The 144179-nt window shown below is 44.1% G+C and overlaps 1 protein-coding gene across 1 annotated transcript; it reads left to right on the top strand.

The window, feature by feature from the left end:
* The first annotated feature begins 43200 nt into the window (after positions 1 to 43200).
* NGFR (nerve growth factor receptor) lies at positions 43201 to 135592 on the top strand. The gene is made up of 6 exons (XM_056548640.1): positions 43201 to 43486; positions 89455 to 89590; positions 120618 to 120977; positions 129898 to 130114; positions 131682 to 131830; positions 133977 to 135592. Exons 1-6 carry the CDS (start codon positions 43451 to 43453, stop codon positions 134273 to 134275), a joined length of 1197 nt encoding a protein of 398 aa, XP_056404615.1. The 5' UTR covers positions 43201 to 43450; the 3' UTR covers positions 134276 to 135592.
* Positions 135593 to 144179: the final 8587 nt, after the last annotated feature.

Genomic DNA, 144179 nt, shown 5'->3' with positions numbered 1-144179 from the left:
ATCTGGACTGTTACTATTGCTGCATGTACAGAAATTCTTCAGTAAAAGTTCCTGCAAGTTTTCAGTTAACAGTGGTTGTGGACAATCCTTTATTTCTGCATCACCTATTGCTCTTGGGAAGGGTGGCAATAGGCCTAGTCAAGTATTACCGTATTTAACCCTCACCCTAGCGTCACGAGTGACAAGGGTTAACAGCGCCCTTTATCATCCTGAACAGCAACACCCTAACTACCCTACACCCCACAAGGCTTGCCACACAATCCACCACCACAGATGAGTCTAGGGAGCACAGTACAGGGGTGAGATTCTGCCAATCAGAAGAAACAGCATCTAGTAGTATTTTAGGGGTCATGAATGTATGGCAGTATTATCATGATTATTGTCATCATACAGAGGATGTGGATTTGCTGACAAGTGAGGAGTCAATGATGTCCGGGCCTCAGACTCTGCAGAGGGAGATGTAGCCTGAAGAAGACACGCCATCTTGACCAAATGAAGAAGAAAAGAAAAAAGGAAGACAACTAGAAGACATCTCCTGTGCGTCATTATACCATTGTGTATTCTGCCTGACAGGGGAAACTCTACCCCAATCTGTGGCTCTCCTGCTGTTACAAAACCACAACTCCCATCATGCCTGAAGCTTTGTAGTCATGATGGGAGTTGTAACTTTGCAACAGCTGGAGAGCCACTTGAACCAAGATGATTTCAGACAATGCAGTCCAGTTTATTTTAATGGGAGTCTGACTGCTGCGACCCTCACCCAAAAAAATAAAAATAAAAAAAGCATAGTCTAATATGCACAGGCCTATATCTGGCCCCAGTCCGGCTGTGATGTCAGCATAAGACCTCGGGAAGGTCATTTTTACTAATTTATTTATTTTTGGCTAGAGGGCACCTATTTACCTACAGCCGGCACCAATCTAACTAAATGGACAACACAGTTCTATCTACTGAGGGCACCTATCTACCTAAATACGCATCTACCCATTTACTGAAGTACCTACTTATCTAGGGGCCAGTGACGAAATTATAGAGGTCGCAATGGTCGCCATGGCGACCTGGCCTCATAGTCCGGGGGGCTCGCATGCTACTGCAGCAGGCCGGGCACTGCCAGCACATTTCTTTTAAATTACCTCTTTCTAGGGCACTGGCCCGCAAGAGTCACAGCATGGCCAGACAGGCCAGGGGTGGTGGTGGTTAGGAGATTACAATGGTGATGAGAGGTGGGGGGGGGGTTTATGGGGGTGATGAGAGGTGCAGGGGGGTTATGGGGGTGATGTGAGGGGCAGGGGAGGTTATGGGTGTGATGAGAGGTGCAGGGGAGGTTATGGGGGTGATGAGAAGAGCAGAGGGGGTTATGGGGGGGGATGAGAGGTGCAGGGGGGTTATGGGGGTGATGAGGAGAAGTTTGGTGGGGGGTTATGGAGGTGATGAGGACACAGAGGATAAGATGGGGTGTATATGTATATATGATGTGTATGCATGTGTGGCAGTATTATATTCAGGGTACAGTGTGTGGCAGGATTATATTTAGTGTGTACAGTGTGGGGCAGCATTATATTCAGGGGTATAGTGTGTGGCAGTATTATATTCAGGGTACAGTATGTAGCAGTATTATATTCCGGGTACAGTGTGTGGCAGTATTATATTCAGGGTACAGTGTGTGGCAGTATTATATTCAGGGTACAGTGTGTGGCAGGATTATATTCAGGGGTACAGTGTGCGGCAGTATTATATTCAGGGTACAGTGTGTGGCAGTATTATATTCAGTGGATACAGTGTGGGGCAGCATTATATTCAGGGGTACAGTGTGTGGCAGTATTATATTCAGGGTACAGTATGAGGCAGTATTATATTCAGGTTACAGTGTGTGGCACTATTATATTCAGGGTACAGTGTGTGGCAGGATTATATTCAGTGCATACAGTGTGGGGCAGCATTATATTCAGGGTATAGTGTGTGGCAGGATTATATTTAGTGGGTACAGTGTGTGGCAGTATTATATTCAGGGTACAGTGTATAGCAGTATTATATTCAGGGTACAGTGTGGGGCAGTATTCTATTCATGGTACAGTGTGTTGCAGGATTATATTTAGTGGATGCAGTGTGTGGCAGTATAATATTCAGGTTACAGCGTGTGGCAGTATTATATTCAGTGGATACAGTGTGTGGCAGGATTATATTCAGTGGATAGAGTGTGTGGCAGCATTATATTCAGGTTACAGTGTGTGGCAGCATTACATTCAGTGGATACAGTGTGGGGCAGTATTATATTCAGGGTACAGTGTATAGCAGTATTTTATTTAGGGTACACTGTGGGGCAATATTTTATTTAGGGTACTGTGTGGGGCAGTATTTCATTTTTATTTCTTGCAGAGGATGAGGATCTGCTGACAGAGTGAGTGAGGAGCCAATGATGTCTGGATGTCAGACTCTGCAGAGAAGATGGAGCTGGAGGAAGACCTGGTCTCTGGACCAGATGAAGAAAAAAAGATAACAGAGAAGATATCACTCAAGTCAAAAGATGTCACTCAGGTCACTGATATCATTGCGTATTCTCCTGACTGTCCCATCAGAGCTGTAGTCACTTGTAAGTTCTGCAGTGATGATGGGTAAAACTGTGTCCAATCTGTGTCTCTCCAGCTGTTACAAAACTCCCATTGCCAAAGGCTCTCCAGACATGATGGGAGTTTTAGCTTTCCAAGAGCTGGAGAACCACTTCAACCGAGGTGATTGGTGGGGTTCTCAGCAGTCGTAACCCCACAAAAAAAATGGGCTGATTATTCTAGAATGCCTGAGCTCTGGGGGGTGGGAAGGGGGCCCCGAGGTAATTTTTGCATCGGGCCCTGTGGTTTTTAGCTATGTCCCTGCTAGGGCCACATCTCTCTACTGTGGTATCTAACAAAATACTGGGGCCCTGTCTATCTACTGGAATGATATGGGTGTCTTATCTGCTAGGGCACCAAAATATCCCTGCCCTGAACTGACCCTAACACAAAAAACAGGAGGGCATTATTACCCAGAGACAAAAATCAAGGCTAAGCAGTGCTGAACTAAGGAGCAAAAGGAACAAGTTACGGAAACAAGGACTACACAAAAATTAGTCAAGAAGCTGACTATGGACAATACAATTGTCACGATTCGGCTTCCAGGTAGTGGATCCTCTGTGCCAGAGAGGGATTGGCGTGGACCGTGCTAGTGGACCGGTTCTAAGCCACTACTGGTTTTCACCAGAGCCCGCCACAAAGCGGGATGGTCTTGCTGCGGCGGTAGTGACCAGGTCGTATCCACTAGCAACGGCTCACCTCTCTGGCTGCTGAAGATAGGCGCGGTACAAGGGAGTAGGCAGAAGCAAGGTCAGACGTAGCAGAAGGTCGGGGGCAGGCGGCAAGGTTCGTAGTCAGGATGGGTAGCAGAAGTTCAGGTACACAGGCTTTGGACACACTAAACGCTTTCACTGGCACAAGGCAACAAGATCCGGCAAGGGAGTGCAAGGGAGGAGACTAGATAAAGGCAGGGAGCAGGTGGGAGCCAATTAAGCTAATTGGGCCAGGCACCAATCATTGGTGCACTGGCCCTTTAAGTCTCAGAGAGCTGGCGCGCGCGCGCCCTAGAGAGCGGAGCCGCGCGCGCCAGCACATGACAGCAGGGGACCGGGACGGGTAAGTGACCTGGGATGCGATTCGCGAGCGGGCGCGTCCCGCTGTGCGAATCGCATCCCCAACGGCCAGAACAGTGCAGCGCTCCCGGTCAGCGGGACTGACCGGGGCGCTGCAGGGAGAAAGACGCCGTGAGCGCTCCGGGGAGGAGCGGGGACCCGGAGCGCTAGGCGTAACAGTACCCCCCCCCTTAGGTCTCCCCTTCTCTTTGTCCGGTAACTGCCTCCCCTGGGATGAGGACACCGGGAAAGAATGGAGGGTTTCCTCAACGGCAGGCAGTACAGCAGGAGTGGGAATGGGGAGGGAGGGCAGAGGGCGAGGCCTGGCACGGGGCAGTGTGACACCAGGACGGGGGCCATGGGGAGGCACAGAGGCTTGCCTGATGGGACTGGGAGGGGGGGAGAGGCACTTCCTGTGGCAGGCAGAGTCCCAGTTCCTGATCTCCCCGGTGGTCCAATCAATGGTGGGGGAATGAAGCCGGAGCCAAGGCAGACCGAGGAGGACCTCAGAGGTACAGTTGGGGAGAATGAAGAACTCAATCCTTTCGTGGTGGGGTCCGATAGACATCAGGAGGGGTTCTGTGCGGTAACGCACGGTGCAGTCCAATCTGGCTCCGTTGACCGCGGAAATGTAGAGCGGTTTGACGAGACGGGTCACCGGGATGCTGAATCTATTAACAAAGGACTCCAACATAAAATTCCCGGAGGCACCAGAGTCCAAGCAGGCCACGGCTGAGATGGAGGAGTTGGCTGTAGGGGAAATCCGCACGGGCACCGTGAGACGTGGAGAAGAAGACTTAGAAGCAAAAGATGCCACACCCACGTGAGCTGGGTGCGTGCGTGCGTTTCCCAGGCGTGGAGGACGGATAGGGCAATCCACCAAGAAATGCTCAGTACTGGCACAGTACAGACAGAGATTTTCTTCTCTACGGCGATTCCTCTCTTCCTGGGTCAGGCGAGACCGATCCACTTGCATGGCCTCCTCGGCGGGAGGCCCAGGCGAAGACTGCAAAGGATGCTGTGGGAGAGGTGCCCAGAGATCTAAGTCTTTTTCCTGGCGGAGCTCTTGGTGTCGCTCAGAAAAACGCATGTCAATGCGGGTAGCCAAATGGATGAGTTCTTGGAGGTTGGCAGGAATCTCTCGTGCGGCCAGCACATCCTTGATGCGACTGGATAGGCCTTTTTTAAAGGTCGCGCAGAGAGCCTCATTATTCCAGGATAGTTCAGAAGCAAAAGTACGGAATTGTATGGCGTACTCGCCAACGGAAGAATTACCCTGGACCAGGTTCAGCAAGGCAGTCTCAGCAGAAGAGGCTCGGGCAGGTTCCTCAAAGACACTTCGGACTTCAGCAAAGAAGGACTGGACTGTGGCTGTGGCAGGATCATTGCGGTCCCAGAGCGGTGTGGCCCAAGACAAGGCCTTTCCTGAAAGAAGGCTCACCACGAACGCCACCTTAGACCGTTCTGTAGGAAACAAGTCTGACAACATCTCCATATGCAGGGAACACTGAGACAAAAATCCACGGCAGAGTCTGGAGTCCCCATCAAATTTGTCCGGCAGGGACAAGCGGAGGTTAGGAGCGGCCACTCGCTGCGGAGGAGGTGCAGGAGCTGGCGGAGGAGATGGTTGCTGCTGTAGCAGAGGCAGAATTTGCTGTAACATGGCGGTCAACTGCGACAGCTGCTGTCCTTGTTGGGCAATCTGCTGCGATTGCTGAGCGACCACCGTGGGAAGATCAGCGAGACTTGGCAGCGGCACCTCAGCGGGATCCATGGCCGGATCTACTGTCACGATTCGGCTTCCAGGTAGTGGATCCTCTGTGCCAGAGAGGGATTGGCGTGGACCGTGCTAGTGGACCGGTTCTAAGCCACTACTGGTTTTCACCAGAGCCCGCCGCAAAGCGGGATGGTCTTGCTGCGGCGGTAGTGACCAGGTCGTATCCACTAGCAACGGCTCATCTCTCTGGCTGCTGAAGATAGGCGCGGTACAAGGGAGTAGGCAGAAGCAAGGTCAGACGTAGCAGAAGGTCGGGGGCAGGCGGCAAGGTTCGTAGTCAGGATGGGTAGCAGAAGTTCAGGTACACAGGCTTTGGACACACTAAACGCTTTCACTGGCACAAGGCAACAAGATCCGGCAAGGGAGTGCAAGGGAGGAGACTAGATAAAGGCAGGGAGCAGGTGGGAGCCAATTAAGCTAATTGGGCCAGGCACCAATCATTGGTGCACTGGCCCTTTAAGTCTCAGAGAGCTGGCGCGCGCGCGCCCTAGAGAGCGGAGCCGCGCGCGCCAGCACATGACAGCAGGGGACCGGGACGGGTAAGTGACCTGGGATGCGATTCGCGAGCGGGCGCGTCCCGCTGTGCGAATCGCATCCCCAACGGCCAGAACAGTGCAGCGCTCCCGGTCAGCGGGACTGACCGGGGCGCTGCAGGGAGAAAGACGCCGTGAGCGCTCCGGGGAGGAGCGGGGACCCGGAGCGCTAGGCGTAACAACAATGAATACAATGAATACTGATTTTAAGCACACAGAGCATCCGCTATAATCTGCACCAAAAAGCAAAAGCCAGGAAAATTGTAAGAGTATCTAACCAATCAGAAACTCTATTACACAAGAGCTCCGAGCTGCATGATGCCTTTACAAATTAATAGACAGTAGAATATGCGAATGATCCCTATGGTTCCGTACAGTAATGTTGGTAAGTGTATAAATGATATATCTAAGCTGTATATAGAGCAGGGGTTCTCAGCCCTCACCTAGGGCTATGCCAAGGGTTTTGCTGGGGTACGGCAATTCGCTGACAAATGCCGGCCATGCATTGGCTAGTATTTGCCAGCTCAGAGCAGGGATTGGACGCCGCAGTCACCGGGGCATCTCACTATATTGTACCGCGGCCACTTTATGTACAGTGGCTGCTGGGCCTGACGTGTGTATTTTGTATGTATCTCATATATTGGCCCAGGGGGATAGGAGGGGGGAATAATGGCACAAGGGGATATATATGGAGGGGGGTAGTCATTATCCTCCCCCCCCCCCCCTCCATCTTAATCCCCTTATGCCAATATTTTTCCCTCCCTCTGATTCCATTTTTGCAATTATCCGATTATGGCACAAGGGGATTAAGATGGAGGGGGTATAATGGCACAAGGGGATTAAGATGGAGGGGGGATAATGGCACAAGGGGATGAAGTATTCCATTAGAAAGGTAAGCACACGTAATTAAGTACTTTTATGACTTATTTTGTCCGTGGGTACCCCTCGTTTGTAAGTGCTGCGCAAACTTACGCGCGAGGGGTACCCGCAGACATACTTTCACCCTTTGGGGTTACAGTCGCAAAAAAGGTTGAGAACCACTGACATAGAGCATCTCTGCAAGGGACAGATTGACCAATTATGTGTTACAGCAGTCCCAAGGGCCCATGACAATAGGGGGTGCATCACCCGTTTGATCACAGCAGAACGCATACGACAATTGCTCCTTAAATAGAATTTTATAAAAAAAAATCCAAGACCATCATGGCTCTTGTGGTTCAGTAACCTTTAATTTCGAGGATGCCAGAATATCTGTTACGCCAAGCGCTCCGGGTCCCCGCTCCTCCCCGGAGCGCTCGCTACACTCTCCTCACTGCAGCGCTCCGGTCAGATCCACTGACCCGGGGCGCTGCGATACCGCCTCCAGCCGGGATGCGATTCGCGATGCGGGTAGCGCCCGCTCGCGATGCGCACCCCGGCTCCCGTACCTGACTCGCTCTCCGTCAGTCCTGTCCCGGCGCGCGCGGCCCCGCTCCCTAGGGCGCGCGCGCGCCGGGTCTTTGCGATTTAAAGGGCCACTGCGCCGCTGATTGGCGCAGTGGTTCCAATTAGTGTTATCACCTGTGCACTTCCCTATATCACCTCACTTCCCCTGCACTTCCTTGCCGGATCTTGTTGCCATCGTGCCAGTGAAAGCGTTTCCTTGTATGTTCCTAGCCTGTGTTCCAGACCTCCTGCCGTTGCCCCTGACTACGATCCTTGCTGCCTGCCCCGACCTTCTGCTACGTCCGACCTTGCTTCTGTCTACTCCCTTGTACCGCGCCTTTCTTCAGCAGCCAGAGAGGTTGAGCCGTTGCTAGTGGATACGACCTGGTCACTACCGCCGCAGCAAGACCATCCCGCTTTGCGGCGGGCTCTGGTGAAAACCAGTAGTGACTTAGAACCGATCCACTAGCACGGTCCACGCCAATCCCTCTCTGGCACAGAGGATCCACTACCTGCCAGCCGGCATCGTGACAGTAGATCCGGCCATGGATCCCGCTGAAGTTCCTCTGCCAGTTGTCGCTGACCTCACCACGGTGGTCGCCCAGCAGTCGCAACAGATAGCGCAACAAGGCCAACAGCTGTGTCAACTGACCGTTATGCTTCAGCAGTTACTACCACAGCTTCAGCAATCATCTCCTCCGCCAGCTCCTGCATCTCCTCCGCAGCGAGTGGCCGCTTCTGGTCTACGACTATCCTTGCCGGATAAATTTGATGGGGACTTTAAGTTTTGCCGTGGCTTTCTTTCCCAATGTTCCCTGCACCTGGAGATGATGTCGGACCAGTTTCCCACTGAAAGGTCTAAGGTGGCTTTCGTAGTCAGCCTTCTGTCTGGAAAAGCCCTGCCACACCGCTCTGGGACCGCAATGACCCCGTCACTGCCTCTGTACACTCCTTCTTCTCGGAAATTCGAAGTGTCTTTGAGGAACCTGCCCGAGCCTCTTCTGCTGAGACTGCCCTGTTGAACCTGGTCCAGGGTAATTCTTCCGTTGGCGAGTATGCCGTACAATTCCGTACTCTTGCTTCAGAATTATCCTGGAATAATGAGGCCCTCTGCGCGACCTTTAAAAAAGGCCTATCCAGCAACATTAAAGATGTTCTGGCCGCACGAGAAATCCCTGCTAATCTACATGAACTCATTCACCTAGCCACTCGCATTGACATGCGTTTTTCCGAAAGGCGTCAGGAGCTCCGCCAGGATATGGACTCTGTTCGCACGAGGCGTTTCTTCTCCCCGGCTCCTCTCTCCTCTGGTCCCCTGCAATCTGTTCCTGTGCCTCCCGCCGTGGAGGCTATGCAGGTCGACCGGTCTCGCCTGACACCTCAAGAGAGGACACGACGCCGCATGGAGAATCTCTGCCTGTACTGTGCTAGTACCGAACACTTCCTGAAGGATTGTCCTATCCGTCCTCCCCGCCTGGAAAGACGTACGCTGACTCCGCACAAAGGTGAGACAGTCCTTGATGTCTACTCTGCTTCTCCACGTCTTACTGTGCCTGTGCAGATGTCTGCATCTGCCTTCTCCTTCTCTGCTGTGGCCTTCTTGGACTCCGGATCTGCAGGAAATTTTATTTTGGCCTCTCTCGTCAAAAGGTTCAACATCCCGGTGACCAGTCTCGCCAGACCCCTCTACATCAATTGTGTAAACAATGAAAGATTGGACTGTACCATACGTTTCCGCACGGAGCCCCTTCTAATGCACATCGGACCTCATCACGAGAGGATTGAACTTTTGGTCCTTCCCAATTGCACTTCTGAAATTCTCCTTGGACTTCCCTGGCTTCAACTTCACTCCCCAACCCTGGATTGGTCCACTGGGGAGATCAAGAGTTGGGGGCCCTCTTGTTCCAAGGACTGCCTAAAACCGGTTCCCAGTAACCCTTGCCGTGACTCTGTGGTTCCTCCCGTAACCGGTCTCCCTAAGGCCTATATGGACTTTGCGGATGTTTTTTGCAAAAAACAAGCTGAGACTCTACCTCCTCACAGGCCTTATGATTGTCCTATCGACCTCCTCCCGGGCACTACTCCACCCCGGGGCAGAATTTATCCTCTGTCCGCCCCAGAGACTCTTGCCATGTCTGAATACGTCCAGGAAAATTTAAAAAAGGGCTTTATCCGTAAATCCTCCTCTCCTGCCGGAGCCGGATTTTTCTTTGTGTCCAAAAAAGATGGCTCTCTACGCCCTTGCATTGACTACCGCGGTCTTAATAAAATCACGGTTAAGAACCGCTACCCCCTACCTCTCATCTCTGAACTCTTTGATCGCCTCCAAGGTGCCCACATCTTTACCAAACTGGACTTAAGAGGTGCTTATAATCTCATCCGCATCAGAGAGGGGGATGAATGGAAAACGGCATTTAACACCAGAGATGGACACTTTGAGTATCTGGTCATGCCCTTTGGCCTGTGCAACGCCCCTGCCGTCTTCCAAGACTTTGTTAATGAAATTTTTCGTGATCTTTTATACTCCTGTGTTGTTGTATATCTGGACGATATCCTGATTTTTTCTGCCAATCTAGAAGAACACCGCCAGCATGTCCGTATGGTTCTTCAGAGACTTCGTGACAATCAACTCTATGCCAAAATAGAGAAATGTCTGTTTGAATGCCAATCTCTTCCTTTCCTAGGATACTTGGTCTCTGGCCAGGGACTACAAATGGATCCAGACAAACTCTCTGCCGTCTTAGATTGGCCACGCCCCTCCGGACTCCGTGCTATCCAACGTTTTTTGGGGTTCGCCAATTATTACAGACAATTTATTCCACATTTTTCTACCGTTGTGGCTCCTATCGTGGCTTTAACCAAAAAAAATGCCGATCCCAAGTCTTGGCCTCCTCAAGCGGAAGACGCCTTTAAACGGCTCAAGTCTGCCTTTTCTTCGGCTCCCGTGCTCTCCAGACCTGACCCATCTAAACCCTTCCTATTGGAGGTTGATGCCTCCTCTGTGGGAGCTGGAGCTGTCCTTCTACAAAAAAATTCTTCCGGGCATGCTGTTACTTGTGGTTTTTTTTCTAGGACCTTCTCTCCGGCGGAGAGAAACTACTCCATCGGGGATCGAGAGCTTCTAGCCATTAAATTAGCACTTGAGGAATGGAGGCATCTGCTGGAGGGATCAAGATTTCCAGTTATTATTTACACCGATCACAAGAACCTCTCCTACCTCCAGTCTGCCCAACGGCTGAATCCTCGCCAGGCCAGGTGGTCTCTGTTCTTTGCCCGATTTAATTTTGAAATTCACTTTCGGCCTGCCGATAAGAACATTAGGGCCGATGCTCTCTCTCGTTCCTCGGATGCTTCTGAAGTTGAACTCTCTCCGCAACACATCATTCCTCCTGACTGCCTGATTTCCACTTCTCCAGCCTCCATCAGGCAAACTCCTCCAGGAAAGACCTTTGTTTCTCCACGCCAACGCCTCGGAATCCTCAAATGGGGCCACTCTTCCCATCTCGCAGGTCATGCGGGCATCAAGAAATCTGTGCAACTCATCTCTCGCTACTATTGGTGGCCGACTCTGGAGACGGATGTTGTGGACTTTGTGCGAGCCTGCACTATCTGTGCCCGGGATAAGACTCCTCGCCAGAAGCCCGCTGGTTTTCTTCATCCTCTGCCTGTCCCCGAACAGCCTTGGTCTCTGATTGGTATGGATTTTATTACTGACTTACCCCCATCCCATGGCAACACTGTTATTTGGGTGGTCGTTGATCGATTCTCCAAAATGGCACATTTCATCCCTCTTCCTGGTCTTCCTTCAGCGCCTCAGTTGGCTAAACAATTTTTTGTACACATTTTTCGTCTTCACGGGTTGCCCACGCAGATCGTCTCGGATAGAGGCGTCCAATTCGTGTCTAAATTCTGGAGGGCTCTCTGTAAACAACTCAAGATTAAATTAAATTTTTCTTCTGCATATCATCCTCAATCCAATGGACAAGTAGAAAGAATTAACCAGGTCTTGGGTGATTATTTACGACATTTTGTTTCCTCCCGCCAGGATGACTGGGCAGATCTTCTACCATGGGCCGAATTTTCGTATAACTTCAGAGTCTCTGAATCTTCCTCCAAATCCCCATTTTTCGTGGTGTACGGCCGTCACCCTCTTCCCCCCCTCCCTACCCCCTTGCCCTCTGGTCTGCCCGCTGTGGATGAAATTTCTCGTGATCTTTCCATCATATGGAGAGAGACCCAAAATTCTCTCTTACAGGCTTCATCACGCATGAAGAAGTTCGCGGATAAGAAAAGAAGAGCTCCTCCCATTTTTTCCCCTGGAGACAAGGTATGGCTCTCCGCTAAATATGTCCGCTTCCGTGGGACCACGCTATCTTGGTCCTTTCAAAATTTTGTGCCAGATTAATCCTGTCTCTTACAAACTTCTTCTTCCTCCTTCTCTTCGTATTCCTAATGCCTTTCACGTTTCTCTTCTTAAACCACTTATCATTAACCGTTTCTCTCCCAAATCTGTTCCTCCCACTCCTGTTTCCGGCTCCTCGGACATCTTCTCCGTCAAAGAGATTCTGGCATCTAAAAAGGTCAGAGGGAAAACCTTTTTTTTAGTGGATTGGGAGGGTTGTGGTCCAGAAGAGAGATCCTGGGAACCTGAGGACAACATCCTAGACAAAAGTCTGCTCCTCAGGTTCTCAGGCTCTAAGAAGAGGGGGAGACCCAAGGGGGGGGGTACTGTTACGCCAAGCGCTCCGGGTCCCCGCTCCTCCCCGGAGCGCTCGCTACACTCTCCTCACTGCAGCGCTCCGGTCAGATCCACTGACCCGGGGCGCTGCGATACCGCCTCCAGCCGGGATGCGATTCGCGATGCGGGTAGCGCCCGCTCGCGATGCGCACCCCGGCTCCCGTACCTGACTCGCTCTCCGTCAGTTCTGTCCCGGCGCGCGCGGCCCCGCTCCCTAGGGCGCGCGCGCGCCGGGTCTTTGCGATTTAAAGGGCCACTGCGCCGCTGATTGGCGCAGTGGTTCCAATTAGTGTTATCACCTGTGCACTTCCCTATATCACCTCACTTCCCCTGCACTTCCTTGCCGGATCTTGTTGCCATCGTGCCAGTGAAAGCGTTTCCTTGTATGTTCCTAGCCTGTGTTCCAGACCTCCTGCCGTTGCCCCTGACTACGATCCTTGCTGCCTGCCCCGACCTTCTGCTACGTCCGACCTTGCTTATGTCTACTCCCTTGTACCGCGCCTTTCTTCAGCAGCCAGAGAGGTTGAGCCGTTGCTAGTGGATACGACCTGGTCACTACCGCCGCAGCAAGACCATCCCGCTTTGCGGCGGGCTCTGGTGAAAACCAGTAGTGACTTAGAACCGATCCACTAGCACGGTCCACGCCAATCCCTCTCTGGCACAGAGGATCCACTACCTGCCAGCCGGCATCGTGACAATATCCTCACCACAGTTTCAAGATTTATGCCAATTTAGCCTATTGACCAAATGGGTATTCATCCCCATCTGTTATCTACAAACATTCTATGCACATACAGTATTTAACCTATTATCAACGTATAAATACTTTCAATATACTTACTGCGCCCTCAGAACTTAAAAAAAAAAAAAAAAGTTGGTTTGCAGAAAATAAGTTACAATATACTGAAACCTGAAAGGCAATGACCCTCAAAATATGTGTATAACACTATCTAAGAGCTCTAAAGCCAAGTGCAACACTGCTAGGAATGTATTCAATTCAATTAAAGGAGTACTCCACTGGCCAGCGTTCAGAAGTAAATGTTCCGAACGCTGGCCAATTGAGTGACCTTTTAATGTCAAATTAAAGTCAACATGCAGTAACCTACGTGACTAACATTGTTTAAAAAACACTGCACTAGTAGAATTTTGTATGCTTTTCACTAAAGTAAAGGTGCTTAACTAGTCTATAAATATCCAATTTAGCCTTCTTCTCTGAAGGGGAAAAAATCCCCCATTCTTCCTTTATACTGTGGGTCTAAGTGTATGGCTATCCAGTAATTTTCTCTTTCAAGTGTCAGCAGGCAGTAGTGGACTAGTGGTAGCTGAAGCCAACAGACAGCAGTCAGTGGTGGACTGGTAGTAGTTATAGTAGCCAGCAGACAGCAAGGGTGGTGGACTAGTGCTAGTTGTTGTAGCTAGTGGACAGCAGGGGAAATAGATCAGTGCTAGTTGTAGCCGGCGGACAGCAGGGGCGATGGACTAGTGATACTGGTAGCCAGAAATCAGCAGGCAGTGGTGACTAGTGATACTTGTAACCAGTCCTTGTGATACCGTCCCATGTGTTTACATAGAGACTTAAACTCAGACCCTTACTTTCTGATTGCAGAGATAGCACTGTGCTACATTTTGGGTATCTGGTAAGGTAGAAAATAATTTCCACACGGCAGAATAGTGGATAGGTACATCACCACTTGACTGAGCCCCTCCTCTGGATGCAGCAGCATTGCGTTCACCTGCTACGGAGCTGATCATTCCAGCAGGCCTACGTCTAGTACATTTGACAAATATTCTCCACTCTGCTCTTTATCGCTGACAGTACCACCCTCCTGCTCTGAACACATAACCTGCCCATCACCAGGTTCCCACGTCTTGTCCAAAACTAGATCATCATCAAACTCCTCATCGTCCCAGCCACTTCTATATTTCTGATGTCTGATCATGGGCTCCTTTCTCCACCTGAGTATAACCAACATGATTCCTTACAATCTCACTACCATGCCTAACACCACCAGTCCCACTAGTGGTATGCTCGGCCAATGCTTCTACCTCCACCACTACCTGCACAACACACTTTAAAGGTTGAATGTCCTCCCACAACTCCTCCTCGTTGCTATTCTTTTGATTAGCATGGGGTGGGGGTTGGGGAGCAAAGACAGAGATGATGGAACAGACCATCTAGAAAGAACATTTCCACTGTGCTATGTAACTTCGGATGATGAGTAATCCCCTGACACCTGGCTTAACATTATATCATCATTCTCTTCCACCTGGACAAGAAAAGGAGTCCACAATGGCCATATCATCTTCCAAAATAAGACAATCCCTGGAAGAAGTGGACAACTTTTGCTTGCAGATGCTACTACTACCACCAGGCACCTGGCAGCTGCTGCTGAACTGGGCCTCGGAAAATGAGTGGTGCCCACAGTGCTGTAACTGTCACCAACATGCTTACTGGCAGAAGACTTGGCAGGGGTGCTCCTTCTTCCACCCTGTCCTTGTCCAACCATTACTTTACCAGACATGCTTTTTTTTTAATAGAAAAAGATTTTGAGGTGATTTTTTTTTTTTTTTGCTACAAACCATGAAATACAGGTAATGTGGCATATAAGGCCCAGTCAAATTTTACTCTAATATATATTTTTTCTAAAACCCAGCTAGAAATGATGTGTTTAAGCCTAGAAAATACAGGTAACGTTGCATCGGACCTAGTAAACTTTCACCACTAGAATTATTTTTCATTAAACCCAGCTAGAAATACTGTATATTTGCTTAAACCCAGAAAATACAAGGACAACACAGGTCAGTCCACGGCACAATGCTTTGGCCAAATTACTATATGTTGCGGTGTAATAGCTGTGGGCTTAGTCTGTCACACTCCTGGAATTTGTAGGGCAGCAAGTGGACACAGCAAGTGGTTTAAATTGCTTTTGTGTTATGGTGGTAAAGCTTTCTGGGATCAGTAGTTTCGCAGTAAGTTGTTCTGCACAACGCTCACTGCTCAGCTTTCTTTCAAGGATGGCGGCTGCAACACAATGCATAGGGTTTTGTTAGTCTCTAAGACCCACACCCTATGCTGCCTCCTGATTGGCCTGGAAGTGATGCTAAAATGCCATGTGCTCCTCATCCCTTTTCCTACAATAGCGCCGTTGCCAGGTTCGCACAAATTTCTAATGTTTCTAAGTTCTGAGCGAGACCGGGTTCTACGGGTTCTACGAGTTGGGCTGGCTCATCTCTAATGAAGACATATTAACATGTAATATGAATAGGAGGCAGAAATTGCCAGGTTAATTATCATCCTCTACGATTTCACAGCTAAAAAGCTTTTTGTGATGATCCTAAGGGATTTATTCAGGGATAAATGGGCTTTATTGCGGGTTTTAATAATGGATGTCACTTGGAAGCTTGCATCCAATCTTTCTTTAAAAGGGTCTCTTATATAGAAAACACCCGTTCACTGCCAGAATATCTGACAAGCTGCAGAGGAAGGCTGGGGGTGGGGATCCAAAGAGATGCATGGCAGAATAGAAAAGGGAGAATACACTGTAATATATAATCATTGTGGCTATGCTACTGTCTATAACACAAGTCATTCATTATTACAATCACATGAGGGGGGGGGAGCAATATTGGGAAGAATATAAGAAATTGTAGGAATAAGGATTTTATAGATTTATAGAGGAAAGTAAACAAGAATTATGGAGGAGGAAGAATAGTAGGGACGGGTATAAAAAAAGAAAAGGGTTCCATAGGACCGTTATTGTAAACGGATTGTTTGATACTATAATCAAACTTCATGGTCTCAATGGTAACATTGTGTAATGGTAACGTCACGCTGCAAGACACTATCAGGGTAAGTTCACATGGCAGAATACCGCAGCAGCAGAAATCCATTGTTTTCAATGGGATTCCGCTACACTGTGCAGACAGCAGAATTTCAGAAACATCTGGCGCGAAAATCCTGATTTCGACATCCGCAAAAACATTGGACATGTTGAATGTTCTTGCTGAGTCTGCAGAGAAATGCATTGCTGTCTATGAGACAACATATTTTTTTAACAGTCCTAGCGCCGGCATTTTCTGCTCCGGCATGATCTGCTCTGCTGTCGGTGGAATGTCCACCATGTGAACATACAAAAGATGGTGGCTCCGAGATACTTGTCCAAATATAACATGGATTTAATTTGTCAAAGGGTTGTCCATTTACCAACCAGAACCTACATCATAAGTAAGAGAGATAAACCAGTAATAATTAACCAGAGATCTTACTTTGGCAGACAGATAGTTATTTCATTTATTGTGGAAAACTAAAAACTAGAGTTATATAGATAGATTATCTGGAGTTATAGAGGGAAATATAGGGGAGGTTATATGGAGTAATAGGAGGAGATATAGGGGAGGTTATATGGAATAATAGGAGGAGATATAGAGGAGGTTATATGGAGTAATAGGAGGAGATATAGAGGAGGTTATATGGAGTAATAGGAGGAGATATAGGAGAAGTTATATGGAGTAATAGGAGGAGATATAGGGGAGGTTATATGGAGTAATAGGACGAGATATAGAGGAGGTTATATGGAGTAATAGGAGGAGATATAGGGAAGGTTATATGGAGTAATAGGAGGAGATATAGGGGAGATTATATGGAGTAATAGGAGGAGATATAGGAGAGGTTATATGGAGTAATAGAAGGAGATATAGGGAGGTTATATGGAGTAATAGGAGAAGATATAGGGGAGGTTATATGGAGTAATAGGAGGAGATATAGGGGAGGTTATATGGAGTAATAGGAGGAGATATAGGGAGGTTATATGGAGTAATAGGAGGAGATATAGAGGAGGTTATATGGAGTAATAGGAGGAGATATAGGAGAGGTTATATGGAGTAATAGGAGAAGATATAGGAGAGGTTATATGGAGTAATAGGAGGAGATATAGGGGAGGTTATATGGAGTAATAGGAGGAGATATAGAGGAGGTTATATGGAGTAATAGGAGGAGATATAGGGAGGTTATATGGAGTAATAGGAGGAGATATAAGGGAGGTTATATGGAGTAATAGGAGGAGATATAGAGGAGGTTATATGGAGTAATAGGAGGAGATATAGGGGAGGTTATATGGAGCAATAGGAGGAGATATAGGAGAGGTTATATGGAGTAATAGGAGGAGATATAGGAGAGGTTATATGGAGTAATAGGAGGAGATATAGGAGAGGTTATATGGAGTAATAGAAGGAGATATAGGGAGGTTATATGGGGTTATATGAGGAGATATAGGGGAGGTTATATGGGGTTATATGAGGAGACATAGGGAAGGTTATATGGAGTAATAGGAGGAGATATAGGGGAGGTTATATGGAGTAATAGGAGGAGATATAGGAGAGGTTATATGGAGTAATAGGAGGAGATATAGGAGAGGTTATATGGAGTAATAGAAGGAGATATAGGGAGGTTATATGGGGTTATATGAGGAGATATAGGGGAGGTTATATGGGGTTATCTGAGGAGATATAGGGGAGGTTATATGGGGTTATAGGAGGAGATATAGGGAGGTTATATGGAGTAATAGGAGGAGATATTGGGAGGTTATATGGAGTAATAGGAGGAGATATTGGGAGGTTATATGGAGTAATAGGAGGAGATATAGGGAAGGTTATATGGAGTAATAGGAGGAGATATAGGGGAGGTTATATGGAGTAATAGGAGGAGATATAGGGGAGGTTATATGGAGTAATAGGAGGAGATATAGAGGAGGTTATATGGAGTAATAGGAGGAGATATAGGGAGGTTATATGGAGTAATAGGAGGAGATATAAGGGAGGTTATATGGAGTAATAGGAGGAGATATAGAGGAGGTTATATGGAGTAATAGGAGGAGATATAGGGGAGGTTATATGGAGCAATAGGAGGAGATATAGGAGAGGTTATATGGAGTAATAGGAGGAGATATAGGAGAGGTTATATGGAGTAATAGGAGGAGATATAGGAGAGGTTATATGGAGTAATAGAAGGAGATATAGGGAGGTTATATGGGGTTATATGAGGAGATATAGGGGAGGTTATATGGGGTTATCTGAGGAGATATAGGGGAGGTTATATGGGGTTATAGGAGGAGATATAGGGAGGTTATATGGAGTAATAGGAGGAGATATTGGGAGGTTATATGGAGTAATAGGAGGAGATATTGGGAGGTTATATGGAGTAATAGGAGGAGATATAGGGAAGGTTATATGGAGTAATAGGAGGAGATATAGGGGAGGTTATATGGAGTAAAAGGAGGAGATATAGTGAAGGTTATATGGAGTAATAGGAGGAGATATAGGGGAGGTTATATGGAGTAATAGGAGGAGATATAGGAGAGGTTATATGGAGTAATAGGAGGAGATATAGAGGAGGTTATATGGAGTAATAGGAGGAGATATAGGGGAGGTTATATGGAGTAATAGGAGGAGATATAGGAGAAGTTATATGGCGTAATAGGAGGAGATATAGGAGAGGTTATATGGAGTAATAGGAGGAGATATAGAGGAGGTTATATGGAGTAATAGGAGGAGATATAGGAGAGGTTATATGGAGTAATAGGAGGAGATATAGGAGAGGTTATATGGAGTAATAGGAGGAGATATAGGAGAGGTTATATGGGGTAATAGGAGGAGATATAGGAGAGGTTATATGGAGTAATAGGAGGAGATATAGGGAAGGTTATATGGAGTAATAGGAGGAGATATATGGGAGGTTATATGGAGTAATAGGAGGAGATATAGGAGAGGATATATGGAGTAATAGGAGGAGATATAGAGGAGGTTATATGGAGTAATAGGAGGATATATAGGGGAGGTTATATGGAGTAATAGGAGGAGATATAGGGGAGGTTATATGGAGTAATAGGAGGAGATATAGGAGAGGTTATATGGAGTAATAGGAGGAGATATAGGGGAGGTTATATGGAGTAATAGGAGGAGATATAGGGGAGGTTATATGGAGTAATAGGAGGAGATATAGGAGAGGTTATATGGAGTAATAGGAGGAGATATAGGGGAGGTTATATGGAGTAATAGGAGGAGATATAGGGGAGGTTATATGGAGTAATAGGATGAGATATAGGGAGGTTATATGGAGTAATAGGAGGAGATATAGGGGAGGTTATATGGAGTAATAGGAGGAGATATAGAGGAGGTTATATGGAGTAATAGGAGGAGATATAGGGGAGTTTATATGTAGTAATAGGAGGAGATATAGGGGAGGTTATATGGAGTAATAGGAGGAGATATAGGGGGGTTATATGGGGTTATATGAGGAGATATAGAGGAGGTTATATGGGGTTATAGGAGGAGATATAGGGGAGGTTATATGGGGTTATATGAGGAGATATAGGGGAGTTTATATGGAGTAATAGGAGGAGATATAGAGGAGGTTATATGGGGTTATAGGAGGAGATATAGAGGAGGTTATATGGGGTTATAGGAGGAGATATAGAGGAGGTTATATGGGGTTATAGGAGGAGATATAGAGGAGGTTATATGGGGTTATATGAGGAGATATAGGGGAGTTTATATGGAGTAATAGGAGGAGATATAGAGGAGGTTATATGGGGTTATAGGAGGAGATATAGGGGAGGTTATATGGAGTAATAAGAGGAGATATAGATGAGGTTATATGGGGTTATAGGAGGAGATATAGTATAGATTATTGAAGTGATAAATCTTTATATTAACCAGTCTCTTTACTTTACAGATTGTTCCTCCTGTCTATTTCAGTAACAAGCTTCCAGCAATGTCTTGAGGATGGAGAATGCCAGCTCTTTGATACATCAGACCTCCAGTATGGTGCATTGAAGGAAGTGATCGTCCCCTGTGCTGTGATGTAAGGCGTCTTAGTTACTAGCAGGTCGTAGCAGCGCTCCGTTTTATAAGGGCCATGTCCAGATGGAAGCAGCTGCACAGGCTTACATGCTATGGAAATCCCATAAGGGACAAATAACATGCGTGTGAAATATCTGGGTTGTGTGGTGCATAGCTTTACGTAAAGTGGACTTAAAATTAAAATTTCATTAACTCCTTTGTGACCGGAGTGCTGCTACATTCCTTCTATGGCTCCAAGTACATTTTTCTCTTCTTGATCCCTTGTATACAGCACTCTACTGGTACCGAACAATACCATTGACCTATAATAGGGTCCTTTTGGTTCCAAAGTTTGTGCTCAAAGGAAATTAGATACATAAATGAAAACTAACACAAAATCTTTCCCTACAATTATATCTATCTATCTATCTACTTCTCTATAACATAATGTTGACAGCGTGTGGAGAGCTGGGGTTAATAGCATGTAATGTAGACTGTAGGGTGATGTGACTGAGGTCAATGTTGGTGATGCCAGGAGTGTTAACCCACCCCACTCCAAGGTAAAGCAGTTGCCGATTCCAAGCATTAGGTAAAGAATACCTCCAATGGAAGTTTAGGGGAAACCACTTGAAACTTTACTGGAACAATTGCAGACAGATGGTACAACAGTACAGTTCAATAGTAGTGCAATTTGACTGAATGATGCAATAGGGAACCACAACTGCAGTAATGAGCAATCTGGGACTGGTCTAACCCTGACTTGGACAGACTTGACGTTGCTAGCCTTGACTTAACTAGACTTGACTGAGTTGGACTTGACTTTGACAAAGTAGGAAACACAGACTTCAGAGAAAGAGGGTGGGTGCCGCTGACATAGTCCTACACACACAGGGTTCCTGTTCTGTGCTTACCGCCAGGGTGAACTTGTTAGGATAAATGGGCCTGAGGAACTTTACACCTTCAACTTTTGGCACATGATAGCTTGTTGGCACTCTTCCCCAAGACGTCTTGGTCGATGGGATCCGTGCGCAGGTGGACAGCCACTCTAGAAAGGTAGACAAAAAGAAAAACATGGAACCTGTCCTCATTAGAGGTATAGGGTAGGTATGCTACAAGGATCCTTCACACTCTCCTCTGACTAACTCCACTAACTAACTTACTAACTCCTTCCTGTCTAGACAGACCTGGGTGGAGAAGAGCAGGAGTACCTGATTGGCCAAAGTGCACAGAGAAAATACAATTTTATTAAACACTGGAAAATATATTCACAAATCCCAAAATATAAGACATTTGAACCTGGAGCTGTGGGACAGAGCAGACAACATAAAGTTACATCCACCTGACAGGACAGGTAGACAGGAGGGTTTCGCACCGGGACACCACAAGAGCATCAGTCGATGAAATACAAGGTTGATTGTTGTTCTTGCATCTTTATTTGTAACTGTGAACTTGTTCTTGTGATTGTTTGTGCGGATCCCTTCTCTCATAGACATACTGTCACGATGCCGGCTGGCAGGTAGTGGACCCTCTGTGCCAGAGAGGGATTGGCGTGGACCGTGCTAGTGGACCGGTTCTAAGCCACTACTGGTTTTCACCAGAGCCCGCCGCAAAGCGGGATGGTCTTGCTGCGGCGGTAGTGACCAGGTCGTATCCACTAGCAACGGCTCACCTCTCTGGCTGCTGAAGATAGGCGCGGTACAAGGGAGTAGGCAGAAGCAAGGTCGGACGTAGCAGAAGGTCGGGGCAGGCAGCAAGGATCGTAGTCAGGGGCAACGGCAGAAGGTCTGGAAACACAGGCAAGGAACACACAAGGAACGCTTTCACTGGCACTAAGGCAACAAGATCCGGCAAGGGAGTGCAAGGGAAGTGAGGTAATATAGGGAAGTGCACAGGTGAAAACCCTAATTGGAACCACTGCGCCAATCAGCGGCGCAGTGGCCCTTTAAATCGCAGAGACCCGGCGCGCGCGCGCCCTAGGGAGCGGGGCCGCGCGCGCCGGGACAGAACAGACGGGGAGCGAGTCAGGTAGGGGAGCCGGGGTGCGCATCGCGAGCGGGCGCTACCCGCATCGCGAATCGCATCCCGGCTGGCAGCAGGATCGCAGCGCCCCGGGTCAGAGGACGTGACCGGAGCGCTGCAGCGGAGGGAGTGAAGCGAGCGCTCCGGGGAGGAGCGGGGACCCGGAGCGCTCGGCGTAACAGTACCCCCCCCCTTGGGTCTCCCCCTCTTCTTGGAGCCTGAGAACCTGAGGAGCAGACTTTTGTCAAGGATGTTGTCCTCAGGTTCCCAGGATCTCTCTTCAGGACCACAACCCTCCCAGTCTACTAAAAAAAAATTTTTCCCTCTGACCTTTTTGGCAGCCAAAATTTCCTTGACCGAGAAGACGTCCGAGGAGCCGGAAACAGGAGTGGGAGGAACAGATTTGGGAGAAAAACGGTTGAGGATGAGTGGTTTGAGAAGAGAGACGTGAAAGGCATTAGGGATACGAAGAGAAGGAGGAAGAAGAAGTTTATAAGAGACAGGATTAATTTGACACAAAATTTTGAAAGGACCAAGATAGCGTGGTCCCAACTTGTAGCTAGGGACACGGAAGCGGACATATTTAGCGGAGAGCCATACCTTGTCTCCAGGGGAAAAAACGGGGGGAGCTCTTCTTTTCTTATCCGCGAACCTCTTCATGCGTGAAGAAGCCTGTAAGAGAGAATTTTGGGTCTCTCTCCATATAATGGAAAGGTCACGAGAAATTTCATCCACAGCGGGCAGACCAGAGGGCAAGGGGGTAGGGAGGGGGGGAAGAGGGTGACGGCCGTACACCACGAAAAATGGGGATTTGGAGGAAGATTCAGAGACCCTGAAGTTATACGAAAATTCGGCCCATGGAAGGAGATCTGCCCAGTCATCCTGGCGGGAGGAAACAAAATGTCGCAAATAATCACCCAGGATCTGGTTAATTCTTTCTACTTGTCCATTGGACTGGGGATGATATGCAGAGGAAAAATTTAATTTAATCTTGAGTTGTTTACAGAGAGCCCTCCAGAATTTAGACACGAATTGGACCCCTCTATCCGAGACAATCTGCGTAGGCAACCCGTGAAGACGAAAAATGTGTACAAAAAATTGTTTAGCCAACTGAGGCGCAGAAGGAAGACCAGGAAGAGGGATGAAATGTGCCATTTTGGAGAATCGATCAACGACCACCCAAATAACGGTGTTGCCACGGGAAGGGGGTAAATCAGTAATAAAATCCATACCAATCAGAGACCAAGGCTGTTCGGGGACAGGCAGAGGATGAAGAAAACCAGCGGGCTTCTGGCGAGGAGTCTTATCCCGGGCACAGATAGTGCAGGCTCGCACAAAGTCCCCAACATCCGTCTCCAGAGTCGGCCACCAATAGAAGCGGGAGATGAGTTGCACAGATTTCTTGATGCCCGCATGACCTGCGAGATGGGAGGAGTGACCCCATTTGAGGATTCCGAGGCGTTGGCGTGGAGAAACAAAGGTCTTTCCTGGAGGAGTCTGCCTGATGGAGGCAGGAGAAGTGGAGATCAGGCAGTCAGGTGGAATGATGTGTTGCGGAGGGAGATCAACTTCTGAGGCATCCGAGGAACGAGAGAGAGCATCGGCCCTAATGTTCTTATCGGCAGGACGAAAGTGAATCTCAAAATTAAATCGGGCAAAGAACAGAGACCACCGGGCCTGGCGAGGATTCAGCCGTTGGGCCGACTGGAGGTAGGAGAGGTTCTTGTGGTCGGTGTAGATAATAACAGGAAATCTTGATCCCTCCAGCAGATGCCTCCATTCCTCAAGTGCTAATTTAATGGCTAGAAGCTCTCGATCCCCGATGGAGTAGTTCCTCTCCGCTGGAGAGAAGGTCCTAGAGAAAAAACCACAAGTGACAGCATGCCCGGAAGGATTTTTTTGTAGAAGAACAGCTCCAGCTCCTACTGAGGAGGCATCAACCTCCAATAGGAAGGGTTTGGAAGGGTCAGGTCTGGAGAGCACGGGAGCCGAAGAAAAGGCAGACTTGAGTCGTTTAAAGGAGTCTTCTGCTTGAGGAGGCCAGGACTTGGGATCAGCATTTTTCTTGGTTAAAGCCACGATAGGAGCCACAATGGTAGAAAAATGTGGAATAAATTGCCTGTAATAATTGGCGAACCCCAAAAAGCGTTGGATAGCACGGAGTCCGGAGGGGCGTGGCCAATTTAAGACGGCAGAGAGTTTGTCTGGATCCATCTGTAGTCCCTGGCCAGAGACCAAATATCCTAGAAAAGGAAGAGATTGGCATTCAAACAGACATTTCTCAATTTTGGCATAGAGTTGGTTGTCACGAAGTCTCTGAAGAACCATACGGACATGCTGGCGGTGTTCTTCTAGATTGGCAGAAAAAATTAGGATATCGTCCAGATATACCACAACACAGGAGTATAACAGATCACGAAAAATTTCATTGACAAAGTCTTGGAAGACGGCAGGGGCATTGCACAGTCCAAAGGGCATGACCAGATACTCAAAGTGTCCATCTCTGGTGTTAAATGCCGTTTTCCACTCGTCCCCCTCTCTGATGCGGATGAGGTTATAGGCGCCTCTTAAGTCCAATTTAGTGAAGATGTGGGCACCTTGGAGGCGATCAAAGAGTTCAGAGATGAGGGGTAAGGGGTAGCGGTTCTTAACCGTGATTTTATTAAGACCGCGGTAGTCAATGCAAGGACGTAGGGAGCCATCTTTTTTGGACACAAAGAAAAATCCGGCTCCGGCAGGAGAGGAGGATTTACGGATAAAGCCCTTTTTTAGATTCTCCTGGACGTATTCGGACATGGCAAGAGTCTCTGGGGCAGAGAGAGGATAAATTCTGCCCCGGGGTGGAGTAGTACCCGGGAGGAGGTCGATAGGGCAATCATAAGGCCTGTGAGGAGGTAGAGTCTCCGCTTGTTTTTTGCAGAAAACATCCGCGAAGTCCATATAGGCCTTAGGGAGACCGGTTACTGGAGGAACCACAGAGTTACGGCAAGGGTTACTGGGAACCGGTTTTAGACAGTTCTTGGAACAAGAGGACCCCCAACTCTTGATCTCCCCAGTGGACCAATCCAGGGTTGGGGAATGAAGTTGAAGCCAGGGAAGTCCAAGGAGAATCTCCGAGGTGCAATTGGGGAGGACCAAAAGTTCAATCCTCTCATGATGAGATCCGATGCTCATAAGAAGGGGCTCCGTGCGGAAACGTATGGTACAGTCCAATCTTTCATTATTTACACAATTGATGTAGAGGGGTCTGGCGAGACTGGTCACTGGGATGTTGAACCTGTTGACGAGAGAGGCCAAAATAAAATTTCCTGCAGATCCAGAGTCCAAGAAGGCCACTGTAGAGAAGGAGAAGGCAGAGGCAGACATCCGCACAGGCACAGTAAGACGTGGAGAAGCAGAGTAGACATCAAGGACTGTCTCACCTTTGTGCGGAGTCAGCGTACGTCTTTCCAGGCGGGGAGGACGGATAGGACAATCCCTCAGGAAGTGTTCGGTACTAGCACAGTACAGGCAGAGGTTCTCCATACGGCGTCGTGTCCTCTCTTGAGGTGTCAGGCGAGACCGGTCGACCTGCATAGCCTCCACGGCGGGAGGCACAGGAACAGATTGCAGGGGACCAGAGGAGAGAGGAGCCGAGGAGACGAAACGCCTCGTGCGAACAGAGTCCATATCTTGGCGGAGTTCCTGACGCCTTTCAGAAAAACGCATGTCAATGCGAGTGGCTAGGTGAATAAGTTCATGTAGATTAGCAGGAATTTCTCGTGCGGCCAGAACATCTTTAATGTTGCTGGATAGGCCTTTTTTGAAGGTCGCGCAGAGGGCCTCATTATTCCAGGACAATTCTGAAGCAAGTGTACGGAATTGTACGGCATACTCGCCAACGGAAGAATTACCCTGGACCAGGTTCAACAGGGCAGTCTCAGCAGAAGAGGCTCGGGCAGGTTCCTCAAAGACACTTCGGATTTCCGAGAAGAAGGAGTGTACAGAGGCAGTGACGGGGTCATTGCGGTCCCAGAGCGGTGTGGCCCATGACAGGGCTTTTCCGGACAGAAGACTGACTACGAAAGCCACCTTAGACCTTTCAGTGGGAAACAGGTCCGACATCATCTCCAGATGCAGGGAACATTGGGAAAGAAAGCCACGGCAAAACTTAGAGTCCCCATCAAATTTATCCGGCAAGGATAAGCGTATCCCAGGAGCGGCCACTCGCTGCGGAGGAGGTGCAGGAGCTGGCGGAGGAGATGACTGCTGAAGCTGTGGTAGCAACTGTTGTAGCATAACGGTCAGTTGAGACAGCTGTTGGCCTTGTTGCGCTATCTGTTGTGACTGCTGGGCGACCACCGTGGTGAGGTCAGCGACAACTGGCAGAGGAACTTCAGCGGGATCCATGGCCGGATCTACTGTCACGATGCCGGCTGGCAGGTAGTGGACCCTCTGTGCCAGAGAGGGATTGGCGTGGACCGTGCTAGTGGACCGGTTCTAAGCCACTACTGGTTTTCACCAGAGCCCGCCGCAAAGCGGGATGGTCTTGCTGCGGCGGTAGTGACCAGGTCGTATCCACTAGCAACGGCTCACCTCTCTGGCTGCTGAAGATAGGCGCGGTACAAGGGAGTAGGCAGAAGCAAGGTCGGACGTAGCAGAAGGTCGGGGCAGGCAGCAAGGATCGTAGTCAGGGGCAACGGCAGAAGGTCTGGAAACACAGGCAAGGAACACACAAGGAACGCTTTCACTGGCACTAAGGCAACAAGATCCGGCAAGGGAGTGCAAGGGAAGTGAGGTAATATAGGGAAGTGCACAGGTGAAAACCCTAATTGGAACCACTGCGCCAATCAGCGGCGCAGTGGCCCTTTAAATCGCAGAGACCCGGCGCGCGCGCGCCCTAGGGAGCGGGGCCGCGCGCGCCGGGACAGAACAGACGGGGAGCGAGTCAGGTAGGGGAGCCGGGGTGCGCATCGCGAGCGGGCGCTACCCGCATCGCGAATCGCATCCCGGCTGGCAGCAGGATCGCAGCGCCCCGGGTCAGAGGACGTGACCGGAGCGCTGCAGCGGAGGGAGTGAAGCGAGCGCTCCGGGGAGGAGCGGGGACCCGGAGCGCTCGGCGTAACACATACATGGTTTGTTGGGAACACGCTCCCTGTTTACATAGGGAGACTTGCTGACTGCCAAATATTTTACAGTCCACATGAGAGACTTTGTTTTTCAGCTGATCGCTGGCATCGTGAGGCTGTGTTCACATGTTGTAATTGCATTGTGATTCTGTCTCAGCTCAGTTTAGCTTGGAGCTGGTGTCGCTTTTTCACATGCGGCAAGTGGGACAGGCGTAAAGTTCCCTTAAAGGGATACTCCGGTGAAAAACTTTTTTTTTAAAATCAACTGGTGGCAGAAAGTTAAACAGATTTGTAAATTACTTCTATTAAAAAATCTTAATCCTTCCAGTACTTATTAGCTGCTGAATACTACAGTGGAAATTATTTTCCGTTTAAACACAGAGCTGTCTGCTGACATCACAAGCACAGTGCTCTCTGCTGACATCTCTGTCCATTTTAGGAACTGTCCAGAGTAAAAGGAAATCCCCATAGCAAACATATGCTGTTCTGATCAATTCCTAAAATGGACAGAGATGTCAGCAGAGAGCACTGTGCTCATGATGTCAGCAGACAGCTCTGTGTTTCAAAAAGAAAATAATTTCCGCTGTAGTATTCAGCAGCTAATAAGTACAGGAAGGATTAAGATTTTTTAATAGAAGTAATTTACAAATCTGTTTAACTTTCTGGCACCAGTTAATAATAAAAAAAAAAAGATTTTCACTGGAGTACCCCTTTAACCTGTTAAGGACCATGGACGTACGCGTACGTCCTAGCTCCCTGGTACTTAAGGACCAAGGACGTACGCGTACGTCATAGCGAAATTTGGTCCCTGCCGCGTGCCGGGGTGGGTGGGGGGGGGGGGGGACCGGACCGGGGTGACTGCTAATATCGATCAGCAGACACCCCGTGCAAATGCCGAGGGGGGTCATCAGACCCCTCCATGTCGGCGATCGCGGCAGATCGTTGGTGAATTCACACCAATGATCTGCAGCTATTCGGGTGATGCGGGTCACGGGTGACCCGCTGATCCTGAGATACAAGGTGATCGGGGGTGTAGGATACACCCCCAATCACCTCCTGTATCTATGGGGAGGTGGCGATTTCCTCACCCCCCCAGGATCGCCTCTATTGGCTGGACCAAGGGAGGAGTTAACAGCATCCTCCTGCAGCTCCCGCTGCTGGCTGAGTTCAGTCAGAGGTCAGAGCTGCTGCAGGATGCCGGGGACCCCCCCTCTGCCGAGATCAGAGCCCCCTCAGGAGATCAGAAGCCCCCATAGAACAGGGAAAGAATCCAGCCCAGGGAAAGGTAGGGTAAAAAGTAAAAAAAAAGGAAAAATTCCCCCCCCCCCCCGACCCCCTAATAGGTCCCCAAGGGTCCACCACAGTTTTTTCAGTGTGACCCTGGCCCTATTTTTTTTGCCCGCAGCTTTTTAGTTTTGCCCATATAACGGTGTGTGATTTCTAATCACACACCGTTATATATAGTATACACCAAGCACACACAGCACATGCCCCCCCCCCCCCCCTACACACACAGTTCATTGCCCACCACCCTGATTCTGTTTTGGCCAGGCCCAATGAATGGTACGTAATTGATGCAGCAGAGATGAGGACATTTTGGGGCCTCGTGCTGCATATGGGCCTGGTCAACAAGCCAAGTGTCAGGCAGTACTGGAGCGGGGACGTCCTATACCAGACCCCGCTTTATAATATGGCCATGGCACGGAGGCGGTTCGAGGCCATTCGGAAATGCCTGCATTATGCAGATAATGCGGCATGTCCACCCCGAAGTGATCCCACCTATGACCGACTTTACAAAGTGAGGCCGGTCATCGATCACTTTGGGGCCAAATTTTTGGAGGCCTATGTACTGCTCAGGGAGCTCTCGGTTGATGAGTCTCTTATCAGTTTTAAGGGGAGACTCATCTTCCGCCAGTATATTCCCTCGAAGCAGGCGCGATATGGCGTGAAGCTCTATAAAATTTGTGAGAGTACCTCCGGGTACACTCTCAAGTTTAGAGTGTATGAGGGACAAGATTCCCGTATTGAACCCCCAGATTGTTCCCCCACTCTGGGTGTTAGCTGGAAAAGTGTTTGGGACCTTGTGTACCCATTGCTGGATAAGGGTTACCACCTTTAGGTGGACAACTTTTATACCAGCATCCCTCTCTTCACATCCCTTGCCGCCAGATCCACGTCCGCTTCTGGGACCGCGCGGAAAAGCCAGAGAGGCCTCCCTCAAAATTTTCTGCAGACACCTATTCCCAAGGGTGAGTCCCGTGCCCTTAACCATGAAAACCTGTTGCTGGTCAGGTATAAGGATAAGAGGGATGTCCTTATGCTGACCACAATTCATGGTAACGGCAGCTCACCTGTCCCTGTGCAAGGTACCACAACACCGGCCCTTAAGCCCGATTGTATTCTGGACTACAATCGGTATATAGGGGGAGTTAATCTCTCTGATCAAGTCCTCAAGCCATACAACGCCATGCGGAAAACACGGGTATGGTACAAAAAAGTTGCGGTCTACTTGGTACAGGTTGCCATGTACAACTCTTTTGTACTGTACCAGAACGCTGGCAACACAGGGACATACCTTCAATTCCAAGAAGAAGTCCTAAAGGTCCTGATCTTTGCTGACCGGGAAAGAGCAGGCCGGACTTCCCAAGGAATTGGAGTTATAGGTACCAGGATCGTCGCAGGCCAACACTTTCCAGGTGAAGTCCCCCACATTGGAAAGAAGGGACGAACCCAGAAAAGATGCAGAGTGTGTTATAAGAGGGGGATTCGGAAGGACACCACCACTCAATGTGACACTTGCCCCGATCATCCGGGCCTCTGCATTAAGGATTGCTTCAGGGAGTATCACACTTCCAATGAGTTCTAAATTTTCCCTTTTCATTTTAATTTTCCATAATTTGACCCCAATGTACCAAGTCCAGAGTACATTGCAAATTTTAACCCCATAAAACCTCTAAATTGCCCCAAAAACTATTTTCTAAAAAAAAAAAAAAAAAAACTAATAAGACCTCTGGGGGTATTTTTTCCAAAAATGGGTCATGGGTCACTGAGTCACTATCATCAGGAACATTTTATATTGCCTCAAATGCGCAGCGCTCTCTCTCCACCTGAGCGGGGTGCGCATTTGAGGCAACAGGTTAGGGACGGCCACACACATCACATTCCCAGAATGATGATTCAGAGCATAGGGTTTGGGGCGGGCATATTCTTTAGTTTTGGCTATGCTGTAGGTGATCATTCTGGGAACATAACCTGTTTTATTTTTTACGTCCCACTGTACCCCATTTTAGTTACTTAGTGTACCCCAGTTATTTACCCCATGTAATGCCCCTTGAGGGGGGTCCCACTGTTCCTGCTCCATAGGCAGCAACGCGAAAGCTCAAGACCCTGACTGATTTCCTGCTCTTAAGAATACAGTGTGCACCCGTCGAGCTCCTATCATCCAGCCATGAGGTATGTCCTTACTCCAAAGAAATGTATCTACAAATTTATGGTCACATTTTCTCCTGTTACCACTTGTGAAAATGAAAAATTTGGGGTAATTTTAGTGTAAAAAATCTAATTTATCCTTTTCACATCCCATTATAATGAACATGTATCAAACACCTGTGAGGTGTTAAGGCTCACTGTACCCCTTGTTACGTTCCTTGAAAAGTGTAGTTTTCAAAATAGTATGCCATGTGTTTGTTTTTTTTTTGCTGTCCTGGCACCATAGGGGCTTCCAAAATGGGACATGCCCCTCAAAAAACATTTCAGCAAAATTAGCTTTCTAAAAGCCAAATTTGACTCCTCTTCTGAGCATTGTAGTACACCAGCAGAGCACTTGACGTCCACAAATGGGGTACTTCCATACTGAGAAGAGATAGGGTTACAAATTTTGGAGGGCATTTACTCCTATTACCCCTTGTAAAAAATGTAAAATTTTGGGCAAAACCAGCATTTTAGTGAAAAAAAAAAATCATTTACACATCCAACTTTAACGAAAAGTTGTCAAACACCTGTGGGGTGTTAAGGTTCACTGTACCCCTTGTTACGTTCCTTGGGGGGTGTAGTTTCCAAAATAGTATGCCATGTGGTTTTTTTTTGTTGCTGTCCTGTCACCATAGGGGCTTCCTAAATGGGACATGCCCCCCAAAAACCATTTCAGCAAAATTTGCTTTCTAAAAGCCAAATGTGACTCCTTCTCTTCTGAGCATTGTAGTGCGCCCGCAGTGCACTTGACGCCCAAACATGGGGTATTTCCATACTCAGAAGAGATGGGGTTACAAATTTTGGTGGGCATTTTATCCTATTACCCCTTGTAAAAATGTAAAATTTTGGGGAAAACCAGCATTTTAGCGGAAAAAAAATAATAAATAATTTACACATCTAACTTTAACGAAAAGTCGCCAAACAACTGTGGGGTGTTAAGGCTTACTGGACCCCTTGCGTGCCTTGAGGGGGTGTAGTTTCCAAAATGGTATGCCATGTGGGGTTTTTTCTGCTGTTCTGGCACCATAGGGGCTTCCTTGATGTGATATGCCCCCCCAAAAACCATTTTAAAAAACTCCCTCTCCAAAATCCCACTGTCGCTACTTCCCTTCTAAGCCCTCTCTTGCACTCGCTGAACACTTGACATACACATATGAGGTATTTCCTTACTCAAGAGAAATTGGGTTACAAATTTTAGGAAGATTTCTCTCCTTTTACCACTGTAAAAAATGAAGATTTGGAATTTTCTCCTTCAATTTGCTGCTATTCCTGTGAAAGGCCTAAAGGGTTAACACACTTACTGAATGTCATTTTGAATACTTTGAGGGGTGTAGTTTTTATAATGGGGTCATTTGTGGGGTATTTCTAATATGAAGGCCATTCAAATCCATTTAAAAACTGAACTGGTCCCTGAAAAATTCCGATTTTGAAAATTTTGTGAAGAATTGGAAAATTGCTGCTGAATATCGGCGCCGCTGCCCGTTCTGTCCCCCTGCCCATTCTCTCCCCCTGGCTATCGGCGCCGGCAATGTGGCGCCGGCACCGATAGTCAGGGGGACAGAATGGGCAGTGGCGCCGATAGCCAGCGAGAGAGAAGGGCCGGCAGCAGGGCTCTAGACCACAGGAAAGGCAGGGGGAGAGAAGCCGGCAGCGACGGCCTCTCTCCCCCTGCCTTTCCTGGGGGTGTATCGGGGTATACACGCACACACACGCACCCTCATTTTACCATGGATATTTGGGTAAAAAACTTTTTTTACCCAAATATCCTTGGTAAAATGAGGGTGCGTGTTATAGGCCGGTGCGTGGTATACCCCGATAAATACGGTATTTGGAATGTCCATTTTCCTTATAAGCAGAGAGCTTCAAAGTAAAAAAAAATGCAAAATTTTCAATTTTTTCATCCAATTTTGGAATTTTTCACCAAGAAATGATGCAAGTATCGACAAAATTTTACCTCTAACATAAAGTAGAATATGTCACGAAAAAACTATCTCGGAATCAGAATGAAAGGTAAAAGCATCCCAGAGTTATTAATGCTTAAAGTGACAATGGTCTGATGTGCAAAAAACGCTCTGGTCCTTAAGGCCAAAATGGGCCTGGTCCTTAAAGGAGAACTCCGGAAAATAAAAATTGCCCCCCATACTGCCGGCAGTAAAAAAAATAAAGATGTACATACCTTCTTCCACTCCCCCAGGGCCTCCGGTAACCGGCTCCGGTCTCCGCCGTGATCCTCTTCCTGGTTGCCGGTGGTGGTAGAATCATACTGCGCTCAGCTAATCACCAGCCGCAGCGAAGTCCCGACTCGGCCGGCGATAGGCTGAGCGGCAGTGTGAGAACGCTTCAGGACACAAAATTCTTCACTACACCGGCACCTGCTCCCGGGGCCGAAAACATCACACTGCGGCTCAGCCAGTCGCCGGCCGAGTCGGCACTTCCCTGCGGCCAGTGATTGGCTGAGTGCAGTAAGACTCTCCGACCACCGGCAACCAGGAAGAGGATCATGGCGGAGACCGGAGCCGGTTACCGTTGGCCCCGGGGTAGCGGAGGAAGGTATGTGCATCTTTATTTTTTTTACTGCCGGCAGTATGGGGGACAATTTTTATATTCCGGAGTTCTCCTTTAAGGGGTTAAGGAATCAGATGTAGCATGCCATGGCTGCCGGAGCTTTACTAAAGGCTGACATGTGAAACTTATAAAATGTCAGTTTCTTATGCACAAACTGCAGAAAATTATATCTATTTTAAGCCACTTTTGCATGAGAAAAGTTTTTTTTGTCTTTTAAAGGCCTGAAATACAGACTAAAATATTTGGCCAAAAAAAGGACTGCAGTTCGGAGCTCCGCTCACAGCGTCCGTAAGTTCATTACTCCGAACGCTGTGTGCAGGCTACCGTGTTCGCAGGCCCCTCGTGACGTCTCACCCGCCCCCTCCCGAAGTCTCGCCCACCCCCTCGTGACGTCTCGCCCGCCCCCTCGTGACGTCTCGCCCGCCCCCTCAACAAAAGTCTATGGGAAGGGGGCACGACCGATATCACGCCCCCTTCCCATAGACTTTGGTAGAGGGGGCGGGCGAGACGTGACGAGGGGGCGGGCGAGGGGCCGGAGGTGACATCACGCCCGGCGGCCGCGAACACGGAAGCCCGCACACAGCGTTAGGAGTAATGAACTTCCGGACGCTGTGAGCGGAGCTCCGAAAATTAGGGCAGCGCACAACCCCTTTAAAGGGGTACTCCAGCACTTTATAACCTATATTCAATCCACAGGGTAGGGCATAACTGTCTAATCACTGGGGGTCCGACTACTGAACGTTAGTGATGAGCAGCATTGCCCATATTCGAATTTGCAATATTTTGTGAATATAAAGATGAATATTTGTCCTATATTCGCAAATTTTGTGTATTCGTTATTTTCGCATATTCGTGTTTTCGAGGAAGAAAACAGTCAGGGGGGGGGGGGGGGCAACTTTACTATTGGTTGCTAGGGATGTTGTTGATAACTTCTGACAAGTGTATTTGCATTATTTTAATTGGCCCACAAGTGAAAAGAAGGAATATGCTAATATTCACATATGCGCAAATGCGGAAAAAAAGCGAATATGAATTAATATGCTGAATACTAAAGAAGAAATTATTTTCTTTTTTGAACACAGAGCTCTCTGCTGACATCGTGACCACAGTGCTCTCTGCTGACATCTCTGTCCATTTTTGGAACTGTCCAGAGCAGCATATGTTTGCTATGGGGATTTTCTCCTACTCTGGACAGTTCTTAAAATGGACAGAGATGTCAGCAGAGAGCACTGTGATCATGATGTCAGCAGAGAGATCTGTGTTCCAAAAAGAAAATAATTTCTTCTTTAGTATTCAGCAGCTAATAAGTACTGGAAGGATTAAGATTTTTTGATAGAAGTAATTTACAAATCTGTTTAACTTTCTGGCACCAGTTGATTAAAAAAAAAAAAAAAGTTTTCCACGGGAGTACTCCTTTAAGGAATGAGCCATGTAGACAGGGTCATCCCCAGAAGACCCAAGCCACTTGTAGCTCACATCATTACTCTTCTCTTCCCAGAATCCTCTCTTCATCAATGGCCGCACAGAAAATCCTCATCTTCTTAACTGAATTCTTGTCCCTGAGCTTTTTGTATCCCCAAATAATGCCAGGGGGCTAAACATGGCTACGGTTCAGTGAGATTTGTTTGTATCCAAGGCTTCACGTTTCCCAATGTTTTGCACTTGGTGAATGCCCCCCCCCCCCCCCCCCCCCCATTAGCCCTTGGGATAGAAATTCCAGGTCTCACTCTTTTTCAATTCCGGGAGATTGATCCATCTGGTGTAACAGGCCCCCTAATTAACCCTTTTAGAGCCATGATATGTAATTATACACAAGTCAATGACAGCAAGAATGTAGATTTTGCTGTAACGTCTATAAGGAGCTTCCGATAAGGGGCAGAAGAATGCAAGTAGATCAGTATCTGTACAATTCAGTATTGCTGGGGCTCATAGCTGCAGGAGGTGAATGGGGTCTGCTGCTGCCCCCCGCCCATTATCATCGACAGTATCTATCTGGGAGATTTGTCATGCTGTCATAGGGTATGTACACACGTGGCGAATCTTCTGCAGAATCAATTGCAGAAAATGTGTGGTGCTTCTGCCCCAAAACATTCTCATTCTTTCGGCAGAGTCCAGAATTTGAATTTCTGCAGCAGAATTTTCTGCTGTGGATATTCTGCCATGTGCACTGTACAGCAAAATCCCAATGAAAACAATGGGAGGCAGCTGCTTCAGAATTTCGGAATCTCCGAACGGAAATTCTGCCTTGTGAATGGGGGCTAGGGTGTAGGTTGACACATGCTATATAAGAAGCAGAAAATCTGCAACACAAATAGTGCATGTGAATGTACCCTTTAGGCTAGGTTCAGACTACGGAATCTCCGGGCAGAAAATTTCCGCCCGGAGATTCCGAGTTCCGCCTGCGCCGACTGAATTAGTCGGCACTAGGACCGCGCGGACACTGGAGTCTCCAATAGACTGCAATGTGTTCCCCTAGGATTTCCGCATGAAGAAAGAGCAACCCCTTTCTTCAGGCGGAAATTTTCTAGCGGATTTTTCATCCGGATTTTCCGCTTCACAAATTCCGAAGTGTGAATTTGTGAACGGAAAACCATTCACTACCCTATGCATTATAGTAAGCGACATTTCTGCCGGAAATTTCAAAGCGAAAATTCCGGCGGAAATTCCGTAGTCTGAACCTAGCCTTAAAGGTGGAATATCCATTCTGCTTCACATTTTTGGGGGAACATTCACACAGATGAATTTTGCTGCATATTGTTTTGCAGTGGATATGCTGGATTTTCTGCTGCTTATTTTATCATTGACTTACCAGCAAAAAATAAGCAACAGAAAAAAAGCTGTAGAAAATAAGCAGCTGAAAATCTGCAGTAAGATACGCTTTTAGAGTACGTTTACACGGGCAGATTTATTGGCGGGTTTCCCGCTGCGTATTTGAAAGGGGGCGGGCTCTTCTTGGCTGTCTGCAGCAGATTTAACGCAGATTTACGCTGCGGAAAATCCGCCGCATACCCTACTGCCTTCAATGGGACTTGCAGCAGATTTTCCGCAGCGTAAAATCCGCCACGGAAAATCTGCTGCGGACAGCCAAAAAGAGACCACCCCCTTTCTAATACGCAGCGGGAGACCCTCAAAGAAATCCGCCCGTGTGAACCCATCCTTAGGGTACGTTCACACGAGTAGATTACCTGCAGAATTTTTGCAGCGTATTTGCTGCAGAAAATTTGCAGCGTATTTGCTGCAGAAAATGTGCAGCGGATTTTGCTACCATTGACTTGAAATTTGCAAATCTGCCCCTATTGCAGATTTTCTGCTGACCCATTGAAGTCAATGGTAGCAAAATTTGCTGTGGAAATTCCACAGGTAATCCCCCTGTGTGAATGTACCCATAGGGTACGTTCACACGTGTGTATTTTCTGCTGCAGATTTGCTGTAGCAGAATTTTACTACCCATTGAAGTTAGTAGGCAGCAAAAACTGCTGAAGCAGATCTGCAGCAGAAAATACACACGTGTGAACGTACCCTTAGGCTATGTTTACACAGCAGAATTCCACACAGAAATTTCACAGCAACAGAGTCCCATTTATTTAAATGGGATTCTGATGCACTGTGCACATGGCCGCGGAAATTCCCATTCCAGAGTCCACAGAAAAAATGGACATGTCTATTCTTTCTGCGGAGTCCTCGCAGAAATGCATTGCCATCTATTAGACGGCGCATTTCCGAACGGTCCTAGCGGCAGCTCTGGCTCTCTGCTGTCGGGGGTAAGCCCGCACGGAAATTTTCCGTGCCAACATTTCACTGCGTGAACATACCCTACTGCGTGAACATACTGCATGAACATACGTCAGAGTGTCCGTGTGGAATTCCGCTGGAATATTCCACACGGACAGTTCGCCGCAGCATTGAATTCAATGGGATTCTGCACTGTGCTATCACTGTGCACACGGCGGAATTTCCGAGGCAGATTTTTCCACCGCGGAAATTCCGATTCCAGAGACATGTCTATTCTTTTAGCAGATATTTCTAGACAATGCACTGAACTCTATGAGGCGGCGCATTTCTTAGTGGTCCTAGCGCCCGGTGGAATTTTCAAACGTCCTTCCGCGTCTTCCATGTGGACCTTCCGCACAAATTACGCCGTGTGAACATGGCCGCACTCTGCTTTTTTTTCCCTATCGCCTTCTCTGATGGGCTTTCTTCCTCTGTCTATCCCACAAAATGCCAACGGCTGCACGGGCATGCTGGGAGTTGTAGTTTTGCAACAGCTGGAGGCACCCTGGTTGGGAAACACTGCTCTTATGTATGCAACATCTGCTACAACATAATATATGTAAGGTTCATTATGTACAAATAAAATGATCAGTCATATGTCATACATGTTTCATGTATATTCCATTAATGTTCATTTATTTTCTTCTATAGTATTTGCTTTCATTCGGTATTATTCTTTTTGATATGGATACATTACAAGAGATTATTGTCCAACCTACTTTTATATTTTTTTTGTCCATTGCACATTTATTTCTTATATCCTAATTTCACATCATGCATGCCTCTTAGTTGATGGCCGTTTGCAAAGTTATAAAAGCATGTTTCGCTTCCAAGCTGGTGTCATAAAGGCCATGCCGAGCTGCAGCATGCACGCCTTCTCGCTCCACCTCTGCCATCTTGAACCAATCTGCCTATGCTCCTCGGACATTAACTATCCACACAACTGTCGATCACTGGATAGCTTCTCTTTTTCGGACCGTTCTCTGTATCCCTAAACATGGCTGTGCATGAAAATCCCAGTAGATCAGAAGTTTCTAAAATACTCAGACCAGCCTATCTGGCATTAGCAACCATGTCACGTTCAAAGTCACTTAAAGGGGCACTCCACCCCTAAACATCTCATCCCCTATCTAAAGGATTGGGAATAAGATTTCTGATTGCAAGGGTCCGGCTGCTGGGCCGGCACCATGGTGTTCTGAATGCGGAAGCTTGGAGCTTCTGTGTTTGTGATGCCATGCCATGCCCCCGCCATTCAGGTTTATGGGAGGGGGCATGACACCTTGTTCATATCTCCTTCACTGGAGCCGCACCCCCTAGCTTTGTGCACATTTTGGTATAGACTAGGTGAGCCCCCCTTTATCCAAAAATTGTAGCTAGTACATAGCCATCACACCTCCTCCCATGGACTGGATGACTGGGGTGCTGCGCTGGAGATCGCGGGGGGTCCCAGCGACCAGACCCCCCGTGATCAGACATCTTATCATTGGATAGGGGGATAAGATGTTAAGGGGTGGAGTACCCCTTTTAATTCCCTATTCTTCCCCATTCAGATGCTCGGTTTAAAGTTTAGCAAGTTGTCTTGACAATATCTACATGCCTAAATGAATTGTGTTGCTGCTAAGTGATTGGCTGATAAGCTATTTGTGTTAACAAGCAATTAAAGAGGTGTACCTAATAAAGAGGCCAGTGAATGTAGATACTAGAAGAAGCTCCTGAATGGAGGAACTGTTTGACATTCTGGATGATCAGATGCCAGATTAAAGGAATTCGTAGTAAAGTTAACAATAAAGCATTCTGGCAATAATACTATGATAAAAGTCTAAGGGGGGGGGGGGGGATTTATCAAAACCTGTGCAGAGGAAGAGTGGTGCAGTTGCCCATAGCAACCAATCAGATTGCTTCTTTCATTTTCCACAGGCCTCTAAAGAGGCCTGTGGAAAATGAAAGAAGCAATCTGATTGGTTGCTATGGGCAACTGCATCACTCTTCCTCTGCACAGGTTTTGATAAATCTCCCCCTATGTCATCTCTAGAAGGGGTGTAAAAATCGGCATTGCATGTGGTGATGGGACGTGTCTGAATGACCCTTTAATACTAGGGCGGCCGGGTGTCAATGGAGCCATTCAAACATGACATAGTTCACACATAGTTGGGGCCTTACGCTCAGGATCAGCGCTGAACAATGTATGGAAAATACACGGAAAAGCCGTGACCGGGGCCCCCGTGTTACCACTATTTATCCTGCGTACTACAGAAAATGAGTCAAAAATGGTCAGCTTCTCCTTTAATTAAAAAACAATTCAATATGAATCAGCTGTTATATCTGGCTATCACTATAGCTTTCATTACAGCTCCCACACAGCTTCCTCAGACTCCTGAATGGCAAACAGGTATACGCTCTATCCTCTACATCACTAGGTCCACATAATACTCATGTGTCAGGAATAGTTGGAATACTGTCCGCTATGGGAGCTGCAACCTTATTAATCTTCATCTAACTTTCTCAAACTCCTGAATGGCAAGCAGGTATAAGGTGCTATATCCCTACATTTCTAGGTAAATACTTAAGAGTTTGGAATAGTTGGAATAATATCCCCTGTGGGAGTTGCAACTTTACTAATCTTCTCAAAGCTTTCCCAGACTCCTGAATGTCAAAGAGATATATACGTTGCTATATCCCCTGCATCATTAGGTTGATATAGTACTCAAGTGTCAGAAATAGTTGGGATAACATTCCCTGTGGAAGCGGCAACTTTATTGACCTTCACACAGCTTTTCCAGGCTCCTGAATGGCAAACAGGTATGTTTCTATATCCCCTGCATCAATAGGCTGATACGGGTCAGGAATAGGTGGAATATTATTACATGTAGGAGCTGTAACCTTATTGACTTTTACCCAGCTTTCCTAGATCCCTGAATTTCAAATATTCCCAGTTAAACCTTGATACATCTTCTCAATAAATAAGCCTCTCATGAGTCAAGAGGAATGTTATGACATTGCCTGTGAAAGCTGTGGCCTTTTGCTTTTCACACAGCTTTCTCAGACTCCTGAATGGTAAATACACCTAGGAATGCAGTGCTATCTTCACTTAATAACTAGGCAGAGCTAGATGACATCCTCTGTGGGATCCATACTCTAATTCATTTTTTTCTTTTGCCTTAAATGGCAAATCTCATTTGGTATACAGTGCTATATTGCCTGCATAACTAGGCAGATTTACTACTCAGGAGCCAGGAACAGCTGGATCGCATCCCCTCCAGGAGGTAAAGGTCTTTATAATTTTCACCCATCTGTTCAGTCTACGGAGTATAAAAATCTGCCGAGGTACAGCATATTTCCTATGTAACTAAGCAGAATTGCCACACAGCAGTTGAGAAATGCAGCATCATTCAGTTGTCCTCCAGCTTTCCAAGGCTCCTGAAAAGCACGTCTGTACAGTTATCCAGTATTATATTCCTAGGTTATGTATGCAGATTTACAATTTAGCAGTTGGGAAGAGCAATGGGACATCCCCCATGAGAGCAGTCTATTTTCTTTAATTTCACCCAGCTTTCCTAAACTCCTGAATGCCAAATCAGACAATTTTTACAACACTACATTCCCAGGATAACTAGGCAATCCAGCTTTCCCAGACTCCTTAATGGTTAACAGGTATACATTGCTATATCCTCTAGATAACTAAGTCGCTGTAATACTCAAGTGTCAGGAATAGTTGAAATAAACCTTATTGATATTCACCCAACTTTCCCAGACTCCCTAATGGTTAACAGGTATATGTTGCTATATCCTCTAGATCCCTAGGTTGATATAACACTCAAGTGTAAGGAATAATTGGAATTACATCCCTTCTGGGAGCTACAACCTTATTGATCTTCACCCAGCTTTCCCAGACTCCTAAATTATATGGCAAACAGATGAACGGTGCTATGTCCCTTTTATCACTAGCTCTATATAATCCTCAAGAGGCAGTTGCTTCCCCTGCTTCTCCCCGTTCGGAATACATGAACGCTCGGCTGAGATGAGCATACATGTATATAGGGGTCACAGTGATCCCCCAACTATGGACCTCCAGATGTTGCAAAACTACAATTCCCAGCATGCCCGGACAGCCGTTGGCTGTCCGGGCATGCTGGGAGTTGTAGTTTTGCAACAATTGGAGGTCCACCATTTGGAGACCACTGCGATTAGACTGCTGGCCGATCCCATTAAACTCCCCTTACTTTCTAAAATTCAGCACGCCTGATCCTTCCCTACCCCAACTTTATCTGTCGGGAGGCTCCCATACACATTAGACTGTCAACCTATCCTGACAAAATATGTGGGTGCAAAGGACTTTTCCTTAAAGGGGTACTCCGCTCCTAGACATCTTATCCCCTATGGGTCTCCTAGCACCAACATCCATCACGTTTAATCATGATTAGTGCCATTCAGAAGTCTGGGAAAGCTGGGTTCATAAAGAAAATGGTCATGCTGGGAGTTCTTGTTTTGCAACATCTGGAGGTCCACAGTTTGGGGACCACTACGATTAGATTGTTGACCGATCCCACCAAACTCACATAACATTGTGGAGGCCCTTACAAAATTATGCACACCCCATTCTTCTCTACCCCAACTTTATCTGTCGGGAGGCTCCCATATACATTAGACTGTCAACCTATCCTGACAATTAGGTGGGTGCAGAGGACTTCTCCTTAATACAATACAGTTTCCGTATCAGGTTTTTGATGAAAAACTGATTCCTCAAAACCTGACTAAACTGTCAAAACGTGTATGCAAACTTTAACCTGTATACGCTTTGAAAACATGATGTCCGGTTGCATCCGTTGTTAAGAAAAAAAAGTGTACGTTTTTAACTTTTTTAACTTTTCACTCCATTATGAATAAAGTTTCACTTTTTTAATTTAAATAAAAAAAAAAAAACTTTCGGTGTCAAAAAATGTATGGTGAAAACTGGATGGAACTGTACGCACATACGGTTCTCTGCAGTTCCCATTGACTCCCATGTTTTAAAAAAACACGGTATACGGTTTCTATACGGTTTTTCACCAGGACAAAAAAACGTGGTAGGCTACGGTTTTGGGTACGGGGAAAAAACTGACAAAACCGTATAAGATGCAAAACGAACACAACCTGATGCATCGTTTGCCATACGGTTTTCAATGGAGAGTCAATGCATACGGTTTTCAATACGGTTCCGTACGGTTTTCACACTGAAAATGTATACGGGAACTGTACTGCGAAAACGCGCCTTACACCTCTATGGCTGCATTCACATCTTGTTTTTGCAATACGGTTTCCGGATCATTTTTTTTTTTTTTTAAAACATATGTTTCAAAACCGGACCGAACCGTATACAACCGTGTACAACCATATAGACCTCTCTACGGTTTTAAACCGTATGCGGTTGGAAAACGGATGTCCGATTGCATACGGTTTAATACGTTTTTTGAAGAAAAAAAACTAATACGGTTTTAGGTTTGTCCTTAATTAAATAAAGTTCTTCTTGTTCTATTTGTGGGAAGAACTTTCGGCGAGCACTGCGCATGTGCAAACTGCAAAACCGTATTGTGCAAACCGCACATACGGTTCAGTACAGTTCCCATAGCCCAATTATTTAAAAAAAAAAAAAAAAACGTATACTGGTTGTATCCGGTTTTTTACCCGGACATAAAACCGTAGTAGACTACCATTTTGGAGATTGGGAAAAAACGGATAAAACCGTAAATGATACAAAACGCACACAACTGGATGCTACGTTTGGCATATGGTTTCCTATGAAATGTCTATACATACGGTTTGCAATACGGTTCCATGCGCTTTTTACACTGAAACCAGATACGGGAACCGTATTGCAATAACGAGATGTGAATGCAGCCTATCCCAACTGAATGATGCCCATGGGTGGCACACACACATAGGAGAACCAGTAGAGTTGGTAGAGCCAACATTTATCACGTTCAATCATGCTTAGTGCCATTCAGGAGTCGGGAAAAGCTATGTCCATACAGAAAAGGGTCATGCTGGGAGTTGTAGTTTTGCAACAGCTGGAGGTCCACAGTTTGGAGACCATGCTTATGAGGCATCCGTGCGCCCCCCGAACGAGTGATACTTCTGCCCGCCGTGCACCACGGCACTACCGTAGCCCGGCACTGATTCTTTCCGTCGAACCCCACGTGTGCCCTGCAAAATGCGCAGCGGAGGGACAAAGAAAAAAACGCCGCGTCCTCCGTTTTCTCGTCTCCTCTTAAATAATTAGCCGTTAAGTGTTTTCGGGGCCCGGATCCAAAGATCACTCCCTAAAATCCCATCCTGACAGGCAGTCGTCGCTTGCTGGAAGGCTTCCCTGTATGGAGGGAGGCGACGCCGTGTGTCAATGGGACGGACTTGCAGCTAATGGGAGGACAGCTAAGGGGAAGGTTTATTATTTTTTTTTTTTTCGTGAAACAGAAGGGGACGGCTTGTCAAAGCTTTAGGGGCAGGTGTAGCTGAATCTCTGCATTCTCCATCTGCTTATCACTCCTCAACCATCAGCCTTATAGGACCAGGAGAATGGAGGCTCCACTGCTTGTCATCCTATGCAGCCTAGTAAGTGCTCCCTGTCTATAGGACCTCATCCCCGGGGCCCCACCATTCATGCCTGTGACTGTCCGGCCATGCTGGGAGTTGTAGTCTTGCAACAGCTGGAGGCGCCCTGCTTGGGAAACACTGCCCTAGACATTCTTGTATTATAGAATAGAAGTGTCATTGCAGCCTAAGCTTTGGCTCTTGATGGTGTCAGCTGTAGTATAGGTTTTCTATAGGATTTCTGCTGTGTTTCCATACTAGCCCAGGCTCCGCAGTGTATAAGGGATTGGCTTGTTGTGGATAATGCAGTGGTGGATAATTACCTTCCTATTACTGCCGCACACAAAACCCTACAGACTCAGATTTCAGTAGGAGCAGCACAATGCATGTCCTTCAGTCCCAAACCTTTCTCCCACCCCCCTCCCTATGTAAAAAGCCATTAATGGAATATATCAATTGGTTAGCCGGTGCATGGAAGCTGTCACTCTCCGCTTATCTCCTCACAGTCTCCTTTCCTTCCATATTCTGCTTATTTTCATAGTCTTTATTAAATTTTCAGCTCATTTTTTTTTGACATGCAAAAAGTTGATGACCGTATATGGTCCAGGAGGGACTAATCTTACATTGACCTACAGAATATGTTTTATATTAACTCAGAGTAAACTACAAGCTCTTCTTATTTCCAACATTCTTGCTCATCTTTGTTGGCATAGAATAGATCAGGGTTTCCCAACCCGGGTGCCTCCAGATGTTGCAAAACTACAAATCCCACCAAAGTCTGTCCAGTCATTCTGGGAGTTATAGTTTTGCAACAGCTGGAGGCACCCTGGTTGGGAAACACTGGAATAGATGATAGAGTGCATGCTCTTAGGTCTAACTCCCCTTTCCTATGTATTTGGTCCTTCACTTGGCACTAATACCTCTTATATTGATGATCTATAGTAGCTTATGTAGAGTGTAAGCTCTTCAGTCTAATTCATTTTCCTCAGTATGGTATCACGTCTAAAAGCGTGGTCTAGAGTGCAAGCTCTTCGGTTTAATTCATTTTCCTCTGTTTAGTGTCATCTACAAGCTAAATCTAGAGTGCAAGCTCTTTGGGTCTCATTCATTTTCCTCAGTATGGTACCATGTATAACCGAGTAGTATTTCCAAACCAGGGTGCCTCCAGCTGTTGCAAAACTACAACTCCAAGCATGCCTGGACAGCCTTTGGCTGTCCGGGCATGCTGGGAGTTATAGTTATGCAACAGCTGGAGACACCCTGGTTGGGAAACACTGGTCTAGAGTGCAAGCTCTATGGGTCTCATTTATTTTCCCCAGTATGGTACCATGTATAACAGCACAGTCTAGAGTAGTATTTCTCAACCAGGGTGACTCCAGCTGTTGCAAAACTACAACTCCCAGCATGCCCAGACAGCCAAAGGCTGTCCGGGCATGCTGGGAGTTGTAGTTTTGCAACAGCTGGAGACACCCTGGTTAAGAAACATTGCTGTAGAGAGAAATCAGGCTGCCAGAGAAAGTTTGTAGATAGTTGTGGACAGCCTTGAAAGCAAGAGCACCAGCAATAAGAGACTGTGTTACAGTTTTCAGAGACTGTCTCATGCTGAGAGTTGTAGTTTTGCAACAGCTGGAGGCACCCAGGTTGGGAAACACTGGTCTATGGGTCTCATTTATTTTTCTCAGTATGGTACCATGTATAAGGGCACAGTCTAGAGTAGTATTTCTCAACCAGGGTGACTCCAGCAGTTGCAAAACTACAACTCCCAGCATGCCCAGACAGCCAAAGGCTGTCCAGGCATGCTGGGAGTTGTAGTTTTGCAACAGCTGGAGACACCCTGGTTAAGAAACATTGCTGTAGAGAGAAATCAGACTGCCAGAGAGAGTTTGTAGATAGTTGTGGACAACCTGGAAAGCAGGAACACCAGCAATAGGATACTGTATTACAGTTTTCAGAGACTGTCTCATGCTGGGAGTTGTAGTTTAGCAACAGCTGGAGGCACCCTGGTTAAGAAACTTTGCTGTATAGAGAAATCAGGCTGCCAGAGAGAGTTTGTAGATAGTTGTGGACAACCTGGAAAGCAAGAGCACCAGTAATAGGAGACTACATTACAGTTTTCAGAGACTGTCTCATGCTGGGAGTTGTAGTTTTGCAACAGCTGGAGGCCCCCAGGTTGGGAAACACTGGTCTAGAGTGCAAGCTCTATGGGTCTTATTCATTTTCCTCAGTATGGTACCATATATACGGGCACAGTCTAGAGCAGTATTTCTCCAAAGGCTGTCTGGGCATGCTGGGAGTTGTAGTTTTGCAACAGCTGGAGGCACCCTGGTTAAGAAACATTGCTGTAGAGAGAAATCAGGCTGCCAGAGTTTGTGGATAGTTGTGGACAGCCTGGAAAGCATGAGCACCAGTAATAGGAGACTATATTACAGTTTTCAGAGACTGTCTCATGCTGGGAGTTGTAGTTTTGCAACAGCTGGAGGCACCCTGGTTGTGAAACACTGGTCTAGAATGCAAGCTCTATGGGTATCATTCATTTTCCTCAGTATGGTACCATGTATAACAGCTCAGTCTAGAGTGCAAGCTCTTTGGTCTAATGCATTTTACTCTGTTTAGTGCCATCTATAAGCTTAGTCAATACAGTTGCATCTATAAACTCTTGGTGTTAAGTGCAGGCTCTTTGGATCTAATATTTTCCCCTCTATACGGTACCATCTTTAATAACTTATCTAGAGCGCTCTTTGGGTCGGATTCCTTTTCTACTATTTCCATGTGTAATAGCTCAGTTTAGATCCCTTTTCCTCTATAAAGTGTTGTCTATAATAGCTTGGTCTAGAATGTTAATTTTGGGGTCCAATTCATTTCTTCCATGTGTAATAGTCTATTGTAGAATGCCAGCTCTGTGGGCTAGTTCTATAATCCCTTCACTCCGCGCCAATGCCTACCATGCACTTTCCTTTATTGTACTGAATAAAATGGATTAACAGTGTAATTAAAGAAAGCCTTAATAATATATTCTCCTGTCAAGAGGAGTGAACGCCCATCTCGCGGCACATTTGTGGCGTCCCATCCGTGTATAGACTGCGCCAGTGTAGGTGGGAAGTCATTTACGGGATGCTTTTCTCTGATGTTGAGTTCCAGCAGACGGTTGTGAATTTGGCAGGCTTGATATTTCAGATGTGTTTTACGAGATACATTTTGAATGGGGAGACAATTTGGGTTGTAACTTTTTGAAAGGGGTCAGTGGAGGGTGTAAGGAGATGGGCTGGGTAGTGGTTTACGACTGGGGAAGTTGTTTTCTCAATGGAACTTCATTCAAGTATGTGTTTTCGGGAAGACACAGACTTGGTGGGTATCTACATGGACTGTTTTTGATTTTTTTTGATGTACTAATGTACAGGGGTACTCCCAGTGGAATTTTTTTTTAAATTAACTGGTGCCAGAAAGTTAAACAGATTTGTAAATTAATCCTTCCAGTACTTATCAGCTGCTGTATACTCCAGAGGAAGTTCTTTTCTTTTTGAATTTCTTTGCTGTCTGACCACAGTGCTCTCTGCTGACACCTCTGTCCATGTCAGGAACTGTCCAGAGTAGGAGCAAGTCCCCATAGAAAAGCTCTCCTGCTCTGGACAGTTCCTGACATGGACAGAGGTGTCAGCAGAGAGCACTGTGGTCAGACAGAAAATACATTCAAAAAGAAAAGAACTTCCTGTGGAACATACAGCAGCTGATAAGTACTGGAAGGATTAAGATTTTTAAATAGAAGTAATTTACAAATGTGTTTAACTTTCTGGCACCAGTTGATTTAAAAAACATTGTTTTCCACCAGAGTACCCCTTTAAGTCTTGATTATAAGTTGTTTATTGTGCCTGGTTATTGGTGCAATGTTAGAAAAACCAATGGGTTTAGTACTGGAACCATAGAAATGTACTTCTTCTATGACTATCAGTGTTTATATGGGGGTGTTGGGGAGATATGAAACCATATGCATAGATGTGTGTTTTCTAGGGTTAATAAAAGTTGTCTATCCTCTGAAATAGGTTTTTAGAAACGTTGAGTGACGAGTTCCTTGGAAACTGGTAGAAGAGGGTCCATTGGAAATTTTTATCTACTACGGTCCAATTTTAACTGTTTAGTTGGCCAATTGACTTTCCCAATTGCAAGTGAGTGTGGTCTTTAGGATGCAGTATTATATTTTTTAAGTATCTCTAAAAGAACTGTTTTATATGTTCTACTGAGATGGCTTCTGAGATGGCTTCTTGGATGAGGACTGCAGAACTGTATTTGACTCCCATTGACCTCTTCTTGATCATATCCGTGGTCCTATCTTCTATATGGTCCTTCAACATTGACATGTTCATGATCACAAAGTTATTGATGGCCTTCCCCATGGAGTTGGATCCGCTCATAATGCTCCCAGAGTCATAGGGTAGTGAATGAACTTGGGCATATTATGGCTGGATCAACTGAGCTTTGTGTCCGTAATTGATTGACAGCCTAGTAGGAGGTCGATGGGGACTTAATAGAGATTAAGGTCTGTCTAATGGAGAATAGATCAGTGTTATGTAATCTGTCATGAGTATTTCAGAAATGTACGAGAAATGACATTTGCTGGAAAGATGCTATGAATGCTTATTATTCAAGGAATGTGAAACGGATTATGATGTTTGTTTATGGTCCATTTAACTTGAGAAGCGTCAGCTATCAATGGAAGACACATTTTGGCAAGCAACATAGAAGAACAGGTGCAGAGACAAGGAAAATCCAGGACTCTGACTAGGTCTTTTATATGAATTGGTATAAAAAGCCTTAACATTTGGCCTAGGCTCAAAATCACTGGTGGCTGCAATGAGTTGGGTTGACAATGGTCTTTAGGTCTGAGGAAACAAATAATTTGTCTGTAAGACATTCCTCAGTCTTGGTGATTCTGAGAGTTATCTACGGTGTACAGAAGTGTAATTAAGATGTGATCCAATATCATAGATTAAAACAAGGCCCCTATCTGGTACTGGTGGACCTCACCACACTCCTAACTACTTTGGGCAGGAGGGCTTGGTGCTTGTTTGCCCCAATCTTGTTTCTAGGATCATATGGTTAATTATATTTTACACACCCTATACACAAGTATTATTTTCAGGGGCCCCATAACATCAGCATTATCTCAGTCTATGGAATGTACAATCTTGACCGGAATGTTAAAATACATATTTTTGTTACAGTTCTAACTTTTTCTGTATTCTCACTATAATTAAATGTAGGGATCCATGGTTTGCACTCCCTTTGTCCATTGAGAAAGTCCTAAGTTTGATCCGGAAGGGACAACATTTGCATGATATTTGTATGTTCTCCTAGTGTTCAAGTATGTTTCATTCCACAAGTCCAAAATATGGTCTTAATATGGTCCTTGTGGTCTGAAATTTATTGGGTGTAGTTTACTTAAATCACCCTTTAGGCTATTTTATGTTATTTGTAGGGTTCCATGGTTGACCCTACCATCGTCCTGTAATAGGGCAATGAGTTTTGATTCTAAAGGGACACTTTTGAACAATGTTTCTATATTCTTCCCATATTCTTGTTGTTTTTTTCCCCTCAGGTAAAACACTTTCTTAGGGTTTGTAGATTGGTTCCCAATGAAATTGGTCTGTCTTGGTTGTGTCTTGCTTTAGTTTGAGAACCATAGTTTTTTGCTCTGTCATGTTTGACTTAGCGTGATGCTAAGCCAGTTATCTTTGGTTATTCTAGTCATCTGCATTGCTGATTTTCAAGCTTCCCCAGTCCAAGCTTTCACTTTCCTAGGTGAAAACATCAAACAGCCTAGAACAACATTCCTAAAATCTGCTATCTGCTCCACCCTAAACTCCGTCACAAGGTATAGACCTGTCAGGTGCTGGCAACAGAATGCACACATTGCTACTCTCAGGAGTACAATAGTATTGTACATATAATAGAAATAACATGGACACATACATTATATTGAGCATGACCTAAACACGCACAGTCAACCAAACCATGAAATATATGCCAACTAACGGTAGGTAGGATTTATATAATGCACGAAAATTCATTGTTACTCTTTAGATCTGCAGTGCTTGTGTGTCGGGATGGCTTTTTGAGTTACGAGCTGTAGCATCAGATAAACTCTTCTCTGTTATGATATGTCTTTCTATAAACATTATTATATGATGTATGTATGCACACATCCGGGCATCCAGATCCCTGAGCATAGTCACATGACCTCTATAGGTATGAGGGTGTCTACATAACAGGTTCGGAGCCGTAGTCTAATGAGTCATGTTATATCTTTTATCTGGCTAAGCCACCACATAGTTGAAGAATCTGTGTGTCCAATGCCTTATGTCTATTTACATGCCTGGTCGTGTGCTTGACTTTGCAGTCATGTGAATTGGTACATGTCTACACTGGCTTGTTTGTGTGTGTGTGTAGACTTGCTTTTAATTATTTTTTAGATTGGGGTAAACTTCAGCGAGTGTCTGTAAGACATTGTACTATATTGTGTGGTTTACTGCAATGCAAGGAGATAACCTAGTAGCCTACATGGTAGAAAAGAAGGTTGGCGATGAAGATCAAGTAGGCCCTCAACATGGCTGCACCTGTGTCTCTTGCTTTCTTGTCTCTGTGTTTCTCTTGCTTGATGTCTACAGGGTAGTCATTCAAATGTGCTTTCTTGTGGTGGCTCTGGTGGTGGCTTATCTCTCCAAGTACAACAGGATTGGGCACTAGAAATGACATGACCAATCTGGACATTATCTGTCAGAGGAGAGCTGTGAGGCCTCCAGACACAGGGGACGGTCCCCTGGTCCTGCAGAAATTGTAAGATTTGGGTGACTTTTTACTAATGTGGAAAGTGGCTATTAAAGGGGTATTCCGGGCAAAAACATTTTATCCCCTTTCCAAAGGATAGGGGATAAGATGTCTGATCGCGGGGGGCCACTGCTGAGACCCCCCGCAATCTCCCAGCAGCACCCGCATTCTATGCGGGGACTGTGTCTCTAGTTTCGCATAGAATGAGGGTGCTACAGGGAGATCGCGGGGGGTCTCAGCAGCGGGCACTCCGTGATGCAACATCTTATCCCCTATCCTTTGGATAGGGGATAAAATATTTTTGCCCGGAATACCCCTTTAAGAAGTTGCTCTCTACAACTCCTTAAATAGGAGTTCACATGGCGACCAGTTTCCATCAAATGTTTTGCTCAAGGGCCTCCACCAACCTTAAAGGGGTAGTCCAGTGGAAAACAATTGTTATTATTATTATTATTATTATTATTATTATTTATTTATTGATTTTCAAATCAACTGATGCTAGAAAGTAAAACAGATTTGTAAATTACTTAATCTCAATCCTTTCAGTACTTATCAGCTGTTGTATGCTCCAGAGGAAGTTATGTAGTTCTTTCCAGTATGACCACAGTGCTCTCTGCTGAAACCTCCATGTCAGGAACTGTCCAGAGCAGGAGTAAATCCCCAGAGCAAACCTATCCTGCTTCGAACAGGTCCTGACACAGAGGTGTCAGCAGAGAGCACTGTACTGGAAGGATTACAATTTTTTAATAGAAGTAATTTACAAATCTGTTAACTTTCTGGCACCAGTTGATTTGAAAAAAAAAAATAAAAAAATAAAAAAAGTTTTTCACCGGTAAACCCCGTTAATCGGGCTCTGCATCCCGTAATGATAAAATTAGATCTTATAGGTCATACAAAGGGCGTACCTTTTATGTATCAGAGCAGAATTGCTACAAACAGTGGTCTTCCTTATGGAGCTAATCAGTTCATTACATAGAATAAAGCTGGATATACACATTAGATATGTGTGCTGGGACCTGCCATCTGTTGTGTGGTGGCCTCCCGACTCTCTCCCGATGACAGATGTCGGGAGTGTGAAGAATTGGGCATGTTGTATGGCAGGGAAATAATTTGCCACCAGAGGAGTCTGGCAGCAGCTTCCCTCTCCCCATTATTGGCTTAGCCTTGTATGCATGTGTATGGGGGTATCAGGAGAAGAGGCTGACAGCTGAGACAACAATCTAATGTGTATAGTCATCTTAAGTGTGGATACATATGGCAAATTTTGTTGCAGAAACTACTGCAACTGTCCCATTCGTCTTGCCCTACAGTGATCCATGTGCTTGACTATTCTGGTGAATTGAATTAATTTTCAGTTGCAGAAATGTCTGAAATAAAATCTGCAGTCTGTGAATCCAATACAGAAAAGAAATGTTCTCTCCAGCGTTAATAAAGACTCCACCCTGAGGTGTGGTAGACTAATCAGAATCAAGGCTGCTTTTCCATTTGACAAAGGAGGCTTGTGCCTAAGGGTATGTTCACACTACGGAATTCCCCACGGAATTCCGTGGCGGAAATCCGCAAGCGGAATTCCGCAGTGTGAACTTAACATTAGTGTGAATGGGTTTCCGAGAGGGCCGTTCACACTGCGGAATTTCAGCGGCGGAATTGTCCGCCGCTGAAATTGTTCCGCGCAAAGAAAGAACATGTTTATTCTTTGCACGGAAGTCTGCGAGCACTGCATAGCCGTCAGTGGTGACAGCGCAGTGTGGCGCGGTCCTTCCGCCGGCTGCCAGTCTGAATCTGTAGTGTAAACATACCCTAAGGTGGAAAAGGGCGGCTGGCCCTCAGGGTTAAAGGGATACTCCCCATGAAAACATTTTTTTTTTTTATTGACTGGTGCCAGAAAGTTGAACAGATTTGTAAATTAAAATTTATTTTAGAATTTCCTTTCTGTTTGACCACAGTGCTCTCTGCTGACTAGTGTTGAGCGGCATAAGCCATATTCAAATTTGCGATATTTTGCAAATATATGGACGAATATTCGTCATATATTCGCTAAATTTGCATATTCGTAATATTCGCATTATATTTGCGCATATGCGCAAATTGGCATATGCGAAAATTAGCATATACAAAATTAGCATAACAGTCTCACACAGTAGTATTAGAGCCTTCTTTACACCACACAAGCTGGAAGCAGAGAGGGATGATCACTGTGATGTGTACTGTGAAAAAATAAAATAAAATCAATATTCGTAATTACGCGAATAAAATTTGCATTGTTAATATTCGCGAGCAACACTACCAGTGCTGACACCTCTGTCCATGTCAAGAACTGTCCAGAGCAGGAGCAAATCCCCATAGAAAACCTATCCTGCTCCGGACAGTTCCTAAAATGGGCAGAGGTGTCAGCAGAGAGCACTGTGGACAGACAGAAAGGAAATTCAAAAATAAAACAAGGATTAAGATTTTTTAATAGAAGTAATTTACAAATCTGTTTAACTTTCTGGCACCAGTTAATTTAAAAAAAAAAATGTTTTCCACCGGAGTACCCCTTTACAGCCATTTTATAGTAACATAGTAACATAGTTCATAAGGTTAAAAAAAAGACCAGAGTCCATCAAGTTCAACCTATATCCCTAATGAGTCCCTATTGAGTTGATCCAGAGGAAGGCAAAAAACCCTCATACTAGAGGTAAAAATTCCTTCCCGACTCCAAAATCAGAATAAATCTCTGGATCAACCTTCTGTCCCTATAAATCTAGTATTCATAACAGCGATGTTATTATTCTCCAGAAATGCATCCAGACCCCTTTTGATCTCTTTTACAGAGTTCCCCATGACCACCTCCTCCGGGAGAGAATTCCACAGTCTCACTGCTCTTACAGTAAAGAACCCCCGTCTGTGCTGGTGTAGAAACCTTCTTTCTTCTAAACATAGAGGATGCCCCCTTGTTATAGATACAGTCCTGGGTATAAATAGATCATGGGAGAGATCTCTGTACTGCCCCCTGATATATTTATACATAGTTATTAGGTCTCCCCTAAGCCTTCTCTTTTCTAAACTAAATAACCCTAATTCTGATAATCTTTCTGGGTACTGTAGTCCTCCCATTCCCTGTATTACTCTGGTTGCCCGTCTTTGAACCCTCTCCAGCTCCACTATATCTTTCTTGTACACTGGTGCCCAGTACTGTACACAGTATTCTATGTGTGGTCTGACTAGTGATTTGTACAGTGGTAGAATTATTTCCTTGTCGTGGGCATCTATGCCCCTATTGATGCCCCCCATGATTTTATTTGCCTTGGCAGCAGTTGTCCGACACTGGTCACTACAGCTAAATTTACTATTAACTAAGACCCCTAAGTCCTTTTCCATTATGAAAAAAGGGGAAAGAGACAGAGAGCGCAAATCTATGTGCCGTTAATCCTTTACTTAAGTATAGAAAGTCAGAGGTAATGGTACACTCACCTTCCGGTGTTATGCAAAGAGCACAACACCTGTGATCGCCTTGGGACTCAACAGCATGGAGTCTGCGGTAAAGGTGCAGCCTGGATCAGCCCGTCCTGGAGATCCCGTGGACGGTCTTCATATGAGAGTTATTGAGGCTTGTGGGAAAATGATCCTTCGCGGCGCTCCTTTGTTGAAAATGGTCATAAACCGATGCGGACAAAGGTTAAAATAAAAATGAAGGACTTTATTCTTAATAGCGCTACGGACTACGCGTTTCTAGGGGCTTGCTCCCCCCTTCCTAAGGTCCTTGGACCTGAGGAAGGGGGGAGCAATCCCCCAGAAACACGTAGTCCGTAGCGCTATTAAGAATACTGTCCTCTAGTGTGTGTACCGCATTACAAAGTTAAGTATCATCTGCAAAGATTGCTACTTTACTATTCAACCCCTCTACAAGGTCATTAATGAATATATTAAATAGAACAGGACCCAAGACTGACCCCTGTGGTACCCCACTAGTAACAGTCACCCAATCGGAATAAGCACCATTAATAACCACCCTCTATTTCCTATCACTGAGCCAGTTACTTATCCACTTACACACATTCTCGCCCAGCCCGTTCCTTCTCATTTTATGCACCAATCTTTTATGTGGCACCGTATGAAATGCTTTGGAAAAATCCAGATATACGACATCCAGTGATTCCCCCTGGTCCAGTCTGGAGCTCTCCTCCTCATAAAAGCTGATCAGGTTGGTTTGACAGGACCGATCCCTCATAAAGCCATGCTGATATGGGGTCATACATTTTATTTTATCAAGATACTCCGAAATAGCATCTCTTAGGAAATCCCTTTTTCTTATATGAATCCTATCCCTATTAACTATTCTAACCCCTCCCTCCACTCCACCCCCAGGTACATTAATAAGTCCCCCCTCTTTATCTACACTATCTTCCCCCTCTATGTTGTACTGGTAGGAAAAAACGAGGTGCCGTAAAACTTAACGTTTAATGATAAATTCTAAAAAAATCACCCAAAAATAATAAGAGTATGAAATCAAAATAAACTGTCACCAAATCATATATCATATTGGTAAAATTGCTTGCATCCTGCCATCTTAGAGAGTATCAGAATGACAATGATAATCAATACGCGTGTAAGCACAAGGTAATGGATCATTCTTAACTAACAATATGTATGAATAAACCCCCTTGGGTATTTGTAAGGGGTTTATTCATGCATATTGTTGGTAATGAATGATCCAATACCTTATGCTTACACGCGTATTGATTATCATTGTCATTCTGATACTCTCTAAGATGGCAGGATGCAAAGTATTTTACCAATATGATATATGATTTGGTGACAGTTTATTTTGATTTCATACTCTTATTATTTTTGGGTGATTTTTTTAGGATTTATCATTAAACGTTAAGTTTTATGCCACCTCGTTTTTTCCTATCAGTTTTGATCCGGCAGGTGAATACTATAATTGGTCTACGTGAAAACCACATTATTCTATGTAAGGTCTACCCTCTATGTTGTGGGTTTCCCTCCCTTCACCCCCCAGTCCCTAGTTAAAACACTCCTCCACCCTTCTAGCCATCTTTTCCCCTAGAACAGCTGCACCCTCCCCATTGAGGTGCAGCCTGTCCCTACGGTAGAGCCTGTATCCGACAGAAAGGTCGGCGCAGTTCTACATGAACTCAAACCAGTCCTTCCTATACCAGCTTCTGAGCCACTTGTTTACCTCCCTAATCTCCTGCTGCCTCTCTGGTGTGGCTCGTAGTACAGGTAATATTTCAGAAAATATTACCTTGGAGGTCCTTGCCTTAAGCTTGCGGCTTAAGTCCCTGAAATAATTTTTAAGGACACTCCACCTACCTCTTACTTTGTCATTGGTGCCAATATGTACCATGACCGCTGGGTCTTCTCCAGCCCCACCCAGCAACTTGTCAACTAGTGTTGCTCGTGAATATTCGCAATACGAATTTTATTCGCGAATATCGCATATTCGCGAATTTGCAAATATTCGCGAATATAGCGCTATATATTCGTAATTACGAATATTCTTTTTTTTTTTTCACAGTACACATCACAGTGATCACCCCTCTCTGCTTCCAGCTTGTGTGGTGTAAAGAAGGCTCTAATACTACTGTGTGAGACTGGTGTGCGAATTTTCGCATATGCAAATTTTTGTTTATGCTAATTTTGTATATGCTAATTTTCGCATATGTTATTTTCGCATACACGAATTTTCACAAATGCGAAAATAAAACGAGAATATTACGAATATGCGAATATTCACGAATATATGACGAATATTCGTCCATATATTCGCGAATATTCGCGAATTCGAATATGGCCTATGCCGCTCAACACTATTGTCAACCCCTTCCGCGATGTTCAGAACTCGAGCGCCAGTTAGACAACACACTGTTCGGCGATCCCGGTCTTTGTGACACATCTCCCTGTCTGTCCCCCTAATAATAGAGTCCCTCACTACCAGTACCTGTCTGGCCTGCCCTGCACTCCTTCTTCCCTCCTTACTGGAGCAGACACCCTCCTGGCTGCAGTACTGCTAGCTCTGAAATGGCATCCCCCCCATCTGTCAACCGGGCAAACTTGTTGGGGTGTGCCAGATCAGGACTAGCCCCCCTGAAACCTTTCCCTCTACCCCGTTTTCTAACTGTAACCCAGCTAGCTGCCTGACTGTCCAGCAACTCCGTCCCACTATCCTCCCCCACCTCTACCCCAGAGAGTACTTGCTCAGTGAGCAGGAGACTCCTCTCCAAGTTGTCAATGCGTCTCAGTGTTGCCAATTGCTCCTCTAGATCCAGGATCTGGGCTTCCAAATGAACAACTTGCACACATCTCGCACATCAATATGCACCCTCAAACTGCTGTTCAAGGATTGCATACATTGTGCAAAATGTACACCGGACTGCATAGTCCAACATGGAGGCCATCTAGTTATGGGGATTTCACAAAGTAACACTCACAGCGATCTCAAACTTCTGCTTTCAAACTTCTGTTTTACAACTATCTTTCATTTGCCTCTCTTTGAAAGCAACACTCAGACAGAGCATGCTCAAAACTGAGTCCCAAACTAAGATTTAAGCACCTGTGACCAATCTACCCATCTCCCTAGAGGCAGAGTAGAGAAAAAAAAGTGAAAAGGCTGTTTAAAATTCTATCAGTGATCCCTCTATGTGCAAATGTAAGTACTCACACAATAATGATGAGAATGGGCTCCAGTTTCCACTAAGTATTTGTACACATTTGCTACAGCTCTTATGGTTCTGGTGTGGTTCTTAGTCAATACTAACAGAGCCTCAGTGACCGTGTTCACTGACAGCTAAGTATTGTGCACACAAGTGACTGGGCTCCATTGAGATGGGTATCTAGGAGCCAGATGAGACTGCTACATTTGCACCTCCTGTAGATACACCACTGGGGTTGAGCCTGAAAATCCTCATCGATGGTCCAGTCTGACCATATTGCTCATTGTGGTGGACCATTCTGACACTGTAGTTCCCAACCCTACATCTACTTTCATGTGTCTATCACAGGTCTCGATAGATCAGATTTCTTATTGGTTAACAGAATACGACTGCTTTAGGCACCGTGTAAACTGTATGAGGCCTACCCAGAAAAGAACAAGGCCAGTCGTGAAGATTTACTTGTCAATTTCAAGCCACTAATGATTTCTTTATTACTGGCCATCTGTCTTCGCGAATGGGACAGGCGGTGATTTTAACAGCCAACATCAGAGACTGGAGCAGGAGGGGGTCATTAGGATTTTTTGTCTCCCAGTCAGGGTCAAATGAAAGATTAGCTGGGTGGTGCCCTGGGGCAGCAGAACCTGAAGGGTAGACCTTCCTTCTTTTGGCCTATTATAGTGTCTATTTTTAGTTGAGTTTCATTGAAGGCTAGTCCGTATGTAATCCATGTCCCATGCTATTTACCATTCTTGTTTTAATAATTAGTGATGTATATTCATGTACCCATGACAAATGACATTTGTTTCCTCCCATGCCGTTTGCATTAAACTTGGGTTAAAGGAGATATATCATGCATAAAAATGTATCCCCTATCTCAAGGATAGCTGATAAGATTTAGATCGTTGGGAGTTTGACCACTGGAACCCCCTGTGATCCCCTGCACAGGGCCTCGGCTTTCCCCTGGAATGGGGTGTGTCGACCCCTGCACAAAGTGGTGCCTGACATGCCCCCTCCATGTATCGCTATGGGATAGCCTGAGATAGCCGAACACCTCTCCCGTAGAGATATATGGAGGGGGTGTGTAAAGCGTTCAAGGGTCGACACGCCGTTCTCAGGAAGAGCTGGGGCCCCATACTGGAGATGGTGGGGGATCCCATCGGTTAGACTTAGGGATAACTAAAACTTAGGGATAAGATTTTAGGAATTTTTTTTGCTGATCTATGCTCAAGAAGAATGGATCGCCAATCCGTGGCCAGTAACAAAGCTTGGCCACTACACAATGTACAGAGCTTTCTGCTTTTTTTCACTGTGCACTGTGGCCCCTCAGCTTTGGCAGACAGCAAAAAGGAGGGGGTACTGGGTGCTGATATTGATGACCTATTTTGAGGACAGGTCATTAATACATTTTTCCTGGAATTCCACTAAAAATTACCATTCAATTTCTCTGCAAAGGCAGTAGTAAACGGAACAACTCAAAGCAGTAGCTAAAGGAATGGCAACCCAAGCATACTAGCCCTGTTGGCAAGGACCCATAGCAATAGCATGGTCTGCCTCTTCGGGACATGCACTTGAAATTGCACTATAAAACCTGCATTGTTGGAAGCATATTGTCTCAGAGAAACTATTCGGCAGAAGAATGAGACCCCATGGGTCTATAATATGGACCGATAGCCCTTGAAGGAGTAGTCCATTTTAGTAAAATGTACTCCCTTTTCAAAGGATAGGGGATTAGTGTCTGATCGCTGGTGACATGCACCCTCTATGTATCTCTATGGGTGAGCTGGGGATACACAAGAACAGCGCTTTGGCTCTCCGATGGAGATGCATGGAGGGCACGTGCCAACCTCTGCCCTGTGCACAAGGAAAGCCTGAGCACTGTTCAGGAGATCGCGGGAGATAGGGGATACATTTTCCTAAACTGGAGTTCCCCTTTAAGGTTTATGCGTGCTGACATATATTGTCCCCTCATAGGGAAATATAAATGTATCCCAGTACAGGAGTGGGTCCTGTAAGGTAAGCATTGCCTCAGGTACCTGTTCTGGGCCCCACTGCTCCATGGAGTATTCTGTTGTATTACCAATAGGAACCACCAACATTGGCCTTTATGTTGTGGAGTCTGTGTGCAGAGCTCCAAGTGAGATATGGTGAGTAGAAGTCTGATGAGGCCTTGAAAAAGGAGAAAGAAGCCTAAAATCTGCAGCCACGAAAACTCAGGAAAACTTACTGCTCAGGTGAAAGTCAAAGCTTAGCGGTGAACACAAAGGAACCCTCAATCCTCAATCGTCAGTCGGTCAGTTGGGGCCAAGACTCTCTAATTCAGCATGGGCTGTCATTAATCTCTAATTTGCAGTTGCCGCAACTAGCAAGTCCCAGCAAGGCGACTGGCTTCCTGGGTTCACTCTGTACTTCCCTTTGCACTAAGCCTTGTACTGTGTGGATTTCAACAACTATCCTTGCCACAGTAAAAGATAATTATCCGTAACCTTGTATCGGTGTCATAATTTTCCCCTTCTTGACCTAGGAGAGCTATCCCAAACCTCAGACTGTGTTGGTTAACAGTGCCCTGGCGTCACAAATTGACAACTACACCTTTGACACTGTAGACACCACACAAAAATATGTGTTATATACATGGTAGAAATGGCAAACCCTAATTTCAGCACCAGAGCCAGAGATCAACAGCTGAGCAGGCTGGAGCACTAGTGTGCAAAAAAACAATAACTCTCCTTTAAATATAGGGCTATCCCTATTATGCATATTTACATGTGTTTCCATGATATTCAGCGTAATTCCTTGTGTGTGGTACAACAACGTAAGTAGAGGGTGTGAAAAGAACAGGTACATAAGATGCTCCGGGCATTATGTGTTTACTAGGAACCTGCCGCGAACCGTGGTAAACTTGCACCTGCAGGTTGTCAGCGTCACTCAGTTATGTCAGTCGGGAGGACAGGCCCAGAAGCAGCTGTAAAAAAAATAAAATAAATAAACAGCTTTGCAAGAATTCTAACAATCCGAGGGAGGGACAGGGAGATGCTCTGCAGATCAAAGCAATGACAGAAGTTCTGCAGGTGTCACCTCCACGGCAGAAGCGCTGCAGGTGTAATTCGTTTAATCGGACAAATGCCTCTGCATACAAAAGACGAGCCACAAAAACACTTAAATATATGACACCCCTGACAGTAAATACTGAGTAATCCCATTACATACTTTATAGTCTATAGCTGAGACCTTAGAAGTTATATCAATGTATACATTAGCTTATCTTGGCTGAACATGTAAACCAATTTTTAAATACCCTATCAGGGTAGGGTCACACGTTGAAAAGGCAATACTGACCGTCCCTAGAGTGTGCTGTGCCCGTGTATCCCGCTTTGTCTGCCCGTAGCAGCAATCCCCCGCTACGAGCAGACAAACAGGAATCTGTGAGTTGCGCACATGCAGTGTTCTCACAGACATCACGGTTGCTCCTAGAGCTGGGCCTGAGAGTGGCCACGATGTCTGCGAGTACACTGCGCATACGGCGGATCGTGCCGAAACAGCAGGGGGCACACTCTTTGGTACCAAAAGCAGTAGGTATGGGAAAAAATGTATTTAAAGGAGAACTCTGGAATATAAAAATTGTCGCCCATATGCCGGCAGTAAAAAAATAAAGATGTACATACCTTCCTCCGCTCCCCCGGGGCCTCCGGTAACCAGCTCCGGTCTACGCCGCGATCCACTTCCTGGTTGCCGGTTGTCGGATGAATCATACTGCGCTCAGCCAATCACCAGCCGCAGCGAAGTCAGACTCGGCCAGTGATAGGCTGAGCGGCAGTGTGAAAACGCTTCAGGACACACAATTCTTCATTACACCGGCACCTGCGGCCGGGGCCGAAAACGTCACACTGCCGCTCAGCCTATCTCCGGCCAAGTCAGGACTTCACTGCGGCTGGTGATTGGCTGAGCGCAGTAAGACTCTCCGACCACCGGCAACTAGGAAGAGGATCACGGCGGAGGCCGGAGCCGGTTAACGGAGGCCCCGGGGGAGCGGAGGAAGGTATGTACATCTTTATTTTTTTACTGCCGGCACTATGGGGGACAATTTTTATGTTCTGGAGTTCTCCTTTAATTAAATGTTTATTTTTTTAAACAAAATGGTTACAGCTCTCAGAGGGAAATATGAATGAGTGATGTTCTAGTCATATCACTGGCCGGAGTACAGAGCAGAGATGCGAGCGCAGGAGAAATCCGCTCCGCATCTCTGCAACATATAGGACAATCAGGAGTGATACCTGCTGTGATCTGTCCTTAACTGCAGGTACTACTGCTCCCAACATGGAGCACACTCTGCTCCATGCTGGGAGCTGTAGTACCTGCATTAAAAGACAGATTGCAGCCAGTGAAACTTCTGACACCTGTTGCAATCTGTCTATTAATGCAGGTACTACAGCTCCCAGCATTGAGCAGAGTGTGCTCCATGTTGGGAGCAGTAGTACCTGCAGTTAAGGAAAGATCACAGCGGGTATCACTCCTGACACCTGCTGTGATCCTCCTGTATAATGTATAGTTGCGGGCGGCCGCTCTTCTATGGTCCCCTGCACTGACTTATATATACACCTATTCATATTTCCGACAGAGAGTTGTGATTGGCTGGAACCATCTGACCAATCACAGCTCTCTGCGGGAAATATGAATAGGTGTGTATATACGGCAGTGCAGGGGACCATAGAAGAGCGTCCGGCCGCATCTATACATTATACAGGAGGATCGCAACGGGCGATGTGTCAATTAGTACAGGTACTACTACTCTCATCGTGGAACAATGTGTTCCATGCTGGAAGTAGTAGTAAAAGGTTTAAATAATAAAGAAAAAAAGTGAAAAACACACACACACTACATTTTTATTATTGTCGGCTACATGTTTAGTGCCCTGAAAATCTCCAAACTGAAAAACGCAAAGTGGAAAAAGAATTTAGCGTTTTTTCATTGATTTACAGCTAACATCTGGCTGCACCGTTTTTTCAATGAAAAAACGCCATGGGGTCCGTTTAGGCGTTTTTTTGGGGGGGAAACAGCCCTAGGGCCGTGTTACACAGAGTGATTATCGTCCAAACAGGCCGATATAGGGCCAGCGGTCAGCTGACAAACAAACTTGTTCAGCTGAACATTTGTTTCTTCTTACCTTATAATACTCGTTCGTTCGGTAACAGAGGATGTGCAGCAGGTGAATGATGAAAACAGAAGGCCAGCAATCGTTCATGTGGCCCTCACCACGCGGTGGTTGAGCCTTGTAATAGACTCTTTAAATGGGCGACAATCTACAAAATCAGAGCTTGTTTACATAAGGCAGTGTTTCCTAATCAGGATGCCTCCAGCTGTTGTAGTTTTGCAACAGCTGGAGGCACCTTGGCTAGGAAACACTGACACAGGGTATCAGCCCATGTAATAGGGTACTTAGTCAAAGCAAAGAGCAGCTACAAGAGACTCTCTTTCTCTGGAGGACCTAGCACTTCCATACCTTACAAGGATAGCCCATTATTGTTTATAAAAATTAGGTAATGCTTCATTTCCCCTGTGGTGGCGCTGCAGGAAAATTGAACGCTCACTGCCAGATTTCCCTCCTGATTATAGCAGGTAGCAAGGGTTATGGCTTCCAACAATGGGATACCATGTGATCAGATAGGTCCACCAGGGTATGTTGTAGACCTCCAATCTGGGTAAAAGAAGCAAGTTCCAAGATACTACCTCCACAAGATATGGCTGACAAAAAAAATGTAAAAGCACCAATAGTTGTATATGATGAAATCAATTTATTCTTGTGAGTGCTTAGACCCCCACCGATCCTTAGAACAAGCTAATTGTTCTAATGATAAATGGGGGGTCTTAGCACAGAGACCCCCATGGATTAAAACTATTGACATGTTTCTGTACATCATAAAATCATTTATAAGTTGGGGCTAGTGTGTTTATGTAAGTGTCTAGACCCCGACCGATTGTTCTAATGAAGAGGAGGTTCGAACACTGAGACCCCGATGGATCAAAACTTTTGACATGTCTATGTGACATGTCAAAAGTTTTCTTAAATGACAGGGACTCATTCAGACCCAGAATTATAGGACTGGTAGAATTAAAAAAAAAACAAAAAAAAAAACAAAAAAAATCTTTCCTGAAATGCCAGAGGCCAAAGACCTTTTTATCAGGATCTGATGAGTCTCGCCTATTACCTGCAGCAACCCTAAAAAAACAACAACAAATGTACGGTATATGTCACTCCCTTGTAAATAGATTTAAATGGTGCTGTAGAAGAATACAACAACCAGCTGACTGCTTCCAGAAACAGCGCCACTCTTGTCCATAGGCTGCATCTGGTATTACAGCTCAAGACCCTGCACTTGAGTGGAGCTCTGTTGAAATACATAGTCCAATGGGCTAGAGTGCTATTGTTTCTGGGAGAAAGCGCCCATGCTGTTTTATTTTCATACATCCTCTATGGTCCAGCCATCAATCCTCATTGCTTTGACGCGTCTTTGACTTTTTGAAGTAACGATTAATCTGATGTAATTCCACTTAAAAGGTCTTTATTCCTGCGACTGTTTATTCTTATAACTGTACCTTATAAACCGACCTCCACTAAAATAGGCTTTATAATAACATCTCATTTTAATTAGATTTTCATCCCTTGTTATTAGAGAGTTTTCACGTCACCATAAATGAGCCCCAATGTCTACAGGGAATTGTAAATGGGCTCTGAGCTAAATATTTTGACAGGTCTATATTTATAACACGAAGATCCTGAGTCTTTTCTCTCACATTATAACCTTTTCTGATATTTAATTTCACTGCTCCATATAATGTTTATTCAATTGGAATTTTCTCCTAAATGTATTTCTCTTGTAATAGTATCTATTACTGTATACAGCATCTCCCAATAACTCCTATAACTTCATATATCCTATACCCAAAATCTCTTACTATTACTCCATATAACCTCTCCTATATCTCCTCCTATTACTCCATATAACCCCCTATATCTACTCCTATTACTATATATAACCTCTCCTATATCTCCTCCTATTACTCCATATAACCTCCCTATATCTCCTCCTATTACTCCATATAACCTCCCCTATATCTCCTCCTATTACTCCATATAACCTCCCCTATATCTCCTCCTATTACTCCATATAACCTCCCCTATATCTCCTCCTATTACTCCATATAACCTCCCTATATCTCCTCCTATTACTCCATATAACCTCCCCTTTATCTCCTCCTATTACTCCATATAACCTCCCCTATATCTCCTCCTATTACTCCATATAACCTCCCCTATATCTCCTCCTATTACTCCATATAACCGCTCCTATATCTCCTCCTATTACTCCATATAACTTCTCCTATATCTCCTCCTATTACTCCATATAACCTCCTCTATATATCCTATTATTACTCCATATAACCTCCTCTACATCTCCTCCTATTACTACATATAACCTCCTCTATATCTCCTCCTATTACTCCATATAACCTCCCTATATCTCCTCCTATTACTCCATATAACCTCCTCTATATCTCCTCCTATTACTCCATATAATCTCCCCTATATCTCCTCCTATTATTCCATATAACCTCCCTATATCTCCTCCTATTACTCCATATAACCTCCTCTATATCTTCTCCTATTACTCCATATAACCTCCTCTATATCTCCTCCTATTACTCCATATAACCTCTCCTATATCTCCTCCTATTACTCCATATAACCTCCCCTATATCTCCTCCTATTACTACATATAACCTCCCCTATATCTCCTCCTATTACTCCATATAACCTCCTCTATATCTCCTCCTATTACTCCATATAACCTCCCCTATATCTCCTTCTATTACTCCATATAACCTCCTCTATATCTCCTCCTATTACTCCATATAACCTCCTCTATATCTTCTCCTATTACTCCATATAACCTCTCCTATATCTCCTCCTATTACTCCATATAATCTCCCTATATCTCCTCCTATTACTCCATATAACCTCCTCTATATCTCCTCCTATTACTCCATATAACCTCCTCTATATCTCCTTCTATTACTCCATATAACCTCCTCTATATCTCCTCCTATTACTCCATATAACCTCCCCTATATCTCCTCCTATTACTCCATATAATCTCCCCTATATCTCCTCCTATTACTCCATATAATCTCCCCTATATCTCCTCCTATTACTCCATATAACCTCCCCTATATTTCCTCCTATTACTCCATATAACCTCCCCTATATCTCCTCCTATTACTCCATATAACCTCCCTATATCTCCTCCTATTACTCCATATAACCTCCTCTATATCTCCTCCTATTACTCCATATAACCTCCATATATCTCCTCCTATTACTCCATATAATCTCCCCTATATCTCCTCCTATTACTCCATATAACCTCCCCTATATCTCCTCCTATTACTCCATATAACCTCCTCTATATCTCCTCCTATTACTCCATATAATCTCCCCTATATCTCCTCCTATTACTCCATATAACCTCCTCTATATCTCCTCCTATTACTCCATATAACCTCCTCTATATCTCCTCCTATTACTCCATATAACCTCCCCTATATCTCCTCCTATTACTCCATATAACCTCCTCCTATATCTCCTCCTATTACTCCATATAATCTCCACTACATCTCCTCCTATTACTCCATATAAACTCTCCTATATCTCCTATTACTCCATATAACCTCCCATATATCTCCTCCTATTACTCCATATAACCTCCTCTATATCTCCTCCTATTACTCCATATAACCTCCCCTATATCTCCTCCTATTACTCCATATAACCTCCTCTATATCTCCTCCTATTACTCCATATAACCTCCTCCTATATCTCCTCCTATTACTCCATATAACCTCCCCTATATCTCCTCCTATTACTCCATATAACCTCCACTACATCTCCTCCTATTACTCCATATAACCTCTCCTGTATGTCCTCCTATTACTCCATATAACCTCCCCTATATCTCCTCCTATTACTCCATATAACCTCCCCTCTATCTCCTCCTAATACTCCATATAACATCTCCTATATCTCCTCCTATTACTCCATATAACCTCCTCTATATCTCCTCCTATTACTCCATATAACCTCCCCTATATATCCTCCTATTACTCCATATAACCTCCTCTATATCTCCTCCTATTACTCCATATAACCTCCTCTATATCTCCTCATATTACTCCATATAACCTCTCCTATATCTCCTCCTATTACTCCATATAACCTCCCCTATATCTCCTCCTATTACTCCATATAACCTACCCTATATCTTCTCCCATTACTCCATATAACTTCCCCTATATCTCCTCCTATTACTCCATATAACCTCCCTATATCTTCTCCTATTACTCCATCTAACCTCTCCTATATCTCCTCCTATTACCTTCTCCTATATCTCCTCCTATTACTCCATATAACCTCCCCTATATCTCCTCCTATTACTCCATCTAACCTCTCCTATACCTCCTCCTATTACTCCATATAACCTCCCCTATATCTCCTCCTATTACTCCATATAACCTCCTCTATATCTCCTCCTATTACTCCATATAACCTCTCCTATATCTCCTCCTATTACTCCATATAACGTCCCCTATATCTCCTCCTAATACTCCATATAACCTCCCCTATTTCTCCTCCTATTACTCCATATAACCTCCCCTATATCTCCTCCTATTACTCCATATAACCTCCCCTATATCTCCTCCTATTACTCCATATAACCTCCCCTATTTCTCCTCCTATTACTCCATATAACCTCCCCTATATCTCCTCCTATTACTCCATATAACCTCCCCTATATCTCCTCCTAATACTCCATATAACCTCCCCTATTTCTCCTCCTATTACTCCATATAACCTCCCCTATATCTCCTCCTATTACTCCATATAACCTCCCCTATATCTCCTCCTATTACTCCATATAACCTCCCTATATCTTCTCCTATTACTCCATATAACCTTTTCTACATCTCCTCCTATTACTCCATATAACCTCCCCTATATCTCCTCCTATTACTCCATATAACCTCCCCTATATCTCCTCCTATTACTCCATATAACCTCCTCTATATCTCCTCCTATTACTCCATATAACCTCCCCTATATCTCCTCCTATTACTCCATATAACCTCTCCTATATATCCTCCTATTACTCCATATAACCTCCCCATATCTCCTCCTATTACTCCATATAACCTCCCCATATCTCCTCCTATTACTCCATATAATCTCCCCTATATCTCCTCCTATTACTCCATATATCTCCTCCTATTACTCCATATAACCTCCTCTATATCTCCTCCTATTACTTCATACAACCTCCCCTATATCTCCTCCTATTACTCCATATAACCTCCCCTATATCTCCTCCTATTACTCCATATAACCTCCCCTATATCTCCTCCTATTACTCCATATAACCTCCCCTATATCTCCTCCTATTACTCCATATAACCTCCCCTATATCTCCTCCTATTACTCCATATAACCTCCTCTATATCTCCTCCTATTACTCCATATAACCTCTCCTATATCTCCTCCTATTACTCCATATAACCTCCCCTATATCTCCTCCTAATACTCCATATAACCTCCCCTATTTCTCCTCCTATTACTCCATATAACCTCCCCTATATCTCCTCCTATTACTCCATATAACCTCCCCTATATCTCCTCCTAATACTCCATATAACCTCCCCTATTTCTCCTCCTATTACTCCATATAACCTCCCCTATATCTCCTCCTATTACTCCATATAACCTCCTCTATATCTCCTCCTATTACTCCATATAACCTCCTCTATATCTCCTTCTATTACTCCATATAACCTCCTCTATATCTCCTCCTATTACTCCATATAATCTCCCCTATATCTCTTTCTATTACTCCATATAGCCTCCTCTATATCTCCTCCTATTACTCCATATAACCTCCCCTATATCTCCTCCTATAACCCCATATACCCTCCCCTATATCTCCTATTACTCCATATAACCTCCTCTATATCTCCTCCTATTACTCCATATAACCTCCCCTATATCTTCTCCTATTACTCCATATAACCTCCCCTATATCTCCTCCTATTACTCCATATAACCTCCCCTATATCTCCTCCTATTACTCCATATAACCTCCCCTATATCTCCTCCTATTACTCCATATAACCTCCCCTATATCTCCTCCTATTACTCCATATAACCTCCGCTATATCTCCTCCTATTACTCCATATAACATCCCCTATATCTCCTCCTATTACTCCATATAACCTCCCCTATATCTCCTCCTATTACTCCATATAACCTCCCCTATATCTCCTCCTATTACTCCATATAACCTCCCCTATATCTCCTCCTATTACTCCATATAACCTCCTCTATATCTCCTCCTATTACTCCATATAACCTCCCCTATATCTCCTCCTATTACTTCATATAACCTCCTCTATATCTCCTCCTATTACTCCATATAACCTCCTCTATATCTCCTCCTATTACTCCATATAACCTCTCCTATATCTCCTCCTATTACTCCATATAACCTCCCCTATATCTCCCCCTAATACTCCATATAACCTCCCCTATTTCTCCTCCTATTACTCCATATAACCTCCCCTATATCTCCTCCTATTACTCCATATAACCTCCCCTATATCTCCTCCTAATACTCCATATAACCTCCCCTATTTCTCCTCCTATTACTCCATATAACCTCCCCTATATCTCCTCCTATTACTCCATATAACCTCCTCTATATCTCCTCCTATTACTCCATATAACCTCCTCTATATCTCCTTCTATTACTCCATATAACCTCCTCTATATCTCCTCCTATTACTCCATATAACCTCCCCTATATCTCCTCCTATAACCCCATATACCCTCCCCTATATCTCCTATTACTCCATATAACCTCCTCTATATCTCCTCCTATTACTCCATATAACCTCCCCTATATCTCCTCCTATTACTCCATATAACCTCTCCTATATCTCCTCCTATTACTCCATATAACCTCCCCTATATCTCCTCCTATTACTCCATATAACCTCCCCTATATCTCCTCCTATTACTCCATATAACCTCCCCTATATCTCCTCCTATTACTCCATATAACCTCCTATATATCTCTTCCTATTACTCCATATAACCTCCCCTATATCTCCTCCTATTACTCCATATAACCTCCCCTATATCTCCTCCTATTACTCCATATAACCTCCCCTATATCTCCTCCTATTACTCCATATAACCTCCCCTATATCTCCTCCTATTACTCCATATAACCTCTCCTATATATCCTCCTATTACTCCATATAACCTCCCCATATCTCCTCCTATTACTCCATATAACCTCCCCATATCTCCTCCTATTACTCCATATAATCTCCCCTATATCTCCTCCTATTACTCCATATATCTTCTCCTATGACTCCATATAACCTCCTCTATATCTCCTCCTATTACTTCATACAACCTCCCCTATATCTCCTCCTATTACTCCATATAACCTCCCTATTTCTCTTCCTATTACTCCATATAACCTCCCCTATATCTCCTCCTATTACTCCATATAACCTCCTCTATATCTCCTCCTATTACTCCATATAACCTCCCTATATCTCTTCCTAATACTTCATATCATTTCTTCCCATTCTTCCCTGGTTACTCCATATATAATGTATAAGTACTCTAGAACCAGACCTGTTCTTGCAGAGTATGCCTCTTGTGTTGCACATGTGGGATGTCGTACACATTATATGTGGTATAGCATAGCTGGAACATAGTTTTCCCTCCTCTGGAAGTTTTTATACCACTTGTTCACGGATTCTGCTCCCTGTGATCTCTGGCGGTGTATGAACTTTGATGTGGATCATGTCAGAGGGGGTGAACTTGCAGGGGGGACGAGGATGGGACATATGCTTTTCATATACTGTAGAGTATTAAGTCTCGGGCGACTCCATAGAGCCTGGTTTAGAATTAGATCCTTATTGTTATATTTTCTTCATCTCCCAGATCTTTAGAAAGCAATGTACACATAAGCATGCTGTTTTATATCTCTTTCTTTAATATAGGGCATTTAGCAGACTCGATAAAAAAAAAAAACCCTTGGAGAAGAAAATCCTTTTAGTGGCTCCCTTCCTACAAAGATTAGTTACCTGGGGTATGGCATTTCCCAGATTAGGAGAATGGACCCCCAACACTAAGTTGATCATGAGGTGTTCTCTTTGATCAGCTATGACTATGACCGACTGCAAGGGTTCAATTTCCCTTTAGGGCAACCATAGGGGAAAATGAAGCATTAAACAATTTCCATTGCATTTAATAGGCTGTTTTTGTAATGCACTGATTTGCCAGATCCTCTTACAATACTTTTTGTAGCGAGTTTTCACTGATTGATGAGTGAATGTCTGATCAAGTGGGCCACAGACATAGGATAGACGTCTGCCGAATGTTTGCTTTCCCAAACCATCAATACACACGCAGGCTTGGCTTGGGGAAATGGGAGAATACCACTGCAAGACATCCCTGCCAGCAGCTTATCTCCACAAGAAAAGGCAGAGCATGATTTGAACCGCCTCTGTTAGGGGAGACTTGGGAGGCCCTCATACAAAATGCTGATTTATAGGTTCTTCCGAAATTGGTGGGTTCAGGCAATACTTTAGCCACATTCACTTCAATGAACAGATATGCAATACCAGATACAGCCACAAGCACATGGATGGCTTTCCTGTTGCATTTCCTGTTGGGTTTTGGTTGGGGTTTGGGGTCACCCACCCACTGATGGCCTGTTGATGGGCTGTTGTATTGATAAGCTATTGATGTAAAGTCCTGGAAAACTTCCTATTATCATTGTAAGGTATGGATACATAGAGCTCTATTACAGAGCTCCAATGCAGCTATTCTATGTGCTTCAAAACAACAAGGTCCAAGGTGACTATGGCATTCTAGTGTTATTTAACTGGATATCAGTGAGGTTGGGGTGACACATTTTTTTTTACGATGAAATCTCTGAAAAAGATCTCTTTCAGAAGACCGCATGTAATAATTCTATCAGGGACTCCAAACACCTTGTGAAACTTAAGGCAGCAAGTAACTATTAAGCTATTCCTTAAAGGAGTACTCCACCCCTAGACATCTCATCCCATATCCAAAGGAAAGGAGATAAAATGGCTGATCGCAGGGGGTTTGGCCGCTGGGACCCCCCACGATCTCCGGGCTGGCACCGCGGCACTCTGAACATGGAAGCTTCAAGCTTCCGTGTTCGTGATGTCACACCACACCCCCTCCATTTATCTCTGTGAGAGCGGGCGTGATGGCTGCATGACCGTCATGCCTACTCCCATTAACATGAATGGAGGGGGCATGATGGCTGTGGTCGCCCATCATCCGGCACAGAGCAGAGTTTGCTCTGTGCATCGGATGGCTGGGGTTCCGCCCCGGAGATAGTGGGGGGTCTCAACAGCCAGATCAGACATCTTATCCCCTATGTCTAGGGGCGGAGTACCCCATTAACTGCTTTCAGTATTGTCTTGAAGGCTGTACAAACCTTTTGCTGTCTAAAGAATTTGCTTCAATGTTTTCAAAATATGAAGGTATACAGTCATAAATGTTGGCACCCCTGAAATTTTTCTAGAAAATGAAGTATTTCTCACAGAAAAGGATTGCAGTAACACGTTTTGCTATACACATGTTTATTCCCTTTGTGTGTATTGGAAATAAACCAAAAAAGGGAGGAAAAAAAGCAAATTGGACATAATGTGACACCAAATTCCGAAAATGGGCTGGACAAAATTATTGGCAAACTTTCAAGATTGTGCAAAAATAAGATTGTTTCAAGCTGGTGATGCTCCTTTAAACTCACAAAAAATCTAACCTGAAAGCAGATAAAAAGAAGAGGAGTTCACTTAGTCTTTGCATTGTGTGTCTGTGTGTGCCACACTAAGCATGGACAACAGAAAGAGGAGAAGAGAACTGTCTGAGGACTTGAGAACCAAAATTGTGATAAAATATCAACAATCTCAAGGTTACAAGTCCATCTCCAGAGATCTAGATTTGCCTCTGTCCACAGTGCGCAACATTATCAAGAAGTTTGCAACCCATGGCACTGTAGCTAATCTCCCTGGGCGTGGACGGAAGAGAAAAATTGAAGAAAGGTGTCAACACAGGATAGTCCGGATGGTGGATAAGCAGCCCCAAACAAGTTCCAAAGTTAGTCAAGCTGCAGGCTCAAGGAGCATCAGTGTCAGCGCGAACTATCTGTCGCCATTTAAATGAAATGAAACACTATGGCAGGAGACCCAGGAGGACCCCACTGCTGACACAGAAACATGAAAAAGCAAGACTACATTTTGCCAAAATGAACTTGAGTAAGCCAAAATCCTTCTTGTGGACAGATGAGACCAAGATTTTTGGTAAAGCACATCATTCTACTGTTTACCGAAAACAGAATAAGGCCTACAAAGAAAAGAACACAGTACCTACAGAGAAATATGGTGGAGGTTCAGTGATGTTTTGGGGTTGTTTTGCTGCCTCTGGCACTGGGTGCCTTGAATGTGTACAAGGCATCATGAAATCTGAGGATTACCAACGGATTTTGGGTCGCACTGTACAGTCCAGTGTCAGAAAGCTGGGTTTGCGTCTGAGATCTTCCAGCAGGACAATTACCCCAAACATCTGTCAAAAAGCCCCCAGAAATGGATGGCAACAAAGCTCTGTTCTCTCCAATTGAACACCTATGGAAAGATCTTAAAATTGCTGTTGGGAAAAGGCGCCTTCCAATAAGAGAAGCACTCAGATGGATCCCTCCAAGGAACAGCACAGGATAAAAGCGACGCACAAGACTTCAAAGGTAAAGTAGTTTATTTACCCGGCATGCAACGCGTTTCGCTGGACAACCAGCTTCTCCTGCACTGCACGGCAGTCTTCTTCATCTGGGCCACAAGCCGTGGTGCATGAGGAGCGTCGTGGCTTCTCTCCTGGCAGCACTTCGGTGCTTCACCTGTGTTGCCAGGAGCGGCTGCCGATCTTCGCCCGTTGAGGGTCATTCCACGCTTTTACCATAGTTGTACTTGGTTGTAGTACAACTATACTCTGTGAGCATTTTTGCTTTTTCCATCTCCTCTTTACAATACGTTTTCACACTAGGAGCACTCTCCTTGTCTATATTTCCAATAAGAGAGACCTGGAGCAGTTTGCAAAGGAAGAGTGGTCCAACATTCCGGCTGAGAGGTGTAAGAAGCTTATTGATGTTTATAGGAAGCGACTGATTTCAGTTATTTTTTCTAAAGGGTGTGCAACCACATAATTAAGCATGCCAATAATTTTGTCCAGCCCATTTTTGGAGTTTGGTGACATTATGTCTAATTTGATTTTTTTTCCTCCCTTTTTTTGGTTTAGTTCCAATACACACAAAGGGAATAAACATGTGTATAGCAAAACATGTGTTACTGCAATTCTTTTCTGTGAGAAATACTTCATTTTCTTGAAATATTTCAGGGATGCCAATATATATATATATATATATATATATATATATATATATATACATACAGTATACCTGTTCTCTATGTAGCTTGTTGTATCTTATATTACACTGGTTTTATCATTGGCTGCAGATGTTTATAGAAAGGGTTGACACATTTTCAGATTATGCTGGCTGAGTGTCTGGACGGCAGTCATTGAAACGGTAAGCAGCTTGTCTAGATGTATAAAATAGATGGGGTCCCATTTGAGTGACAGAAGTTTTGGTTGACCATTGGCAAGATCAACACATGGAATGTGGCAGCTCAATTACTCACCAACCATTCAATAAACATGTGTAACTGCTTGATAAATAATCTGATGTCTACATTCCTGCCCACCCATGATGCAAAGTTTCATTAAGTGACATCACAGTTTATATGATTTTGGCTCTAGAAGGTCACAGGTCTACCACAATGATTTCCAGGTTGTGGAACTTAAGAATGGGGGCACAGAGATTGGCCAGATATTCTACAGAAAAATTAACCTAAAGAATTTTGTAGCTACTATGCTCTGCTAAGTTAGGGTAGAGTCACACATGCCGTATTTTGCTGCTGATTTGCTGCTGTGTATTTTCCTACCCATTTATTTCAATCGGTAGAAAAATATGGCACGTGTGACCCTACAAATAAACTGCATTGGCGGGTGCAGCTGACTTTTCTATTTGATGGCCTTTAGTATTATATTATTCTAGAACCTACGGTCTCAGCCCCACATGCCATTTCTCTAGGGTGTACTAGTAACCAGGGACGTGCACAGGAATTTTGAGGGGCAGGGACTCAATGTGAAAAAAAGGGCACACCCGATCCATATGCAACTCCCTAGACCAGTGTTAACCAAAGCACGGTCCTTAAAGGACAACTGCAGCCAAAATTTAACTTATCCCCTATCCACAGGATAGGGGATAAGTGTTTGATCGTGGGGGGTCCGACTGCTGGGCCCCCCTGCGATCTCCTGTACAAGGCCGCGGCTGTGCCGTGGCTCTCCCGTGCAGGGGGCATGCCGGCCGCAGCATGACGTTGCGGCCGAAATGCCCCCTCCATACATCTCTATGGGAGTGGTGGGGAGGCAGCGTTCATGCCTCCCCGCCTCCCCCATAGAACTGTATGGGGACGGGGCGGGGACGGGGCGTAAACCGTCGAGCTCAGAGCTCGACGCTACGCGCATTAGCGCTCACAATGAGCGCTAATGCGGGCGCCCCATTAGGGAGATCGCGGGGGGTCCGACCGCTGGGGATAGGGGATAAGTTAAATTTGGCTGCAGTTGTCCTTTAAATACCTCCAACAGGTCATTTTATCAGGTGATATAGTTGTAGAGATGCCTGATGCACAGAGCAGAATTATATCACCTGTGAAAGACTAAGGGAATCTTGAAAACATGACCCGTTAGGGGGACTTGAGGACCGCGCTTGGGAAATCTACAGGATAGAGGATAAGTGTTTGACCCCCGCGATCTCCCTAACGGGGCCCCCGCATTAGCACTCAGTGAAAGGTCGACAGTTACGCACAAACGCTGCCTCCCCGCTTCTCCGATTGAACTACATGGAGGAGGTGTGTCAGCCGTGACGTCACGCCGCGGCTGGCACGCCCCCTGCGCGGCAGAGCTGCGGCCCCGTGCACGAGATTGCGGGGGCCCAGTGTTTGGACCCCCCGCGATCAAACACTTATCCCCTTTAACTCCCCATCCACAGCTCCCCCGTTGCACTGATATAGCTTTTCTGTCCTCCGTTCCGGCCTTCTTTCTGCTTCCTGTGCACAGATCGAAACACTGCGATGAACTTATTGCCAGGCGCAGCGATTTCCCGCCTTGACCAGTGATACAATGAGCGCCGTGTCATATAACAGGCCAAGGCTCCTTATATGACATGCGCTCAGCCTATTACCGACCGAGGTGGGACATCACTGTGGCTGGAGATAAGCTCATCGCAGTGTCCTGGTGCTGTCCACACCTCGTGTCACACTGGGTCTGGTGCTACATAAGCTGCATATGGACTATGCTCAGTTCCAGGAGTGGGGAGAAAGGAGCCCTGTTAAAGGGGTACTCTGGTGGAAAACATATTTGTCTTGTCCATAGTGCTCTCTTCTGACACCTGATGCCTGTATCAGGAGAAAATCCCCATTGCAAACCTCTCCTGCTCTGGACAGTTCCTGTCATGGACAGAGGTGTCAGCAGAGAGCAGTGTGGACAGGACAAAAAAGAAATTTAATAATAAAAGAATTTCCTCTGTAGCATACAGCTGCTATATTATTCAATTGCAGTAATTTAGAAATCTGTTTAACTTTCTGGCACCAGTTCTTTAAAAAAAAAAAGAAGTACCCCAGGTATTTAGAAGCCAAATTGGTTCTGCACAATATTTATCATAAGCAACGGAGTTGTGCTTTAAATGTTAACACAAATACAGTGTGAATCCAGCCATTGGGATTTTGCTACAGATTTTTTTGCTGCACATTTTATACTGTGGATTTTGTTATGGAATTAGCAGCAGAAATTCTGCAGCAAAATGGGGGAGATTTATCAAAACCTGTCCAGAGGAAAAGTTGTCCAGTTGCCCATAGCAACCAATCAGATTGCTTCTTTAATTTTTAACAAGGCCTCTGAAAACTGAAAGCAGCGATCTGATTGGAATGGCATTATAGAAAAAAAAAAAAAAAAAGGGCATTAAGGGGCAGGTGCATGAAAAAGCCCCCTTTGAGCCCTATGTGTACACGTCCCTGCTAGTAACATCCTCAACTGTGCTTTATATATGAAGCATAGTGTTTGAATACAGCTTTGGTGGTACCTTGAGGTCATTTTTTCTGAGAAGGGGGTTCTTGGCTTACAAAAGTAGAGGAACACTGGAATAGACAGTATAGTTTTGCAAACTCTATCTATACCAGATCTGTTGATATATGAGGACTGTATATTGAGCAGGGAATCTCTTTAGTAAAAGTTGTGACTGGGCCGCCTCCTAGGGCTGTCTACTATCACCCTCTCCCATAGCCTGATAGATAGGTCCCTCTGGTAAAGAGATGGGGGGAGATTTATCACAACCCTTCCAGAGGAAAAGTTGCTGAGTTGCCCATAGCAACCAATCAGATCGCTTCTTTCATTTTTCAGAGGCCTTTTCAAAAGTGAAAGAAGCAATCTGATTGGTTGCTATGGGCAACTCAGCAACTTTTCCTCTGGACGGGTTTTGATAAATCTCCCCCATGGTGTATGATATTTGGGCTAATTCTTTACTTCCATATTTGCTTGAGGAAACTAGTACCTGTCCCAAATTTACCTCCACCCATAGGAAAGAGATATCAGTAAAACATTGGCTGGCTCTTTAGTAGACATACAGTAGATACTCCGTGTATCATGCAACGTTGTGTCTAATTCAGTCAACTCTACTGTAGAGCAGCCATTATGAGTTGACTATGTTTGGGTCAATATTCTAAAGAACTTTGACTCTTCATTGGATTCCTTTAACTGATGTGTTTATCCTGGAATACCATTGACAACCGATGGCTGAAATCAAACCTGGTGGTTAAAGGGGTACTCCACTGACCAGCGTTCAGAAGTTAGTATTCCGTACACTGTTTTCGCGCTGCAGGAGTCAGCCACGCCCCTCGTGACATCACGTCCAAGCCCCCTCAATGCAAGTCTATGGGAGGGGGAGTGATGGCCGTCACGTCGCCTTCCATAGACTTGCATTGAGGGGGCGGGGCATGACATCACATGGGAGCAGAGATGTGACATCACGGTCGTCACACTACAAATTTGGAGCCTCCAGCGATGTGGAGAGCACACAAAGGTGGGTGCGCAATGACAGATTGTGGGGGGTCCCCAGCGGTGGGACTCCCGCAATCAGACATCTTATCCCCTATCCTTTGGATAGGGGATAAGATGTATTAGTACCCGGAATACCCCTTTAAAGCTGAGGTTAAGATCATAGGCTTTGCTTAAAATGCTTCTACAGATGAGTAGAGTACATTCATATGGTGTCTGGTATATATGGCTTAAATATAAGCTGTAAGCTCTTAAAGATAAGCAGAGTCATGTATGTATGTGAAGAAAGAGGGCACAAAAAACTGGTGGAAATCAGTAGTGCAACCACCGACACTTCCATAAGTATATTAATATAATTTTAGCTTTTATGTGTTTCCCGTAGGGCACATCTGGACGGCCTTTATTACTTGTATTACTTTTATTTGTTTGTAGGCTGTTATTACTATGTTAGAAGTGTGCCGATTCTGCACAAGTGGGATTAAAAGTAAAAATTTAGGAAAGCTTTGGAAAAATTCCCTTATTGAAAAAGTCTTGTCTTATTTTGTGGCAAACAGGAAGACCAAGGCCAGATGGCGGATCACTAGCGCTTTTCTATGTGCTAGAACTCAATGGGCATGACACAATTAAAGGTGCCTACCATAACAGGCCTCTACTTGGCCCAAAATATCCTTATGAAATAGTGACTTGCTTCTTTGCACCATGCTAGAGTAACTTTGATTATGGCATGACTGGTCCACCAGGGTACCATAGATTCCTCTGATGGGCATGACCCAATTGCAGGTACCTTCCAAAACAGATTTTTTCTTAACTCAGAGTACTATTGTGTAACACTGACTTGCTTCTTGTCTCCAGACAAAAAAACTCCACCAGTGTACCAACGGTTCATCCAATGGGAAGATGGTTGACAACCATAGTGTCCAATGGTATTTACCCAGTTTCATGCCCATCGGAGGATTCTTTGTTACCCTGTTTGATGGCAACCATTGTGACCATGTAATGATCCCCATCTTAGGTATTGGGAAACTGTGATCTAAGATGAGACTAAAGTGTACAAAACCACGTCTTATATACTGATACCTTTTTACTTTTTTGGGTGAAAGTTCTCTTTAACTGAAATGTTTCTGTAACAAATAGTATATCTTCACACAGAAACCACCTTAACGTTAGAATAAGGCCTATAATGATTTTGTTTATTTGAGGAAGATCTCGTTTTCCTCGTAAATTGAGTGCGAAGAATCTAAAACTAATGAAAAAGTGCCGGTGCTCGGGGGAATGTAAACATTACATCAGTCTATGATCCCTTCTTTAAACAGCTACATTCGGAGAGCATATGTTGATACTTGATACGGATCATTTATCATAACAAAGATACCACACTTAAGAATTAACAGAGTGTGGGGTCATTATGAAGGGGAAAGTACAGCAGGAAATAGTAGGAACACCCCCTAGCACCATAACCCTGTTAGGGTAGTTGGATGAACCCACAAGATATTAGAAGGTCTATTACCCTATGTGTGTTCAGAGGGGGGGGCAAACCCCAGGGACGCCTATAACCAGCAGAATGAAGCAGCGGTGTCCCATAAATGTTGATACCTTTACTATGTATCAAGGCCCAATGGTACATCAATGCATGTGATTTCTGAAGAGTACATAAGAACAGTGACTCACTTGTATAGGCTGAGCTGCAGTACCAGACACAGCCACACCACATGGATGGCACTGTATCAGTGTCTTGTTTGACCAAAAACTATTCCATCTTAATAAGTATAGGGGATTGAGCCCCTGCCAGACTCCTCTGGTGGTTCATCTCATTTGCTAAGAAATACTTGAGCATGCTAAAATCCAACATGCCCAATACTTCTTTCCCCTAACACATTAGATAGTCAGCAAAAAAAAAGTCCCAAGAGACAGCACTGGACCACTCGGCTGTGCCCGTACCTATCCGGAGGGCCAATCCAGAGTAACAACAATCCAAGAAGAGATGTACAGCACAAGCCGGAGACTCCAATAGCAAAGGAAAGTGACTTTTATTGGTTGCTACCCAGATGCAACGTTTTGGCAAACAAAACTGCCTTTTTCAATGCTTGAAAAAGGCAGTTTTGTTTGCCGAAACGTTGCATCTGGGTAGCAACCAATAAAAGTCACTTTCCTTTGCTATTGGAGTCTCTGGCTTGTGCTGTACATCTCTTCTTGGAACATTAGATAGTCATACAGTCTTTCCAAAATCAGTGGCATGAGTTAGCCTTGAACTTCCATGATAAACTTATCACCAGTTCACCATTGGACCACTTCTGGTAAGAACTAACCACTATATAGCAGGACCATCCCACAAGATCTGTCACTTGAGAAATGCTCTGACCAAGTCTTCTAGTCACCACAATTCTACCCCTGTCAGAGCCTCTCAAATTTGCCCTCTTTAAAGGGGTATTCCAGGATTTTTTTTTATTTGACTATGCTACAGGGGCTGTAAAGTTAGTGTAGTTCATAATATAGTGTCTGTACTGTATGTGACGGTTTTCTCATAATTCTTCTGTGATTTTCACCCCAATATTTATTTTTAACAGCATACAAAATGACTGCTGTCTCAGATTTTTCCCAGGTTGCAATGCGGCCGACTCACTAGTCAGCTGATGACAGGGAGCCTGTCTGCTTCAATGGGTTGAGCAATCGCTTCGTGGGAGAGAGATCAATCTGCAACTAATGCAACAGCTGTAGGCACCCTGATTGAAAACCACAGGTCTTTTGAATGAATGCAGCTCATTTATGTTTCAATGGGTGGGGTGGCAGATGTGTAGGAGGGAGGAAAATGGAATTATGGGATTTGTAGTAAAAAAAAAGAAAATTCAAACAGGAAATACCAGTTCACAAAAAGCTAACCAAGGTGTTATGGTAATCTCTCAGCATAGCCATTTAGCCCCAAGACAAGCGCAGATCCTTCCTAAGCATGTCCATTACTATCTGCCAGGCACGTATTAAAGTCACCTTATGGTGGAGAACCCCTTTAACTGCTTTCAACACATCAGCTTCAAGGACTGACTGATCGCTTACAGCCTAACGTATCCTATCACATGGTAGACACCATCCTCATGAGATTAGCAGTTTTATTTACTTCACCTTTTTATATATATTTAGTATATGTATACACAGTGGGGTTTATTTACTAAGAGAGGAGTGTAGTTTTCTTTGTCAGTTTTAATTCCCAACAGGAATTTCCCCAAGGTATTTACTAATGTTTCCCCACATTTTGCACTTTTCCCTACGTTTTGCTTTTTTTTTTTTACAACTGTTCTGATCTGTCTGGTTTTTACCAGCTCAAATCCACCACATTTTCTGTGGAAACCTTAGTAAATATGTTGGGATTTTTCAAAAGTGTCAGGGACAGGCCTATTTTGTAGGGACCACGCGTCTTTCTCCTGTGGCCACACACCCTTTTCAGGTTATTTTTTTCAAAATGGAGGGTTTCGTTTTTCGTTTACTCAAGAAAAATTAGTCGGTATCACGTTAGGAAACAAACCCCAGTATCTCATATAAGTGAGCTGTACCTCACTGAAGAAATACTGTATATGTTTATACTCGAGTATAAGCCGATCTGAATATAAGCCGAGGCCCCTAATTTCACCCCAAAAACCCAGGAAAAGTAATTGACTCGACTATAAGCCTAGGGTGGGAAAAACATCATCCCCCATGTCATCATCCCCCCCTGTCATCATCCAGACCCCCGTCATTAACACCCCCGTCATTAACACCCCCGACATTAACACCCCCGTCATCATCACCCTGTCATTATCACCCCCGTCATCATCACCCCGTCATCATCTCCCCCCTTCATCATCACCCCGTCATCATCACCCTGTCATCACCCCCCCCCCTTCATCATCACCGCCTTTCAATCCCCTCAGTAGTCTTCAACCTGCGGACCTCCAGATGTTGCAAAACTACAACTCCCAGCATGCTGGGAGTTGTAGTTTTGAAACATCTGGAGGTCCACAGGTTGAAGACCACTGCGCGGGCCTTCATCATCATCCAGATCCCCTTTAGTTTTCTACTCACCTCCCCTCGGTGGGAAGGAAGGGTGAGCTGGTCCGGGCCATCTATGCTGCAGGGACTGTCCGGTGGGGAGGGTTAGTCGTTCCGGGCTGTACATTTTCATCGGGAGGCCCTCTTCTCTGCTAGCTCCGGATCCGGCCCCGGACTAATGACGTTGCCTTGACGACGACGCACAGGGACGTTCATGCACATGAAAGTCCCTGTGCGTCGTCGTCAAGACAACGTCACTAGTCCGGGTCCGGCCCGGAGCGAGCGGAGAAGAGGGCCTCCCAGTGTAAATGTACAGCCCGGAACAACTAACCCTCCCCACCGGACAGTCCCTGCAGCATAGATGGCCCGGACCAGCTCACCCTTCCTTCCCACCGAGGGGAGGTGAGTAGAAAACTAAAGGGGGTCTGGATGATGAAGAAGGCCCGCGCAGTGGTCTTCAACCTGCAGACCTCCAGATGTTTCAAAACTACAACTCCCAGCATGCCCGGACAGCCGATAGCTGTCCGGGCATGCTGGGAGTTGTAGTTTTGCAACATCTGGAGGTCTGCAGGTTGAAGGCCACTGATGAAGGGATTGACAGGCGGAGAGTTCACACTAGTATAAGCTGAGGTGGGGTGCTTTCAGTACGAAAAATCATGCTGAAAAACTCAGCTTATACTCGGGTATATACGGTAACACTCTGCTACCATATGAAGTAGTGAGGGCACAGCCTGTATAACTGTGTTTAATGTTGTTGTCCCCTCAAAATAATCAACAGACAGCCATTAATGCCTAAACTTTGGCAACAAAAGTGATTGGAAAAGTCCAAATTTGCCCCAATTAGCCCTGATGTCATGTGACGCATTAGTATGATAGTTTCAGGTGTGAATGAGGGGCAGGTTTGTTAAATTTGGTGTTATCGCTCTCACACTTTCTAATACCGGTCACTGGAAGTTCAAGGCCTGTTTTATGATATCAGTATGAGATACTGTGTGTATATATATATATATATATATATATATATATATATATATATATGTGTGTGTATGGAGAAATCCTGCAGCACTCCAATCAGTGTGAAAAAATTGTGCAAGTGCATTTATTCAATCATAGAGAAAATAAAACAAAGTTCTACGCCCCAGCTGCCTTACTCAGACTCTTCTAAGCATCTGTGTGAGGCAGCTGGAACGGCTCAATGTATTTCTCTTGCTGTATGATGGAATAAACACACTTGTACGATTTTTCACACGGATTGGAGTGCTGCAAAATTTCTTTACTTGTATACATTGGTTCTAGATCAAGGATCCTCCTACCTGCACTTTTTGTATATATTTTCTATAAAATTGTGTGCTGTCATCCTGGACTACATATATATATATATATATCTACATCTATATACCGTATATATATATATATATATATATATATATATATATATATATATATATATATTGCTGCGACTTTTGCTGTTGGACGCTAGCAGCTGTCATGAGCTCAAGTGGCACTCAGGGGTAACAATGGGGCCCCTAAGATCTATAAGCCTCAGCATTTGTCACTGCTGCTAATACTAGTCCTCTGCTGTTGGGGAGATGCCAGGAGAAAGCAGACAGGATTTAATGTGTTATATCATAATCCGATGGAACGGAAACCAACTAAGTTCCGAGGATTCAGGAGATGGATCCTGTATAACCAGGGTCAGGCTGGTCCATCAGAAAGGTTCCTTAGGTTGGAGCAGGTTTCCAGGTAATAGGGTTGTACAGGGCCGGCCATACACATGAGATGTTGGCTTCTTGTTTGACTGATCATTGTCTCTCTATTCCCACATGCACATGAATACTCGGCTTAGCTGAGCGTTCATGTGTTCAAAATTGAGAGAGGGGACACAGGGTGCCCTAAGAGCTCTGCAGTAACACATTCAGGTAACATGAACTATTATGGATCATGTAGTCTACCCTTACATTACATGTAGCTGCCCATTCCATGAGGATGAGTGATGTCCCCCTTTGGGCATTAGGGCCCAACCACCAATGAGCTCCACCTGTGAATGTAATGGCATGCATCTCTCTAGGGCAGTGCTTCTCCGAGGCACACTGGATGGGAAACTGCTCTAGACTTTTTGGGGGGTTCTATACCATCCTCATTGAGGAGAGCACAGCTTCAGGAACAGTGGACCATTGGATTGTGGAGTCCATGGTTACGGATTCTGAAAATAGAAAGGGGAGAAGTCATCCCAGGTGATCCCACAGGGAGGAGGGGGAGGAGGAGAATGGCCTCTTACCAAAGTTGGTTGTTTAACATACACAACAATGGGAAGCACATGTGTAATAGATTCTGACTGCAGCCGTCCTGTCAAGATATGGCTTCAAATAGGTAAAGACTTTAGTAAAAGGCAGGATTAGCCGGTGCTGTCCAGAACCAAACAAATGGATCCACAGATACTTCAAGTGAGCAACTTTATTGTAACAAACATGCAACGCGTTTTGCTGTGCATGTGCAGCTTCACCAGTCATCATGATGATGAAGCTGCCTGTTCATGCTTGATGAAGCTGCACTTGCACAGCGAAACGCGTTGCATGTTTGTTACAATAAAGCTGCTCACTTGAAGTATCCATGGATCCATTCGTTTTGTTCCGGACAGCGCCGGCTAATCCTTCCTTTTCCTGAAGTCCTTACCTATTTGATGGTTATGGATTCTGGAATGGTGCTGGATCCAGGAGATAACCATAGCTGACCACTACATATACTACATACTATATTAGGTACAGACAATCTGGTTCCGATTGATTCCAAGAGTGCACGGCGCACAGGACCACCTAATGGGAGGAGATAAACCAAAGTAATTATTGAAAAAAATAAAAACAAAAAGAGGAGATTTATCAAAACTTGTGCAGAGGAACAGTGGATGAGTTGCCCATCGCAACCAATCAGATTCAAGCTTTCATTTTGCTATAGGCAACTACTCCACTAATCTATCTCCTATCTATCAATCTATCTCCTATCTATCTATCTCATATCTATCTATCTATCTATCTATCTCATATCTATCTATCTATCTATCTCCTATCTATCTCCTATCTATCTATCTCCTATCCATCTATCTCCTATCCATCTATCTCATAGCTATCTATCTATCTATCTATCTATCTCATATCTATCTATCTCTCTCATATCTATCTATCTATCTATCTCATATCTATCTATCTATCTATCTCATATCCATCTATCTATCTCATATCTCCCTTTCTCCTATCTATCTATCTATCTATCTATCTATCTCCTATCTATCTATCTATCTATCTCATATCTATCTATCTATCTCTCTATCTCCTATCTATCTCTCTATCTATCTATCTATCTCATATCTATCTATCTATCTCATATCCATCTATCTATCTCATATCTCCCTTTCTCCTATCTATCTATCTATCTCCTATCTATCTATCTATCTCATATCTATCTATCTATCTATCTCTCTATCTCCTATCTATCTCTCTATCTATCTATCTCTCTATCTATCTATCTCATATCTATCTATCTATCTCTCTATCTCCTATCTATCTCTCTATCTATCTATCTATCTATCTCATATCTATCTATCTATCTATCTCTCTATCTCCTATCTATCTCTCTATCTATCTATCTCTCTATCTATCTATCTCATATCTATCTATCTATCTCTCTATCTCCTATCTATCTCTCTATCTATCTATCTATCTATCTATCTATCTCATATCTATCTATCTATCTAGCTCATATCTATCTATCTATCTATCTATCTATCTCATATCTATCTATCTATCTCATATCTATCTATCTATCTCATATTTATCTATCTCATATCTATCTATCTATTTATCTTTCTATCTATCCGTACATCTATGCATCATCTATCTCATAACTCACTTAGTATTAAAGGGGTATTCCAGGAAAAAAAAATATTTTTATATATCAACTAGCTCCAGAAAGTTAAACAGATTTGTAAATTACTACTATTAAAAAGTCTTAATCCTTCTAATAATTATCAGCTGCTGTAGTTGAGTTGTTCTGTCTGGCAACGGTGCTCTCTGCTGACATCTCTGCTTGTCTCGGGAACTGCACAGACAAGAAGAGGTTTGCTATGGGGATTTTCTTCTACTCTGGACAGTTCCCGAGACACGTGTCATCAGAGAGCACTTAGACAGAAAAGAACAACTCAACTTCAGCAGCTCATAAGTACTGAAAGGATTACGATTTTTTTTTTTTAATAGAAGTAATATACAAATCTGTTTCACTTTCTGGAGCCCTTTAACCTCTTATTGTTTGTGTATGTAGTATCTTTAGTCACATGCAAAACTTGACACATCTGGGCTCCACTGCAAAATCTGGAGCAGGGCCCCTACCTACCGTGTGCCATTTATAATACTATTATCCTCCTCAGACACAAAGGCTCATGTGAGACCTCTACTCCTGTCACACCCAGGCCCTTGTGTCTGAGGGGGCTGCCGTGCACCTCTACCCCATAAGAAGACACAGTATTATAAATCACACATGGTAGACATGGGGCCCTGTTACAGATTTTGCATTGGGACTAGTGATGAACGGCATTGCCCATATTCAAATTTGCGATATTTCGTGAATATATAGACGAATATTCACATATGTGAATATTCGCATATTCAAGGAAGAAAACAGTGAGGGGGGAGGGGGCAACTTTACTATTGGTTGCTAGGGATGTTGTTGATAACCTCTGACAAGTGTATTTGCATCATTCTAATTGGCCCACAAGTGAAACGAAGGAATATGCAAATATTCACATGTGTGCAAATGCGGAAAAAAAGCGAATATTTGCAATTTTGAATATATAGCGAATATAATCGCAATATTTGCGAATTCGAAAATGTGCGATATTCGCGATAAAAATTTTAATATTCGCGCCCAACACTAATTGGGAACCAGAAGTTATGGCCGCACAGTGCAGTCATACAACAGCCAGGATACGCAGTGGTCACAGGTGGTCAGGGACACATCTACCTGCACTAATGGCTCAGCCATCTACGTGAGGATGCTATTAAGACATGGCCGGCTGGGTGAGGGGAGGGGTAAGGATATTGGAAACCACTATATACGCTATAAAGTCATTTGTGTATATTTATTACCATGCTGAGTGTGGGGAAAAAGAAGCAGCCTGACTATTGATAAGCTGTCCAGTGTCTGATGGCAGATTAGTCGGGTCTATTAGCAGTCTCGGGCATCAGATGATGGCTCAATGACTGGAAACACTCCTACTACTAGGAAGGCCATCGGCCCACGTCAGTTGTCATGTCCCCCTCCCTTCCATATAGTTTATGGTATATGGACCACTATAGGATTACCTTTATTGTGGAGCTATTTAAATGGTTGCACTGAATTAGAAAACATGGCTGCTTTCTCCTAGAAGCATCATCACATCGGTCCATGGTTGTGTCTGGTAACAGCTCACCCCTTTTGAAGTGACGAAGGCAGATCTCAGGGCTCAAGTCCTGCAGGAACTCATGGGAACGGAGTTCCCGCAATTGTTCCACAGCAGTAACGCAGTTCCCATTAGCAGGAGTCCTGCAGGACCAGCCCTTGAAGGGGTACTCCGCCCCTAAGATGTCAGATCGTGGGGGGTCCCGCTGCTAAGGACCCCCGCGATCTCGGGTGTGGCACCCCAGACATCCGGTGCACGGAGCGAGCTTCGCTCCGTGCCGGATGACTGGAGATGCGGGGCAGAGGCTCATGACATTTCAGTAATGCCCCCTCAATGCAAGTCTATGGGAGGGGGTGTGATGGCCATCATGCCCCCTCCCATAGACTTGCATTGAGGGGCCATGACCGTGACGTCACGAGCCTCCGGTGCTGCACCCAATGCTCTAAACGAATGCCAGGTGCAGCAGAGAGAACGTGGGGGTCCCCAGAATCGGGACCCCCCGGATCAGACATCTTATCCCCTATCCTTTGGATAGGGGATAAGATGTCTAGTATCCCTTTAACTGGAAATTTTGGAGTTCCCACACTTTTTTCCCCAGGACTTGACCCCTGGCAGATCTACAATACCCCAAACAACCTGAGGATAGGAGCTGCGCTGTTTTTGGGAAAATTCATGACTTTCGAATCCTTTACAAACCCTTTAAGACAGAGCTTCCCAACTAGGATGCCTCCAGCTGTTGAAAAACTACAACTCCCAACATGCCCGGACAGCCAAAGGCTGGGAGTTGTAGTTTTGCAACAGCTGGAGGCACCCTGGTTGGGAAGCACTGCTTTAAGAAGTGGCTCAAATAGCTATTCCCTTATCAAAGGACATGTTCGGAATTGTCCCTTTTTACCAAATCACCACAGGTTGCCCAGACACGGGAGACCACTGATCTGATCTCTACTATACAGAACCCCTGGTGGGTCAGAGATGGGGGGGTGAGAATCTTGGCTTACATGTTCCTCTAATGCTGGACAAGCTCCAAGTTCTTTGAAGTTGTAAAATTCCTTCTTTCAGCTGCGGAACATTTCCCATTTGGTGGAGGTGCTGACAAGCCGGGTACCGAGCATCACCCCCTGTAATGCAGTTTCATGGAGGATTTTTTCTGAACAAACATTTCCATTATCACTAGAGCAGTGTTTCCCAACCAGATTGCCTCCAGCTGTTGCAAAACTACAACTCCCAGCATGCCCGGACAGCCTTTGGCTGTCTGGGCAAGTTGGGAGTTGTAGTTTTGCAACAGCTGGAGGCACCCTGGTTGGGAAACACTGCATTAGAGTTAGGAGTTTGTTGATTTTAGGATATAGTTGACTCCTCCAATGGTCTATAAAATATGACTATGCTGCCACTCACTACAAGGGGACACATGGGGAAAATGATCTTCTGATCAGGGGTCTCACTAATATCATACCACATAATACAACCATTCCAACACATATGGGCAATAGAAGACTGACTTCTACAACACATAATAGCACCGTATAGTGGTCAAACAACATTTTCTTAAAGAGGCAATGTATCACTGCTAGACAGCTTCCATATAATACTGCTAATAATGTCATAGGTAAGAATGTGTACAAATGATAGATAGATAGATAGATAGATAGATAGATAGATAGATAGATAGAGAGATATGCGATAGATAGATATGGGATAGATAGATATGCGATAGATAGATAGATATGAGATAGATAGATGGATGGATATGATATAGATAGAAAGATGATAGATAGGTAGAGAGATAGATATGAGATAGGTAGAGATATAGATAGAGAGATAGATAGATGATAGATAGATAGATATGAGATATATAGATAGATATGAGATATATATTAGATAGATATGAGATAGCTAGATATGAGATATATAGATATGAGATAGATAGATAGATAGATATGAGATAGATAGATAGATAGATAGATATGAGATAGATAGATAGATATTAGATAGATAGATATGCGATAGATAGATATGCGATAGATAGATAGATATGAGATAGATAGATAGATAGATAGATAGATATGAGATAGATAGATAGATAGATATTAGATTGATAGATATGAGATAGATAGATAGATAGATAGATAGATATGAGATAGATAGATATGAAATAGATATGAGATACATAGAGAGAGAGATATGAGATATATAGATAGATATGAGATAGATAGATAGATATTAGAGAGATAGATATGAGATATATAGATATTAGATAGATAGATAGATAGATAGATAGATAGATATGAGAGGTAGATATGAAATAGATAGATAGATATGAGATAGATAGATAGATAGATAGATATGAGATACATAGATTGATATGGGATAGACAGATAGATATGAGAGATAGATAGAAACAGTAGATAGATATGAGATAGATAGATATGAGATACATAGATAGATAGATAGATATGAGATAGATAGAAACAGTAGATAGATAGGAGATAGATCGATAGATAGATATATAGATAGATATGAGATAGATAGATATGAGATAGATAGATAGATAGAAACAGTAGATAGATAGATAGATAGATAGATATATAGATAGATATGAGATAGATAGATAGATAGATATGAGATAGATAGATGCAATAGGTGAAATGATTAATGAATAATAAAATAAATAAAATGTAATTAATAAAATAAAACAATACAAACAAATAAAGGAGAAAATGATGTTTCAATTTGATTTTTGTCTCTCTACAGTTGTTGGCGGGGGCTGAAGATTGCCCCACGGGTCAGTACACCAAGAGTGGAGAATGCTGTAAAGCCTGCGGATCTGGAGAGGGTGTCGCACAACCATGTGGGGTGAACCAGACTGTCTGTGAACCCTGCCTTGACAGTAAGTAGCGTCAGACTAATCGTACACATTTCTATCTATACTTGATCTATTATTAATGCTCTGCAGCTCTGTTTGCTCTTTACGTCTAAACTTCTAGGCCCTACATAGAACAGGATGGGTTTGTTTGTCTGTGTACATGACTTTATTCGATATCTTTGCTGAATTAAAGGGGTTAAGTCGGCAGCTGCGCCCCAGACCTAGGCACCGCACTGCCCCCCTCAGGGGCCTCTCTTTATGTCCTTCAAATCAAAATCTGGATTCCATCTGCCATAATATAAACCTCATTACTATAAAATCAATGGCACCCTGCCTCCTTCTTGTTGTGTCCTTGACTGTGACCTTGGGAAGAAGGGAGATAATATTCACTGTAGCAGACGAGGGCTTGTCTATAATATTCCCCTAATGAAAGCAGAATCATGAAGAATGGACGGACCATGATCCGATTATAGGGACATTTCAATTTTTAAGCAAATTTAGGAAACTAATGTCACAAAAGCTATTGTAAGAAAAGCAGCATAATCCTTGTAGGTCTGTATCAGAAAAACATCTCTGAATACTACGCTGACTCTCCCAAAACTATTGGAGTAATAGGAAAAACTATTTATGGAATAATATACAGTGGTCCCTCAAGTTACAATATTAGTTGGTTCCAGGACGACCAATGTATGTTGAAACCATTGTATGTTGAGACCAGAACTCTATGGATACCTGGTAATTGGTTCTGAAGGCACCAAAAATATCATCCGAAAATAGGAAAAAGTGAGGATTAAAGAAAAATAAGTAGATAACTAATATAGATAAAGCAAAGTCCTTACATATAAAAGTAAGAAAGATCTGCTGGGAGCTGTAATCACTGTCTATTTCAGTGTTTCCCAATCAGGGAGCCTCCAGTTGTTGCAAAACTACAACTCCCAGCGTGCACGGACAGCCAAAGGCTGTCCGGGCATGCTGGGAGTTGTAGTTTTGCAACAGCTGGGGGCACCCTGGTTGGGAAACACTGGTCTATGTAGAGGACAGGAGCTTCTTCTGGGTCCTGTACAGTACAAGCAATGTCCTAAAAAAGTAACATGGAGTCGCCCTCACCTGGTGTCCAAAGGAGCAGCTAACCCTGGGACAGGTAAAGTGTACAGAACATGTAATACCTCCCTGTACTGTAGGGGGCGCTACCAGACGCCAGTCAGTGCATACACTTCAGTAATACAGGTAAAGAGTACAGAACATGTAATACCTCCCTGTACTGTAGGGGGCGCTACCAGAGGCTAGTCAGTGCATACACTTCAGTAATACAGGTAAAGAGTACAGAACATGTAATACCTACCAGATGCTAGTCAGTGCATACACTTCAGTAATACAGGTAAAGAGTACAGAACATGTAATACCTCCCTGTACTGTAGGGGGCGCTACCAGACACCAGTCACTGCAAACACTTCAGTAATACAGGTAAAGAGTACAGAACATGTAATACCTCCCTGTACTGTAGGGGGCGCTACCAGACGCTAGTCAGTGCATACACTTCAGTAATACAGGTAAAGAGTACAGAACATGTAATACCTCCCTGTACTGTAGGGGGCGCTACCAGACACCAGTCACTGCATACACTTCAGTAATACAGGTAAAGAGTACAGAACATGTAATACCTCCCTGTACTGTAGGGGGCGCTACCAGACACCAGTCAGTGCAAACACTTCAGTAATACAGGTAAAGAGTACAGAACATGTAATACCTCTCTGTATTGTAGGGGGCACTACCAGACACCAGTCACTGCAAACACTTCAGTAATACAGGTAAAGAGTACAGAACATGGAATACCTCCCTGTACTGTAGGGGGCGCTACCAGACGCTAGTCAGTGCATACACTTCAGTAATACAGGTAAAGAGTACAGAACATGTAATACCTCCCTGTACTGTAGGGGGCGCTACCAGACACCAGTCACTGCATACACTTCAGTAATACAGGTAAAGAGTACAGAACATGTAATACCTCCCTGTACTGTAGGGGGCGCTACCAGACACCAGTCAGTGCATACACTTCAGTAATACAGGTAAAGAGTACAGAACATGTAATACCTCCCTGTATTGTAGGGGGCGCTACCAGACACCAGTCACTGCATACACTTCAGCAATACAGGTAAAGAGTACAGAACATGTAATACCTCCCTGTATTGTAGGGGGCGCTACCAGACACCAGTCACTGCATACACTTCATTAATACAGGTAAAGAGTACAGAACATGTAATACCTCCCTGTATTGTAGGGGGCGCTACCAGACACCAGTCACTGCATACACTTCAGCAATACAGGTAAAGAGTACAGAACATGTAATACCTCCCTGTATTGTAGGGGGCGCTACCAGACACCAGTCACTGCATACACTTCAGTAATACGGGGGGTTTTACCAGTGAATGCCCATTCTGATTGGTCAGTTCTTCCACACGTTTTACAGATCTGGACTGTCCATATATTGTATGTTGAGTCTGGTTTCAACTTACAATGGTCCAGAATAGACCATTGTATGTTGAAACTATTGTATGTTGAGGCCATTGTAAGTTGAGGGATCACTGTAATAAAATTATCTACAATTTCTGTGACAAATGATGCTGAACAGCAAAGTATACCGTGTGAATTTGTAGGGGAGTCATTTCCTGTGGCTCCCTAGCCATTATTCAACTACAACTCCCATCTTGCCCTGATGACTGCACACCGGGCACACCTCATATATCTAATAGTGGGGAGTCTAGTAAGTGCACTAAAATCCCTTTATTTAAAGGGTCTACTTTCTTTTGTCCATGAGCTGTGGTTAAAAAGCTTAAAGGGTATTCCAGGAAAAAGCGTTTTTTTATATATATATCAACTGGCTCCAGAAAGTTAAACAGATTTGTAAATTACTTCTATTAAAAAATCTTAATCCTTTCAGTACTTATGAGCTTCTGAAGTTAAGGTTGTTCTTTTCTGTCCAAGTCCCCTCTGATGACACGTGTCTTGGGAAAAGCCAAGTTTAGAAGCAAATCCCCATAGCAAACCTCTTCTAAACTGGGCGGTTCCCGAGACACGTGTCATAGAGAGCCCTTAGACAGAAAAGAACAACCTTAACTTCAGAAGCTCATAAGTACTGAAAGGATTAAGATTTTTTAATAGAAGTAATTTACAAATCTGTTTAACTTTCTGGAGCCAGTTGATATATATATAAAACTGTTTTTTTCCTGGAATACCCCTTTAATATTATTAAACTGAACTGCAATACCAGACACAAGCCATGGAAAAGGATCCTTTGGATAGGGGAATAATATGTCAAGTAGCGGAGTACCCCTTTAAGCAGTCCCTTTCTTCTACTGTTAAGGAACAAGACTGCCCCCTAGTATAGATAGGGTGGCCATGCATTTTAATAACTATCAGTCTGTTTGTTTGGACGACAGTTTTCTCTCTTGACTTCCTCATACTATTGAATGTTCTGCATGACCATATGTTCATATTCCTTATGGGCAGAGGTAAGCTGCTGCCAGACAGCTCTGGCAGCACTTTATCTTTTTCAGAATGATAGCGTTAGGCGGTAGAAATAGAGTCTGTAAGTCACAGCAACATGTCAAATGTTTTGATCGGTAGGGGTCTCAGCACTGATCATTAGAAGGACCGGGGAGAAGTTTTTTTTTTTCAATGACAGGGACACTTTAAAAGGGTTCTCCTAAAATGGAAAGTTATCTCTTATCCACAGGATGGGGGATAACTAGCTGATCAGTGGTTGTTTAACCTCTAGGAACCGCAATCCCAACAAGAGAAGTCAACTGTACTGTGAGTGAATGGAGGACCAGCACACATGCTCAGCTTCTGCTCCATTCACTGTCTATGAGACACAGTTAAAGGGGTACTCCACTCCCAGGCAACTTATCCCCTATCCTGTGTTTGATCGAGGAGATCTGGTCACTCTGTGCCGGATTATGGAAGACCACAGCCTGAAGCTGTGGCCTACACCCCCCCCCCCCCCCCCTCCATTTATCTCTATGGGAGATACAGAGATACACGAACTCTGAATGTCTTTCCCATAGACAGGAATAGAGGGGGCATAATGACCAACGCTGCTCTGAAGCCTAGCACACCGGGTGTTCGGAACATAAACATTCACAACAGACCGATCAGACATTTTATCCCCTATCTTTTGGATAGGGGATAAGATGTCCAGTACCAGAGTACCCCTTTAAAGGGTACCTCTCATCAAATAAACTTTTGATATATTTTAGATTAATGAATGTTGAATAACTTTCCAATAGCATGTTAATGAAAAATATGCTTCTTTCTATTGTATTTTTCCCGATCTGTACTGTCAGCAAGCATTTCTGACTCGTGCTGGAGTCCTAAACACTCAGAGCTGCCAGCCTGCTTTGTTCACAGCCAAACAGGCTGTGAACAAAGCAGGCTGGCAGCTCTGAGTGTTCTCCTTTTTGAACAAAGCAGACTGGCAGCTCGTAGTGTTTAGGACTCCAGCATGAGTCTGAAATGCTTCCTGCCAGGACTGGTAGGGAGACCCCCTAGTGGTCATTTCTTCAAAGTGGAAAATTAAATAGAGAGAAGCATATTTTTTTTAATAACATGCAATCGTAAAGTTATTCTGCATACATTAATCTATAATATATCAAAAAGTTTTTTTCATGAGAGGTACCCTTTAAGTTCCGCTCTCACCAATCTTTAGAATTTCCATAGACAATAATGGAGAAGAGGCCGAGCATGTGCAATTTGCTCTATTTATTTGAGAGACATTTGACCTACACAATATAATTGGGGGTCCCAGTGGTCGGATCTTAAACAGTCAGCTAGGGATAGGGGATAACTTTTATGCTAGGTTTACACTACCGAATTTCCACCTGCAATTCCGCTTTGAAATTGCAGGCAGGAATTCCGCCTACTAAAATGTACAGTGACCCCCCAACCTACGATGGCCCCGACATACGATCATTTCAACATACGATGACCTCTCAGAGGCAGCATCAACATACGATGGCCTCTCAGAGGCAGCATCAACATACGATGCTTTTGTATGTCGGGGCCATCGCATAAACGGCTATCCGGCAGCGCAGACTGCTGCAGCTGCCACGGATAGCCATTTACGGTGTCCCGTGTGGTCCGCTGATGATCACTTACCTGTCCTCGGGGCTCCGGCGCGTCCTCTTCGGGATCCCCTGCATCGTCGGCGCTCTCCATCACGTCGCTGCACACGCCGTCCCGTCATCCAATAGGAGCGGCGTGCGTAGCGACATGATGGCGGCGACAGAGAGCGCGGATGCCGGGGAAGCAGAGGCCTTGCTGGAGCGGCGGGGACAGGTGAGTACAACTTCCTCTAACAGTGGTCTACAACCTGCGGACCTCCAGATGTTGCAAAACTACAACACCCAGCATGCCCGGACAGCCAACGGCTGTCCGGGCATGCTGGGTGTTGTAGTTTTGCAACATCTGGAGGTCTGCAGGTTGTAGACCACTGTCCTATACTTTACATTGCACGGATCCCTCAACATGCGATGGTTTCAACAAACGATGGTCCGTTTGGAACGTATGTTGAGGGACCACTGTATAGTGTAGTGAATGGGTTTCCGTTCACGAATTTGTGAAGCAGAATTTGTGAACGGAAAATCCGCTTGAAAATTTCCGCCTGAAGAATGGTGTTGCTCATCAGGCGGAAATACTCGCGGAACACATTGCAGTCTATTGGAGACTGTGGTGTCCGCGCGGTCCTAGCACTGACTGATTCTGGCTGCACTCGGAATCTCCGGGTGGAAATTTTCTGCCTGGAGATTCCGCAGTGTGAACCTAGCCTAAAGACCCTGTTCACACGTGTCAGATCTGAGACATATCTGCCAACAATCTGGATCCATATGGTGCAAATCCTCGTTCAGATTATCAGCATCGCAAATGGAAATCCATGGTCCATCCACAGCAGTGATCTGAGGGTCAGCATTGGATTGGTGCCACAGATGTAAAGCGACATGTGAACATCCCTGAACTCTTGTCAATTATTCAAAGCCTAAGGCCGGGGGTAATCTCTAACCCAAATCACAACTCAGGTTACTGCACCTTGAGTCAACAGAAAGGAATTGGATAAGTCACTCCGCTGGATTCTCCTCATTCATTTGACCCAAAGTCACAGTCGAATGTCATGGTGTTGTCAAGGTAAAAGGGTCTGGAAGTTTTCTAGAAACAGTGCCACTGTTGTCTTTGGGTTGGGTCTGGTATTGCACAGGGCTCCGTTGCCATATTAGTCCCAGTCCATTTTTGGAAAACTAACAGATCCTCTTCTGTAATCTCATACAGCCCCTTGTCAGTCGTAGAATTGTGGTGGCGGAATTGGGATAAAGCCTTGTGGGGGTGTAGGGTAGTTAGGGTGTTGCCGTTCGGAATAGTTAAGGGAGCTGTTAACCCTTGTCACTGGTGATGCCAGGGTGAGGGTTAAATACTGTAATCCTGATAGGCCTATTGCCACCCTTCCCAAGAACAATAGGTGATGCAGAAATAAAGGATTGTCCACAACCACTGTTAACTGAAAACTTGCAGGAACTTTTACTGAAGAATTTCTGTACATGCAGCAATAGTAACAGTCCAGATAACAGAGTCTCTATAGATATAGCTGAGCAGCGACTGACAGTTGGTTGGGATCAGATAAGCTCAATTTGGCTTCTTAAGGATTGTGTAGCAGAGATCCGCTGGATTTAGGGGAGTAATTAGGTCCAGTGATCTTGCGGTGAGTAGCGGGGAATTGCTTAGTATACCCGCTATGCTATAGGCCTAGGCCGCAAGGCTTTGGCCTAGTAAATCGTCTTGTAAGCTGCGGAGGTCCTACCTCTTCCAGAGTCAGCAACCCAAGAAAGCGATCAAAATGGCGCAGCTCCTTTATATGGGCAGGGGCCGGCCGTTTTGGATTGGTCCATAACAACTGTCACTCACCGCTACAGTGCATTGTGGGTGATCATGTCATGAGAACCTCCAAAGGTCCTGTAGCAAAACCATAGAGTTCTAAACCTAATCACGTGACCCGCAGGTCCTGCTACGCTGAACAGGAAGGCAACTAAATATATACATTTTTATATACTTATATTTATAAGAACTTCTATATAGTCACTGATTAAACTGAGGGGTGACAAGGGGAAAACTACAAAAGAGGGACCCCGACGTCCTAGGGACTCTGACTATAGGGACCTTTGCAAAGGTAACGTATAAAATACGGTACCGGGACACCACAGAATGTATACTGCACATATGTTCTTCCAGTTTCTATAGTAACCATGATTACAATAGCGCCATACATGTGACTTTGAAGTTGGTTTTCCACCATACTAGCTGTCATAACCCCTATTGTTCCTGGGGCGGCCACCACCCCTTGGCTTTACCAGTTTTGGCAAGAAGACAGAGAAGACTAGGATAATCCTGCTATAGGAATGAGTCCAAGATCGGCACTTTTGTGACTCACAAGCAGCTATTAGAGTGAAGAGTTTTAATGGAATAAGTTAAGGATGCAAATTACTGTAATACCAGCGAGACAAGTGGTATTAAACTATAAACACTAAGTATCCAGCCTCTCCCCGAGCACGGCCTGGAGGAGCGCACACTTCTCCTGCCTCCATTCTCAGATGGGATTCCAATCCTTCTGGGGATCTCATCAAAACCTTAATTGAAATGTAATGGAATATTTAGGTTTACTTAGGCATTACCAATGCTGTAAATGAAGAGATTTAGTCGACAACTAAATGCTTTGCAAAAGCTCCAGTACAGTGATCCCTCAACTTACAATGGCCTCAACATACAATAATTTCAACATATAATGGTCTTTCCTGGACCATTGTAAGTTGAAACCAGACTCAACATACAATGTACAGACAGTCCAGATCTGTGAAACCTGTCAATGGCCGGAAGAACCGACCAATCAGAATGGACATTTCACTGGTAAAACCTCTGTATTACTGAAGTGTATGCACTGACTGATGTCTGGTAGCGCCCCCTACAGTATAGGGAGGTATTACATGTTCTGTACACTTTACCTGTACCAGAGTTAGCTGCTCCTTTGTACACCAGGTGCGGGCGGCTCCATGTTACTTTTTTAGGACATTGCCTGTTCTGTACAGGACCCTGAAGAAGCTCCTGTCCTCTTCATAGACCAGTGTTTCCCAAGCAGTGTGCCCCCAGCTGTTGCAAAACTACAACTCCCAGCATGCCCGGACAGCCTTTGGCTGTCCGGGCATGCTGGGAGTTGTAGTTTTGCAACAGCTGGAGGCTTCCTGCTTGGTAAACACTGACCTAGACAGTGATTTACAGCTCCCAGTAGATCTTTATTACTTTTATATGTAAGGATTTGCTTTATCTATATTAGTTATCTACTTATTTTTCTTTAATTTTCACTTTTTCCTATTTTTGGATGACATTTTGGTGCCTTTAGAACCAATTACCAGGTTTCCATAGAGTTTTGGTCTCAACATACAATGGTTTCAACATACAATGGTCGTCCTAGAACCAATTAATATTGTAACTTGAGGGCCCACTGTAGTAAGTAATGCAGGAAGTGATGTGTGCAGTGAATCTGGGGCACATGATGGGTCAGACCTGGTCGGAGTAGTAGTTAGTCTTTCCCTTATCTGGGGTAAAGGTTCCATTTGCTGCCCTGGTTTCACCCGAACATAAGATGGACCCATTTTTGTGTGTGTATTATAGATATAAGGGTCAGTGATCGGGGGTCATGTGGCCTGATAGCAGTCACTTTGAATGATCAGACCCACGGTAAGACTGGAACTGGTAGGCATAATATGGCATAGGGGCTTTTGGAACCCAACATCTGGGTCACATGCTCAGGTAGCCCCCTCCTTAAAGGGGTACTCCGGTGCTTAGACATCTTATCCCCTATCCAAAGGATATGGGATAAGATGCCTGATCGCGGGGGTCCCGCCGCTGGGGACCCCTGGGATCTTGCACGCTGCAACCCCGTTTATAATCAGTCCCAGGAGCATGTTCGCTGATTACCGGCGACCACGGGGCAGGCGGCGTGTGACGTCACGCCTCCGCCCCCGTGTGACGTCATGCTCCGCCCCTCAATGCAAGCCTATGGGAGGGGACGTGACAGCTGTCACGCCCCCCTCCCATAGGCTTGCATTGAGGGGCAGAGCGTGACGTCACACAGGGGCGGAGGCGTGATGTCAGACGCCAACGGCCCCGTGGTCGCCGGTAATCAGACATATTCGCTCCGGGGTGCTGCGTGCAAGATCATGAGGGTCCCCAGCGGCGGGACCCCCGCGATCAGGCATCTTATCCCCTATCCTTTGTATAACGGATAAGATCTCTAAGCGCCGGAGTACCCCTTTAAGCTCCGCCAACTTGTTCCCAATTATAACAGAGCGAAGCACAGTTATAGCTCCATAGATGACACCTTTGAAGTAGGCTCAGACTAGGTGGATCTTTTGTTATTGGAGGAGGGAACCTGCGTTGGGCTACTGTCCCTGGAGGAACTGCATTGTTACGTCCCTATTAAATGGCCCGGCTTGCCCTGTAAATGGCCGCCGATCTTGTGCAGCCAAGGAACAATTTTTTTTTTAGCAGTCAACAAAGAGGCGTTTGCTTATTAGTCGGCTTTTCCTTCTTTTGTAGACCTGTTCGGCCCATAATCGATCCATATCAGGGAAGTGCACAGATATTTTGGGGGGCAGGGGCTCAAGTAGAAAAAAGGGCACTTCTCATTATTAAAAAAAAAAAGTTTGGAAAAACTTTACATTTCTTAACACAACACAATTCCTGAGGTAAGGGACCTCTGTCCCAATCAGTGAGGGCATCATAGGGTGCATTAAAAGGGCAGGGGCTCTAACCTCCTTTTAAAGGGGTACTCCGGTGAAAAACATTTTTTTTTTTTTTTTTTTTTTTTTATCAACTGGTGTCAGAAAGTTAAACAGATTTGTAAATTAGCAAAAATATTTAAACCCCACCTCAAGAACATCACCCTACTGGGTACACAATGGCAATTGATTGGGCCCTAATGGTAGCATTGGTGTATAGTATAAAGCAAATGCCTATTTTTTAAAGTGCTAGCAATATAATATTGATGAATGCCGATAATCCGGAATATACTGCTGATCCGGCAAATTGAATGTGGAATGAAAAATCCGGTGTAAATCCAGTCTCTAGGTTAATCTAGATTATGCTGCCCATAGTCTATAGAAGAACGGATATGCGTTTTCTCACCGTGACAGCTGGTCCCGTACTGCGACGGGCCGAAGATGGTATATTCTGCGAGTGCTGCGATGTTGTGAACGGTGTGCGGGCAGTGTGATCCTCCCGAGCCTGTTGGGAGTGAAGCTCCGGCAAGAGACTCCCAGGTGGACCGTCCACAATGGCAGTTTACGCCCGTTCTGGTGTCGGACCCTTCTCCTTGATGACAAAACAGGACACTCGGTATGGATTTAAAGATGCAGTGGACGGCTTATTTCAATAGCTGAATACAGTGGTCCCTCAAGTTACAATATTAATTGGTTCCGGGACGACAATTGTAGGTTGAAGCCATCGTATGTTGAAACCATAACTCTATGGACACCTGGTAATTGGTTCTGAATTGGCACCAAAATGTCATCCAAAAAAAGGAAAAAGTGAGGATTAAAGAGAAATAAGTAGATAACTAATATAGATAAAGCAAATCCTTCCATATAAAAGTAATTAAGATCTGCTGGGAGCTGTAATCACTGTCTATTTCAGTGTTTACCAAGCAGGGTGCCTCCAGATGTTGCAAAACTACAACTCCCAGAATGCCCGGACAGCCAAAGGCTGTCCGGGCATGCTGGGAGTTGTAGTTTTGCAAAAGCTGGAGGCAACCTCTTTGGGAAACACTGGTCTATGTAGAGGACAGAAGCTTCTTCAGGGTCCTGTACAGAACACGCAATGTCCTAAAAAAAAAAAAAAAAAAGTAACATGGAGCCGCCCTCACCTGATGCCCAAAGGAGCAGCTAACCCTGGTACAGGTAAAGAGTACAGAACATGTAATACCTCCCTGTACTGTAGGGTGTGCTACCAGACACCAGTCAGTGCATACACTTCAGTAATACAGGTAAAGAGTACAGAACATGTAATACCTCCTGTACTGTAGGGGGCACTACCAGACACCAGTCAGTGCATGCACTTCAGTAATACAGGTAAAGAGTACAGAACATGTAATACCTTCTTGTACTGTAGGGGGCGCTACCAGACACCAGTAAGTGCATGCACTTTAGGAATACAGGGGTTTTACCAGTGAAATATCCATTCTGATTGGTCGGTTCTTCCAGCCATTGACACGTTTCGCAGATTCCATAGAATTGTATGTTGAGTCTGGTTTCAAGTTACAATGGTCCAAAAAAGACCATTGTATGTTGAAACTATTGTACGTTGAGGCCATTTTAAGTTGAGGGATCACTGTATTGGCTTAGATTCAGGCAATGCGTCTGTATATCGCTCTGTTCAGACTGTAAGCCTAGACGCGTTTCAGGGTGCTAAAACCGACCCCCTTCACCTGATTTTTCATTCCACATTCAATTTGCCGGATCAGCAGTATATTCCGGATTATCGGCATTCATCAATATTATATTGCTAGCACTTTAAAAAATAGGCATTTGCTTTATACTATACACCAATCCTACCATTAGGCCCCAATGGCAGATTATTGTAACATCTAATGATGCTCTCAGCATTCCTTATTTTATACTACTATTTAAATAGATTTTAGGATGGAACTCCCCAAAAGAAGCTCCAATGCAGATTTGAACATGGCCTGACAATTTTCATCAACTATCATGGTCATTTATATTGGTCTACACTTGTGTTTCCCGACCAGGGTGTCTCCAGCTCTTGCAAAACTACAATTCCTAGCATGCCCGGACAGCCAAAGGCTGGTTTGGAAACACTGGTCTTCACATATTAGGCTATTTGTACCCTCTGGACCCCCTCAGGCTTCATGGCTTAAAGAGGTATTCCATGAAAAAAAAAAAAAAAAATTTTCATATCAACTGGCTCCAGAAAGTTAAAAGTAAATTAATTCTATTCAAAAACCTTAATCCTTCCTGTACTTATCAGCTGCTGAAGTTGAGTTGTTCTTTTCTGTCTGACAACAGTGCTCTCTGCTGACACCTCTGTCTGTTTTCAGGAACTGTCCAGAGCAGGAGAGGTTTGCTATGGGGATTTCCTGCTACTCTGGATAGTTCCTGAGACAGACAGACAGGTGTCAGCAGAGAGCACTGTGGTCAGACAGAAAAGAACAACTCAACTTCGGCAGCTGATAAGTACTGGAAGGATATTTTTTTTTTTTTTTTATAGAAGTAATTTACAAATCTGTGTAACTTTCTGGAGCCAGTGGATATGAAATTTTTTTTTTTTTTTCATGGAATACCCTGTATAGTTACATGAAGCATTATAGACATGTGTCCCAACTCGTGAGTCCATTTCGATAGTGTTTTACCTTGTTTATTATAGATTGGCTTTTATTAGGGTTCTACAGATTCGGGAGGATTTGTCATAGGCCCGGGCTGCATAAATCTAGAATTGCTGGTGACATGTTTGAACTAAAGGCTGCCCAAAGGTATGTGAACTGCAAACAGCGGAGTCAAACCTGTCATGTTAATAGAAAACACCTGCTGACTGGGCGGCCGAGCTGTCATCGTGTACAGCTCCACGGCTGCATATGTGCGCCTGCCATGAGGTAGGGCTAGGAGCTCCTGGGGAACTATGTAAAATCCGGAACAGGGTCTCCACCTATCATGTGCCTTTTGGGGTGTAGACCTTTTAGATCCAGGGCACCAAAATCAGAGGCAGATTACAGTGTCAGCAAAGTATGTGTTAATTTTGGTTTCTCATGCATCTAGTGTGCATTTACCCTTAACATTCTCCTTATCTCACTTAAAGGGGTACTCTGGTGGAAATCTGGTGCCAGAAAGTTATACAGATTTGTAAATTACTTCAAGTTAAAAATCTTAATCCTTAGAGGACTTAGCTGCTGTATGCTACAGAGGAAGTTGTGTAGGTCTTTTTTGTCTGACCACAGTGTTCTCTGCTGACACCTCTGTCCATGTCAGGAACTGTCAAGAGCAGGAGAGGTTTGCTCTGCTGCTCTGGACAGTTCCTGACATGGTCAGAGGTGTCAGCAGAGAGCACCGTGGTCAGACAGAAAGGAAATTCAAAAAGTAAATAACTTACTCTGTATTATACAGCTGCTGATAAGTACTGGAATGATTAAGATTTTTTAATAGAAGTAATTTACAAATCTGTTTAACTTTCTGGCACCAGGTGATTTAAAAACATTTTTCCACCGGAGTACCCCAGGACATTTTACATTCAGACTCCATTTATTGGGAAGCACACTGACCAGCTCTGCTGCCTACTCATTACTTACCAGACAGAGCTCCATATATTTCATCCAGGATGTTCCTAGTATTGCAATTTTTTTAATTCACCTAAGTGGGATTAAGTGCAGTACCAGGTACAGCCACTGCCGGATGTATGGCGCTGTGCCTGGTAAGCGAGGACCACCTCCATGTTTTACATGATTACCATCAGCTTATTGGCGGGGTTGCTGGGAGTCAGACCCTCCCTGATTTATGGTATATTAAGGGTATGTTCACATGAGCGGAACTTGTCCGCACAGAATATTCCGCATGGACATTCCACTGCAGCAGAGTCCCATTGATTTCAATAGGATTCTGCTGCACTGTTTAAGCTGCAAAATTTCCCTGCCAGATGTCTCTTCCGTGGCAAAGCTGATTCTGGCATCTGCAGAAAGAATAGACAAGTCTATTCTTTCTGCGGGGGGCGGCAAGGAAATGCATTGCCAGGTCCTGGCACCTGCTGGATATTTAAAATGTACTGAATGTCCGCCGATATTTTCCGGCGGACATTCTGCACATTTTACACCCATGTGAACATAGCCTAAGGAGTGAGAAGATTATGACTGCTTTTTATCACAAACAGCGCCACATGTATCAATGGGTTGTATCTGATATTGCAGTTTATCTCCACTGAAGTAAATAGGGAGGAGAAGCAATACCACACACAACCTGGGAACAATGGTGTTGGTATTTTCAAAAATAACTAAGCATTTTTTCTTTATATCTATTTAATCCCTTAAAAGGATTTTCATTTGTAGAAACAGCAAAACGTTAGTCTATGGGAAGTGTCTGTAAGGCTATGTTCACATGACAGAATATCCACATGGAGACAAACTGCAGGGCGCCACCATGATATGCCGCCACTGGGACCGCACAGGAATGCGCCGTCTCATTGACGACTATACATTCTGTGCGGACTCCGCAGAAATAATCAATCTGTTCATTCTTTGTGCAGACATGGAAAATGAAATTACCGTACCGGAAACATCTGGCATGGACATTCCGCCATGTACACAGAGCAGCAGAATCCCATTGAATTCCAAGGAGAGTTGCAGAGTAATCTCCGTGCCAGATTTCAATGCGGAATCCGGCGCGGAATTTCTGACGTGTGAACATGGGCAAATTTTCATAAATGTGCCCAGACTGCAATACCAAACACAGCCTACAGACAAAAGTGGTGCTGTTTCTGGAAGAGAAATAATAATAATTAGGGATGCACCGATATATCGGCGGCCGATACATATCGGCCGAAAATAGCTGTTTCGGGGAAATGCCGAAACAACAAAAAATGTGCCGCTAATGACCCACCTCCACTGCCCGCCCACAGCACAAGTTGCAAACACTGCCAGTGGCAGAGGCACTCATGGGGGGTGCAGTGGGGGCCGGGCGCAACATCTGGGGAGGCGCGCTCTCCGGGATAGGAATACTTCTTTTTATGTGCCAGGGCCGGCTCCCGTGTGTGGCTGCAGGCGGGGGCAGGCCAGCGCATATAAAGCCTAATACTGTATACTAAAAACCAGGGGGCCTCCAGCTGTTGTGAAACTACAACTCCCAGCATGCCCGGACCGACAAAGTCTGTCCGGGCATGCTGGGAGTTGTAGTTTCACAACAGCTGGAGGCCCCCTGGTTTTTAGTATACAGTATTAGGTTTTATATGCTCTGGTCGGCCCCCGCCTGCAGCCACACACGGGAGCCGGCCCAGGCACATAAAAAGAAGTATTCCTATCCCGGACATCCCTGTGTCCCGAAAAATATTTTCGGGACATAAGGATGTCCGCTGGTCACTCACCATTCCCCGGCATCCTCCCGCGATCCTCCTTCGGTCCTTCACTTCTCCGTCTTTATGGTCGTACGCACGGGACGTCACTGACGTCCCGTGCGTACAACCATAGAGACGCAGGAGGACCGCAGGATCGTCGCAGGAGAAGGCGCGCTGGCCGGGGCCTGGTAAGTGACCGCGTCATCTTCTTGAGTGTTCCGGTCACCGCTCCTCCGGTCCCGGCACCTACTGCTATGGTCCATAGGCTATAGCAGTAGATGTGACCTCGGGCCGGAGGAGCGGTGACCGGAACACTGTGGGGGCAGCAGTACAGACATACAGCCTCCAGCCATACACTGTATGTGGCTGGAAGCTGTATGTCTGTGGGGTGGGGGGAAGCTGCCTACTATTGAGGGGGAACTGCTGACCTAATGTGGGGGGAGCTGCCTACAAATGTGGGGGGAGCTGCCTAATATTGTGGGGGAATTGCTGACCTAATGTGGGGGGGATCTGCCTACAAATGTGGGGGGAGCTGCCTAATATTGTGGGGGGGAGCTGCCTAATATTGTTGGGGGGCAGCTGCCTACAAATGTGGGGGGGGGAGCTGCCTAATATTGTTGGGGGGGAGCTGCCTAATATTTTTTGGGGGGAGCTGCCTAATATTGTGGGGGGAGCTGCCTAATATTGTGGGGGGAGCTGCCTAATATTGTGGGGGGAGCTGCCTAATATTGTTGGGGGGAGCTGCCTAATATTGTGGGGGGGGGGGGAGCTGCCTACAAATGTGGGGGGAGCTGCCTACAAATTTGGGGGGAGATGCCTAATATTGTTGTGGGGAGCTGCCTAATATTGTGGGGGAACTGCCTACTATTGTGGGGAACCTGCCTACTATTGTGGGGGAACTGCTACTGACCTAATGTGGGGGGGAGCTGCCTACAAATGTGGGGGAAGCTGCCTAATATTGTTGGGGGGAGCTGCCTAATATTGTGGGGGAACTGCCTACTATTGTGGGGAACCTGCCTACTATTGTGGTGGAAATGCTGACCTAATGTGGGGGAGCTGCCTACTATTGTGGGGGAGCTGCCTACTATTGTGGGGGAGCTGCCTACTATTGTGGTGGAGCTGCCTATTAATGTGGGGGAGCTGCCTATTAATGTGGGGGAACTCCCGACCTAATGTGGGGAAGCTGGCAATCTAATGTGGGGGAATCTAATCTAATGAGCAGAGCGCTGCATTTTACCAGAAGACGGGGAGAAGTCATTTTCGGTTTCGGTATCGGTTTCGGCCGGACATTTTTTTTTATTTCGGTTTCGTTTCGGTTCTGAAATTTCCATTTCGGTGCACCTCTAATAATAATTAAAAAAAAAGAAAAACAGAAGCACATTTTGACACTGTCCAATCAGACCTGACAGTGTCTGATTCTGCATGAACACATCCTATTGACTAGGGAAATGCCTTGATGTCAATACTTTTCCAGGGGGAATAACAGAGGAATGGCAAAAGGCAGATTTAAAAAAAAAAAAAAAAATGCTGCATAATTTTTATTTCGTGGCTAATACAGATATGTCAGAATTGCTGACGGGTCCTTTAAAAGTACATGCAATCCCTTAATTGTTACATGATGTACAACAACGGCGCCATTTTAATTGAATTATTTAACCTGGTATCTTCATCTAATGACTTAATTTCATCTTCTGATATGCTGAGCCGGCAAATTCCCTATCTCATCTGGAAACAAGGCATGCCATGGCTCCCAGGCGCCAACTGCTCTGCGGCAGGACATGCCATAAGTGAATTATCACAGGGTTAATGAGTCACATTGGGCTTTCCTCCCTGTCCAGTGTCAAACACTGAGACATTGCATTTAAAGGGTTACTCCACCCCTATCTTATCCCCCATACAAAGGAATAGGGGATAAGATGTCTGATTGTGATCTCCATGCAGCCCCCGGGGTTCTAAACAGAATGTTTAGTTTGCTGGATTCCAGTGGCGGGGGTCGTGATGTCACGTCACGCCCCCTCCATTCATGTCTATGGGAGGGGGCGTGATGGCCATCACACCACCTTCCGTAGAAATGTATAGTATAGTTTGAAAGTATAGTTTACTGCACCCACCTATACACTGGGCAACCATTTTTTTTAAAAGTGTACCTCTTGCTTTAAAAAAAAAATAACTTTGACATGTCCTAGAGACCTTTCAAAAGTTTTGATCGGTCGGGGTCTGAGTGTTCAGAATCTGACCAACTGTTAGAACAAGCGTGGAGAAAAGCGTGGCTGACAGTCCTATAGACTTACATTCTAAGTTTCTCTCGCTCCTTGCACTATTCTCCCAGCTAGTTCTAAACATTCAGACCCCGAACCATCAAAACTTGTCTCTTAATTGTGGCAGTGACAGTGCCCATTTAATATTTGGCGTGCATGAGAAGAGGAGACAGCCGGCACTACTAGAACTAAGCCCCAGAGCATGATGAAGACCCCTGTCCGGGGTCGAAACGCATTGCTTTATATGTTAAAATAAAACCATTACATGTATCCATGGACCGGCGCCTTCTTTGAGGAACACGTTTTCATTCCTTCTCCTTTTGTTCCACTACCGGTGAGACTGACGTCACCCCGGGAAGTTCCTCGTGGCAGCTGTCGGGCATTCCTCTACCCCAGACGCTACAGTAGGTGTTGTGCTCTTAGCGCAACACCTTAGGGTAATCTTTTCTTTCACCCTGATTCACTTTTCCAGACGGTCCTCACCCAGGGGCGCACCTTTGGCTGTTCTTTTTTCTTTTTCTTTTGCATTAAAAGTGTAATGTGAACACAACCTAGGGGCCCTATTACACTGACCTGAACAGGCTGATATTGCCTTGAGTAATAGGGCCAGCTATCAGCCGACAAACAAACTCATTCATTGGCAACCATTGCTTGTTGAGCGCACATCTCCCTGTGGTATAGGATATGTGCAGCCAAAGAACGATGGTTTAGAGGGCCACACAAACAATCCAATGATCCATTATGTGGCCCTCCCGGGCTGGCGGTTGAGCCTTGAAATAGAGTCTCTAAGGGAACTGTAAAGTCAATGTTCATCTAAAACATCCATCAACACATCCAATAGGGCCCTTTGTGGGACACACACAAAAAGAATTGCCACCACCAACATAAAGGTAGAGTCATCTACCCTAGAAAAACCCATAACATATGCAAGTTACTGCTTGGAACTTGACCTAGCAACAAAGGGTATAACATTTTTCTAGCACCACACACCTAACTACTTGTCCCCATCTATCGGGTTCAACTCCAAAACCCGCTGTATGCAGATGGGCAGCTCTATCTTTTGAAGGAGATTCTGCTCTAGCTAATAATCTCTAGTTTTAAAGGGGTACTCCGCCCCTAGACATCTTATCCTCTATGCAAAGCATAGGGGATAAGATGTCTGATCGCGGGGGTGCTGCCACTGGGTACCCCTGCGATTTCGACTGCAGCACCCCAGACATCCGCTGCACGGAGTGAACTTCGCTCCATGCCGGATGGCTGGAGGTGCGGGACAGAGGCTTGTGATGTCACGGTCACACCCTGCTTGAGAAATCACGGCCATGCCCCCCTCAATGCAAGTCTATGTCCCCTCCCATAGACGTGCATTGAGGGGGCGTGGCCGTGACGTCATGAGCCTCCGGTTCTGCACCCGACACTCTAAACAAATGCTGGGTGCAGCTGGGAAATCGCGGGGGACCCGCGCAAACAGACATCTTATCCCCTATCCTTTTGATAGGGGATAAGATGTCTAGGGATGGAGTACCCCTTTTAGGGTCTGTAATGGGTTGCACATTGACTTACAAGGTAGTTACTGTCAACAGGTGGTACTAGAGGGCCACTTTTCTACCTTCTGTAGTAGAGCTTTTTTACATGCCTTTTTCCCAGGTAACATTGCCTGACCCTTACGACTCCTTAAACCTATATTGCTAGCTCCACCTATTTGCTTCTTTCTAAAAAGAAGATATAGAATGCAATTTCTGATCAGGTGGAAAATGGAAGAACTTGTTATTTTTTCGCCTCTAGGGGGCCCCAAAGCTTGAGTTTAATATACATGTAAATGCCGAAGCTGCTTCAAGCAAAGCCTTCCATAGATGAGGATTGATGTGCTTAGAAGAACGTGTTAAAACAAATGATTCACTTGTCTCCCGCTATACAAAGGATGCAATGAAAGTCAATTATTTATGCCTCCAGCAGAACATTGAGTCAAATGCTGCAGTAATTCCTTCCGTCCTGTTGGGACCATGGTCCGCGTGCATCAAACGTATTTTTCGGTGCCCTCTTCCCTGAAAGATGAGAAATAGGCTTAATGTTCACTTAATAGCTTTGCAGATACAGGAGTGGTTCAGCATCCCGAAGCTGAGAGGGTTTAGGGACTCGGTACAATCACAGCGACTCACATCAGGGAGCAAATCCTGGATCTGGAAAGCTGCACATAATAAATACAGGATGATCAGGCTGATCGCTGGGAAATAAAGGGGGATATTGGACAATCTCCCTCTAGTCACGGATCATTCTGGTTTTCACATAGAAGTGAAAAGAACTCAAGCCCCATGAAGAAGCATATTCACAAGACCATGTTATAGAGCCGGAGCAGCTGAGCAGAATGATGTATAGTTTTGCTAGAAAGTTTTATGCTAACTTGTATTTTATTCATTATAATAACTATAACTACAAAAGAACGAGCATGCACTCATCACATCACGGTAGGCTCCTCTGGAGGCCGGAGGAAGCGTGCATAGTCGAGTATAATTACTGGCATTGCCTCTGAGCACTTCGGCACATCCCGGCATGCTCCTCCAGAGGCCGGAAGAAGCGTGCATAGTCACATGAAACAACCGGCGTTGCCTCTGACTGCTTTGGCACATCCCCGTTTGCTCCTCCAGAAGGCCGGAAGAAGTGTGCATAGTCACGTCAAATGATCGGCGTTGCCTCTAAGCGCTTCAACGCATCCCGGTATGCTCCTCCGGAGGCCAGAAGAAGTGTGCATAGTCTCATAAAATGACCGGCGTTGCCTATGAGCACTTCGTCACCTCCCCGAATGCTCCTTCAGAGGCCTGAAGAAGCGTGCATAGTGGCGTGAATCTACCGGCGTTGCCTCTGAGCGCTTCAGCACATCCAAGTATGCTCCTCCAGAGGCCTGAAGAAGTGTGTTGCGTGAAACGACCAGCATTGCCTCTGAGCGATTCGGCACATCCCGGTATGCCCCTCCGGAGGCCGGAAGAAGTGCGCATAGTCGCATGAAACAACCGGCGTTGTCTCTGAGCGCTTCAGCACCTTACTGTATGCTACTCCGGAAGAAGCGTGCATAGTCGTGTCCCTGTATGCTCCTTGTTAGACTGACCACAGTCAACTAGAACTCAGGAGGTAGTAGATCAGCTGGACCGCAGTAGTCTGGAACACGAGCGGTAGTAGATCTGCTGGACCTGTGTGGCAGATGACACGGGCCATGCCAGGGAGCGGAGTCTAAGGTGCCACTGGTTTTCACCAGAGCCCGCCGCAAAGCGGGATTGTCTTGCTGCGGCAGGCGGCACCCAGGTAGATACCCCTGGCACGACTCAACCACACAGGCGGCTAAAGTGAAGTGAGGCGAAGAAGGGATGATACAGGACGTAGTCAGGATAGCAGGAGGTCAGGGCAGGCGGCACAGGAGTATAGTCACGAAAGCAGTAGGTCAATAGGCAGGCGGCAAGGAAAACGGTCAGGTCACGGAATGTAAGGTCAGGAACACGAGAAGACAACACACTGAAGAAGTGTGTTGCATGAAACAATCGGCGTTGCCTCTGAGCGCTTCGCCACATTCCGGTATGCTCCTCTGGAGGCTGGAAGAAGCGTGCATAATCATGTGAAACGACCGCCGTTGCCTCTGAGTGCTTCGGCACATCCCGGTATGCTGTTCCGTGACCCTGGATCTTCGGACCTCTAGACACAGTCTCAGCGGTAAGTGCATGCTATCATTCTTTTGTTATTATATTTATTGATCCTATATCTGGATTGCGTTCACCCCGTAGGTTTCAGCTACAGTTCTGCTGAATCCCTGATTGTGACGAGCAGTGTTTCTCCAGTAGTGATTCTGGAGTATCAGATTTTTTAGGTGTGCTCTCCCCTAGTATTCTTTTGCTACAGTTTATCATTATAATGTCTTCTGATTCAAGTGGCCACTAAAACTTAGAGACCTCATCCACCTGCAGCTAGGCCTAGTCCCTTATAACATGGAAGTTACTGACAAGAGATGTCTTTTTGGTAGCCATTTCTAGGTTTTACCTGTGATACCACCTCTGGCTCTATCTTACCAATAGTCCTCGTTACCCTGCAATTGTTGCCCTGGCCACACACAGAGTTGTGAGGAAGACGGGTGAAGAAGAGTCAGGGATTAAATACATTCCTGCTGACGTAGTACTCGAATAAGGATGTGGAAATGTAAATGGCGCATAGATGAACAGAAGAAAGCGGTGGATGTGGGGAAACAAAATGCAGAACAGAAATCACTTTCCTTTGAACATAACATCTTGTGCCAGATTTTACAGCATCTTGAATAGATTTTTCACTCACTGTGGGAAGAAATGTGAATGACAACAATTAGGATCAGTGTTTGCCAGACTATTGTCACTGTCAGGGGATGCTTGTCCAATGAAATTGTGAATGACATACAATATATATATATATATATATATATATATATATATATATATATATATATATATATCAGAAGGCAGGATTATGAGTCGCTCACCATGTGCACGCCTACCTCACCACCTGTGCCGCAGACCGGCCGGTACCGCCTCCGGCTGCTCACTTGTAAAGAAAAGAACAAGGTCCGGCACTAGGTTGGTTGCAGGTAAAAACTTCTTATTTCTTTATTTGAAGATTCTGCAGTACAAGGTTGAAAGTCTGACGCGTTTCGCTAAAGAGCTTAATCGTAGACTTTCTACGATTAAGCTCTTTAGCGAAACGCGTCAGACTTTTAACCTTGTACTGCAGAATCTTCAAATAAAGAAATAAGAAATTTTTACCTGCAACCAACCTTGTGCCGGACCTTGTTCTTTTCTATATATATATATATATATATATATATATATATATATATATAGTGGCAATGCCAGAATACAAAGAATCTCTCACACTCCCCGCATAGACCATGACTCGATGCTCCTAGTTGGAGATGCCAAAGAACTCGGGTGTCAGACCATGCATAGCGCTCAGATAGAGAGGCGCGAAATTGACAATGGCTGTGGAGTCATCTATCTCATCTCTACGCATCTCATATCATATGTTTCATATGCAATACGCTGTTTATGCTGTTTTGTTTCACACCTAAGAACACGTGACCTCTTGAATCTGTCCGTGTAAGTGTTTCTCCTTAAATGTGAAAATTATAAAATAAATTTAAATGAAGAGCGTAATACGAGATTTCAACCGCAAAGCCACAAGTCAGGTGCTTGGCTGCACTGAGCGCTGTGTATTTCCCTGCTGAAATAAAGGTGGATTATGGGAATGGAAAAACAGGAATGGTAGCCAGGTCAGTGATATAAATACCACACTCACTCGTTAGCTGTAAATCTCTATATTGCTGCCTAATATCTGTTCTCCTAGATATTGTAAGGGTCTCCAAAAATTGGGGAAATTTCTTGCCAAGGGGCATTTTTAGCACCTAGAATTGGAGTGCAGCACACTGTGACTATCGATCATTATGGGGAAGGGTGGCAGCTATAGGGGGTGCAGAGGTAGCATTCCGTGCCTCTAGGGTCCCCCGTCACATGAGATGTCAGTTGTAGACATGGTATTACACACAGTATATCGAGACTGTTATCTATTTTACATAATGGTCCATAGGCTACATACTGCCATTTATAGTCCTTCCTCCTAAACTTACAGACAAGAAGTCCAATATGCCCATATGTCTCACCTCGGATACTTTGGTTCTATCTGCTCTTGAAATTCTTCCATAGATAATGTTACAAATAACTTTGTTTATTCATTTCAGCGCATGTGGTTTATGCCAAATTGTGGTTTGTTTTTCCAAAATTTTAAAACATCATTGCATGATTCTGAACTTTTGCCCATGGTCCTGTAGGAACAGCCAAGAAATCTGTCTCACGAAATATTATCTGCTTTTTGGCTTTTAAGGGCTAGGTCAATGTCCTACTTAGGAATGATAAGAGTTTGGATACATGTGGCAGCCGCCATCACACGGTGCTCCACGGAGCCCAGACCGCACTGTCAGCTTCTTCTGTATGGGAACTCAACAAGGGTTAGGATTGCTAAATATCCTCCTCTGATATTGTATATCGCTCAAGTGGACAGCTTGCTTTGTTCTGCTATAAATGTCTGGCCAACATGGAGGAATGTTTGAAAGAATGGGTCACAGGACACAAACTGAACATACAATGGTACAGAATGATTATTATTTTTTTTGTAGGGTTGAACATTCTGCTATGGGTTGTTGGTTCAATGAATCATCTAAGTCGGCAAGTTTGTGAGATGTGACAAACTGGAATAATATAGCCCACCTAAATGACAACAAAATCTACATGACCATTTTAATATATGGCCCCTGCCTTAGGAATGCTTTTATTTGTAAGATTGAAAATTGCCTGGAGAGAATTATGTTTCCATACAGGTGAAACACTAGTCACAAAATGGTCCTACTGTGACCACTCATGCCTGTCCTTCCTGGCATTATTAGAGCATTATGCCATTAAATAGAATCTGTCTCGCCCTCACAGACAATTGTCTCCTCTATAAAAATGGAAACTTATAATACACATGTCATATGACTCCATGCTACCATTTTGAGCATGATTTGAAAAATGTATTAGTATGCCATCTGTATTAATACACAAAGGCACATCCATGGAGGATGGTAATGAAGATTATGTTAGGGGTCATTGAGTGCTTCTATATATATAAAGTCCTTTCATAAAGTTCTTTCATACATAAAGTCCTACCATGTTGTCATGCATGTAGTGCTTTAATTGAGACCTTCCCTACATAGAGTCTTCCCAGTTATTCCATACACAGACTTCTTCAATTGAGTCCTTCTATACATTGAGTTTTTCCATTAAGTCTTTCCATGTACAGATTCCATCCACTGAGACTTTCCATATATGGGATCCTTCCATTAAATTCCTCCATACCGGAAGTCCTTCTATGTTTGGGGTTCTTCCATGGAGTTCATCTATAAAGAGTCTTCCACTGTCCTACCGTTAAACCATTCTATACATGAAGTCCTACCATATATGGATTCCTCCTATTATGTTACTCCATCTATCCATATGTATAATCTTTCCACTGAGTCCTTCTATACACAGATTTTATCCACTGGGGTCCATGGAGTTCTTCAATACATGGAGTCCTTTCATTGAGTCCTTTCATACATGGAATGCTTCCATATAGTGTTTCCATATATGGAGTCTGACCATTGAGTCTTTCCATGCAGGAAGTCCTTTAATTGAGATCTTTCCTACATGGAGTCCTTCATACTTCATGTCTTCCCATTGAGTTATTCCATATAAGGAGTCCTTCAGTTAAATACATCCATATGTTGATTTCTTTCATTGAGTTCTCTCATACACAAATTCTATTCAGTGAGTCATTCCATATATAGGGTCTTCTTATTGAGTACTTCTGTACATGAAGTCCCCATGGAGTTCATATGTCCTTCCACAGTCCTTTTTCCAAAGTCCTTTTATTGAGTCCTTTTATTTATGGGGTCAACTCATTGAGTTCTTCCATTGCATCCTTTCATTCATGGAATTCTTTCCTTTCACTTAATACTTCCTTGAAGTCCATACATAGAGTCATTCAATTAACTTCAGGGCCAGCTCTGCCTATAGGCAAAATAGGCAGCTGTCTAATGCGCACTCTTGATGGGGGCGCCGCTCTCCCGCAGCAATAAAGTTAGCCAGCATTCGGAGCACCCGACCATCCAGCATCCGAAGCACCTGCTCATCCAGCTTAAAGGGTAGCTCCCACCATCCATTTTTTTTCTTTCTGTCCCTGCCTATTGCCCATCTATCCCTAACCCCCTCCCTGCCTTTACATTTTTTACTATATTAAAATGGCTTTTTGTGTGCCTGGTAGTGTGCTCACTACCAGGCAGACTTCCCCAGCAGGTGTGACGTCACTGATGCCTGCTGGGGCTGACACTTCCGCCCTTAGTTCACTATACAGGGTGCCTCCGGCTGTTTCACCACTACAACTCCCAGCTTGCCCTGACATCTACTGGCTGTCAGGGCATTCTGGGAGTTGTAGTGGTGAAACAGCTGGAGGCACCCTGTGGTGAAAACAATAACTCTGTTAGTGCAGCAGTGAACTCCGCTCCCCCCCCCCCCAGCCTCTAGTGCTGAGCAGCGGCGCTCCCCCGAACCCCGCTCCCCCCCCCCCCAGCCTCTAATGCTGAGCAGCAGGGGCGGCGCTCTCCTGAACCCCGCTCCCCCCCACCATGCCTCTAGTGCTGAGCGGCAGGGGGGGCGCTCTCCCGAACCCCGCTCCCCCCCACCATGCCTCTAGTGCTGAGCGGCGGTGCTCCCCCGAACCCCGCTCCCCCCACCCCATTCCTCTTGTGCAGAGAGCAGATTTACCCATCCGGAGGGTCAGCGCAGCAATGAGTGCACGCGCTGCCTCTGGACAGGGTGACAGGGGCGGGGCCACGCACTAGGCCAGTGGAGCTGGCCAATGCGCGCAGCCTGTGCTCGCTCTTGCCTGTTTGATTGACAGGCGGGAGCGAGCACTGCGGTGCCTGAATTTCGACTCATTGCCAGGCTTAAATGAGTCGAAATTCAGTAGTGACGTCACTGCCGAATGCATTCGGCCACTAGGAGGGCGACCCCTAGTGGCCGAATTAAAAAGTGATTTTAAACTTTTTAATTAAAGTATATTAGAGATATGTTGTAGTACTGAAGTACAACATATCAATTTTTTTACTTCATGACAGTGCCCATTTAACCCCGCCACCCCAGTAGTAAGGTGATTACATGAGGAGGAGGTTTGTTACTGTGTGTCAATACAGTAGTAAGGAAATTAAATAAGGAGGGGGTTTGTTACAGTGTGTCACTTGAGAAAGTCCGGGTGATGAAACGTACGTTGGGACGGTGTGGACAGGTGTTTATCATGTGTAAGTGAGGTGGCTTCACATGCTATGTTTTATACCCACGATGTAGTGGATCATGTATTAGTGAGCAGTCAGCTAGATACTAGGTAGTGGGCTGCTTGTTTTAACCCCCCTTATTTTCCCCTATATATATTACTGAGCCTTCAACTACTGTCTCCACCTCCCAGGTTACTGTTTGCCACTTGGCTGGAGACCTTTTTCACGTGTCCCACCAACGTATTTGGGTTTGATACTCTGTACACATTCATTGCATTGCTTTGTATTTTATATCTGTTTTTTCTGACTTATACTTTACTATAGTCACATCTGGTGACTTTTTTGTAATGACATTATAAATAAAGGTGATAAGATTTTTTTCAGTAGCAATGGCTCTTGTTTGTCTTCTTTTTGGTTCAAGCTATTTATGGAGCTTTACTGATATACTTTAGGTTAGACCCTCAGCGCTTTGTACTAATGTGATGTGGTTTCAAGATTGCAAAATAATATTTCAGTGCTGTACCCTCCTGTGTCTGAGTATGTCCCCCCAGTAGTAAGGTAATTACACGAGAAGGAGGTTTGTTACAGTGTGTCATCCCAGTAGTAAGGTAATTACACGAGAAGGAGGTTTCTTACAGTGTGTCATCCCAGTAGTAAGGTGATTACATGAGGAGGAGGTTTGTTACAGTGTGTCACCCCAGTAGTAAGGTAATTACACGAGAAGGAGGTTTGTTACAGTGTGTCACCCCAGTAGTAGGGTGATTACACGAGGAGGTTTGTTACAGTGTGTCACCCCAGTAGTAAGGTAATTACACGAGAAGGAGGTTTGTTACAGTGTGTCATCCCAGTAATAATGTGATTACATGGGGAGGAGGTTTGTTACAGTGTGTCATCCCAGTAGTAAGGTAATTACACAAGAAGGAGGTTTGTTACAGTGTGTCATCCCAGTAGTAGAGTGATTACACGAGGAGGTTTGTTACAGTGTGTCATCCCAGTAGTAAGGTAATTACACGAGAAGGAGGTTTGTTACAGTGTGTCATCCCAGTAGTAAGGTAATTACACGAGAAGGAGGTTTGTTACAGTGTGTCATCCCAGTAGTAAGGTAATTACACGAGAAGGAAGTTTGTTACAGTGTGTCATCCCAGTAGTAAGGTAATTACACGAGAAGGAGGTTTGTTACAGTATGTCATCCCAGTAGTAAGGTGTTTACATGAGGAGGAGGTTTGTTACAGTGTGTCACCCCAGTAGTAGGGTGATTACACGAGGAGGTTTGTTACAGTGTGTCACCCCAGTAGTAAGGTAATTACACGAGAAGGAAGTTTGTTACAGTGTGTCATCCCAGTAGTAAGGTAATTACACGAGAAGGAGGTTTGTTACAGTGTGTCATCCCAGTAGTAAGGTAATTACACGAGAAGGAGGTTTGTTACAGTGTGTCATCCCAGTAGTAAGGTAATTACACGAGAAGGAAGTTTGTTACAGTGTGTCATCCCAGTAGTAAGGTAATTACACGAGAAGGAGGTTTGTTACAGTGTGTCATCCCAGTAGTAAGGTAATTACACGAGAAGGAGGTTTCTTACAGTGTGTCATCCCAGTAGTAAGGTGATTACATGAGGAGGAGGTTTGTTACAGTGTGTCACCCCAGTAGTAAGGTAATTACACGAGAAGGAGGTTTGTTACAGTGTGTCACCCCAGTAGTAGGGTGATTACACGAGGAGGTTTGTTACAGTGTGTCACCCCAGTAGTAAGGTAATTACACGAGAAGGAGGTTTGTTACAGTGTGTCATCCCAGTAATAATGTGATTACATGGGGAGGAGGTTTGTTACAGTGTGTCATCCCAGTAGTAAGGTAATTACACAAGAAGGAGGTTTGTTACAGTGTGTCATCCCAGTAGTAGAGTGATTACACGAGGAGGTTTGTTACAGTGTGTCATCCCAGTAGTAAGGTAATTACACGAGAAGGAGGTTTGTTACAGTGTGTCATCCCAGTAGTAAGGTAATTACACGAGAAGGAGGTTTGTTACAGTGTGTCATCCCAGTAGTAAGGTAATTACACGAGAAGGAAGTTTGTTACAGTGTGTCATCCCAGTAGTAAGGTAATTACACGAGAAGGAGGTTTGTTACAGTATGTCATCCCAGTAGTAAGGTGATTACATGAGGAGGAGGTTTGTTACAGTGTGTCACCCCAGTAGTAAGGAGATTACATGAGGAGGAGGTTTGTTACAGTGTGTCACCCCAGTAGTAAGGTAATTACACAAGAAGGAGGTTTGTTACAGTGTGTCACCCCAGTAGGAGGGTTGGGCGTGTCAAAGGGCGGAGCCAATGGGAGGGGTCAAGGGGCAGCAAAATTAGCTTTTGCCTAGGGTGGCATGAATCCTTACAGCAGGCCTGATTAACTCCCTCCCTACAATGAATCCTTTCCAGCCATAAGTACATCCATACATGAAGCCCTTTCATTCAGTCCTTGTAGACATGGAGTCTTGTTGTCTACAAGTGCCACACTGGGCAGTATCCAGGCCAGAATCCTCAGGTAGTCACGCTCTCGGCATATTCATGGAAATGTATTTTAATAGACCCAGTGAGAATTGTGACAGTATGTTTCCAAACTGAGCAAATGTTGCAAAGTGTTTATAGAAAATTCAGTGTAAATATTGTATGTTTTCACTTTATTTCTGCCTTGTGTTTATTATCTATCTTGGTCCTGCCTTGTATACGGTATACACTGTAATTGCTCAATGAGTCATATATGAGTCACCATCTATATCTATGATGCATCTGTTTTCCACTTTAGGAGAGCAAGGATTTCCAGCTTGTTATTGCCTTTAATGAGGTGGGGGGGTCTTATCAATGTGTCTGAAAAGGTTAGGGGTCTCTTCATCTAATATAGCTTCCATGCCTCCTAAAACTGCTAGCAAGCTTTTTTTTTTCATTTGTAGATTCATTGTAATTGTGCATAATTCAACTAATTATTCGTTGCTAAAGATGCAATACCTAGGATTCACCACTAGGATTAAGGAATTATATAACTGTCCTTGTCCTTTCCAGAGTGCAAAGAGCGGTCGTTCCCAGCCAGTGTGCCTCCAGCTGTTGCAAAACTACAACTTCCAGCATGCCCAGAGCCATGCTGAGAGTTGTAGTTTGGCAACAGCTGGAGGCACACAGGTTGAAAAACACGTGCTTAGAGGAAACATTGTGTACAATTTAAAGGGGTTATCCAGGAAAACTTTTTTTTTTTATATATCAACTGGCTCCAGAAAGTTAAACAGATTTGTAAATTACTTCTATTAAAAAATCTTAATCCTTTCAGTATCTATGAGCTTCTGAAGTTAAGGTTGTTCTTTTCTGTCTAAGTGCTCTCTGATGACACGTGTCTCGGGAAACGCCCAGTTTAGAAGCAAATCCCCATAGCAAACCTCTTCTAAACTGGGCGTTTATCACGTGTCATCAGAGAGCACTTAGACAGAAAAGAACAACCTCAACTTCAGAAGCTCATAAGTACTGAAAGGATTAAGATTTTTTAATAGAAGTAAATTACAAATCTGTTTAACTTTCTGGAGCCAGTTGATATATATATAAAAAAAAGTTTTTTTTCCTGGATAACCCCTTTAAGTGTCACATATTGTAAGTATAGAAAGGGTCTATTCACACGTACATATAGTAAGGGTCTATTCACATGTACAGTATCGTGCGCATATTTGATACGCAAGATTTGATGCTGCGTTCAGTCATTTAGTTTACGTTGTAATCTGCAGCTTCAAATCCTGCGCATCAATTACGCGCAGGACACTTACTCTTGAAGGCATACATATTGCCTATGTAGCGGTGCCACCTAACTACAATGCCACCCTGCTCAAAAAATTCCAACATACAGTGACCAAATATCACACCCATACATTCATTACATAGAGTAATAAGCTTATTACAGTGATATATAATGCCTGAATAATGAAGATTTGGGTATGAGGACCCTGGGCCACGTAAGCACCCCCCTTATCAGGGTCTTACGTCGCCCAGTGTAAACAGGTAATGTGTGACCCACAAAGGGCCACACAAATGTCAAGTGTCAGTCACCGAGATCAGTGCCCGTTATTGTGGCAGCATTGTCCTGTCTAAAAGATTTTCGTTGTGTTCCTATATAGTAGTGGACTCCAACCTGCGGACCTCCAGATGTTGCAAAACTACAACTCCCAGCATGCCCGGACAGCCAACGGCTGTCCGGGCATGCTGGGAGTTGTAGTTCTGCAACATCTGGAGGTCCGCAGGTTGAAGACCACTGCTATATAGCCTAAGCTTAAAGGGGTAGTCCAGGAAAAAACTTTTTTTTATATATCAACTGGCTCCAGAAAGTTAAACAGATTTGTAAATTACTTCTATTAAAAAATCTTAATCCTTTCAGTACTTATGAGCTTCTGAAGTTAAGGTCGTTCTTTTCTGTCTAAGTCCTCTCTGATGACACCTGTCTCGGGAAACGCCCAGTTTAGAAGAGGTTTGCTATGGGGATTTGCTTCTAAACTGGGCGGTTCCCGAGACAGGTGTCATCAGAGAGCACTTAGACAGAAAAGAACAACTCAACTTCAGAAGCTCATACGTACTGAAAGGATTAAGATTTTTTAATAGAAGTAATTTACAAATCTGTTTAACTTTCAGGAGCCAGTTGATATATATATATATATTAAAAAAAAAGTTTTTTCCTGGAATACCCCTTTAAATACTACAGTAATATTGACCAAGACAGAAGCAGCACTGACCTATGGCTCCATAATACTAGTATTACGACCTAACTATGACATCCTCTTCTTCTGTCTCGTAGGTGTAACCTATTCAGACGTGACCAGTCACACTGAAGCTTGTAAGGCTTGCACAGAATGCCACGGCAACAAGCGCATGTCAGTGCCCTGCGTGGAGACCGATGACACTCTGTGCGCTTGTGCTTATGGATACTACCAGAGCGAGGACAGCGTAGAATGTCTACCCTGCAAGACATGTCGTGTGGGATACGGTATGGTCCTACCGTGCGCTACGAACCAGAACACTGTGTGCGAGAAATGTCCCGAGTGGACCTTTTCGAATGTGGACAACAACATGGACCCTTGTCTGCCATGCACGATCTGTGAGGAGGATGAGATCACAGAGACAGACTGCACCTCGACAGTCGATACAGTATGCTACAGTGAGTATATATGTGAACAGATGAGGTATACAAAAGTAGACTTATACCCTAATAATATCCAATTTTGTTTGTATTCACTAAAAGGCCCCCCCCCAAAAAAATAAAAAATTAAAATTAAAAACATATATATATATATATACATATATATATATATATATATATATATATATATATATATATATATATACAGCTTCAATGCAGACCTATGTGTCTCCATGGTGACAGACTGCAGACATATCCTGTGTAGTCTGATCTTGCAGATAGAATCTTTTCCAAATACATTTCATAGGTTATCAAGAAATAGGAGGCAAAAAGGAGTAGGACTGCAGGATCAGACAACATAGGCAGGGGTCAAGTCCTGGGAAAAAAAAGTGTGGGAACTCACCCAAGATTTTCACTTAAAGGGGTACTAGACATCTTATTCCCTATCCACTGCGGTGGACCGCCACGGTCTCCCTGCTGCACCCGGCGTTCGTTTAGAGGGTTGGGTGCAGCGCCGGAGGCTCATGAAGTCACAGCCCCTCAATGCAAGTCTATGGGAGGGGGTGTGACGGCCCCCTTCCATAGAATCGTATTGAGGGGGCATTACTGTGACGTCAGGAGCCTCTGCCCCACATCCCCAGTCATCCGGCACGGAACAAAGCTCGCTCCTTGCACCGGATGTCTGGGGAACTGCAGCCGAGATAACAGGGGTCCCCAGCAGCAGGACCCCCGCGATCATACATCTTATCCCCTAATCTTTGGATAGGGGATGAGATGTCTAGGGGTGGAGTACCCCTTTAAGGGCTGGTCCTGCAGGACTCCTGCTAATGGGAACTGCGTACCTGCTGTGGAAAAAGCGCAGGAACACCGTTCCCATGAGTTCCTGCAGGACTTGAGCCCTGTACATAGGGTTTGTTTGTTTATTGTCTGTAGCCATAGAAACACATAGGTCTACATTTGGAGCTGAAAATGATTGTTTTTATTATAACTTTAGATGTATTTTCGCAATTAAAATGTTCATGAAAGTGGTGACCTTGTAATGGAGAGCAGCGTTTTCTAACCAGTGGGCTTTCAACTGTTGCAGAACTACAACTCCCATCATGCACTGATTTAGGGGCTACAGTTTTTTGTTTATCTTTTTAATTGAACTGAAATGAACAGTAGCAGAGCAGCCTCTGTACAAGTAAATGTATTTGAATTGCTGTACCAGATACAGCCCATGGATAAGAGTGGTGCTGTTTCTGGAAAAAGCAGACCTTTTTTTTAAAGGGGTATTCCAGGAAAAAACTTTTTTTCTTATATCAACTGGCTCCAGAAAGTTAAACAGATTTGTAAATTGCTTCTATTTAAAAATCCTAATCCTTTCAATAATTATCAGCTGCTGAAGTTGAGTTGTTGTTTTCTGTCTGGCAACAGTGCTCTCTGCTGACATCTCTGCTTGTCTCGGGAACTGCACAGAGTAGAAGAGGTTTGCTATGGGGATTTGCTTCTAAACTGGGCGGTTCCGAGATAGGTATCATCAGAGAACACTTAGACAGAAAAGAACAATTCAACTTCAGCAGCTCATAAGTACTGAAAGGATTAAGATTTTTTAATAGAAGTAATTTACAAATCTGTTTAACATTCTGGAGCCAGTGTATATATACATAAAAAGTTTTTTCTGGATAACCCCTTTAACCCCTTAACGACGCAGGACGTATAGTTACGTCCTGCGCCGGCTCCTGCAATATGAAGCGGGATCGCGCCGCGATCCCGCATCATATCGCGTCGGTCCCGGCGCTCATCAACGGCCGGGACCCGCGGCTAATACCACACATCGCCGATCGCGGCGATGTGCGGTATTAACCCTTTAGAAGCGGCGGTCAAAGCTGACCGCCGCTTCTAAAGTGAAAGTGACCCGGCTGCTCAGTCGGGCGGTTCGGGACCGCCGCGGTGAAATCGCGGCGTCCCGAACAGCTTACAGGACACCGGGAGGGCCCTTACCTGCCTCCTCGGTGTCCGATCGACGAATGACTGCTCCGTGCCTGAGATCCAGGCAGGAGCAGTCAAGCGCCGATAACACAGATCACAGGCGTGTTAATACACGCCTGTGATCAGGATGAGAGATCAGTGTGTGCAGTGTTATAGGTCCCTATGGGACCTATAACACTGCAAAAAAAAAGTTAAAAAAAAGTGTTAATAAAGGTCATTTAACCCCTTCCCTAATAAAAGTTTGAATCACCCCCCTTTTCCCATAAAAAAAAATAAAACAGTGTAAAAATAAATAAAAATAAACATATGTGGTATCGCCGCGTGCGTAAATGTCCGAACTTTAAAAAAAGATCATTAATTAAACCGCACGGTCAATGGCGTACGCGCAAAAAAATTCCAAAGTCCAAAAAAGCGCATTTTTGGTCAATTTTTATACCATTAAAAAATGAATAAAAAGTGATCAAAAAATCCGATCAAAACAAAAATCATACCGATAAAAACTTCGGATCACGGCGCAAAAAATGAGCCCTCATACCGCCCTGTACGTGGAAAAATAAAAAAAGTTATAGGGGTCAGAAGATGACATCTTTAAACGTATAAATTTTCCTGCATGTAGTTATGATTTTTTCCAGAAGTGCGACAACATCAAACCTATATAAGTAGGGTATCATTTTAACCGTATGGACCTACAGAATAATGATAAGGTGTAATTTTTACCGAAATATGCACTGCGTAGAAACGGAATCCCCCAAAAGTTACAAAATGGCGTTTTTTTCTTCGATTTTGTCGCACAATGATTTTTTTTCCCTTTCGCCATGCATTTTTGGGTAAAATGACTAATATCACTGCAAAGTAGAATTGGCGACGCAAAAAATAAGCCATAATATGGATTTTTAGGTGGAAAATTGAAAGGGTTATGATTTTTAAAAGGTAAGGAGGAAAAAACGAAAGTGCAAAAACTGAAAAACCCTGAGTCCTTAAGGGGTTAAGATACATCTCTATAAAGGACCCAATAGAAATGATCAAGCAGGGATACCCATCCATTTGCCACCCAGGATAAAAGGGTTTCCTATATATTCCTATTTACAAATCTGTTTAACTTTCTGGAGCCAGTTGATATATATATATATATATAAGTTTTTTCCTGGATAACCCCTTTAAACTTTACCTTTAAAGGGGTACTCCGCTGCTCAGCGTTTGGAACTGTTCCGAACAGTTCCGAACACTGGAGCTGAGAGCTCGTGATGTCATAGCCCCGCCCCCTCATGACGTCACGCCCTGCCCCCTCAAGTCTATGGGAGGGGCGTAACGTCATGAGGGGGCGGAGCTCCCGGAGCCGGTATTTGGAACAGTTTGTTCCAAACTCTGAGCAGCGGAGTACCCCTTTAAGGATAACATTTTTTTAGGACTAAATGACTGCTTTAGGCATTGGAAGGCTATTTGCATTGAAGGAAATATTGAATATTCACTGTAGGATTCTCAGTAGCACGTCTACACATCCAGTTACTAAGCTGCTTTAAAGTTGTGGAAAATTCATTAATTCTTAAGAAATCTTGGCTTGATAGCTACAGCCAAGATCTAGATTCTCTTACTTGACCGCCAAGTAACACAGACATGAAATCAGAGGCTTTATATTGAATATAAAGAGGGTGCGTCCCAGAGGCCCAGGGTAGATTAATAACATATTATCATACAATAGATGGAAGGGGGCGCCACTCAATGGAAACGTCCATGAAAGGAGTAACTGATCAATATCTATCTATTATCTATCTAATATATATTGTTCATTAATCTACCTATCATCTATTTACAATCTCCTATCTAGCTATAAAAATATAATTCAGTGCAGCACTCCATGGTATGAAAGCAAGTGAAGTTTATTCCATCAAAAAAGTGAAAACAGCAGCGACGTTTCAATCCTCTCCAGGATCTTTCTCCAGAAAGAGTGGAGAGAATCGAAACGTCGCTGCTGTTTTCACTTTTTTGATGGAATAAACTTCACTTCCTTTCATACCATGGAGTGCTGCACTGAATTATATTTTTAGGGACTTTAATGAATCGAGGGACTTGGTTCTTATCAGTGGCCTGCACCCTGCACTTTATCTTTTTTACCAGTCGAGTGCTGCTATATTTTTGCTATTTTTATCTGTCTATCTATCTATCTTTCTATCTATCTATCATCTATTTCTATCTATCTATCTCATATCTATCTATCTCTATCATGTCTGTCTGTCTATCTATCTATCATTTATTTACAATCTCCTGTCTATCTATATCATATCTATCTCTATCTATCTATCTATATCATATCTATCTATCTATATCATATCTATCTATCTATCTATATCATATCTATCTATCTATATCATATCTATCTATCTATCTCATATCTATCTATGTCATATCTATCTATCTCATATCTATCTATATCATATCTATCTATCTATATCATATCTATCTCATATCTATCTATATCATATCTATCTATCTCATATCTATCTATCTATATCATATCTATCTCATATCTATCTATATCATATCTATCTAACTCATATCTATCTATCTCATATCTATCTATATCATATCTATCTCATATCTATCTATCTCATATCTATCTATCTATCTATCTCATATCTATCTATCTATCTATCTATCTCATATCTAGCTATCTATCTCATATCTATCTATCTCATATCTATCTATCTCATATCTATCTATCTAGCTCATATCTATCTATCTATCTATCTATCTCATATCTATCTATCTCATATCTATCTATATCATATCTATCTATCTATATCATATCTATGTCATATCTATCTATCTATCTATCTATCTCATATCTATCTATCTCATATCTATCTATATCATATTTATCTATCTATATCATATCTATCTATCTCATATCTATCTATCTCATATCTATCTCATATCTATCTATCTATCTATCTATCTCATATCTATCTATCTATCTAAAAGGAAGAATCACTGCAGCACACACAAATGAAGTGAATGGATTGCAGCTATATTCCAATACAGACTGCCCTCCATTCACTTTATCTGTGCGTGCTGCAGTGATTCTTCCTTTTTATATCCATCTGTGGCCCTGGAACCCGGACCCCTTGCCTATAGCATCTGAATGCCATTTCCATTATTCAGAGTGCTGCTTCTTCTCTCTTTGCTTATCTCTCATATCTATCTACCTATCTACTTACATGTCTATATCTATCTATTTATCTATCTATCTATATGTATCTGTCATCTATCTATCTATTTATCTATCTATCTACCTTATATCTATACATCTATTGAACAAATCCTATTACATGAGTTCAGCCTCTGTTTAAATGCCCTTGTATTTTGCCAAAGGGACTGCAGGGAAAGGTAATGAAATGTAGCTATCACAGTGCTCCCCTATTATTCCATTATCTCCGGTGAATGATGCCAGATCCCTGCATACAGCTCTATTCCATATGGGGCTTTGCCTGCAGATATTCTGCTCATGCCGGCCTCCCCATAGACATTTGCTAGCTCTGGGCCTATGCTCTGGCATACACTTGGGATGACATAACATGCACATCAGCCATGGGGCTAATAAGTGGTGATGGTTCCCTCTGTCTGTGACTCATTGGTCTAATTGCTCACAGTGACCTTATTGTGGGATACAGCAAAGGCAGGAAACAGCCCATGGGCATCCTCCACCACAACAAGGGCCATCTCTGTCCTAGACATCACACAATGCCCTGCCTGGATTTATTACAGATAGAGATGGAGACGACCAAAGACGTATCGCATCAAACCCAACATGCCTGGAGAATGTACACATATAAGTTTTGAATTCAGATTTGTAATGTTTTATATATTTTTGCAAACATTTAATCCTGCATTCTCCACTGCAGCAGTCACATGTCCAGAAAGTAGAGATCTACAGGGCACCTGGCAAACACTGCAAAAAAAAACCTGGCACTGAATGTGGCTCAGCTGCAATGCCAGACACAGCCCACAGACAGGAATGGCGCTGGTTTAGGCAAGAATGCAGATCCCTTTTTTTATTTTAACCCTGATCAACTCCTTTAAAGGGGTACTCCTAGAAACTGAAACTGTGAATGGGGATAAGTGTCTGATTGCAGGGGGTCCAAGTGCTGGGACCTCCAGGTGATCTCCTGTACAAGGCCCACTACTTACCCATCCTCGATGTGCTCCGGTTGAGACGAGTGTCCCGTCATTAGTAATTAGCTAAAATGGCTGTAATTTGCACTTATGTCCAAGGGTGGGGGCCAGAGAGTGCCGAAGATGAGTACGGTAAGTAGCAGGGCCCTCTACAGAAAGTTGTGGGGGGTCCCAGCAGTCAGACCCCCCACGATCAGACACTTATCGCCTATCCTGTGAATAAGGGATAAGCTTCAGTTCCCCGGAGTACCCATTTGACTGGGCACATAGCCCAACTATAGTGAGGCTTTTGGCACCATATTAGAGACAACGCAAACTCTTTCTTTTCAATATTCCAATATTTGAGAGAATGTCCTGAAAATCCTTATAAAGTTGTCACAAGAAGGATTTCAATGGTTGGCAGAAAATCTGTCTTGCCTTAGGCAAATCTTCACAATCAGGGTACAAGGAGATTACTGTAAGTCGCTATAAATATTTCCCAGGTTGGCAGTCAGTCATTGCTCTAAGGAACAGTCAAATGAGAAATTAAACATTTCAAAAGAAAAAGTTTTTTCTTTAAGGAACCAGTAGGTGTCTAAGGTGAGGAAAAAGTCAACTGTTTTGAATGTCTTCAATGCCCATAACAGGGTGGCCAGTCTACACTGTGCACAGTACAGACATTTTTGTATTGATTCTGAACCTCTACATTTTCTATTTGACATATCCTATCTCTCATTGAGATCCCTTCGGATTCATAGACCATGTGTCCACTCATGATATGGTCCTAAATACCCCTTTTCTTCTTACCTCCACCATCCTTTATTGGGACCCCTAAAGCTCTTCTGTCATTGAATGTGTATCTACCTAGAAAATGACCATAGATGCCCCTGTTCTTCTTCTCTACACTGTCCTTTACTGGGACCCCCATAGCTCTTCAGTCTTTAAGCATGTGCCAACTTACTAAATGGTCCTAAACACCCCTTTTCTTCTTATCTATACTACACACCAAGGCCCTATAACTCTCTAGTCCTGGGTCATGTATGCACCAATCAATTGGTACTGGATGTCTCTTTGCTTCTTCCCTCCATGATTCTTTACTGGGGCCCTTATTACTCTCCAGACCTTGGACATGTATTGACCTATGAAATTGCCCTCAGTGTCCTGGTTTTGTGTTCACTTTTCCTAACAGGAGCCCTTATAGCCCTCTTGTCTTTAAAGGCTTATTCCAGAGAAAAACAACTTTTTTTAATATATCAACTGGCTCCAGAAAGTTAAACAGATTTGTAAATTACTTCTATTAAAATGTTTTAATCCTTCCAATAATTATCAGCTGCTGAAGTTCAGTTGTTCTTTTCTGTCTGGCAACAGTGCTCTCTGCTGACATCTCTGCTTGTCTCGGGAACTGCACAGAGTAGAAGAGGTTTGCTATGGGGATTTGCTTCTACTCTGGACAGTTCCCGAGACACATGTCATCAGAGAGCACTTAGACAGAAAAGAACAACTCAACTTCAACAGCTCATAAGTACTAAAAGGATTAATTTTAATAGAAGTAATTTAAAAATCTGTTTAAAGGGGTTATCTAGGGAAGATTTTTTTTTTATATATCAACTGACTCCAGAAAGTTAAACAGATTTGTAAATAATTTCTATAAAAAAAATCTTAATCCTTTCAGTACTTATGAGCTTCTGAAGCTATGTTCTTTTCTGTCTAAGTTCTCTCTAATGACACATTTCTCGGGAACCGCACAGTTTAGAAGAGGTTTGCTATGGGGATTTGCTTCTAAACTGGGCATTTCCCGAGACACGTGTCATCAGAGAGCACTTAGACAGAAAAGAACAACCTTAACTTCAGAAGCTCATAAGTCCTGAAAGGATTATGATTTTTTTTAATAGAAGTAATTTACAAATCTGTTTAACTTTCTGGAGCCAGTTGATATATATAAAAAAAAGTTTTTTCCTGGATAACCCCTTTACCTTTCTGGATCCAGTTGATATATATAAAAAAAAGTTTTTTTCCTGGAATACCCCTTTAACTATATATCAGCTAAAGAAATGGTCCAGATTCTCCCTCTTGCCTTATCCATACCTCACTAGGGCCCATGTAGCTCTCTAGTCCCTAAGATTGCATCTACCTATGAAATGACCCGATTATCTCTTTTTTGCTCCACCTTCCACATGGGCCCTTATAGCTCTCTAAGTTTTAAAAAAATATATCTACTTTAGTAATGGTTCCTCTGTCTGATGTCAGTTTTTGGTCTAACCCCTTAATCTCTCACTGGGACCCATTAAGTGCATCATAGCATTTATACAAACATACATGGGACAGGCCCCTAAACCTGTATTGGTATCTCCAGTACTGAGCTAGTTTTATACTTTCCTCTTGGCATTGCTATCTTCACATTCTGATGCATTGTAATATATCAATGACTCCCATCACCCTCAGGCTCTGTACTGTTGCTGATATTAGGCAGAGTTTCAATGCACCTTGAAATGTTCATCTGTTCTCTCTTGATATGTTCTTCTCTGCTTGGGGTTTTCCACATTACAGAAACCTCAAACATCTGTGGAAAATGAATCTTTAGAAAATGACATTTCAAAGAAATCTTCCTGTAGGGGGACATGAGCAATTTTCTGCATTAATACAAAAGATTGAGGGTAAATTTATTATCTCAACACTTGTGATCCCATTGGCCGTGATCCCTGATAAATGTATGCGAGAATGTGAAGATCGGCAATGTCACCTAAGTACACCAGAAAATCCATTGTCAAGGTGAGATCATATCGTAGAAAGAATATAAAGCAAACGTTTTGTTTTTTAGATCCCAATCCACGTTTGGCATCGGTGACCCCGTTTACTCTCAGCGCGGATACCACCATTCAGGACAGCACTTTGACAGACATGGAGACGGTCAATCCAACTACTGAGGGTACTGAACCAATAACTCCTAGTGGAGCAGCCGAGAACCTCATCCCTGTCTATTGCTCCATTTTGGCAGCTGTTATTGCAGGATTGGTGGCTTTTATAGTCTTTAAACGGTGAGTTTTACAATCTTCAGACCTCTATGTAATGTCATTAATATAGGGTGCCCTTGTAGTCACCCTAATAGAACAGTACACCACCCCAAGGGATCTTTCCAGGAGGCCAAATTTCCGTGTTCTGTGTTTGTGAAGATTATCTGTAAAGGTATAGATTAGACTGACAAGTTAGAATAATACAGAAAAGGTTAGGGCTAAACATAGTACGGGGGCAGTGATATTTGTAGTTATGGTTGAGACTTATGGATCCTTAGTACGTGTGCGTCAGATGTGAGTTTTATAAAAATGATGCAGGCTTAGGCGCTAAGCTCACTCCAAGTGCAGTGTGTGCCAGGTGTGTATTACAGCTGCCACCAGCATCCAGCATCAGAGATAACTCAGATCCTGGACATTTACCTCCTTAGATGCCTCAGCTAATAACATGTCCATTTATGCTGAACTTGAAAAATATTGTAAATGCCGTTTTTGTGTTTTTGCATTTTTCCGATTTAGGCCCTGTTCAGACTTTGTTTTCTGTATTATCTGTTTTCCGTGGTATTTTCCCTGGCTAGGGAATAGTTAATGGAATTAGCCAATGAGAACTCGGGTGGGGCTATTTAAACCCGAGTTCTCCTACACTCTGGACTGGTCATTGGACCTACTCTGACTAGGTTATCAGTTTTACCTTTGCTATGTTTTTGTCTGAGCTTTAACCATGGTAATTATGCCTGTTTGTGATAGATTTTAGTCTGCTTCGTTTTTAGTACTTCTGTTTTTAAGATTATGTATGTCTGTTCTGCTTTAATATTGTTGTCCTAATCTGTGTTCACACTGTGAGTCTTGCTTGCACCATGCTCTGTATTTATTATTCCTGTTTAGAGTCCTGACCCGTTATGGAGTTTGGTTTTGTAAATTCCTGTTCTGTATCCTGACCTGTATTCCTCCCTGTTGTGGAGTTTGGTTTTGTGGAGACTGTTCATACTCATCCTCTTCTCAGTCTAGAGTTCTATGTATTATATTTCTGTTTCTTTCTAGGCCAGTATCCCGAGTGGGATGTCTAGTTTGTTCTTTGTGTCCAGTGTGAACAGTGCTCTATGTTTCTTGACCTGTTTAGTGTTTTACATTCAGTTCATCTGTTTATCTCCTGCATCTCCTGGTTTCTGCTGTATACTTACTCCATATCTAGTCTTGTTCATTTATTCATATTTGCCGTTTATCTTGATTCCGGTTTCTGAACTGTATGTTAGTACGCTATATCCTGCCCTGTTTGTATATTTATATTCTGTCTGGTTTATCTGGTTGTTTGGTTGTTTTCCCGTTATGTTTCTGACCTGTTTCTGACTATGTTTATTATTGTTTGTGTACCTTTACGCCCAATACACTTTAGCGCAGGAAGGGACCAGCACCGTGGTTGTCAATCCGACATTTAGGGCGGATGGGCAAGTAGGCAGGGAGAGTGTTTCTAGGGACAGCTTAGGGCTCACTCAAACAGATTACAGATAATTATGAGGGGCCTCAACACCTTGTTGCCATTGGTACTTGAAAAAGTATGAACTGGACGTTAACATATTACATTTTATTTCTACAGGTGGAACAGCTGTAAAAAGAACAAACAAGGGGGTAACAGTCATCCGGTGAACCAAACCCCATCTCCTGAAGGCGAGAAGCTCCATAGTGACAGTGGCATCTCTGTGAATAGCGACAGCACGGCTGAGCAGCCTGCAGGACACACGCAAGGTATGGAAGATCTCCATGCTCTAATGGGCACCGTGTAATGCTTCATTTACAAAATACATTTTAGGGGAGAAAAGCTCTGATGAATTTTTTCAGAAACAGCGCTACCCTTAACCTTAGGCTATAACAGATATTGCAGCTTACCCCTAAGTGAATTGTTTGAAAAAAGTGGCGGTTTCCTAAAGTAAAACAGACTCTATAGTATATGACTTATTGAGGTATTTTTTTCCCCTTTTTTTAATACTGAGTTTGAGTTCTTCTAGCGCCTCACGTCTTATTTCTGACAAGTAATATACTGATTTTGATTTACTGAGAGTCACCATGAGAAACACAGCAAGTGAGAACTTGTCACATGCACTGTCTGTAACTCTGCCGCTCTTATAAATGACTGAATATATAATATTCTTTTGCCTTGTAGGTGTCAAAGAAACTGATTTTGTGCCAATGTTTTATTGCATTTTGGTTCGCCATTGGTTCCCCTGAAATAAAAAGGAAATTGACATAGCTGCATAGTCACTGAACAGAACTGGGGTGTACAGTTACTGGGGTTTAGAATGTTGAAAGTAATCAAGGTTAGAAGAAGGAAGCGGGAAAGGAAATACTGGTGTTATTGTACTAATCTAGTAAATAAAATGGGAACACAGGGGCGGCATTTACTAACATATGTGTCATGTAGTTTTTTTTCTAGCTCTTTTTTTTGGGGTGTTTCTTTGCGTGACTCCGCCAAATTTATTAAATGGTCTCAGGGCATTTGATAAATTTTGTGCAGGTAAAAATTTTCCGAAAATTCACTCTTCACATACACCAACAAGCTAAGCTAAGTCTGGGCTGGTGTCGTTTAGAAACTTTTCAGTGGTTTTGCGCCTTTTTTTGCGCCTTTTCCCAAAAAGTCTCAGTTGATCAATTAATTACCACTGCATAAGACTAACCTCAACAACTGGTCTGTACGCACTTTAAAAAAAAAAGTGTAAATCAAAAGGATGCAAAAAAATAGCCTGAGGTGCAGTGTTGCGCCAAAATAGATACAAATCTATACACAAAAACAGCTCTAAAGACAATGATAAATGTCCCCAATAGTACCGAAGGATACAGTCATAGATTCTTATGAAAATGCTAAATCTGTGAATAAATGTATGTAAACTATAACCCTACTATAGCCCTACTGTTGGCAAGTGTGGACATAATATAATATATTTCTCAAAGAAAGAAAATACTTATTTAGAATCCCCATCTCTAGGCTACAGGGGAGGGTGGCTCAAAGAATGTCTCTTGCTCTAAAGAACTTAATAAGTTCATATTGCCATTTTTTGTCATGTGCAGTGATTCATTTCACCAGTGGTGGCGCTGCAGAGTACTTCAAAAAGTATTTAGGGTCTCCTACATAGTTTACAGCTGATCACTGGAGGTATCAGGTGAAGAACTTTTGATTGGTTTATTATCTGGGGAGCTTTTTCTTTTCAAATGTGTCATGGTGGCTTAAAGGGGTACTTCTTCCCTAGACATCTTATCCCCTATCCAAAGGATAGGGGATAAGATGTCTGATCGCGGGGGGACCGCAGCTGGGACCGCCGCAATCTCTGTGCACAAAATGTTCCGAACGATGGGGCAGAGGAGTACCCCTTTAAATATAAGAAATACTCACCTGTTTGATCCCTCGGTGCTGCTGTGCTATCAGTGCGGTGATGTGTCGACATGCAGGAAATGCCTGCTCAGGATCAGACTACATGGATGACTAGCAAAGCAGAGGCAGAGGCTCATGATGTCACGGCCACACACCCTCATGATGTCACACCACGCCCCCTCAATGCAAGTCTATGGGAGGGAGCGTGGCGGCCGCCACGCTCCCTCCCATAGACTTGCATTGAGGGGGCATGGTGTTATGCCACAAGGGGGCATGGCCGTGATGTCACGAGCCTCCGGCACCGCAGCCGACATTCTAAACAAATGCCGGGTGCTGCAGGGAGATCGCTGGGGTCCCTGCGGCGGGACCCCTTTGATCAGTCATCTTATCCCCTATCCTTTGGATAGGGGATAAGATGTCTAGGGGCAGGTACCCCTTTAACCAAGGTTTTTTTTCTAGGAGCAATAGAAATATTTGGCAAAGGATTGACCTGTGCTCAACTCATCTTAATTGTCTATTTCTTTCTAGGCAAGAACGATCATCATCTATACAACAACCTTTCACCACATAAGCAAGAAGAGGTGGAGAAGCTTCTGTGTGGGTCGTTGGATCAGACTTGGAAAAGTCTGGCTGGAGAACTTGGCTACCAGGATGAGATCATAGACTCTTTTACTAGAGAGGAGTTTCCAGTACGAGCATTGCTTTCGGATTGGTCCAACAAGGACTGTGCCACGACTGATGCCCTATATTCAGCTCTACGCAAAATTCAAAGGGAGGACATCGCCCAGAGCTTGTATAGCGACTCTACTGCTACCTCACCAGTGTAATCTAGATGTAGTGGGACAGAAGGAAGATGTTCCATTCTGAAATACTCAAGTGGAACATTCCGCACGAGATGTGAAGGAAAGTTTGCCCCTCAATCCTGAAATACCCAACCCAGCTACCCTTTTTACCCAGTATTAACGGACAATCCGTCTGCACTGAAGCATTATTTTCAGTATTGTGGTGTATATTCTTCTCTATGGACTTTTCATGTCCTGTATCTCCAGGTTTCTCACTGTGATGGACCATAAGACTTTGAGTTGATAGGGAAACGTGAACTATGAATCTTCAGATGTTGCTTTGAGAATTCAAAGGTGCACCCACCTTCTTCTATAGTCAGTCTTTTTTTTTTTTATCTAGATTTTTCTATTGTTTTATAGGCCTCGAATGGTGACCCCCCTCCCCCATAACCCAAATGGCTGCTACCCTATAGAGAGGTTGTTGACTGTGTCGTCATGGTACTGCAAAAAGGAATCCTGTTTTTTTATAGTTGTATCTCACTCAGACGGGCCATATTTAACCCAAAGATTCATGACCGAATATGGACACAAATCTCTCCCAGTAACATGCACCCACCTTGGGCAATGTAGATGTAGCCATTTTGTACAAGTCAATGTAGAGCCCTTAGGATTACTAGCATATTGTGTGTCAAGCCTCAGTGATGTCATCAGCTCCAAGACAACATTGGCAGCTTCCACTATGTAGAGGGAATGGGTAGACTCTAAACCTTTTGTACAGATTCAGCATGACGTTACCCATAATTCAGATAACGCAAAAACAGCCTATAGGATGAGTCGGCCATAGTTTTCTAAAAACCAAGAAAAGTCCAAAGGTATATGAAAGCATAGAAATGTGCAATGAACCACCAGTATTGCATAATGTGGACAATTATTGTATATACTCGAGTATAAGCCGACCTGAATATAAGCCGAGGCCCCTAATTTCACCCCAAAAACCCAGGGGAAAAAAAAAAAAAAAAAAAAAAAAAAAAGTTATTGACTCGAATATAAGCCTAGGGTGGGAAATACATCATCCCCCCATGTCATCATCCCCACCCATGTCATCATTCCCCCTGTCATCATCCCCCCCCCGTCATCATCCAGACCCCCGTCATTAACACCCCCGTCATTATCTACCCCGTCATCATCACACTGTCATTTTCACCCCCGTCATCATCACCCCGTCATCATCTCCCCCCCTTCATCATCACCCCGTCATCATCACTCTGTCATCATCCCCCCCCCCCTTCATCATCACCGCCTATCAATCGCCTCAGTGGTCTTCAACCGGCGGACCTCCAGAGGTTGCAAAACTACAACTCCCAGCATGCTGGGAGTTGTAGTTTTGAAACATCTGGAGGTCCGCAGATTGAAGACCACTGCACGGGCCTTCGTCATCATCCAGACCCCCCCCCCTTGACGACGATGCACAGGGACATTCATGCGCATGAACGTCCCTGTGCGTCGTCGTCAAGGCAACGTCACTAGTCCGGGGCCGGCCCGGAGCGAGCGGAGAAGATGGCCCCCGGTGAAAATGTACAGCCCTGAACGACTAACCTTTCCCACCGGACGGTCCCTGCAGCATAGATGGCCCGGACCAGCTCACCCTTCCTTCCCACCGAGGGGAGTACAAAACTAAAGAGGGGGGTCTGGATGATGACGAAGGCCCGCGCAGTGGTCTTCGACCTGCGGACCTCCAGATGTTTCAAAACTACAACTCCCAGCATGCCCGGACAGCCGATGGCTGTCCGGGCATGCTGGGAGTTGTAGTTTTGCAACATCTGGAGGTCCGCAGGTTGAAGACCACTGATGAAGGGATTGTCAGGCGGAGAGTTCACTCGAGTATAAGCCGAGGGGGGCGTTTTCAACACGAAAAATCATGCTGAAAAACTCATCTTATACTCGAGTATATACGGTATGTTTAGTTTATAGGGATGAAGTCTGCAGCAATTAACCTATAAGGACCTGTAGACTATCAATAGGTACGGCTAGCAGAGAACAACTAGTATTACTGCCGCTTTCTTTAGGCTTCGAGACAATCATCTGTGGTGGCATCAGTGACATACAACTTAACCCATACAGGACCATGCAAAATATAAAAATTCCCAATGACAACCACATCCAAACATATTCAGTCCAGTTATTTGTACCCTAAGCATTCCCGTCGACTGCAAATATGCAGCCTATCAATCCTGTTCACATCATACGCATGAGGCCCTTCATGCCTTCTTACTATAGTTAGTTCCTGGTGACTTAAAGGGGTACTCCGGTGAAAACCTTTTTTCTTTTAAATCAACTGGTGTCAGAAAGTTAAACATATTTGTAAATTACTTCTATTAAAAAATGTTAATCCTTCCAGTACTTATTAGCTGCTGAATGCTACAGAGGAAAGTCCTTTCTTTTTGGAACACTGATGACATCACGAGCACAGTGCTCTCTGCTGACATCTCTGTCCATTTTAGAAACCATGCATAGCAGATGTATGCTAAGGGCAGCATGGTGGCTCAGTGGTTAGCACTGCTGCCTTGCAGTGCTGGGGACTTGGGTTCAAATCCCACTAAGAACAACAATAAATAAAGACATATTATTATTATTATTATTATAACGTCAGCAGAGAGAACTGTGCTCGTGATGTCATCAGAGAGCATTCCAAAAAGAAGAGAATTTCCCCTGTAGTATTCAGCAGCTAATAAGTACAGGAAGGATTAAGATATTTTAATAGAAGTAATTTACAAATATGTTTAACTTTCTGCCACCAGTTGATTTAAAACAAAAAAGGTTTTCACCGGAGTACTCCTTTAATAGGTTGTAGCTTCAGAAACAGTTTAGCACAAACTCCTGGTGACCAACTTGATGTAAGCTTTGGAACCACCATGAGCCAATATGGCACCATGTTGTGTGGCACGCATCTAAGTTAAAACCATTATTTGATCTCAGTAATTTTAGGATCCATAAGTACTGTCAAGTATAGCCTCATGATAGCCATCCCATAGACAGCCATCTTAAATACCTCCAGCCTGTGACACTCTCAGGGATAAAAATGGACAGAAATAGCATGATCCATATACACAGAACAGACCAGATACTAGTGAGCAGTTTAAAATATATCAGGGTAACCCATCTATTGCTAGACATACCCCCCAGTGTGCAGGAGAATGTTTTTGTTACCCATTGTAGCCAGCTGTAACCTTAAAGGGATTATCCAGGAAAAACTTTTTTTTTTATATATCAACTGGCTCCAGAAAGTTAAACAGATTTGTAAATGACTTCTATTAAAAAATCTTAATCCTTTCAGTACTAATGAGCTTCTGAAGTTAAGGTTGTTCTTTTCTGTCTAAGTGCTCTCTGATGACACGTGTCTCGGGAACCGCCCAGTTTAGTAGAGGTTTGCTATGGGGATTTGCTTCTAAACTGGGCGTTTCCCGAGACACGTGTCATCAGAGAGCACTTAGACAGAAAAAAACAACCTTAACTTCAGAAGCTCATAAGTACTGAAAGGATTAAGATTTTTTAATAGAAGTTTTTCCTGGATAACCCCTTTAAAGGGGGGATGCGGGATTGAAGAAAACATGTTGTTTGATGTAATACAGCTCAACCTTGTTCAATTTAATGGAGTCGATCTGCCCAACCAGACAAGAAAACGGACACATTTTTGTAATTCTGGACAATCCCTTTAAGCACCTTCACTCAATGACAGATGGACACTGCTTGGTTGCTTTGAGCAGCATCAACTTTTCCTATACATTTATACAACAGTTCTCTGTGTTTCTCCATATGTGAAACATTCTGCTTTGTTTGGTCCAAGAAAGGGAATGCGGGCCATCACTCAGCTTACAACCAATCCTAAATCCTCTATAGGGCCCTCAATTTGTTGAAGCTCTAAAATAGTATTGGCCAGATTTGGTAGACTCAGTGGCCCAGTTCTTTAAGGACACCGTTTGGGTTCTAATTCTGGGTTGGACACTGACAATGCAAAGTCTGGTCAAGACTAGTTAAAGGGGTTATCCAGGAAAAAAACTTTTTTATATATATCTACTGGCTCCAGAAGGTTAAACAGATTTGTAAATTACTTCTATTAAAAAAAAACTTAATCCTTTCAGTACTTATGAGCTTCTGAAGTTAAGGTTGTTCTTTTCTGTCTAAGTGCTCTCTGATGACACGTGTCTCGGGAAACACCCAGTTTAGAAGAGGTTTGCTATGGGGATTTGCTTCTAAACTGGGCATTTCCCGAGACAGGTGTCATCAGAGAGCACTTAGACAGAAAAGAACAACCTTAACTTCAGAAGCTCATAAGTACTGAAAGAATTAAGATTTTTTAATAGAAGTAATTTACAAATCTGTTTAACTTTCTGGAGCCAGTTGATATATAAAAAAAAAGTTTTTTCCTGGAAAACCCCTTTAATGACTTCTTGCGGTAGATTTGTCTTGACTTACATTCCAGTCAAAACTGAAAATACCAAGTGTTCTTGCTTTTCTTACTTAGATGCAGCCTATACCTTAAAGGGGTACTCCGGTGCAAAACTTTTTTTTTTTTTAAATCAACTGATGCCAGAAAGTTAAACAGATTTGCAAATCACTTCTATTAAAAACATTTTATCCTTCCAGAACTTACCAGCTGCTGTGTACTACAAAGAAAATTCTTTTATTTTTGGATTTCTTTTCTGTCAAAACCACTGTGCTCTCTGCTGACACCTCTGTCCATGTCAGGAACTGTCCAGAGCAGGAAAAAAAAAATCCCCATAGCAAACATATGCTGCTCTGGACAGTTCCTAAAATGGACAGATGTGTCAGCAGAGAGCACTGTGATCAGACAGAAATGAAATCTCAAAAGAAAAGAATTTCTTCTGTAGTATACAGCAGCTGATAAGTACTGGAATGATTAAGATTTTTTAATAGGATTAATTTTGAAATCTGTTTAATTTTCTGGCACCAGTTGATTTAAGAAGAAAAAACGTTTCCACTGGAGTACCCCTTTAAGACAAACTAAATTTTAATTTTACAGAAACGCACAAGATATTGATGGTCCTAACAATTTTTTTAAACTTGACCATAGATTGTACTTAAGATGTTCTACCAAAAAAGAAAATGTCACCATGGTGCTCTCAGTTTTTGTCTTCCGTGTATTTAGCGGGCTGGTACAAGACTTCATGTCTGTAGATGTTCGCCACTAAGTATAGTGAAGACATGGAGGTATGAAGCACAATATGGACATTTTCATTGGGTAGACCTCATGGCTCACACCACTGATGCCGTATACCCACACGATGATCAATGCATAGTCTAGTAGTTGAATGGTCTTACCTAAAATTGCCTTCAATCCATGTAAATTCTCAAATGGGATTATTTTGGGAACAGGGTCTAACACATAATGTCACCAAACTCAACCTCCACCATACTTCCTATTATGACTCGAAACGTTCTCCACTTTCCTCTTACAATCCTATCATATTTTTCTAATACGGGCAGGTATTTCAGGCAATAGGAACCTACAACACTGTAGGTTACACCATTAAAGGGGTACTCCCACCCTAGACATCTTATCCCCTATCCAAAGGATAGGGGATAAGATGTCTGATGGCGGGGGTCCCGGCGCTGGGGACCCCTGCATTATTGCATGCGGCACCCACCTGTGTTCTCACCGGAACCGCTAGAGGGTCTGAGTCGCGACTCCGGGAACGGAAGACTGTGACGTCAAGACTCCTCCCCCGTGTGATGTCATGCCCGTCCCCTCAATGCAAGTCTATGGGAGGGGGCGTGACGTCCGTCACGCCCCCTCCCATAGACTTGCATTGAGGGGACAGGCATGACGTCACACGGGGGCGGAGTCCTGACATCAAGGACTTCTGTTCCCGGAGTCGCGACTCAGACCCTCCAGCGGTTCCGGTGAGAACAACAGGTGGGTGCCGCATGCAATAATGCGGGGGTCCCGCGATCAGACATCTTATCCCCTATCCTTAGGATAGGGGATACGTTGTCTAGGGTGGGAGTCCCCCTTTAAGTTGAGAAATCTGAACAGGTCTATTAAGGCTAAGGTAGACAATGTGGAGCATAAGCCATATAACTTCTTTGTATACTCCTCACGGTAATGAATTCCTCTTGCTTTCTCTCTTCTACAAATCTGATATGTCCTGGCAAAAGTCCTCTGGTGATCGCAACAAAGCAGATTGAAAGAATTAGAAACGTGTGACTGCTTTTTCACAGAAACAGCGCCATTTCTACCCATGGGTTGTGTTTGGTATTGCAGCTCAACTCTATTGAAGTGAATACAGATGAGCTGCAATACCACACTCAACCTGTTGGAAAGTGTGGCACTGTTTTTAAAATGACGAGGTCACTGTTTGCACTATGAGGCCAGGTTTTCAGGGCTGAATCTGCCCCTTTCTGTTTCAATTGATAAATAGACATAAGAGGAGTTAGGTTACAAGATCCCATAAGCCAAAGTCATTCGGGCCTGGGCTTCTAGAAGATTCTCAGATATCCTCAGCTCCTGGAGTAACGCTGAAATGGAGAAGTTCAGCAGATCGATCGCCATTCAGCTGTATCAGCAGGATCAGCTAAAGCACTTAGCCAGAGGTCATAACCTTTCCAACACAACCTGTGAGGTCAGAGGTCATGTTTCGGGCCTAGTTACCATTATTTAATATGAAATACAACAAATAATGTGCCTTTATTTTACTATATATGTTGTCTTTTCTGTAACAGATCCTAATTGCAGCATTTTTGCTATTTTAAAAAAAATAATTTTTTAGAGCACTTTTTATATAAATCTAAAATTGTTGAATTTTTTTTTTCTTTTGTTAATATTGTTTGTTATTGTTCGGCCATTTATTTTTCTGCATTGATTTTGTTAAGATTTGTAAATATTTGATGTTTTATTCCGTGAAAAGCCTCGACCCCCCCTCCCCTCCCCTCCCCTGCTGCTGACAGCCCCATGTAAAATAATTTGACTGACAATTACAAAAGAAACATTATAATTATTACAGGAAATCTGTGGTGTCTCTTTGTCAAGGTAAATATTGAGTGTGTGAATGGCGCTGCTGAGGGGTATGTGTCCAATGGATGTGATAATAATGGCTTTTATTTAGCACATCTATCTCATATCTATCTATCTATCTATCTATCTCATATCTATCTATCTCATATCTATCTATCTATCTCATATCTATCTATCTCATATCTATCTATCTCATATCTATCTATCTCATATCTATCTATCTATCTCATATCTATCTATCTATCTCATATCTATCTATCTATCTATCTCATATCTATCTATCTATCTCATATCTATCTATCTATTTATCTATCTCATATCTATCTATCTATCTCATATCTATCTATCTCATATCTATCTATCTCATATCTATCTATCTCATATCTATCTATCTCATATCTATCTATCTCATATCTATATATCTCATATCCATCTATCTCATATCTATCTATCTATCTATCTACTAGTGTTGAGCGGCATAGGCCATATTCGAATTCGCGAATATTCGCGAATATATGGACGAATATTCGTCATATATTCGCGAATATTCGCATATTCGTAATATTCTCGTTTTATTTTCGCATATGCGAAACTTCACGTATGCGAAAATTTACATATGCAGAAATTCGCAAATGCGAAAATTATCATATGCAAATTTTCGCATATGCGAAAATACCAGTCTCACACAGTAGTATTAGAGCCTTCTTACACCACATAAGCTGGAAGCAGAGAGGGATGATCACTGTGATGTGTACTGTGAAAAAAAAAAACAATATTCGTAATTACGAATATATAGTGCTATATTCGCGAATATTCGCAAATTCGCGAATATGCGATATTCGCGAATAAAATTAGAATTGCGAATATTCGCGGGCAACACTACTATCTACCTCATATCTATCTATCTATCTCATGTCTATCTATATATCTATGTATCTCATATCTATCTATCTATCTCATATCTATCTATCTATGTCATATCTATATATCTCATATCTATCTATCTCATATCTATCTTTCTATCTATCTATCTATCTAATATCTATCTCATATCTATCTATCTCATATCTATCTATCTCATATCTATCTATCTATCTATTTCATATCTATATATCTCATATCTATCTATCTCATATCTATCTATCTTTCTATCTATCTATCTATCTAATATCTATCTCATATCTATCTATCTATCTCATATCTATCTATCTCATATCTATCTCATATCTATCTATCTCATATATATCTATCTCATATCTATCTATCTCATATCTATCTATCTCATATCTATCTATCTCATATATATCTATCTCATATCTATTTATCTCATATCTATCTATCTCATATCTATCTATCGCATATCTATCTGTCTCATATCTATCTATCTCATATCTATCTATCTCATATCTATCTCATATCTATCTATCTATCTATCTCATATCTATCTATCTATCGCATGTCTATCTATATATCTATCTATCTATCTCATATCTATCTATCTATCTCTCTATCTAGAAAATTCTAGGAGAGCAGAACAAAAATGCAAGAGATGTGGAGTGCAGGCTAGTTGAAGCTTACTTAGGTCTCAAGTTTTCCATGTAAGTAGCAGTAAGAAGGTGTAGTATCACTTCTAATAGATGGGAAAATAATTGCTTTTATTTAGCATATAACATATACGGCTGTAAACAGTATGTGCTAAGTAACAGTCATTATTTTCACATCCATTAGAAGTGATACTACACATTTTACTATCTAACTATCGATTTATCTATCTCATATCTATCTATCTATCTATCTATCTATCTATTATCTATCTCTCATATCTATCTATCTCATATCTATCTATCTATCTATTATCTATCAATCTCATATCTATCTATCTATTATCTATCTATCAATCTCATATCTATCTCTCATATCTATCTCATATCTAACAATTATCATATAAAGCAGCACCTCCTTTTATCCAGGTGATTGGGTGCAAGCCCTTGAACCTCGGTGCTCCGGTCCTCTTTAAGTATAAATGGATGTAGGCAGCACACCAAAATAGGTGAAAAAATAAGTGCTTTTATTCCAAGGAAAATTGACAACGTTTCAGCGATCTCTCTTGAAAATGGCGCTGAAACGTTGTAAATTTTCCTTGGAATTAAAGCACTTATTTTTTCACCTATTTTGGTGTGCTGCCTACATCCATTTATATCTCATATCTATCTATCTATCTCATATCTATCTATCTCATATCTATCTATCTATCTCACATCTATCTATCTATCTATCTCATATCTATCTATCTCATATCTATCTATCTCATATCTATCTATCTCATATCTATCTATCTATCTATCTCATATCTATATATCTCATATCTATCTATCTATCTATCTATCTATCTATCTCATATCTATCTCATATCTATCTATCATCTATCTATCTATCTATCTAATATCTATCTATTGTCACGATGCCGGCTGGCAGGAGGTGGATCCTCTGTGCCAGAGAGGGATAGCGAGGACCGTGCTAGTGGACCGGTTCTAAGACACTACAGGTTTTCACCAGAGCCCGCCGCAAAGCGGGATGGTCTTGCTGCGGCGGTAGTGACCAGGTCGTATCCACTAGCAACGGCTCACCTCTCTGGCTGCTGAAGATAGGCGAGGTACAAGGGGGTAGGCAGAAGCAAAGTCGGACGTAGCAGAAGGTCGGGGGCAGGCGGCAAGGTTCGTAGTCAGGGGAGATAACAGAAGGTCTGGTACACAGGGTATAAACACACAAAAACGCTTTCACTAGGCTCAAGGCAACAAGATCCGGCAAGGGAGTGCAAGGGAGGAGACTAGAAATAGCCAGGGAACAGGTGGGAAGCAATTAAGCTAATTGGGCCAGGCACCAATCATTGGTGCACTGGCCCTTTAAGTCTCAGGG

This window comes from Hyla sarda, chromosome 12 (assembly GCF_029499605.1).
Source record: "Hyla sarda isolate aHylSar1 chromosome 12, aHylSar1.hap1, whole genome shotgun sequence".
Lineage (NCBI taxonomy): Eukaryota > Metazoa > Chordata > Amphibia > Anura > Hylidae > Hyla > Hyla sarda.
Note: the sequence above shows the minus strand (reverse complement) of the source record. Positions and strands in the feature narration are given on the sequence as shown.

What these genes read in the sequence shown, in the direction of transcription:
- NGFR (XM_056548640.1), top strand. Translation starts at nt 43,451, where the DNA reads ATGGAGGCTCCACTGCTTGTCATCCTATGCAGCCTA. An exon ending in CTGTGAACCCTGCCTTGACA is followed by an intron (nt 89,591 to 120,617) that starts GTAAGTAGCGTC and finishes TCTGTCTCGTAG; the next exon opens with GTGTAACCTATTCAGACGTG. An exon ending in GCTTTTATAGTCTTTAAACG is followed by an intron (nt 130,115 to 131,681) that starts GTGAGTTTTACA and finishes TTATTTCTACAG; the next exon opens with GTGGAACAGCTGTAAAAAGA.